Here is a 144,179-nt window from a genome sequence, read left to right as displayed (position 1 = left end):
TCAGAACATGTCCTACCAACCGATCCCTTCTTCTGGTCAAGTTGTGCCACAAACTCCTCTTCTCCCCAATCCTATTCAATACTTCCTCATTAGTTATGTGATCTACCCATCTAATCTTCAGCATTCTTCTGTAGCACCACATTTCGAAAGCTTCTATTCTCTTCTTGTCCAAATTATTTATCGTCCATGTTTCACTTCCATACATGGCTACACTCCATACGAATACTTTCAGAAATGACTTCCTGACACTTAAATCTATACTGGATGTTAACAAATTTCTCTTCTTCAGAAACGCTTTCCTTGCCATTGCCAGCCTACATTTTATATCCTCTCTACTTCGACCATCATCAGTTATTTTGCTCCCCAAATAGCAAAACTCCTTTACTACTTTAAGTGCCTCATTTCCTAATCTAATTCCCTCAGCATCACCCGACTTAATTAGACTACATTCCATTATCCTTGTTTTGCTTTTGTTGATGTTCATCTTATATCCTCCTTTCAAGACACTGTCCATTCCATTCAACTGCTCTTCCAAGTCCTTTGCTGTCTCCGACAGAATTACAATGTCATCGGCGAACCTCAAAGTTTTTATTTCTTCTCCATGAATTTTAATACCTACTCCGAATTTTTCTTTTGTTTCCGTTACTGCTTGCTCAATATACAGATTGAACAACATCGGGGAGAGGCTACAACCCTGTCTTACTCCCTTCCCAACCACTGCTTCCCTTTCATGTCATAGCAAGACTGAATATGGTTACCCCCAAGGGCAGCAATTACGAGATATATACCAAATGAATTAACAAACGACGGAGCAGATCCTCCTTGGTATACAAATCGTGTCGTAACACTATTGCAGAAACAACGAAACAAACATGCCAAATTTAAACAGACACAAAATCCCCATTATTGGCGATCTTTTACAGAAGCTCGGAAGTTAGCGCGGAATTCAATGCGAGATATTCATAACGGTTTTCACAACGAAACATTGTCTCGAAACCTGCCAGAAAATCCAAAGAGTTTCTGGTCGTACGTGAAGTATGTTGGCGGAAAGAAACAATCAATGCCTTCTCTGCATGATAGCAATGGAGATACTATCGAAGACAGTGCAGCAAAAACAGCCTTCCGAAATGCGTTCACATAAGGAGAGGAAGTACATATTACAGAATTCGAATCAAGAACAGCTGCCAAAACGAGTAATGTAGAAGTAAATATCCTCGCAGTTGTGAAGCAACTTAAATCACTTAATAAAAGCAAGTCCAGACTGTATACCAATTAGGTTCCTTTCAGAGTATTCTGATGCATTAGCTCCATACTTAACAGTCATATACAACCATTTGCTCGACGGAAGATTCGTACCCAAAGACTGTAAAGTTGCACAGGTCACAGCAATATTTAAGAAATGTAGTAAGAGTAAGTCACTAAATTACATGCCCATATCATTAACATCGATATGCAGTAGCATTCTGGAAGATACGATATCTGAATGGTGCGAAAATTGGCAGTTAGCCCTAAATAACGGAACTTGTGAAGTCATCCACATTAGTGCTAAAAGGAATTCGTTAAACTTCAGTTACACGATAAATCAGTTAGATCTAAAGGAATACATAGAAAATGTTGTGGGGAAGGCGAACCAAAGGCTGCGCTTTATTGGTAGGACACTTAGAAAATGTAACAGATCTACTAAGGAGACTGCTTACACTACGCTTGTCCGTCCTCTTTTAGAAAATAACCGCGCCGTGTGGGATGCTTACCAGGTAGGACTGACAGATTACATCGAAAGAGTTCAAAGAAGGGAAGCACGTTTTGTATTATCGCGAAATATGGGAGAGAGTGTCACTGAAATGATACAGAATTTGGCCTGGACACCATTAAAGAAAGGCGTTTTTCGTTGCGACGGAATCTTCTCACGAAATTCCAATCACCAACTTCCTCCTCTGAATGCGAAAATATTTTTTTGACACCGACCTACAGAGGTAGAAACGATGACCAAGATAAAATAAGGGAAACCAGAGCTCGTATGGAAAGAAATAGATGTTCATTCTTTCCACGCGCTATAAGAGATTGGAATAATAGAAAATTGTGAAGGTGGTTCGATGAACCCTCGGCTAGGCACTTAAATGTGATTCGCACAGTATCCACGTAGATATGGATGTAGATGCAGAAGCCTTTCCTCACTTGCAACTAAGGAAGAGTCTAGGGCACGTGCCTTAAGCGTCGAATTTCTCAGCCATTCCCATTCACGTACTAAATGATTCTCGTCTCAGTATCACAGCTTAAACCACGACCCTGCGACACCCATAGAGACATCCCAGAGTGCAGTATGGGGTCCGCTGTTCTACCACGAGCCAGGGCAGCCTGCCATGAGTCACAAGGGAGGCGCTCGGGTCGCTGCCAGAGATGTGACTGACAGCAGCATTCGAGTGACGCCCTGCTAGGCCTCGCTCTCTGCGTATTCAGAAGTAATGGACGTCAATTTTTTACACGAGAGGCAACTGGAGGCCTCCACCAAGCTGTTCCTGATGTACTACGGCCGAGGGCCAGAAGAAAGAAATTAATTGAAAAAATCTACTGTCGTACTGATGTCTCATTTCAACTTGCACGGGAGACAATGTAAGGGTCTTTAAACACTGGTGTCAGAACACTGATGTCACTTTCTCAGATCAGAGTATGAACCTGCAATCTTTGGTACAGTGATTCAAAAAAAATTATTTTATTTTGGTCATGGAGAAGAAGTTTGATGGTCATGCATTTTGTAAAGTAGATATTATTGCAAGTAGGATTTAATTGCTGCTTTTTTCCCGCAAGGCACAAAGGATGTGCAGGCCTTTGTGGGAGACTTTCGAAATCTGGCTCAGATGGAAGTTTGGTCTGATAAGGAATTATTGAGTGTTGCAAAACTGAGACTAACAGGGGAAGCATAAACTTATGTAGGTATACAGAAGCACTTAATAGAGCCTCAACATTCGAAGGATTTAAAGAAAGGTCAATTCAGAGACATACGGAACGAAATAGTGCCAGATACTATAGGGAACTATTAGGGCTGACAACTAAGAAGAATATGGAAACCGTGGAACAATTTGCATATGGGCTAAGGAAAATTCATGGATGTACCTATGAATTGGGATAGAATGTGAAATTATTTTCCAAGAAACTAAGCACAGAGTGCTCAATGCTTTTTTTAAGAAAGTCGCATGCAGAAATATCAAGACAGGTGTGGGCTGGGGTCAGACGGATTTGCACACAGCAGTTCAGCTAGCTATAGAATGTGAAAAGAACGACTTGTTGATTGGAATGTTCAGGAAACAGATAGTGTTGGCAGCTAATATAAAATGTTTCAGGTGTGGGCAAATGGGGCATGTAAGGAAGCAGTGTCACCAGCGATGACCAGATGATGTGAATAAAGTAAGAGAAAGTAATAGTTTTAGAAGTAGAGGATCAGGCAGGAATAGCGCCAGGCCCACCTACGATCCATCCCAGTAAGATTGGATGACAGGTCGCAGGAAATTGATGGACACAGGGACGCATGTGTTGGTCGCCAGTAGTGATCTGGTGAAATGTAAGCAACACAGTACAGACTGAGTGGAAAGGGGGGAGAAGAAGTGACAGTATTAGAATCGGTGGACACAGACTTCTGCCTGGATACAGTACAGTTAAACAATGTGTAGAGATTGTGCTACACCTGAGTAAGGGCTATGACAGGATCCTGGCATTTGATTTCTTAAATCAGTATTGTACCAGCTACATAGAGTGGAACTTGATCGAAACATTTTTAGATAGGAGAAGCCATAGTCAGCGTAGCGATGTTGCGACGGAATTCTGTCATCAAAGACAAACCGACTAAACTAAAGCTTGATTCAGACGATTGTTTACCTAAGGGTATTGCGAAACCGCTTTGGGTGATTACTGAATCTAGCTTGCCAGAAGGACTTTTGTGAGTGGTGGAACCCTTAGAAAAATGAAGTATTAGGTCAGGTGTGCTGCTTAGTTAAAAGAGGTATTGTATAAATTCAAAAAATAAGGCATGAAGAGAAGTATCTGTTTCTATAGATAATTTTAGCGCAGAGGACATAGGATTAACAAAGAGGTTGCTAATCGCTAGTATGGAGCAAGAAGAATGGGATATGAGGGGTGTCATTGAAACTGCATAATGAAGCACCTAAAGAGCAGCTATGCAGAATAAATGGAAAAATTTCTTTTGGAATTAAAGGATTTATTTTTTCCAAAAGAATCATTAGCACTTATGCATATTACACACCACTGCATACCAACTGGAAATAAATCACCTTTCTAGCGCAAATCATTCAGAATACCGAGGTACTTGCAGCCAGTTTTGGAGGAATTTATCCATCAACAGCTGAAAGTTGGAATAATTGAAGAAAGTAATAGTCCATGGGGGTCAGGAACAGTCGTCATGTCAAAAAAATCATTCAATGGGTCGCAGAAACACAGGTTCTTCTTTGATTACAGACACCTAAATGCGAAAACTATAATAGACGTCTACCCGTTACCAATTATTACAGAACCTTGGATCACTTAGTGTAATGCAAATTTTTTCAACAATGTATTTGAAGAGCGATTTTCACCAGATAGAAGCTTCACACCTGGATCGACATAAATGAGCTTATTCAGCATAGTGTGGACAGTACCAATTCAGAAGAATACCATACGGATTAAAAAATGCACCTGCAGCATTTCAGAGGTTGTTGGACCGAGTACTCAGAGGTTTGAAACCATGGCAGTTGTTAGTGTATCTTGATGACACAATCGTCTATGGGAGTCATATGGGACAGCATATGCATCAATTAAAGGAAGTTTTCCTAAGGTTAAATTTAGCATATTTAGCATACTTAACACTGAGTACATCAAAGCGCAGCTTTGTGATGGAACAGATAGCATACTTATGTCACATCATAAGTAAAAACGATTTTATGGCATACCCAACATTAGAGCTGTATGTGAATTTCCTGTACCAAAATCTGTAAAGGAGCTGTAATCGTTCTTGGCACTAGCATACTATTACCGGTGGTTCAGAAAAGGGTTTGTGGATACTATCATACCATTGACACAGTTCAGTTGTTAAAAACGGATACTAAATTTTTGTGGTCAGAAGAGTGCCAGCGTGCTTTGGATGAGTTAAAAGAAGCTTTAACATCGAGCCCGATATTGGTATTTCCGGATTTTAATAGAGAATTTCTTTTATCATGTGATGTATGAAACCATACACTAGACTGTGTATTGTAAAAGAGGTAGAAGTCGTTTAGACATTTGATTAGATTAGTACTTGTTCCATAGATCATGAATACGACACTTCGTAATGACGTGAAACGTATCAGGCTAATAAAAGGTGTCTATCCAAGATGTTAAATTACACAAAATATTACATGACACTTAATTTTTTTTGGGTAAGGGGTGGGAAAATTACTGACTTAGTGTATCCAAAAATTCATCTAATGAGTAGAAGGAGTTACCATTAAGAAATTCTTTTAATTTCCTTTTAAATGCTATATGGCTATCTGTCAGACTTTGATGCTATTAGGTAAGTGACCAAAGACTTTTGTGGCAGCATAATTTACCCCCTTCTGAGCCAAAGTTAGATTTAACCTTAAGTAGTGAAGATGATCCTTTCTCCTAGTTTTGTAGCCATGTACACTGCTATTACTTTTGAATTCGTTCAGATTGTTAATAACAAATTTCGTAAGTAATGTATATATTGTGAGGCTACAGTGAAGATCCCTAGCTCTTTAAATAAGTGTCTGCAGGATGATCTTGGATGAGCTCCAGAACTTATTCTGATTACACGCTTTTGTGCAATGAACACTCTTTTACTCACTGATGAGTTACCCCAGAATATGATGCCATACGAAAGCAGAGAACGAAAATAGGCGTGGTAAGCTAATTTACTGAGATGCATATTGCCAAAATTTGCAGTGACCCTAATAGCATAAGTGGCTGAGTTCAAACGTCTCAGCAGATCTTCAGTGTGTTTTTTCCAGTTCAACCGCTCATCAATGCATACACCTAGAAATTTTGAATATTCTACCATAGCTACCGATTTCTGATCGAAGTCTATATTTATTAATGGTGTCTCTGCATTTAGTGTGTGGAACTATATATACCATGTTTTGTCAAATTTTAATGAGAGCCCATTTGCAGAGAACCACTTAATGTTTTTCTGAAAATCATCATTTACAATTTCATCAGTTAATTCTTGTCTGTTGGGGGTGATAGCTATACTTGTATCATCAGCAAAAAGTACCAGCTTTGCATCTTCGTGAATATAGAATGGCAAGTCATTAATATATATTAAGAACAGCAGAGGACCCAAGACCGGACATTGTGCCACTCCATTCTTGATTGTTCCCCAGTTTGGGATACCGCCAGTTTTTTGCATATTATGTGAACTGCTTATTTCAACTTTCTGCACTCTTCCAGTTAGGTATGATTTAAACCATTTGAGCGCTGTACCATTCATACCACAGTACTTGAGCTCATCTAGGAGTATTCCATGATATACACAATCAAAAGCCTTTGAGATATCACAAAAAATCCCAACGGGTGACTTCAGCATTTATTATTTCATTAGTGAAAGTATATATAGCATTTTCCATCGAAAAACCTTTCTGAAAACCAAACTGACATTTTGTTAAAACTTTATTTTTACAAAGGTGTGAAGCTACTGTACAATACATTATTTTTCCAAGAATTTTGGATAAGGCAGTCACAAGGGAGAATGGGCGGTAGTTGTTGACATCAGACATATCCCCTTTTTTATGCAGTGGTTTAACAATGGCATACTTCAGCCTATCTGGGAAAATACCCTGCTTGAGGGGGCTATTACATATGTGGCTAGGAATCCCACTTATCTCTTGGGAACAAGCTTTTATTATCCTGCTGGAAATACCATCAATTCCATGTGAGCTCTTATTCTTGAGAGAGTTTATTATCTTATTAATTTCAGAAGGAGAGGTGGGTGGAATTTCAGTTGTATCAAATTGTGTGGGTAAGGCCTCTTCCTTTAACTGTCTTGCTTCCTCTAATAAACATTTAGATCCTATTTTCTCTACAACATTTAAAAAATGATTATTCAAAAGGTTTTCGACTTCCGGTTTGTTGTTTGTCAAGTTTCCATTCGCTTTGATGGTAATGCCGTAATATTGTACTCTTGGTTGCCCTGTCTCTCTTGCAATAATATTCCAAATTGTTTTGATTTTGCTATCAGAGGTATTAATCTCAGATATGATGCACATGCTTCTGGACTTTGTAATAGCCTTTCTTAATGTAGCACAGTAGTTTTTATAATTTTGGCTGTTTCTGTTTCATTACTCTTTCTTGTTGTTAGATACAGTTCCCTTTTGTGGTTGCGAGATATTTTTATTCCTTTAGTAAGCCAAGGTTTTATGCATGGTTTCTTATAATTAGATTTAACTAATTTCTTGGGGAAACAGTTTTCAAATTATCTTACACGTGTATCATGAAAGTTATATTTTAAATTAGCATTGGGTTCCTTGTACACCTCATCCCTGTCTAACTGCTGAAGATCTTCCCCGAAATTTCTAATTGTTGAGTCATTAATTGTATGCACAACTTTGGAGGGTAGTTTTGAATTACTGAATGAAGCTACATCATATACTGTAACTAGCTAGTAGCCTATGTATTAGGGCAACTAAATTCTCTGGAAAGAAATTATTCCACAACGTAGAAAGAGATGTTAAGATTTATTTAAGGAACAACATATTTCAAATGTTATCTGTACTGTAAAAAGGTTAGAGTTGTAACAGATTATGCAGCATTAAAATGGTTGTTGGGATTAAAGAATACTTCCAATAGGTTGTCACGTTGTGCAGTAAGACTAAGTGAAATTGATTTTGAAGTTATGCATAAATGTGGGAAGAATCACAGAAATATGGGCAGGTTAAGTAGAAAAGTAGCAGTATTACATGTTGGGGGTAATAAGCATAAGCATGGCAAGCTGCACAAAAAGTAAATGAAGCATTAAGCAGTATTTTAAGCAGTCATAGTTTTGTATGGAGGATGGGTTGGTATATAAAGAAACCAAGTTGGGGCCACAGGTGAAGCTAAGGAGTAGCGTGCTACAACAAGCTCAAAATCACATATTAGTGGGTCATGGAGGTTGCAGATCTACCAACAGAAGAGTAGTGAAAAGGTATTGATAGAGGAACAGGCAGACAGACGTAAACCAGTATGCGTGGAACTGCATACAGTGCACACAGAGAGCGGATTTGTGTCCAATGAGAGTACCATTGCAGGTTTACCTGAAGCATAAGGTTTTACTGGGGAGTGATGTTTAGGTCCATTCAAAAAAACACCTGAAGGGAATAACTACATACAATCATAAATCATTTTTCATGATACTTAGAAATTGTCACAATGTCAAACTAACAGGCAGAAACAGTGGCAAAAGCTCTTTTGAATAATTGGATACTGATTTATTATTGCCTGAAACAATAACGATAGACCAGGGAACGAATTCCATGTCAGATCTATTCAAGAACTTGTGTACGTTGCTGAATGTGAAGAAGTTAAGAATGAACTCTCTCCATCGACAAGCCAATGGAAGAAGTGAAAGAGCGCACAGGACAGTCAGGGACATGCTTGGATACTGCAATGACTCACATCAAACCAACCAGAATGTCTATTTGAACTATATCATCTCCACCTTCGACTTAAAGCAGCATACAAATCCAGGATTATGGCTATATGAAATAGCAAATTCCTTATCAGACTCTCTAGTCTTCCCTTTCGTCACTTTCAATATGTCAAATGGTGATGTCGTCTTACGACCATATTGAAAGTGAATAACGGGAAGACTATAGAGTCTGTTAAGGAATTTGCCAGAGCGATTAGGGAAATTTGTAACACAGTACAGAATGCAAATACACGCACTGGAGAAACAGGAAGAAGCAGTGTACCATACAGTAAGAATGCCACAGTATAAGGTTGATCAGTGGCGATGCTGCCAACTTTGTGTACGCCTAATGGAAAGATAAAAAAGTTTTTTGGGAAGTATCAGGGGCCATACCAAGTGGTAGACACTATGTCACCAGTAAATGTCAAGATTAAATTGTCGAGGAGACCGATAATTGTGCGTGTAGGGCGGTTGAAAGCTTTTCAAGGGAGTACGGAAGTAATTCCAGGGATAGGAATGTGAACCAGAAAGTGAGAGTGAGGCGAAAGGTATTAGAAGAGGAAAAAATAAGTTGTGAAAGAAACAGTAATGAGGAACCCATATGGATTAATGCCTAGGAAATGGACATTAATATATTTTTAGTTATGTTTACATTTAGTGTAAGCAGCTGTGGGGCAGCAAAGAATTAAAGGGGGAGGGTAGTAATAGGTACTCCTGCGGATAGGTGAGGTTTAGAGAAGGACGTATTGAATAACATACGACTACTACAACTCACCTGAGAAGTAAAGCGGCGAGTTGCAGAAGAAGCACTTGATCAGAATACCAGGGAACTACAAACTGAAGTGGAAGTCTTAGGCAGGGAAGTAGTAATGACAAAGTGGTTGCAGTTGGTGTATGTTAGTGTTTGTGAAGCACAAGGGAAAGTGAGAGAACTATAGGAAGCTATGTAGCAGGCTGTAAGGGATCAGTTAGGTGCAAATTCGCTGTCGGCAGAGCAGTATTTAAAGGATCTAATTAAAGTACAGAAGGAATTAGCCGGCCAAAGTGGCCGTGCGGTTAAAGGCGCTGCGGTCTGGAACCGCAAGACCGCTACGGTCGCAGGTTCGAATCCTGCCTCGGGCATGAATGTTTGTGATGTCCTTAGGTTAGTTCGGTTTAACTAGTTCTAAGTTCTAGGGGACTAATGATCTCAGCAGTTGAGTCCCATAGTGCTCACAGCCATTTTGAAGGAATTACCACCGGAGTTTCTACTGCTTTCCTGACGACCGCAGACTGTGTGGTACTGGTGTGCAAGACTCGCACGTCTCTCGCCGTTGACTTACGTATTGTGCGCAGCCGATCTTCTTCTCAAGGCAGACGGATGCGTCGATCTCCACAATGCTTCTTCTCCGAAGATTTCGTACTGGTTGCGGGAATTATACTGAACTACTTCTCTACTTTGGAAATGATCTCTTACTCTCAGAATACTTTCATATTATCTTGTCTGTATTTTCCTCTTCGCAATATAACAAATACACAAGTTTCACATTCTTTTCCATTTCTCGCAAATTAACCCTGTCTGGAAAACATTACTACTTAATATATAACACTACAGACTCTTTTGGTTTTAATAACCTCTTTTAAAACAGTTCTTGCTCCTAGTAAGTCAAACAACAGAGTATCTAGAGTCTCTAGATAAAAATATATTTCATTTGTTCCAAAAAGGATTACTATTTCACTGTCAAAGAATGTCCCTTGATTACTCCTTGGACCGGACATATGGCATCCAAGGTGTACGCGGCCCCCACTTGTCAGGGCCGCTCGTCTGACGCCGCTCCAGGCTTCTCGTGACAGCTGTCCTACCTGCGCACACAAATACGTGTGGCGCAGTAAAAAGGCTCTCCCACCTTCGTCGTTAAAATACCGGGTGTTCGAAATGGTGGACAGCCAAGTGTTTTTAGAATTTACCCCGAAATTCTCGAAGCACTATATATCCCTCCCTTTAGATCGAACGTGCAACATTTTACACACATGCATTCTATATATAAATATTACACAAGATGATACCACAATTACAAACTGTGAACTTTTCAATCCAGGTTGGAGTTATCTCTGTTTTTTGTTCCTCTTCCAATCGTAAATTCCAGGTGCACATGATTCATGAACATTCTTTTGCTTTATTCTTACTTCCCGTACTACTCTTTTTTCTAAGTATGTACTTAATTATAACTTACTGTAATCTGGAGAAACTCTGGGTAGAATAAAAGTGTTCCCTTCTTGGATATTTGTAAACCTGACAAGGCTAGTGGAATAGAGAATTCAAACTTACCACAATAATCTCTATACACATGTGACTTCTGTCACGATACTGCCCATTTTTCCCTTTTGGAACAGTACCGATATTTCACATGAGTTGATCCTAGGAGTACCCTTTCTACTTCCGTTTGGGTAGGTACACCCCTTTTTAATTCCTAATCTACGGTACACAGGTCATCCCCATCTTGGTGCACCTGCTGCACAGTATAGGTCAGCCTCTCTTGGGTCTGCCTATCTGCGCCTTACGATCCAATAAATGCTGGGTGCGCCCTCCTTCTCCTTCCTGATTAGGCCTCCTGGTTCATTGCCCTAGCATACATCTTTATGTATACTATTCTTAAATATTCTCTTACACCTATATTCCATTTTCTAATGCATCATCTTACACCCTAGAGTCCTCTTTCACTTCTCACTTTTACTATATAAATAGAGATCATGCACACACCTAGTAGATGCTATGTCTATGTGTATTTACTAACTTTCCTCCAATGGCACATGTAAATATATGTTAGAGCTACAAAATTAACGATGCAGTACCATCACATATCAACAATGTAATATGAGCATCGATTGAGATGGACATATATCTATATTCCTCTACATGTCTTGGTGGGTCTGCCATCGCTTTTAGCTTTCTAATTCGTAATTTTGATGTTTGTGTCTAAGTTTAATTTTGTGTGTATGTCGATATGTTTTCATGCAGCCTGGTTCTTCGGCCTACTTATTTTAAATAAGTTGAAGGATATAGGAAACCACAGAAAGTAAGAAGGACTTCAGCAACAGAAGTGTATGCATATGGAAAGAGGGAAAGATGGACCGGTACTCAGAAGATAAGTAAGAAAGGGAGAAATGGAAACAGTTGCTAAGACCGAAGAAGGGAAAGAAGATAGCCCTAAAGACGGGAAACCCTTCCCACCACCCTTCCCCAGGATCCCCACTTCACCGATACTTAAGTGAGGAGCCGGAGAATGTATGATGTTAAACGTCACCTAAGGAATGGACATTCTCACCTTCACCTTTGAAGTACCCGAAGAAAGATCTTAGCAACTCCTATGGAATAGCAAATGGCGAAGAATCAGTCACACTTGTCTGCGAGGGTTGTGTGAAAGGTGTGGTGTGTGTGTGTAGCGTTAACGTTGTGTACCTACACTGACAACCCCCTTTCAAAATTGGTACAATCCCTCCCCATTCATATGCTATCTCGCCAAAAGGTATAAAATACTCTATAAAAATAGAAAATTATACACTAAAGTCAAATAGTTATTTTACCAGTTAGTCACTTCACATTATATCTTATACACACATAAGATACCCTGTTCACTTTATTCATCTAGGTATCATACAGTATCATCATATTATATATTCTTCTAGAATGTTATTCTGTTAGTTTTACCTCATGCTTAGATGTTACTGTTTACTGTGACTCCTTAAAGTAGTCATAACGGTGCAGTCACAATCAGTCCCTTAAATACTAATATGATAGGATAGTTTACGAGGTTATAAATAGATTACAGAATTCTCGAAGATTTGAAGGGAATTCAGTGTAGGAAAACTAATTGTGAAAGTAACACTGCACCCAACTCAGGAATCGATGCTCGTCACTCCCCCGTTAACACAGAATGTTAACGTTCCTGGGGAATACACCACTTTATATCTTTAACATTATATTTTCCTTTTTCTTCTCCACTTGTATGATTCACTAAGAACATGGTTTTTGGGTGGATTACCCATTGTACTCGGTAAGGCTCCACACACTTTTGAAAAAATTTATGCGTTTCTCCCTTCAAGGAAGAGCTCTGAAGATGTAGTTTTACTAAGACTAGATCATCTATCTTATATTGAGGTTCTATAGCATTCTCGTTCCTCCCCCCATGAACCATGGACCTTGCCATTGGTGGGGAGGCTTGCGTGCCTCAGCGATACAGATAGCCGTACCGTAGGTGAAACCACAATGGAGGGGTATCTGCTGAGCGGCCAGACAAACGTGTGGTTCCTGAAGAGGGGCAGCAGGCTTTTCAGTAGTTGCAAGGACAACAGTCTGTATGATTGACTGATATGGCCTTGTAACACTAACCAAAACGGCCTTGCCGTGCTGGTACTGCGAATGGCTGAAAGCAAGGGGAAACTACAGCCGTAATTTTTCCCGAGGACATACAGCTTTACTGTATGGTTAAATGATGATGGTGTCCTCTTGGATAAAATATTACGGAGGTAAAATAGTCCCTCATTCAGATCTCCGGGCGGGGACTACTCAAGAGGATGTCGTTATCAGGAGAAAGAAAACTGGCGTTCTACGGATCGGAGCATGGAATGTCATATCCCTTAATCGGGTAGGTAGGTTAGAAAATTTAAAAAGGGAAATGAATAGGTTAAAGTTACATATAATGGGAATTAGTGAAGTTCGGTGGCAGGAGGAACAATACTTCTGGTCAGATGACTACAGGGTTATAAACACAAAATCAAATAGGGGTAATGCAGGAGTAGGTTTAATAATGAATAGGAAAATAGGAAAGCGGGTAAGCTACTACAAACAGCACAGTGAACGCATTATTGTGGCCAAGATAGATACGAAGCCCACGTCTACTACAGTAGTATAAGTTTATATGTCAACTAGCTCTGCAGATGACGAAGAAATTGAAGTAATGTATGATGAAATAAAAGAAATTATTCAGATAGTGAAGGGTGACGAAAATTTAATAGTCATGGGTGAATGGAATTCGGTAGTAGGAAAAGGGAGAGAAGGGAACGTAATAGGTGAATATGGATTGGGGCTCAGGAATGAAAGAGGAAGCCGCCTGGAAGAATTTTGCACAGAGCACGACTTAATCATAGCTAACACTTAGTTCAAGAATCATAAAAGAAGGCTGTATACATGGAAGAAGCCTGGAGATACTAAATGGTTTCAGATAGATTATATAATGGTAAGACAGAGATTTAGGAACCAGGTTTAAAATTGTAAGACATTTCCAGGGGCAGATGTGGACTCTGACCACAATCTATTGGTTATGACCTGTAGATTAAAACTGAAGAAACTGCAAAAAGATGGGAATTTAAGGAGATGGGACCTGGATAAACTGACTAAACCAGAGGTTGTACAGAGTTTCAGGGAGAGCATAAGAGAACAATTGACAGGAATGGGGGAAAGAAATACAGTAGAAGAAGAATGGGTAGCTTTGAGGGATGAAGTAGTGAAGGCAGCAGAGGATCAAGTAGGTAAAAAGACGAGGGCTAATAGAAATCCTTGGGCAACAGAAGAAATATTGAATTTAATTGATGAAAGGAGAAAATATAAGAATGCAGTAAATGAAGCAGGCAAAAAGGAATATAGACGTCTCAAAAATGAGATCGACAGGAAGTGCAAAATGGCTAAGCAGGGATGGCTAGAGGACAAATGTAAGGATGTTGAGGCTTATCTCACTAGGGATAAGATAGATACTGCCTACAGGAAAATTAAAGAGACCTTTGGAGATAAGAGAACCACTTGCATGAGTATCAAGAGCTCAGACGGAAACCCAGTTCTAAGCAAAGAAGGGAAAGCACAAAGGTGGAAGGAGTATATAGAGGGTCTATACAAGGGCGATGTACTTGAGGACAATATTATGGAAATGGAGGAGGATGTAGATGAAGATGAAATGGAAGATACGATACTGCATGAAGAGTTTGACAGAGCACTGAAATACCTGAGTCGAAACAAGGCCCCTGGAGTAGACAACATTCCATTAGAACTACTGACGGCCTTGGAAGAGCCAGTCCTGACAAAACTCTACCATCTGATGAGCAAGATGTATGAAAGAGGCGAAATACCCTCAGACTTCAAGAAGAATATAATAATTCCAATCCCAAAGAAAGTAGGTGTTGACAGATGTGAAAATTACCGAACTATCAGTTTAATAAGTCACAGCTGCAAAATACTAACGCGAATTCCTTACAGACAAATGGAAAAACTAGTAGAAGCCAACCTCGGGGAAGATCAGTTTGGATTCCATAGAAATGTTGGAACACGTGAGGCAATGCTAACCTTACGACTTATCTTAGAAGAAAGATTAAGAAAAGGCAAACCTACGTTTCTAGCATTTGTAGACTTAGAGAAAGCTTTTGACAATGTTGACTGGAATACTCTCTTTCAAATTCTGAAGGTGGCAGGGGTAAAATACAGGGAGCGAAAGGCTATTTACAATTTGTACAGAAACCTGACGGCAGTTGTAAGAGCTGAGGGACATGAAAGGGAAGCTGTGGTTGGGATGGGAGTGAGACAGGGTTGTAGTCTCTTCCCGATGCTATTCAATCTGTATATTGAGCAAGCGGTAAAGGAAACAAAAGAAAAATTCGGAGTAGGTATTAAAATCCATGGAGAAGAAATAAAAACCTTGAGGTTCGCCGATGACATTGTAATTCTGTCAGAGACAGCAAAGGACTTGGAAGAACAGTTGAACGGAATGGATAGTGTCTTGAAAGGCAAGATGAACATCAACAAAAGAAAAACGAGGATAATGGAATGTAGTCGAATTAAGTCGGGTGATGCTGAGGGAATTAGATTAGGAAATGAGACTCTTGAAGTAGTAAAGGAGTTTTGTTATTTGGGTAGCAAAATAACTGATGATGGTCGAAATAGAGAGGATATAAAATGTAGGCTGGCAATGGCAAGGAAAGCGTTTCTGAAGAAGAGAAATTTGTTAACATCCAGTATAGATTTAAGTGTCAGGAAGTCATTTCTGAAAGTATTCGTATGGAGTGTAGCCATGTATGGAAGTGAAACATGGACGATAAATAATTTGGACAAGAAGAGAATAGAAGCTTTCGAAATGTGGTGCTACAGAAGAATGCTGAAGATTAGATGGGTAGATCACATAACTAATGAGGAAGTATTGAATAGGATTGGGGAGAAGAGGAGTTTGTGGCACAACTTGACCAGAAGAAGGGATCGGTTGGTAGGACATGTTCTGAGGCATCAAGGGATCACCAATTTAGTATTGGAGGGCAGCGTGGAGGGTAAAAATCGTAGAAGGAGACCAAGAGATGAATACGCTAAGCAGATTCAGAAAGATGTAGGTTGCAGTAGGTACTGGGAGATGAAGAAGCTTGCACGGGATAGAGTATCATGGAGAGCTGCATCAAACCAGTCTCAGGACTGAAGACCACAACAACAGCCTTCTCGTTATGTTTGCTTACTAGTTGATGGGCTCTCTTAATTAAGTTCTTAGCAACTGTCGTTTGATTCAGTTGGACATCAGTAGTATGTTGTTCAGACCACGTACAAATTTAATAAGTGATTCACCTATAAAGGGTTTACCTATTACTTCTAATGGTGTTAGTCCAGTTGATAGATACGTCAGCTGAACAAATTAATATACATACCTGTCAGAAGTTAGTGTTACAGGGATAGTGTGAAGAATTGGTGCAAAGGGATTAAACTGAGCACAAAGCTTGTCAGATAGCTGCAAGTTTTTCAGGAACCCCTCCAGCTAGTTCTGCAGCATCTGTAGCAATCATTCCAAACAGCTCCTCTGCTGTCTCTTTTATACTTACATTTTTGGGAAAGCCGAATGGAGGTGTTACCACTTTCTTACAGAATGTTCGCGATCTGGGGCATTTTTGGACTTGGCCGAATGGAATATTACTAAACATAGTGAGGTCAAAGTTGCCAGATGACAGACGTAAGTACGTTTAATATGTTGATGCATTATAAAACGCAATAAAATCTCAAGCAGTTCAGTTCAATTCAATTTAGTTTATTACTACGAATCTTAGACCTCTTTTCTGGAAACTCCAAACAGGTCGTACATATTGGTTAATAATGGTGACACTCCCAGGCTCATAAATGTATTTTATCCCTAATATGCATTCTTGTGATCTCATACACATGATCATATGGCTCTCACCCTGACCAAAACAGCCCTGCCCTCTAACATACCACGACATTCATCAGACATAGCCCGACTATCACCAATTAACCCTTTACAGGTGTAGTGCGAAAGTCACAGGGACCTGCAGAAGTATGCTCCACAGAGTTCGTCGCAGTATTGTTTTGTTGCTGACCAGTCTAAGATGATGTGTCAAGATGCTGGCAGTGAAGTCCATAATGGTGTCGAAGTTAGCTTCGTGATATGACCACACCACATGAAATGGTAATTTATAGTCAGCACAGGTAATATTATGCATAATTTTGGCCGATTTCTGAGTAACAGATTTTTAGTGTTCTAGACAGTTTCTTTTCTCGCCTAGAATAAAGCTTAAATATATACTAGCAGAGCTGCATTTTGCAGGTATTCTGTCAAGCCTCAGGGAAGGATTCCGACTAAGAGAAAATCTTCCCTTCAAAAGTATGTATGTGGTTTTATGAACAGATGTAGTCAGTTTGTTGCTCTTGCACCAACGTTGCAACTGAGCAAGCCCATCGCTCGTCTTTGCCTTAAGTCCCGCCCTGGAGTCTGCAGACACACCTACTAGGATGTCACCTGCATATGCGACAACACTTTCAATAGTATCTGCCCCAGATGTAACAGGGTCAATACTAAGATCCCAAACCAGTGGACCACTTACATAACTTTGAGGACAGTCCTTGGTAATCTTTTTAATTACTTTTCTCTGAAGCCCTGGCATACGATTTAGCAGAGCACTATTCCGACAAATAAGAAGTCAGCTACTACAGAGACCATTTATCAATGTTAAGGCACAAGCTGAATTAAGATTTTGTTGATCAAATACGAGCTGCGTCAGGCGGTACATATGTGTTAGGGTGGGATGCCACATGTAATGACATGTTAATTGAGCTACCTAGAGCCAGAAGAATTGACGTCTTCATACGTGGAATAGATCTGCAGATATGTAGTGGAGTAAAGGTGGCCTCACATAATTCACTGCATGAGGCAGTAAGACTGACACATTTTTGCAAGAAGGCTGCAAGGTTCATCTCTGTCACAAAGCAATAAGCTGCGCCACGTTTTTGTAGACGACACGAATTCCAAACGCTGATATACACGTAGGGGGATCAGGCCCCACCACCCATCCTCAACGTAACGTGGGTAATGTATCCAGACCAAGACAGAAGTGTAAATTAGGTGACTTACATATGTTTAACGGACAATATGAGAGGAAGAGTTGCCAAAGTGTCAGTAGATACAGGGGCTCAAATTAGAGCATTATTTGTTTCTCTTAATGATAAGAGTGCACTTAAATCGTTTCGCTATAACATTAGTGGATTAAGAGAAGAAGTAATACTGCCCACAGGAAAATGTTTTTTAAACCTGCAGATGGATGGCAAGAATTATGGTTTTGATAGGTAAGTTGGGAGAAGACGCAGAAGGGATTTCAGTGTCATTCTACAGAAGGATATCCTACATCAGTACTGGGTGGTGGTAGATTATGGGGCGCATATTGTTAGATTCAGTGAGGCAACTATTTCGGCGAAATTCGCGACCCTCAATCACTAGGAATTTGTGGAATGAGGCCTCTTCCACAACCTCCAACAGAATCACATACATGGGCATTTGAAACTTACACAACTGGTAACAATCAGCGGTGACACAGGACCGACTTCACAATCCAAATGTTGCCTAGATTAGACTTTCTCGTTGATACACTCGGTCTAAACAACGTTCTCTACAGGTTGTTGATTCGTGTGAGAAGAAGTACAAATAAAATAGAGACACTGGTACAGAAGTTTTGTGCTCCAGTATTTACTGATGATTTTCGGTAAGAAGATATAGAGATTACACATGGAACAATACTTGATAGTGCTCAGGAAGTTGAAGAATTTCAGTGTGAAAATAAGTTAAAGTGTAAGAGCAAGAAGCAGCTGATAGAAGGAGAATTTGCACAGTAGCGACCTTACTTAAAAATCAGGCCTATGAGAAGTTAGCACAATTGCCAGTGTAAGTGAAATCTTTTGTACTCGGTAGTAAATGAATATGCTTGGTTGTTCGAGGAACAGCAGTATATATCAGTATACCTATCAGTATACCTACCCTCTACCCCATATCGACGAAACATTGGAGAGATTGGGAAACTGTAGGTATTTTACTACATTTTACATATATTCTAATTACCACCAAATTCTGATTGCACCAGAATACCTAAAATACCGCATTTGTGGTTCCTTGAGGATTGTATGAGTTTTTACACATGCCTTTCAGCCTTAGAAATGCGCCTGTCACTTTCCAAAGACTCGATGACTTGTTAATAAGATGACTGAAGCCTACAACATCTTTTGTGTATTTGGATGACATGACATTTTCAAGGAGTACTGAGGAACATTTGGTGAGATTGAGGTACGTTTTATCAAGGTTAAAGCATACACATTTGAATTTAAAAGTTTTTTTTCTGCACAATCAAAGGTTAAGTACCTGGGACATATTATCAGTTAAGATGAAGTTAAGACAGATCCACAGCTAACCAAAGCAGTTGAGGCTCTTCCAGGCCCACTAACGATAAGGAAATGCAACTTTTCTTGCCTCCATTAATTATTATCGTCTTTGGTAAAGGATTTTGCTATGACAGCCAAACGATTAACTAATTTGTTAAAGTAAGGTGCAGTGCTTGAGCGGACAGAAGGATATGAATAGACTATGAGGAAACTTAAATATGATTTGACAGGTTCACATTATTAATATACTGATTCTGAAAAGCTTTTTATCCTTTGAACAGACACCTCGAACATGCTATAAGTGCCGTTCTTTGTCAGGAATAATTGCTAGCACTTAAATTCGGAGTCAACTTTTGCAGATGTTATTTCTACAGAAGAAAATTCGCTGTGGTCTCTGATTATACTGCTCTTTTGTAGAGGCGCAGTTTAAAGGACCCTAGTAGTCATTTGACTCGTTGGGCATTAAATCTATCAAAATAGGATTATGACACATGCCACAAACCAGGCTGTTCATACCTGAATGTTGATGCACTGGGCCATAAGGTCAAAATGATTCATACTGACAATGTTTAAATAGAAGAATTGAGAGATGTACAATGTAGCTGGTACAATTCTCTTCAACATTTTGTCACAGTTGATTGTATTGTATGCCACATAAATTCCGCTGAGCAACAAAGTCATAATTGCAGAAAGAGTTGCAAGCATGTATAATAGCTCAGTATCATGACAGTTTGCGGGCATGTCATAATGGACAAAAAGCCATGAATGCCAGAATAGACACACAGTATTGATGAGAAGGTAGACAGACTGATGTTCATAAGTATATACAAAACTACTTGCCTTGTGGTCAGAGTTCAGTCCCACAATGGATTAAATTGCCTTGCAAACACTTATAGACGCTACAAATCCATTTCAGAATGTTGCCTTAGACAGTGTCAGACCGTTCCCACAGACCACACAGAATTATTAGTATATCCTATATACCACTGATCTAGATATCTAAGTCTAGTACAAGTTCCAGGTATGACTATAGGAATAGTAATGAGTGCCTTTGTAAATACTTAATTTTTATCATTCGGAGGCCATGATGATATTTTGACTGAACAGAGGACTAATTTAATGTACACCCTGTTTCTACAAGTGTACAAATTAGTATGAACCCAAAAATAGAGAAACACTCCTTATCATCCAAAAGCTAATAGCCACCTTCAATGTGTTCATCAAACAGCAGTTCGGATTTTGTCTTACTACATAAACCACTCAACGACTGGGACGGGTAGGTTGCCTATGTAACTTCTGCATAAAATAGTCATATACATGAATCAACTAGGTATACATCCTATGAGGAAGTAAATGGATGGCCTATGAGCTCCCCATTTGAAGATGACAAACACCCATCTGCCGTGGATCTGGCAGAAGTTGTCACCTAAAGGCTATCTGTAGGCAGATAAAGCAAAATAAATATAAGCTACCCAGAAACAAGATGAACGAAGTAACAAAGGGACTGTGCTTCCTCAGTGTAAACTTGGGGACCTACTTTTGATTTGTAACCCCATGATTAAGAAAGGGAAGACTAAGAAATTCATGTCTCAATACGAAATGCCTTATGCCATCACACAAGTAACTTCTGTTTATGCAGATATTCATTTTCTGACCATACAGTGGTAGTATATTCTGACTGGTTACAGCTGTACCATGGTAAAGCTCTGCCACCCTCTGCACTGTCACTTACTTCAGTTCAAAATTATTTATGACAAGGCACAGGTACTATCATGCAGAAATGCCGGAAAAAAGGACAAGTTGCTGTCAGCTCATCCTCTGTAAGCCTTGAGAAATAAGCACCCTTATGCCTTGAGGTCATGGTAATGAGGTATCGTTTGTTCGAACGAGTTTTATGTGGTATTTTATTCTGTGTAGGAGTGATTTCACTATAGGAAGAAATTCATTTTATTGATGCTGTTTTGAGTAATAATTCTGTCATTCAGTCAGTCATTTTGACTGGCTAGTGCAAACGAATTGTGCTAGACTATAGAACCAGTCTCCAGTTGAGGCTAGTTGGCCATCTTTCTTTTGCAGTTTTTAATGCAAGATGCTGCCAAAATTGCTTTCTAAAGTAAGAGTGTGCCTTGCTGTATTATAAGTTACTGTATATTAACAGCAAAGTAACGAGAGAAGTGATAATGTAAATGATTAAAGTGTGACCGGAAGTAATTGCTTATACAGTGGACACGAGTTTAGAGAGATCAGTTGTTTTATAATAATCAAGTACCAGTAAAAGAGGATGTGAGGGGCTACAATTCAACATCATCAGGAGATTACTATGTTACTCAGTAAAGCTGTAAACCTTCCTATATGTGAGAACCATACTGTGGTGATACATGAAATAACTGTTAGTTTTACATTATGTGCACGAGAGACTTTACATCATGTGAAATGGACTTTTTACGAACGCATTTACACTATTCAAAACGAGGTTTACTCAGTACTACATTGTTATAAGGTGAGAATTACAGTTTTGAGGTAGAACGATGTTTTACTTAACCAACTCATAAGCAGCATTGAAGTGAAATAGATAATTGGAGACGTTAAGTAACGAAGTCTCTTTCCAGTAGCTGATATTGATCGAATGGTTTCTTTACAACAATACATATTTTTCTTTTGCCGAGTTTCGTACGAAAAACACATACAACAAATTTTCACTTATTATCAGATGTCATGCTATTTCCACTTTACTATCAAAATTTACTTTAGAATTCACAGTTATATTGTCCACAATAGGCAAGTAAACTCCTTAATTTAATACATGAAGAGACAAGAGATAAGTGCATTCATTTATATAACAGTTAAGAACCAAATCTGCAACAACCAGGCGACCTCTATATCAAGTGCTTTGAGTTAATACTAAAGACTAATGCATGCAATGAGTACCCTACAGAGATCATGTACTTACACTCGCCTAAAATCTGCAAACCACAGCTATGAAATTACTCAAGACTCTCAAAGTATACACTGGTGGGAAGTTATAATGTACGAGGGCAGTTAAATAAGTAATGCAACACATTTTTTTTCTGAAACAGGGGTTGTTTTATTCAGCATTGAAATACACCAGGTTATTCCCCAATCTTTTAGCTACACAACACTATTTTTCAACGTAATCTCCATTCAATGCTACGGCCTTACGCCACCTTGAAATGAGGGCCTGTATGCCTGCACGGTACCATTCCACTGGTCGATGTCGGAGCCAACGTCGTACTGCATCAATAACTTATTCATCATCCGCATAGTGCCTCCCACGGATTGCGTCCTTCATTGGGCCAAACATATGGAAATCCGACGGTGCGAGATCGGGGCTGTAGGGTGCATGAGGAAGAACAGTCCACTGAAGTTTTGTGAGCTCCTCTCGGGTACGAAGACTTGTGTGAGGTCTTGCGTTGTCATGAAGAAGGAGAAGTTCATTCAGATTTTTGTGCCTATGAACACGCTGAAGTCGTTTCTTCAATTTCTGAAGAGTAGCTCAATACACTTCAGAGTTGATCGTTTGACCATGGGGAAGGACATCGAACAGAATAACCCCTTCAGCGTCCCAGAAGACTATAACCATGACTTTACCGGCTGAGGGTATGGCTTTAAACTTTTTCTTGGTAGGGGAGTGGGTGTGGCGCCACTCCATTGATTGCCGTTTTGTTTCAGGTTCGAAGTGATGAACCCATGTTTCATCGCCTGTAACAATCTTTGACAAGAAATTGTCACCCACAGCCACATGACGAGCAAGCAATTCTGCACAGATGGTTCTTCTTTGCTCTTTATGGTGTTCGGTTAGACAACGAGGGATCCAGCAGGAACAAACCTTTGTTGTGACAGCACTACCAACAGAGATGTCAAGTTGAGCACTGAGTTGTTTGATGGTGATCCGTCGATCATCTCGAACGAGTGTGTTCACACGCTCCGCCATTGCAGGAGTCACAGCTGTGCACAGCCAGCCCGCACGCGGGACATCAGACAGTCTTGCTTGACCTTGCGGCGATGATGACACACGCTTTGCCCAACGACTCACCGTGCTTTTGTTCACTGCCAGATCACCGTAGACATTCTGCAAGCGCCTATGAATATCTGAGATGCCCTGGTTTTCCGCCAAAAGAAACTCGATCACTGCCCGTTGTTTGCAACGCACATCCGTTACAGACGCCATTTTAACAGCTCCGTACAGCACTGCCACCTGTCGGAAGTCAATGAAACTATACGAGACGAAGCGGGAATGTTTGAAAATATTCCACAAGAAATTTCCGGTTTTTTAACCAAAATTGGCCGAGAAAAAAAATGTGTTGCATTACTTATTGAACTGCTCTCGTATAAGACGGTATTATCTCGAAGTTGTGTTAGCGTTTTGTAAACAAAGAATAACTCACACTGCAAGATATTACTAGCAGTCAGGCCAACTCATGCATACAGAGCAGCATAAGTTACTGTTTGGCAGGACTTTTGCACGTCAGATGATCTATATTCTTTCTATGTGAAGGATAACACAACAAAAATAAGCCCTGGCCTTCGTAATTTGTGGTAGAATGTATAGTACCTCATGTGGATTGATCTGGTGAAACAAGCGATTTATGGTTACGAATTTTGCCATATGCCATTATAGGAAATGTATTACGCCTTTAAAAACCATACTTTCCTCCATTCTCCACCTAATTTACAATAGACTTCAGACATGAAATCCTGAACATCACAGTTATGTGCATTGTCAGAAGACACTGCTACATGTCGAGACCATAGATCCAGCGTGACAAAAATATAGGATATCAAGGGTAGGTCAGGAGAACAAAAACATAGATAAGTTGAATTATATACTACTTCTGTATCACAAATGACTTAACTTCATTACCAAACAATGATACCTGAAAGGCACTAAAGACACAGAAGGTGTCAAATGTAGTTTCACAGCAATGGTTTGTGAAAGGTAATGTGTACTTATGCCCCATTCTACATGAAGTTAAGAGACAAACAATTTTCAAACAACAGTAGCATCTTCACTGTCATATGGACGAATAAGAATTACATACGGTTCTGCAAAGAAGGGTAAATGCATTGATTGTTGTAATTACACAGTGATGGACTAACTGCTCTTGTCACTGTGACAGTTACTCTAAAAACAGGCATGCCATTCAAAATGTTTCAAATGGCTCTGAGCACTATGGGAGCATCTGAGGTCATCAGTCCCCTAGAACAGCTGTGGTCATCAGTCCCCTAGAACTTAGAACTACTTAAACCTAACTAACCTAAGGACATCAACACAGCCATGCCCGAGGCAAGATTCGAACCTACGACCATAGCAGTCGCGCGGTTCCGTACTGAAGCGCCTAGAACCGCTCGGTCACATCGGCCAGCTGTTCTACATTACTCGTCGTCATTGTGCAAAAGCGGACCTCAGATATTATCTACATCCTCTATTGAATAAAATGTGGCATTCATCAGTACAAAATCACATTTATCAAGCAGTTCCTGGCTGATGCACCTGGCACCACACCAATTTCAGCCTTGCTCACTCCTTCAAGAAGAAATATGAATAATGAAGTCTTTTTCCAATGTGGTCGCCACCAATGTTATCAGTTATAATCATTAATTAAATACTCACTAACCCACAATTTTGTGCATCTGTCCCTCTAGTGATGTGTTTTACCTGCCAGTTAGGCTCTGCTATTTTGATGACCTGAATGCGAACGCATCTGATGCCCACCATTCCGTTTATAGGAAGATTTAGAATGCTTCATGCAATCTGTTCAAATTCTCTGTGCTTCCCCATCTCTCACTAACCAAGAGAGCAGTGGATATGCATACATTACTGATACAGGTTTCTTTTGCGAACCTTTCATATCCACTGATATGTACCACATTATGCATTCACACGTAGTACATTATAAGTAACTACACAATTGGATACACCCCAGAGCCTTACACACCTACAAAGTTAATGTACTACTTGTCAGCACTACATCACTGAGAAAAACCTTAAATGCTTTGACTCTTTTAACTCATTTACTTAACTCACGTATCTACAGTCGTTTCTGCTCATTTCACATTCCTTTACCATATTTAGCTTTGACATACTTTTATAGTAGCAGAATAAAATTCTATGGCTTCATGACACAAATCTTGTATGGAAGCAGCACACTCTTTTCGATTCCTACCACTTGTAAGTTCATTACACCTTGATAGCCTGATGAGATGACGAAAAACGTCTGATTCATCTAGAAACGAGCTCCTGCCAATCCTTTAGCTTCCCCTTATGATTAAGTTGCAGTAACTGTAGTGCATGTGTCACCTCTATTCCTGTTAATGTAGTTCTGTTTTCCAGTTCATATTGTCATGTTCTGTGATCTGTTTTTATCACCTAATTTAATTAGGACTGGCATGAACCAGTTAGGTCCCTCAACAGTCACGAGACTACAGTCCTAGCCATCATGAGTTAGGACAGTTAATCATGATTCCCTTCCTAGTTCACCTCCCACTCTCATTGCACCACCCATTATATTTTAATGAATTACAATTATAAATGTAACCAATACTCTCAATTTTAATTTCGTTACAGATAACTGAAGCTGGTTTGGCCATTTTCCTAACAGCCAAGCCCTCTATTCTTTCTCATAGCTCACCAAGGAAGTTATCACTATTGGGTATGTCTACTGGCTCCCATTTTGACATCCTTGTCCTAAATCTAACATTTCCATATTCATGCCAGTTTACATAATGGACGCTTCGAAAATGTGGTTTCATTCTCATTAATTTTCAGAAAAGTGGTGATATCAACTCACATTTATTTTTTCAACAAAGTATAGAATTAGCACACTACAGTAAATCATACACATTAGCCAACTGTTGAGCAAATTCTGCAATATGCCAGGCTAAAAAAGTCTTCTGTTCTTTCTAAAAGCATGCCAAAAACAACTGGCTGTGAATTCAGTCCCCTCAAAATTCAGCCCTGCTCAACATACTTCATCAGTATTTTTTCAAAAGAATAATGATCTTTTAAACTTTTGCAAAGTTTCAAGACAACTAGCACCTGTGAACACTCTATAAATACTACCGATCAATCAAATCATCTTGATTGCGATGCCGTCGAACCTTGGTACCCTGTTGCTGTTGCCTCTACACGAGTGCTATCTCTTGCAGCATGCAAGCAGAAACGACCAGACAATGTGTACTACCATCTCTGTCTTTTCACAGATTTAATTCTCCTTCACTGCATTACAAACACTGTTCATCCTGTGAACAAACAGTCACAGTCACAGTACCACTCCGCATTGCTATGCAAGTTTGGTTTAATAGAAGTGCAGCTGTGCTGAAAACAAATTTGGTACCCCTGATCAGACTGATGATGACCAATGTGATAAAGCTCCCCAGCGAGCTTCGTTCTTTGTTACGCAGTATCATGAAATCCTAGTATCCTGGCATGTGCAGCTCAATCACATCGAAGACAACTTTTGGTTACCAACTGACAAATCCATAATATAGCCGCTGTGCTAATACTGAAATACGAAGAACTTAAAAACGCGATCCAGCGTGACTTAATAACTCCACACAGGGAACTGTGCAAACTGACTGCTACTTTGGAAGTAACCAAAGCCTTACAGATCTTGTTGTGTAACACCCACGCAACAGTTGCATGTTAACACCCTGCACACTACCATTCAGTCAAGACTGCAACAGAGCCTCAGCCCTAACTTAGTGCCAGCTGAAACCTTCCAGCAAACCATAACTAATAATTCATTTCATGCATCAGTACACATGCAAATGATCTACTCCATCTAGGAATCAACCTTGCTGTATTATTGCACTGCTGCTATTGTACAACTGTTATGATCTACATATGTTTTAAATGTGCAGATATCCCTGCCCATAACTTGCAACAGTCGCAAATTTGAGTGTTATCACCTTCTCTTTCTCTGTCGCCTGTGTGGCTGCCTATGAACGCAATGTTTGGCAAACAGGCATCCTGATTGTTTCCAAGGGTTGTCCATCACTCTGCCATGTAGTTCGAGTTTCAACTGTGCATTCACACTAATTATTACAAGCCTCGTACCTTATAACTCTACATTAGTGCATTGTGAAATTGCATTGCTTTTAGGGAAAACTACAGAATTCTCTTGCTCTCACATTGTTGTTGCAATGCACAAATCTTTATTTATGCCCACTCAAAACAGATTACTGTATTTGGTAGCACAGTCAACTATAATAGCAGTTCTCTGCTGTGACCATGCATTTACAATCCAGACTTCTCGAGTTTCTCTAACGGTAGACTGTTATTCAATGTTCTTATTATGATGTATCACACCCACCATTAGGTTATTTGCTCATTTAACTTACACACAGAATAGCATTTAAATTTTTCTTCTAATTTTCCTGAAACACCTTTTGTGCTTGAACCCAATCGACAGCCTGCCTACACTAATCTAAAAAAATCAAAGACTCACCTTCTGCAAACCATTGATGAATACTAGCTTAGGAAAATTGCAAGTTACCATTGACCACGGCATTGCACACATCACTGAGTGGAGTAAGCTGGAATGTATCTTCCAGTCACTGTAGTTGTCCTCAGAATGGTTATATGGATCATATGTAATCCAGGATACTGTGAACTATTCAGATCACCAAACCAGTGGTGCACAAGCATCTGCTGTTGGGTAATTTTATACTTAAGTGGATTTTGGATCCTGGTGCAATTCAGTCACGACTCTCGTTTATGACTAAGCATTAGGAGATGGGATGCTAATATGTATTAGGTAGTTTCCATTGTATAATTTTGTTATTCAGCGTATTTTGCAACATGGGCGAGCATTAAATTCCACTTAGTTAAGGACCAAACAAATGATATAGGATTTAATAACCAATATCAATTAAGTTAGTTATTGAGTTAGTTACGTGTTCCATTGATCAATGGCACGGAAAAACTATTATGAGGTGGAACGTGTCAAATGCACAAGAAATGTGCACAGGAAACAAGTTGCTTTTTTTATTTACATTATAGTGTTTACATTACCTAAATATTTCTATTATCTACCCCATCCTCTTAAATGGCACAAAATGCATATATTATATCTCCAGATTTATTTACTCATATTCAAGAATTCATCTATGGTATAGAAGGAGTTGTCAAGGAGTTATGATTTCAATTTGTTTTTGAAACTATTACTGCCGTCTGTCAGACATTTTATTTCATCTGGTAATTTATCGAAAAGTTTTATAGCAGCATATTTTACCCCTTTCTGTGCCATAAATAGGTTAAGTAAAGGATAGTGCAGGTTTTTCTTTTTTCTGGTATTGTAATCATGAATGTCACTGTTGATTTTAAACTGGTCCATGTTGTTGAGAAAAAATTTCATTACTGAGTAAATGTACTGTGAAGCAGTTGTAAGAATTCCTAACCTTTTAAACAGATGCCTACAAGATGTGCAACTATGAACCCCACACATTATTTTAACTACTTTCTTTTGACCAATAAATACTGTTTGCCTAAGTGTTGAGTTGCCCCAGATTATTATTCTGTATGACATCAGAGAGTGGAAGTATGCAAAGTATGTTAGCTTACTAATTTCTACATACTCAAAATTGGCAATTATTCTGATTGCAAAAGTTGCTGAACCTAGTCGCTTTAGGAGATCCAAAACACGAATTTTCCAATTAAGATTATCATATATATGTACACCCAAAAACTTAGTACGCTCTAGCCTGGCTACAGACTTCTTTTGATGTGTTATGTTTATTGAAGAAATTAAACTTTTTGCAGCAGAAAATTGGATGTACTGTGTATTTGCGAAGTTCAGAGGAAACCCATTCACAGAATACCAATTAATAACTTTTCAAAAGACCTTATTTGTATCATTTTCTATTGGACTTTCCTTTACTCGATTAATAATTATGCTTGTATCACCAGCAAACAGTGTCAGTTCAACATCTTGATTCACGTAAGAAGGGAGGTCATTCACATACATCAAGAACAGGAGGAGACCCATGATCAAACCTTGTGGAACACCTAATGTAATTTCATTCCAGTTAGATGAAGTGGCAAACTCCTTAAAATCACTAGAAGCTTACAAGGAGACTTTTTCCTTCCTGTTCTGTAGATATGACTTAAACCACTCAAATGCTTTTCCATTTATACCTTAGGATTGTAATTTCTCTAACATAATGTCATGGTTCACACAATCAAATGCTTTGGATAAGTCACAGAATATTCCTACTGGTGACATTTTACTATTTAAACACTCTATTATGTAGAGAGTGAAATTGCATATTGCTGTCTCAGTGGAACAGCATTTCTGAAATCCAAACTTTGATTTACTAAGTATCCCATTACTGTTGAGATAGCTAGCCACTCTTGAGTACATTACTTTCTCAAACATTTTTGAAAATGCTGTAAGCTAGGATACTGGCCGGTAATTATTGGCATCTGTGGTTTCCCCCTTTTGTAGAGAGGCCTCACAATGGATATATTTTAACCAGTCTGGAAAAATTCCCTGAGTCAGTGATGCATTACATATGTGACTCAAAATATCAACTGTAATTGCTCCAAATTATTTTGATGTCGTCTACTCTTAAAGAACATTTATTTTTCAATGATTTACTAACTTTCCTTATTTCACAAGAGTTTGTTAGATGAAACCTAATCCGACTAAAATTTTTCAAAACTGACTTTTCCATGTGCTGCCTGGCTTTTTCATTTGAACTATTCTCACCAATTTTTTCTCCTACACTTAAGAAGTGATTGTTAAATACATTGGCTACCTGTGTAATGTTGGTTAATATGGTCTCATTCTCTTTATCAGTAATACTACCTACCCCACTGGTTGGTTTTCCTGTCTCCCTCCTAACAACATTCCATATTGATTTGATTTTATTGCTGGAGTTGTTAATTTGTTCTCTAACATATATATTTCTTGATTTCCTTACAACTATTCTCAGTGTGTTACAATTATTTTTGTAGTGTAAAACTACTTCTTGCTGTCTCATACAGTTTTCTTTTTCTTTCTGAAGACACATTAATACCTACAATAATCCAAGGTTTCTTTAAAAATATTGTGGTGTTACATTTAGTAATTTTCTTTGGAAAACAATGTTCAAAAAGGGATATAAATTTATTAGGAAATATGCTGCATTTATCATTAGCATTTGGATCATTATATATATCTTCCCAGTTTACATTTCCTAAACTTTCTCTGAAGTGATCTATAGATACTGGGTTGAACACCCTCACACTTTTACTTAATGGTTTCTGAAGTGTACATCCTGTTATGTTTTGTAAGTTAATCAGTTGTGCATCATGGTCAGATAATCCATGTACCACAGGGAAGGCATGTGTTTGTTCTACATCCTCTTGCTGTACAAATACATTATCTATTAGAGTACTACTGTCTTGAGCTATATGTGTAGGGATACTGATTACTGATTCTAAGTTATATGTTGTTAACAACACTTCTAGTTCACTTTTCCTATCAGAATTGCTTAGAAAAGTTAACACTGAAATCACCCCAGATTAATAACTTCTTCTTTTTGTCTGACAGACAGCATAATAGGGAGTCAAACTTTTTATGAATAGCTCCCAATCTCCTAGTGGAAACCTGTACACTGTTGCTAATATCAACATTATCTAGCTGAAGTTAACATGCACAAACCTCAAAGTGCTGATCAACACAAAATTTGCTCACTTCAACAGTTCTATATTTATACCTTTGTTTTATGAAAATGGCAACTCCTTCTTTATCCATACTAGAACTACAAGTGTAAATTGCTAAATGATACCCATTTATACTGACATTTTCCATCCCCACAGTTACATGGTGCTCAGACAGACAAAGTATATGAATCTCATTCTTATTTTCGAGATCATCTACATACATTATCAGCTCACCTACTTTTTTTTATTCCTCTGATATTTTAGTGAAGTTGATATCATCCTTACCTTTATCCTTGTTTGCTGTGCATGAAGTTTCTTTTCTTCTATTTTCCTTGGTTGTTGTCTGTCTGGAAACTGACTTTAATCTAAAAGAACCTGTCTGCCTTGGTCGCAATAACCACAGGGATCACCCCTTGTGTGACTGTGGCCCCCCTTACAGTATCTGCTAATAGAGAAGCTAATTTATCTTCCCCTTTCCTAATAAGGTGCAGGCCATGTGTAGTGTAGCCCCACCTACCAATAGCATCAACTGGACCAACACTCATGTGAGACTTTGCCGGTCTCTGGAGCATCCTGTTTAGTTCAGTGTTAAAACGCGATACCCAGGGCTGATCATAGCGCTGAAATACCTCCAAAAACCCAACATTCGTGTGCCCAGTTTCTGCTTCTATTTTATCCAGGTGACTCCTAATACTATACCCTGGATTCATAGCCAGGCTGCTTACTGCTCCCCCAACTATAACTACCCGATTTTCCTTCTCAAAGTCCTTGCATAGCTGACATAAGTTTTCTGTCACCTGGCTAAGGCTAGCACTTGGTTTCACAAAACTTGTGACCTGGTACTCTTTCCCTAATTTCTCCTGTAGCTGTTGGCCCACACCCCTCCCATGACTGCCACCTATAAGCAGAATTTTTCTTTTCCTATTCTGGTTTGATCCCGACCTGTCTTTTTTCTTTAAGCTAATATTCTGCTTCAACCTACATTCAACTAAATCTGGATGAGGCCCTTCCTCCATTACTTCAGATAGCAAGCCAAACTGATTTCCTAACTAAATTTTATAAGTTTTATCAACCGTTTCCCTTTTCCGCCCTTTGCTTGCTCCCTTTTACCAGCGCCCAGAGTACTTTTCCTCCCTTAGCTTACATAATTCCGAATTCGCGATTTCTAATTCAGCCTTAAGGGCACAAATCTTTGCCGCCAGTTCCACGATTTTTCTATCCTTTCTATGTAACCTACACTGCCATGGAAGAGCCTCATTATCTATCCTCGTTTCCTCTCCGCTACACTCTCCCCAATGAAACCACAACCTACAGTCTACACAGAACACTCTCTCTTTCAAATTTCTACGGCAACCACCACACTTGTCATACATGGTTTGATAGTAAAACATGACACAAAAGCAGAAAATAACTTCAACAGCACAATAGGTTTTAACCTGTCCCAGTATGCAACTGAACACTAATGTAAACAAAGTTATAAACTTGGCTCAGAAACTTTTAATCAACTACACAAATTCTGGATGAGAGACACGAATTAATTTAACTTTGAAGAGCTAAGTCTAGTCAAAAACAAATATCTACACTCATACGAAATTTACGCCAAAATATGTAAACAACAACGCAACTGCCGGGCTTTACAAAATATTTCCTTTTCGATGTAATTACGTTTAGAAAAGCAAAACCTTCAATACATAGATTAGATGAGAAGTAAATGCACTAGTCTAAAATGTAATATTAACTAAATTAGCTCTTATTTCAATATTAATCACTTAACTTAGTGAGAGCTTCATACACGCACATATGCCTGGCTACAGGGCTGTCAACCTAAGTACATGAAATAAGATTTAATAAAACAATGAAAGTGTTACAGTTGTCTTAATGAGATTAGTTTATTATGGATATATAATCAGTTTGTAATGTATCCTTCAATAACTTTGTAATTTTAACTTTTATACTACAAACTGCAGAGATTATAGGAAAAGTAATAAATCTTATTAATATTATTGAGCTAGACCTCCTTTTGTATGGAAATAACCAGCCAACCTTCGATGATGCACCCATTTGATGCAGTGTTGCAGCCTTTCATGATCTGTGAGGCTATACCTTCACAACTGGTAACAACATTTGCTGGCCCCAATGCTGTCATTCTGAACCACAATACTCAATCACTGTCCAATGGCATCACCATTGCACCAGCTTAGCCACTGCCCAGCTGATGTATCTTGGCAGCCCTCATGCTGTCCCTATTGGCTCAGTACAAAGTCAGCACACCTGTTGCCTCGGCACCACCACACCACTGTATCAGTGCATCATTTTAGTTGGCTGCGTATATTTCTACAATAGCCAAAATTATTTCTACAATAGCCAAAATTGGCCAATTCGAAATCTAAATTATTGTAGTATTATTTCTCACTTCTTAAATACTTTTAGTTTTCTATTCATGTCCACTTTTTTTACTGCATTTTGGAAATTATTTGTTTCCCCTATTATAACGTTGCATCCTTCAGCAAGAGCCACCGGTCCAAAGGAGCATTTTCAAACATCAAACTACTACTTTTGTAATTTTGAAATAATTAGCCTGCTGCTATGGAGGGGGAGTGAAGTGTGTGTGGTAGATTGATAGACCGAGTGGGGAACACTTTATGAAATACGTTTCACTTCAGAGCTGTGGCTAGTCAGGGGCTAGTTCTGTATCAGTTACCGTTGTATATACCTTGTTCACATTCATACAATTCTGACAGTGAGGATACTGATGGGGAGACACTTCCGAGAAGCATCCTTAGTGAGGAAAACCTAGAAAACCATCCAGCAACCAATGATACCGCTGTTAATGGCCACATGGGGCCATAGGGCATAGCCGGGATAAATTTGGCTCACTATTGGCAACCAGCTTTCAGTCTGATCAGAGGTGTGCTTCTATCCCATTCTCCAGCACTATGCCCCTCAGTCTGTTAGTGGCCTCAGAAGTAAAGTTCTGATGTAAATACCAGTTAGTTGTTTTAAAGTACTCCTCATTGTTGTTTTTTTAAACAATATGCTTGATTACCCTTACTCCTGGATCCACAACCTACAACTGACTTGTCCTTGACAATTCTTATACAACAGTTTATTCTGTAGTGATTAGCTTAGGTTATTATTTTAATAGGTGCAGTTACACTCTTTAATTTGTTGGTATGTACAGTGTTTATGTAGACTCAGTTCTTTGGGTGGTTTTCCACACAACCACTGAATATGTTTATTTTCTGAGTACATCTCGTGTACCAGAGAAACACCATATGACCCATCCTTAGCTGACGCCTACAGATATTCAGTCCATATTGTGTACCTTTTTTTAACATGTTACTACAAATTTTACTGTTTCTTAGAGATTCATAATATGTATAGTCGCCACACTTTGTAGTACATTTTCAGATTCATTGGAATATAAGGCTATTGTCCAGAAACCCGGTTTTTCTTTCCTTTTATTGGAAAATAATATTTAATACAAATGAATGTGGATGTTGTCTATTATGAATAACCAATACAGCAGTTGTGGATGTACTATCATGGGAAAGATGAAATACAATGTAATCATATCACTACAAAGTGTCACAGCTGAAGTGTAGCAACACAGAACAGTGCCAATCACTTAATTATAACTATCTCCCATTGTTACACATATGATGAAACATACTAAACCACTTTCGACAATAACAAATAGGTAGGAAATCAAAATTAAAAACAATCGTTCTGAAATTGAAACTGAAGCATAAGTACAATTTTCCAAAAACCTCATGTATATTTACCACAAATTAAGAAAAATATCCACAATGGAATCATCTTTGAATATAATACAAGAAATATTTAGTGCTCACGTTCTGAGCTCTCTCACGTGTTGTTCTTGTGTATAAAAAAAATTGGAATCAAATCATAACACCTAATGTTTGTTTACCTATTTCTTTTTTTTTTTTTTTTTTTTGTAGAACTTACGCAGTATTAGATGCTGAACAAGTAATTAAGAGCTTTGGTGGATAACACTTACCTATATTATCTCTGAATTATGTACAGAGCTTTGTGAAACAAAAATATTTCACAAAAAAATATAGCTATTGTGCACTAGTGTAAATGGCAGCCAAGCATGATGAATTTCTTAGATTACACATTTCCGCATCTGACCCATTTAAATGAAGATGCACTGATGGGCAAAAATGTCATGAACACTGTTCATGAGAAGAATGAACACCATGTTGTATGCACATGATGCAATAAGCAGTTTACAAGTATATAAGCAGACCAGATATTTACACTTTTTGTTCTATCAGTAAGATGAGCTGCAAACATGTAAATTTAATGATGTAAATGACTTTAGCAAAGGGCAAGTTAAAGTGGCATTGCAGTTGGGAACTAGCACCTCAAAAGTTGGTACAATGGATCTATGCTAGTGTTGTGAACATCTGAGGAAATTGGCTGAAAGGTAATAAGTCCATAACATTATGATAAGATGTAATACATCTATACTTCTTCACAAAGTATGGAAGTCAGAAGCTTGCCTGCTCTGTAAAGCTGGGTATGTGGCAACATGTGACATATCTAATGACAGAAAACAACGCTGGGGCAGCCATACACGTTTTGGAACTCACAGTTCAATGTACATTGTGGAACGTGTGGCTCTGGAACATATGGTCACTGTATGTTTCCATACCGATTCCACCAAAATGTTAACTTGCAACTGCAGTGGGCAAGGGATCATTGAGGCTGGAGTGAGGGTCAATTCAAATGTTAACTGTCAGGATGGGTGACATTTCCTGTTACACCAGGTCAGTTGCACATCCAGATATGCTATCATCTAAATGAATGGCACCAAATAGAGGGCCCATTATGCTATGGGGGCAGTCACTTTGGCTCCTGTGGGACACCTGTTAGCAACAGAAGGCATCATGACAGTTGCAGACTACGTGACATTTATTGCAACTGCATGGATTCCTTCATTCCTGGTGTGGTCTCCCATAGTGGAGGCATCTTTCAGCAGGATAATTGTCCATGTCACATGTGCATGGTCTGAGTAGCATGGTAACTAACACTGATGTCTTGACCATACCATTTAGCTAATCTAAACGTGTGGAATACAACTGGTGCAACATACACCCAGAAACATGTAAATGATGTGTCAAGTCCATATCATTTAGAATTTTCAAACTACTGTATTCCAAAGGTGGCCAAATATGCTATTAAGCAGGTTCTTATATTTGTTGTTACGTTTACTAATGCAGGATTACTACCAACAGAACACAAATGTACACACTATTAATGACACACCAAGTCTCTTGCGAAAACATATCTGAGTAAAATAATTGTTATAATCATGTTTCTCCAGTATTGAGTTTACTAGCCTCAATGAAGCAAGTGCTTTTTACAGTCACTGTTTCTAAAATACAGAGTTACATGTACTACATGATGACTTTGTTTGGAATATTAAGCAGCAAGTCATCACATTTCCTTGGCCTTATACTGAATATTGCAAGATACTTATGATTACTGACAAATGTAAGGATTTATCACAATTCACAATCTTCTTGTCACAAGGTAATAGGAAAAAGCAGCAGTGCTAATGACAAAAACATATTTGATTCATGTTTCTTGAGTATTTGGTAATACGATTTCATGGCATCTGAAGCTACATATATGAATTTTTTGTCACATTATCTGTTAGCACTCTATACTACACATCATTACAAGTTTTTTCACAATTCTACTAGATTTTAAAGTTATTTCACCGAAAGTACAATTTATTGTCCCCTGGTACATACATTATTTTATAGGCCTTCAGGGCACCAACCACGAAAACCTATTTGTGTAAACTAACACATAATTACATTTTCTTTCTGACGTGAAGTAATGCATGTGTCTTGAGAGTATCCAAGTAAGTGAAACTTTTGTCACAGATCTCACATTTGAGAGGTTTCTTTCCAGTGTGAATTAATGAATGTTTCTTGAGATTACCTGACATAGTAAAAGATTTCCCACAAATCTCGCACATGTAAGGTTTCTTTCCAGTGTGAATTAATATGTGTTCCTTCAGATAGCATGACAACGCAAATGCTTTCCCACATATCTCACATTTGTGAGGTTTCTCTCCAGTGTGAATTAATACGTGTTTGTTAAGATTGCCTACTATAGTAAAAGATTTCCCACAAATCTCACATTTATGAGGTTTCTTTCCAGTGTGAATTAATACATGTTTCTTGAGATCACCTAACATAGTAAAAGATTTCCCACAAATCTCACATTTGTGGGGTTTCTTTCCAGTGTGAATTAATAAATGTTTGTTAAGATTGCCTAATATAGTAAAAGATTTCCCACAAATCTCACATTTGTGACGTTTACTTCCAGTGTGAAATTGTGAGTGTGTCTTGCAATTATCTGCCCTAGCAAAAGATTTCCCACAAATCTCACATTTGTGAGGTTTATTTCCAGTATGAATTAATGAGTGTTTCTTGAGATCACCTAACATAGTAAAAGATTTCCCACAAATCTCACACTTGTGAGGTTTCTCTCCATTGTGAATTAATACATGTTTGTTAAGATTGCCTAATACAGTAAAAGATTTCCCACAAATCTCACATTTGTGAGGTTTCTTTCCAGTGTGAATTAATACATGTTTGTTGAGATCACCTAACATAGTAAAAGATTTCCCACAAATCTCGCACATGTAGGGTTTCTTTCCAGTGTGAATTAATACGTGTTTCTTGAGATGGCTTGACATAGTGAAAGATTTCCCACAAATCTCACATTTGTGCGGTTTCTTTCCACTGTGAATTAAAACATGATTCCTGAGATAGCCTGACGCAGCAAAAGATTTCCCACAAATCTCACATTTGTGAGGTTTCTTTCCAGTGTGAATTAATAAGTGTTTGTTAAGATTGGCTAATATAGTAAAAGATTTCCCACAATTCTCACATTTGTGACGTTTATTTCCAATGTGAAATAATGTGTGTGTCTTGCAATGATCTGCCCTAGCAAAAGATTTCCCACAAATCTCACATTTGTGGGGTTTATTTCCAGTGTGAATTAATAAATGTTTCTTCAGATTACCTAATATAGTAAAAGATTTCCCACAAATCTCACATTTGTGAAGTTTCCTTCCATTGTGAATTAATGAGTGTGCCTTCAGATAGCTTGAAAACACAAAAGCTTTCCCACACATCTCACATTTGTGAGGTTTCTTGCCAGTGTGAATTAATATATGTTTGTTAAGATTGCCTAATATAGTAAATGATTTCCCACAAATCTCACATTTGTGAGGTTTATTTCCAGTGTGAAGTAATGAATGTTTCTTAAGACCACCTAACATAGTAAAAGATTTCCCACAAATCTCGCACATGTAAGGTTTCTTTCCAGTGTGAATTAATGTGTGAGCCTTTAGATAACGTGACTGGGCAAACCATTTCTCACAAAAATCACATTTGTGAAGTCTTTTCCCAGTATGAATGGAAACATGTCTCTCGAGATCACCTGACCTAGCAAACAATTTGCCACAAATACCACATCTGTCAGTTCTGTTGGCAGTAAGTAGATCAGCCTGGGCGCTGACATTAACAGCTATAGACAAAGTTCCATAATTACTTGTTTTCTCTCTATCATTTGTCATATGTGTGTTACATATGTCATTAGAGGGCTTCTTTGAATCTTTCCAAGTTTCCTTACATGAAGACTGGTCATTGTGTTCTGTGACAGAAACTTCTGCCTCGCTATCCAACGAGGTAGTGGTTTGATGCTCATCACTATGTGCATATTTTTCATGACTGTCAGCAGTTAAAACTTGACAATTCTTACTCATTGTCATATGCTTTTTCAAGCCAACATTACTGTGAAATACCTCACCACACCACTTACAATCATACGAAGGTGGTTGCGTTCCATCAATGTGCATAAACACATGCATTATGAGTCTGTATTTTGAAGAAAAGCTCTGTTGGCAGAAATTACAGCTATATACATGTAATTCCTTTTCCCTCGTACTACAGTCATATTGGGTGGCAACTGAGCATTCCTTATCAATAGTCACATCTTCTGTATTGGTACTGAACCCTTGTGTTGACTTCTCCATTTCTATCATCAACTCATCCTGGACCAGTCTATGGTGACAAGTTTCTTCACATGATATGCTGCAACTCCCACCAGTAGTCTGAGTAAATCTGAAGAGTGAGGAGGATAACGTTAAATATTGAGATATACAACAAAGAAACAATATTTGAGTGACCATAAATCCAGTACTATAGGTCACAAGTCATAAAAGTGCATAAGAATTGACATATTCAGTAACTGTTACTGATTTAAAATTATAATATTCCACCAGAAGTAAGGAACTGATGAGGTAAAAGTGGTTTAAAACGAAAATAACCAGAGGAAATTCAATAATGATTATTCTGAGTCACTGCTGATTTGATCTGAAATTTTTAGATTAGAACTAAAATACTTCACTTTCACATGTTACAATCTTTTTAAAATACAGTGCTACAAGTCAATAGTCTACAACAATTTATGAAATGTATCAAAAAATTAATCAGTTACATGTTTTAATTCAAAATTTTTAAGTTCAAGGTATTTCAGATTTATTTAAGAGAAATAATTTCTAAATGTTCCTCTTCGATTATGTTAGCCCTGTAAGTGCATTCTCCTTGTTTCACCAACACTTTCACCTCTACGAATGGTAAATTTATTTCACCTGGTAAACGATTTTTTTTTGTTTGATTCCAAATAAATCAATTACTAGTGCAAGCATCAATATTTTCATTCGTTATCTACAATGGATGTTGATCAGCTGGACAATAACTGTTCATGAACAAGAATCAAGGTGACATCAATCACGGGAATAAATTTGCATACTGATGAATGAATGTGAATGACACACTTGCAGATGGTTTTAATCTAAAACTGTTTTTGGCACTGCAACTTATATGAAGCCTTCCACAAATGGAAATATTGTCTAAACAGATGGAAATGCTTGTAAATTTTCCAGTACACCTGGAGTGAGCCTTGTTGAAAATTTTTACATCTTCCCAACATCTGGTCTCCTGCCATTGCAGAACACCATTGACTGAAGGACACAAACACAAATGGTCACATCATCACCCATTAAATACTGAAGGGTAACACTACACACTGAGTGGCAGTGATAACAGCTGATGCATGAGCTACACCTGTAGTATCTGGGTTTCATTATTAAACCTGCAGTTAAACCCTTTCCCACAGAAAAGAACTGTAATGCTTTTCAGGTCCCCAGTATGTACATAGGGGGATATGAAAGATTACAAACTACTGAAGGTGTGCAGGCTCCAGAGTTTTCTTTTGTTCTGACGGTACCTTTTCACTTTTTTGCATTGTGTTGAGTACATAGTTAAGTTTGGCATGGTATCTGGTAAATTTCGAGTGTTTTTGAACAATTAATTGGATCACACGATTTTTTAAAATGTAACTGGTATCATGGTGTGTCAGATTCTAGAAGTTGACAACTGAATCACTAAATTTTGTAACTTATATAATTCAATAATTTACAACTTGTATTTTCATACACATGTAAGTGAAGTAACTGAACACTAATAATGATAAAACACATCAGAAAAATATGCAAATAAGATTTCAAACAATTACCTTTCTGTTTGTCAAAGTACTAGAAATAAAACTTACAATTAAAATTTTACAATATGCCAGTCAACCATAAACCAACCAGAATAAGAAAAAGAATTTCTGGAAAGCTTTAGCAATAAATAAATTTTGAGGTTTTTATTTATCACTTGTTTTAGAGACCACCATGAAAGCATTGTGTAGATACTGGGTGCTTCTGTCATATCCCTAATCTTTACTGCACAGCATTTCGTGTGGCAGGTACACTGATAAAGTATTCATCTACGTCTACACGATTACTCTGCTATTCACAATAAAGTGCCTTGCAGATGGTTCAATGAAGCACTTTCAAGCTCACTCTCTACCATTCCACTGTCGAATGGCGCGCAGGAAAAACGAGCACTTAAATTTTTCTGTGCGAGCCCTGATTTCTCTTATTTTATCGTGATGATCATTTCTCCCTATGTAAGTGGGTGCCAACAGAATGTTTTCCCAATCGGAGGAGAAAACTGGTGATTGAAATTTCATGAGAAGATCCTGTCGCAACGAAAAACGCCTTTGTTTTCATGATTGCCACTCCAATTCACATACCATGTCTCTGACACTATGTCCCCTATTTCGGGATAATACAAAACGAGCTGCCGTTTTTTGTACTTTTTCAGTGTCATCCGTCAGTCCCACCTGACGCAGATCCCACAACACACAGCAGCACTCCAGAAAAGGGTGGACAAGCATGGTGTAAGCAGTCTCTTTAGCAGACCTGTTGCACCTTCTAAGTGTTCTGGCAATGAATTGCAGTCTTTGGTTTGTTGTTGTTGTTTTCTTCAGTTCTGAGACTGGTTTGATGCAGCTCTCCATGCTACTCTATCCTGTGCAAGCTTCTTCGTCTCCCAGTACCTACTGCAACCTACATCCTTCTGAATCTGCTAGTGTATTCATCTCTTGGTCTCCCTCTACGATTTTTACCCTCCACGCAGCCTTCCAATGCTAAATTTGTGATCCCTTGATGCCTCAGAACATGTCCTACCAACCGGTCCTCCTCCTTGTCAAGTTGTGCCACAAACTTCTCTTCTCCCCAATTCTAGTCAATACCTCCTCATTAGTTATGTGATCTACCCATCTAATCTTCATAATTCTTCTGTAGCACCACATTTCGAAAGCTTCTATTCTCTTTTTGTCCAAACTATTTATCCTCCATGTTTCACTTCCATACACGGCTACACTCCGTAAAATACTTTCAGAAACGACTTCCTGACACTTAAATCTATACTCTATGTTCATAAATCTCTCTTCTCCAGAAACGCTTTCCTTGCCATTGCCAGTCTACATTTTATATCCTATCTACTTCGTCCATCGTCAGTTATTTTTCCCCCAAATAGCAAAAATCACCTACTACTTTAAGTGGCTCATTAGCTAATCTAATTCCCTCAGCACCACCCGACTACATTCCATTATCCTAGTTTTACTTTTGTTGATGTTCATCTTATATCCTCCTTTCAAGACACTGTCCATTCTGTTCAGCTGCTCTTCCCAGTCCGTTGCTGTCTCCAACAGAATTACAATGTCATCGGTGAGCCTGAAAGTTTTTCTTTCTTCTCCATGGATTTTAATACCTACTCCGAATTTTTCTTTTGCTTCCTTTACTGATCGCTCAATATACAGATTAAATAACATCGGGGAGAGGCTACAACCCTGTCTCACTCCCTTTCCAATCACTTCTTACCTTTCATGCCCCTCTACTCTTAATTGCTATCTGATTTCTGTAGAAAATGTAAATAGCCTTGAACTCCCTGTATTTTACCCCTGCCACCTTTAGAATTTGAAAGAGTATTCCAGTCAACATTGTCAAAATATTTCTCAAAGTCTACAAATGCTAGAAACATAGGTTTGCCTTTTCTTAATCTTTCTTCTAAGATAAGTCGCAGAGTCAGTATTCCTCACGAGTTCCAATATTTCTATGGAATCCAAACTGATCTTCTCAGAGGCCGAACTGTACCAGTTTTTCCATTCATCTATAAAGAATTCGCGTTAGTATTTTGCAGTTGTGACTTATTAAACTGATAGTTCGGTAATTTTCTCATCTGTCAACACTTGCTTTCTTTGGGCTTGGAATTATTATATTATTCTTGAAGTCTGAGGGTACTTCGCCTGTCTCATACATCTTGCTCACCAGATGGTAGAGTTTTGTCAGGACTGGCTCTTCCAAGGCCATCAGTAGCTCTAATGGAACGTTGTCCACTCCCAGGGCCTTGTTTCGACTCAGGTCTTTCAGTGCTCTGTCATACTCTTTATGCAGTATAGTATCTCCCATTTCATCTTCATCTAAATCCTCTTCCATTTCCATTATATTGTCCTCAAGCACATCACCCTTGTATAGACCCTCTATACAAGGTGTTACAAAAAGGTATGGCCAAACTTTCAGGAAACATTCCTCTCACACAAATAAAGGAAAGGTGTTATGTGGACATGTGTCCGGAAATGCTTAATTTCCATGTTAGAGCTCATTTTAGTTTCGTCAGTATGTACTGTACTTCCTCGATTCACTGCCAGTTGGCCCAATTGAAGGAAGGTAATGCTGACTTCGTTGCTTGTGTTGACATGCGACTCATTGCTCTACAGTACTAGCATCAAGCACATCAGTACGTAGCATGAACAGGTTAGTGTTCATCACGAACGTGGTTTTGCAGTCAGTGCAATGTTTACAAATGTGGAGTTCGCAGATGCCCATTTGATGTATGGATTAGCATGGGGCAATAGCCGTGGCGTGGTACGTTTGTATCGAGACAGATTTCCAGAACAAAGGTGTCCCGACAGAAGACGTTCGAAGCAATGGATCGGCGTCTTAGGGAGCACGAAACATTCCAGCCTATGACTCGCGACTGGGGAAGACCGAGAACGACAAGGAGAATGGATGAGGCAATTCTTTGTGCAGTTGACGATAACTTTAATGTCAGCGACAGAGACGTTGCTGCTGTACAAGGTAACGTTGACCACGTCACTGAATGGAGAGCGCTAAGGTAGAACTAGTTGTTTCCGTACCACGTACGGCATGTGCAGGCACTATCAGCAGCTGATTGGCCTCCACGGGTACACTTCTGTGAATGGTTCATCCAACAATGTGTCAATCCTCATTTCAGTGCAAATGTTCTCTTTACGGATGAGGCTTCATTTCAACGTGAGCAAATTTTCACAATCAACATGTGTGGGCTGACGAGAATCCGCACGGAATTGTGAAATCACTTCATCAACACAGATTTTCTGTGAACATTTGAGCAGGCATTGCTGGTGATGTCTTGATTGGGCCCCATGTTCTTCCACCAACGCTCAATGGAGCACGTTATCATGATTTGATACGGGATACTCTACCTGTGCTGCTAGAGCATGTGCCTTTACAAGTATGACACAACATGTGGTTCATGTACGATGGAGCACTTGCACATTTCAGTCGAAGTGTTTGTACACTTCTCAACAACAGATTCGGTGAGCGATGGATGGGTAGAGGCAGACCAATTCCATGGCTTCCACCCTCTCCTGACATCAACCCTCTTGACTCTCATTTATGGGGGCATTTGAAAGCTCTTGTCTACGCAACCCCGGTTCCAAATGTAGAGACTCTTCATGCTCGTATTGTGGACGGCTGTGATACAATATGCCATTCTCCAGGGATGCATCAGCGCATAAGGGATTTCATGTGACGGAGGGTGGATGCATGTATCCTCACTAACGGAGGACATTTTGAACATTTCCTGTAACAAAGTGTTTGAAGTCACGCTGGTATGTTATGTTGCTGTGTGTTTCCATTCCATGATTAAAGTGATTTGAAGAGAAGTAATAAAATGAGCTCTAACATGGAAAGTAAGCGTTTCTGGACATATGTCCACATAACATATTTTCTTTCTTTGTGTGTGGAATGTTTCCTGAAAGTTTGGCTGTACCTTTTTGTAACACCCTGTATACTCCTTCCACCTTTCTGCTTTCCCCTCTTTGCTTAGAACTGGGTTTCCATCTGAGCTCTTGATATTCATACAAGTGGCTCTCTTTTCTCCAAAGGTCTCTTTAATTTTCCTGTAGGCAGTATCTATCTTACCCCTCGTGAGATAACCCTTTACAGCCTTACATTTGTCCCTGATTAGCCATTTTGCACTTCCTGTCAATCTCATTTTTGAGACGTTTGTATTCCTTTTTGCCTGCTTCATTTACTGCATTTTAATATTTTCTCCTTTCATCAATTAAATTCAATATTACTTCTGTTACCCAAGGATTTCTACTAGCCCTCGTCTTTTTACCTACTTGTTCCTCAGCTGCCTTCACTATTTCATTCCTCAAAGCTACATATTCTTCTTCTACTGTATTTCTTTCCCACATTCGTGACAATTGTTCCATTATCCTCTCCCTGAAACTCTGTACGACCTCTGATGTAGTCTGTTTATCCATGTCCCATCTCCTTAAATTCACATTGCAGTTTCTTCAGTTTTAATATACAGTTAATAACCAATAGATTGTGGTCAGAGTCCACATCTGCCCCTGGAAATGTCTTACAATTTAAAACCTGGTTCATAAGTCTCTGTCTTACCATTATATAATCTATCTGATCCCTTTTAGTATCTCCAGGATTCTTCCAAGTGTACAACCTTCTTTTATGATTCTTTTACTAAGTGTTAGCTATGATTAAGTTATGCTCTGTGTAAAATTCTACCAGACGGCTTCCTCTTTCATTTCTTACCCCCTATCCATATTCACCTACTATGTTTCCTTCTCTCCCTTTTTCTCTACCCACAATATTATCTATGTGATCGTTTGACTTTAGGTTATTTGTAATCCCTAAGTATTTAGTTGAATTTACAGCCTTCAGTTTTGTGTGACTTATCGTGTAATTGTAATTTAGCACACTTCTTTTAGGACTCATGGGAATAACTTCATACTTTCCCTTATTCAGGGTCAGTTGCCACTTTTTGCACCATACAGATATCTTATGTAAATCACTTTGTAAGTCGTTTTTATCATGTGATGACTTTACAAGACGGTAAATGACAGAATCATCTGCAAACAATTTAAGACGGCTACCCAGATTGTCTCCTATGTTGTTAATATAGATCAGGAACAATAGCGGGGAACGCCGGATATTACTTGTTTTACTCGATGACTTTCCGTCAATTAGTACGAACTGTGACATTTATGACATGAAATCACGAATCCAGTCGCACAACCGAGGCGATACTCCATAGGCACACAGTTTGGTTAGAAGACGCCTGTGAGGAACAGTGTCGAAAGCCTTCTGTAAATCTAAAAATGTGGAATTAATTTGACATTCCTTGTCGATAACACTTATTACTTCAGAGTATAAAGAGTCAGTTGTCTCTCACAAGAACGAAATTTTCTGAAACCATGCTGACTGTGTCAATAAATCGTTTTCTTCGAGGTACTTCATAATGTTTGAATACAGTGTATGTTCCAAAACCCTACTGCAAATTGACGTTAGTGATATAGGCCTGTAATTTAGCGAATTACTCCTACTTCCCTTTTTGGGTATTTGTGTGACTTGAGAAATTTTCCAGTCTTTAGGTACGGATCTTTCGGTGAGCGAGTTGTCGTGCATTATTGCTAAATATGGAGCTATTTTATCAGCATACTCTGAGAGGAACCTGACTGGTATACAGTCTGTATCGGAGGCTTTGCCATTATTAAGTGATTTAAGCTGCTTTGTTACTCCGAGGATATCTACTTCTATGTTTCTCATCTTGGCAGTTGTTCTTGTTTGGAATTCAGGAATTTTTACTTCGTCTTCTTTGGTGAAGGAGTTCCAGAAAACCGTGTTTAATAAATCTGCTTTAGTGGCACTATCTTCAGTGACTTCACCGTTGGTATCGCACAGTGAAGGTATTGTGTGTTGCCACTGGTGTGCCTTTTGTATGACCAGAATCTCTTTTGGTTTTCTGCCAGATTTCAAGACAGAATTTCGTTGTGGAAATTATCGAAAGCATCTCTCATTTAAGTACGCGCCATATTTCGAACTTCTGTAAAACTTTGCCAATCTTGAGGATTTTGTGCTCTTTTAAATTTGGCATGCTTTTTTCGTTGCTTCTGCAACAACGATCTGACCCACCTAGTGTACCATGGGGGATGAGTGCCATCACTTATTAATTTATGTGGTATTTATCTCTCAATTGCTGTCGCTATTATCTCTTTGAAAACATACCACAACTTTTCTACACTTACATGATCAGATCGGAAGGAGTGAAGACTGTCTCTTAAGAGGGCGTTAAGAGCATTCTTATCAGCTTTTTTAAATAGATATACTTTGCGTTTCTTTTTTATGGTTGCAGTGATGATGGAAGTGCACATGTATTTTATCAACACACATACTACAGCCTGGACTGCAACACTGCTGATGGTTTACACCACATTTGTTAAAAATTTTGGCATGATAGCTGTTACCTCTATTTTATTCCTTCCTTTGTTCTCTCAATTTTCCAACCAAAGGGCTGTCATTATGAACAAAAACAGTTTCTTACATTCGATTTATCTACGCCAGTACTCCTCTACCCAACAACTAGTTGGGTTGGGGGATCAATGGGACTTCGCAACCTTAACTCAGTCTTTTGGCCGAGGCTGGTTGCAAAGTGCCATTACATATTATACAGGCTAGTATTACGATGGGGTCGCCATTCTCAATGTCCCTCCCCCCATTCCGGGACATAATTAGTGAATTAGTGTACCCCAACTGTTTCCATCCAGTGTAATCCATGGGAAAATGCGAATGTCTGCAAGCTGTGTAACTGAAGTGGAATGTGGGGACCAGCCTGCCATTCACCTAGCAGGGTGTAGAAAACCACCTAAAAGCCACATCCAGGCTGGCCGGCACACTGGCCCTCCGTCGTTAATCTGCCAGATGGATTCGATCCGGAGTCAGCACGCCTACAGGAGTCCAGGAAGCAGTGTGTTAGTGCTCTCGGCTACCCTGGTGGGTCGTTTCTTATATCACCGTGAAACTATTATATCTGGTTCCACCTACTAAGGAAAGATAGTCAGTGCACTTGGTTGGAGACTGTTGTGAATACAAGCAAGCCTATTAAATCTTATCTCGGAAACATTAATATCACGCAAAGAAGGCATGTTCTTTAGAACATTTTTATATTATCAAGATTTTGTTTCATCACTGTTGAATATCTAAAATATCTTCAGGGAAAAGTACACCTGATTTCTAGTTCAATGACTCGATTCCTGCCCAACGCATTACCACTAAGTCACAGGGCAGGAATCTGCAAAGCACTGTTATATTGTCTAGAATAAACATTGCTTGGATTGTGCATGTCTCCATTTGAGTTTCCCCTACAATAAAAGAAGGAGTCATGGTGATATGAGTATGTCCTCTGTTATTTTCACAACAACTACTACTACCACCACCACCACCAACAAGCCATTTTCTGAATTTGTATCACCAATTTCCATCATTTAATCTTGATGAATATTAGTGTCATCCACAACTTCATAAATCATTTACCGAAATATACGTTCAAGTACAGTTCTCTTACTCTCAGAAGTCATGTATGATGATGATTGGTTTGTGGGTCACTCAACTGCACAGTCATCAGTCCCAATTTTTACAGTATTTTTTACACAGTCCAATGTAGCCACTGTCACGAATGATGATGATCAAATGATGAGGACAATGCAAACACCCAGTCATTAGGCAGAGAAGGTCCCCAACTCAGCCAGGAATCGAATCCAGGATCCCATGATCCAGAAGCAGCAATGTTAGCTACTAGATCACGAGCTGTGGACAGAACTCATGGAGAATAAGAAGTCTGATCCGACTGGTTTGAATGGTTAGGGAGACATGGGGCACACTGCATATTGTAAGAGACACTGACAGAGGTCACCATAGTTATTATACTGTAATAACAATAAACACAAGCTGTTGATAAAAACCCCTGCTGAGTGGCAATCATAGAACGAGTGTGGTATCTGCTAGAAGTCATAGCAACTTTATTAGGAATTTACTGAGCGTAAAATTGTCTGAAAAGCACCCTGTTTTCATAACAAGAAATCGATCCGAGGCGTTTTAACTGATTTTAATTAAACTGAGAGTGTTCTGGGTGCTGCAGTGTGGGCTCTATACTTTGCAGGATGCTGTAACATTGTAGGATGTATATTAACTGGTGTCCTCAACGAGCATGCTGAAAAGTAATTTTTCTCTTTCTGCCACCAGGTGAAAATATGGTGCTATAAGCAGTGAGAATGAGGTATCAGGCAGGAAAAGAGAAGAACGATCAGACCAATGATAATGGTGGTTCTGGTACCTTTGTTAGCATATGATCAGAAGTTACATATTCAAAATGGTCTACTGCCTCTGCAACTTGATGTATCCTTGACATGACATAGTTAATAGTTGTCTACATCATATACAGTGTAATCAGACTGACTGTCATCATATGATAACTTACTGATCAGGGGTATCTGGATACATCCCCAATAAATCTTTCACATATCCCAACATCCACATGTCATATGAATTTATATCAGAGGATCTCGAAGGCCACATATCTTGAAACTGTCTAGATATGATACAGATGATACCGAAGTTTACATGCAACCAATGGTTCACTTGACAAATGACATACCATCAAAATAATGGTACATGTGTTTTCATGAAATGCCGGAATCACGCTGCATAACAAGGTCCTTATAAAGTTCAGATGTCACTGTACTCCTAAGAGGTGCATAACTTGTCATTATCTTCTAGGAACACTGACTGAAAATGAAGGGGGCTTGTGAAATCACACCACACTATCACATAAGCTGGGAGCAGTGGATGTTCCTGCACAAGATTTGGGAGGAAAACCCCCATATGTGACAGTTCTGTGCATTCACAGCCACATGCAGAGTAAAATATGCCTTGTCCATCCAAAGAATATTCCCCAGCCAAAAGTCGCTCATTTCCATGTGTGCCAAAAATAAACGCAAAATGAAAGTGTTGTAGCCTATCTTGGGACTTCTTTAGCAGCACATTAAGAGCCTTCTAGAGATATTAGAGTAAAATGTGTCACCAAATCTGTTTAACTGTTGACTGGGGGGGGGGGGGGAGGCAGTCAAGAGGTAGCATGTGTGTGGTGGGGGAGAGGGGAGGGTGGGGGAGGGAGGGGGAGGGAGGTAGGGAAGGAGGGAGGTAGGGAGAGAGAGAGAGAGAGAGAGAGAGAGAGAGAGAGAGAGAGAGAGAGAGAGAGAGAGATATCCTGTGAGAACGCTAGCATTTACTGCAGAATTTGAGGCATCTGCTGCATGATTAGGTGTAGCTAAAAGCAACTTCAACAACCGCTATGGCAATCTGCTGCACCACCCAATTCACTTATTTCTTCAAATTCCTTGATTGTATTCTTAAACACATTTATTGACATGGGGCCTCTTCACAGCCATTTATTTCAATGATATTCCTGCAATGCAGTAAAACAGCTGTACCACCTGTGCACGGCATTTCTTCTCAATAGGCACTTCATTTCATATGAAAGAGATACCTTCTTAACTGGGTGTATATACAAACAAGAAAAAATTTCCAGATTTCCCAGCTAGAAACGCGCTTCCTAAGGAGAAAAACTTTTTATTGGGTGGAAGTACATTTTTCCATGTTAAAAGACGGTATTGTTTTCATACGAGCTGTAAACCTTATCAATACATTGAATGGTTATGGATTTATAAGCCTGTATAGAACTTTCTGGCAGTTTAGGAATCTCAACCTACCTGGAGATAGGGGCTGGGGAGATACATGGGAGACAGAGAGAGGAAAGGAGGGTGGGAGAGTTAAAGAGAAAACAGGAAAGGAACTAGTGCCTGAGGTGCACAGGATGGAAAGGAGATATTGGAGGGGAGGGGAGAAGGAGAGGGATGAGAGGACCCTTGTGTCTCCTCCCTGTGCTTCTGCTACTTGTAGATGTAGCAGCTCCTGTTCGAAGTGCCCTCGGCTCTGCATGCACAGGACCAAGATTTCAGTACAGTTCCAATGCATAATCACTGTTATGAGCATAAGCATCCAGCCATGAACACCTCCACTCCCATGGCCAGTGCTCCATCAACTATCATGCAGCACACTTTGCCCCATGCACCTCACACCTCTGTGCCCATTATGTCGTATGACGTTACTGCAATTAACATGTATGAAGTGTTGCATATGTTCGAATTGTTTAAAATGCCTGTCCACGCAAGAAATGTTTAGAAACTGGTCTACCTGTAACTCTCATTATGTTTTGTTACTATTGTATCAGTAGGAGGTTCTACTTTCTTTTTGAAACATCTATGCACAGTACTCTCTCAGGATTTGCATCTTGACAATGACTGATTAAGACATCGACTGTACATATTAAAAACAAAAAAGAAATCTCACTGCTAAGCATTCGATTTTCTATATTCAGTTAATTAACTTTTTGTCCATGGTACACTGTAACGGGAGTGCTGATGATGAAGATATTGACGAAATTTGCTGTTGTTGCTAAAGTATTCCAGAAAATGTAATGAGAACAGTGTCAGTAAATATGTGAAGAGCAAGTGGCTCTGAGACAATTATCAGTCACACCACCTAAACGTCCTAAGCCCTCAAATGACGATGATGCCTGATGATCTATATCTACATGATAACTCTGCAATTCACGATTAAGGGCCTGGCAGATGGGCATCGAACCATAATTTTTAATTTACTTCTCTACCATTCCACTCTCATTGCGTGCAGGGTTACATATTTCCATGTGTGCTCTGATTTCTCGTACTTTACTATGATGATAATTTCTCCCTACATAGATGGGCGCCAACAAAATATTATCAAACTCTGACGACAAAATTCGTGTTTGAAATTTCACGAAAATCTCTGGCTCTAGCGCAAACGCCTTTGTTCTAATTACCACCATCCCAGTTCATGTATCGTATCCATAGCACTCCATCCCTGATTTCGTGATAATACAAAAACAGCTGCTATCCTTTAAATTTCTTTGATGTCCCACACCACACTGCAATACTCCACAAGAGGACAGACAAGCACAGTGGAAGCAGTTTCTTTAGTAGACTTGTTACATTTTCCAAGTTGTCTGCCAAAAAACCAATCTTTGGTTTGCTTCCTCCAGAGCATTATCTATATGAATGTCATGATTTAATTTACTCATAAGTGTAATCCCTATGTATTTAGTTGAGTTCACAGCTTTTAGGTTTGTATGATGTATCGTGGTAACGAAATTTAGCACATTCATTTCAATACTCATGTGGTTTACTTCATACTTTCCATTATTTACAGTCAAATGTCATTTTTCACATCTTAAAGACATCTTTATCATTTCACAATTCGTTTTGATCATCTGATGACTTTACAATAAAGTAAATGACAGCATAATCTGCAAACAATCAAAGAGAGCTTCTCAGATTGTCTCTTAAATTGTGTACATAGATCAGGTACAAGAGAGGGCCTATAGCACTTACTTGGGAAACGTCAGATATTACTTCGATGACTTTCTGTCAGATATTACGAACTGTTACCTTCCTGGTACAAAATCACGAATAAGTGCGAACAGCTACGATGATACTCCAGGGGCACACAACGTAATCGAAAATCACTTGTGAGGAACAGAGTCAAAAGCTTTCTGTAAAACAAAATATATGGAATCAATGTAATGTCATCTGCCCAAATCAGTCATTACTTTGCGAGAATGAAGAGCTTGTTGTGTTTCACAAGAATTATGTTCTCTGAATATATGTTGGATATTTGTCCATAAATGATATCTTGAAGGTCATTCACAATGTTCAAACAGATCATATTTTCCAAAATCCTACTGCAAAGTGACGTTAGTGGTATGGGTGTGCATTTCATCGGATTACTCACATTTCCTTTCTTGGGTTCCGGTCTAATTTGTGCTACTTTCCTGCCCTTGGGTACTCATCTTTCTGCAGTTGAAGAGTTGCATATGATTGCTAAGAATGGAGCTATTGTATCAGCGTATTCTGAAAGGAACCTGGGTGGTGTACAGTCTGCCCCAGAGGCATTGCCTTTCTTAAGTGTTAAGCTACTCCAACACATTTAGGATACCCACTTCTAAGTTACTCATATAGGCAGTTATTCTTAATTAGAATTCTGTAATACTTTGCTTTTCCTGTGAAGGAATTGATAAAATCCGTCTTCAGTAACTCGCTTTAGTAGCACTGCCGTCAATAACTTTACCACTGTTATCGCGCAGTGAAGGTATTAATGCACCTTGTCAATTGTATACTTTACATACACCAGAATTTCTTTGGGTTTTCTGCCAGATTTCGACACAGAGTGTCGTTCTGGAAACTATTAAAAGCCTCTCTCATTGAAGTTTGCACTAAATTGCGAGCTTCTGCAAAACTTCGCCAATCCTGTGGATTTTGCATTCTTTTAAATTTGGCACGTGTATTTCATTGCTTGTGAAACACTGGTCTGACCTGTTGTGTGTCAGTACCACTTATTAATTTATTTGATATGTATCTCTCAGTTGTTACTTATTTTACTTTAAACCACATCTGGACTATGCTTAGAAAGACTTATCTGAAGGGGTGGAAACTCTCTCTTTGGGATGTGTCAAGTGAATTTTTATCTGCTTTTTCAAGGGCATGTATTATGCGTTTATTTTGGTGTGTTTTGATGTTACAGTATTCACTCTTGTGAACTTTTCATGGCTCAACAACATTGTGGTCACTAATCCCTGTACCTGTTTCGCTCCCTGTTTGGCCATGGTTATTAAGATGTCAAAGATGTTTTCTCAACCATTTACACTTTCAGTGCGCCACTGTGCAAAATAATTTTCAGACACACCATTCAGTTTGGTTTTTGGCGACGTTTTATGCCAACCACTGACATAGTATTTTCGCCAATATATCGAGGGTAGACGAAAGTCCCCACCAACTCTAATTCTACGAGTGGCATACCTATTTCAAATGACAAGTTTTCTCTGAACTGTTCAGTATGTTTCATCCAATTCAGAGCACTGGTGAAGGGAACTTATTCAAAAATGGTTCAAATGGCTCTGAGCACTATGGGACTCAACTGCTGAGGTCATTAGTCCCCTAGAACTTAGAACTAGTTAAACCTAACTAACCTAAGGACATCACAAACATCCATGCCCGAGGCAGGATTCGAACCTGCGACCGTAGCGGTCGCGCGGTTCCAGACTGAAGCGCCTAGAACCGCTCGGCCACCGGCGGCCGTCCATGACATATTTCCAGTATGATAATGAGTTTCACAAACAAACAGAAGGCGTGGCCATGGGCAGCTCTCTGAGTCCAGCTGTTGCTAATCTTTTCATGGAATTTTTTGAACAGTAAGCACTGCAGTTGGGCAGAAAAAGTCCTTGAAAGTGGTGTCGGTACGTGGATGGGACTTTTGTAATATGAAATCACAGTAGAGAGGAACTGTACGGTTTCTTGGTATATCTGAATAGTATTAAGCCAAAGATACAATTTACTATGGAGAAACACAGAAATAGCAACTAAATTTTTTGGACGTATCAGCAATTAAACAGGCAATGGGATTCTAGGGCATAAGGTGTATACAAAAGAAACACACATCGACTATTACCTCCATAAGCATTCGAACCATCATCCCAGGAAGAAGAGAGGTGTCATTAAAACATTGGTGGACAGAGCTAGTAAGTTTATTTTCAAGTTGATCTAAATCATTTACGAATGGCTGTTAAGAAAAATGGATACGCCTACAACGACATCGAGCGAGCACTTCATCCCAGAAGAAAAGTATGTGACAACATGCAGCAACAACTGTCAGCTGGAAAAGTTTTTCTTCCATTTATTCACAATATTACGGACTGTATTGGGAAAGTTTTGGCCAACCGAACACAAAAGGAACTGTAGACTGGGATGTAGTGACAAATCAGCTGTACCAAAACATGTTTTTAAGGAAGGTGGTCATGAAATAAAATTTAGTGAGACAAGCGTGTTAGCCAGAACATCGATTATTATGCACGTATGTATAGGAAAGCTATAGAAATTCTGGAACATCACAATGGTTTCAACACAAAAGGGGATGGCTTAAAGTTAGAGAGGATATTGTGGTCGACTTTGTTTCAATGATGTGACGATCGATTACATTCATTCAAGAATGTTAGTCAGAGATAGACTTATAGTCTGCCCCACGTGACATATGTTGGTGCCCTCTATGCACACTAGATAAACGGGAAATCCATGGCCTGGCAGCCATCGTTTACTCACCTCGGAAGATGTTGGCTGCAGTAGGCAACGAAACGTCAGGAAGAGGTAGTTTTACGGATAGACCATGACATCTGAGATCAGAACTTTTAATTGATCGCTACCCTTACTACCTCACAGGAGCTATCTACTTAAATTTTACTACAAGGTAAACTACTTCGAACAGCAATGAACACTACACCACCAAATGTATTTCATCTATTCTTTGTGAACATGCTTAGGTCTCTTCAAAAATTTCAGCTGATGGTTCAAATGGCTCTGAGCACTATGGGACTCAACTGCTGTGGTCATAAGTCCCCTAGAACTTAGAACTACTTAAACCTAACTAACCTAAGGACATCACACACATCCATGCCCGAGGCAGGATTCAAACCTGCGACTGTAGCGGTCGTGCGGTTCCAGACTGTAGCGCCTTTAACCGCTCGGCCACTCCGGCCAGCATTTCAGCTGAACTTATTTAAATACCTATAACGATTTGAGATTCAGTGCTTTCTGTTAGCACTTTGAGCCCTCGTTCTTTTCTAATGCAACTACGACAATTTACAGCTACGATACTTACTGTGTTGTATCTACCCTCTTTCGGTATTCTACTTGCAGCCTTTGAAACTGAAGCACTTTCTGCACTTACCTGAGACCCTCTAATTTAAATAAAAAGCCCAGTCCCCTTTACACATCCGCATACTCATGGAACTGCTTCCTTTGTGTAGTTGACTCCTGAGCCATTTAGCTGAATCCGTAAATCCACCACCTTCTGACGCTAGTTGGGGAATCTGCAACCCACACAGCTGAAAACTGTCTGGGATTCTGATTCAGACTTCACTCCACTCTGTATAAAAGAACCACCTTCAGTTCTGCCCATGATGCTTCAGATGGTGAGCTCTGCCTTCATCTCGCACACAAACTGGCAGTCTTTACTAGCCAGTCACCTGAAACCTGACAGAACCTCTTCGAATCCAATGTGGCACATATTGTTAGCACCAACGTGAGCCACCACCTACTGCTGGCTATTCCATGTCTTTCATGGCATCCAGAAGCACCCATTTCTTATCTGTAAAGACTCCTCCCAGTATGCACATTGGATTCCTTCCCCTCCTATACAGTCGTTTCTCTAAATGGTGCCATTACACACCTAACACCGGAGCTTCCAATCACCAGTAATACTACCCCCCGTCCTGTCTTGCACACTGAGAGGCTTTCTCTGGAACATGGCAAGCGACTTCATCTGGCTCATGGATTTCATCAGCCATAGACAGAAATCAAATTGTTCATCTGACGATGCCCGCATCTCGTGGTCGTGCGGTAGCGTTCTCGCTTCCCACGCCCGGGTTCCCGGGTTCGATTCCCGGCGGGATCGGGGATTTTCTCTGCCTCGTGATGGCTGGGTGTTGTGTGCTGTCCTTAGGTTAGTTAGGTTTAAGTAGTTCTACGTTCTAGGGGACTGATGACCATAGATGTTAAGTCCCATAGTGCTCAGAGCCATTTGAACCATTTTTCATCTGACGAACTGAGCAGGCTCTCCGATCAGCAACATGGAAATTCTTTCACTGCCACCCACACACTGGAATGACTTCCCACTCGACCACAAATGAGAGGTTCAAATGGCTCTGAGCACTATGGGACTTAACATGTATGGTCATCAGTCCCCTAGAATTTAGAACTACTTAAACCTAACTAACCTAAGGACAGCACACAACACCCAGTCATCACGAGGCAGAGAAAATCCCTGACCCCGCCGGGAATCAAACCCGGGAATCCGGGCGCGGGAAGCGAGAACGCTACCGCACGACCACGAGCTGCGGACCAAGTGAGAGGTCAATCTCAGTATAGGCAGTACCCAAGGTGACTGCAGCAGTGGACCAATTGGTGGACAACACTATCTGGAGCTGTGAGCGAAGAATCACCAACTTCATTCACATCTGAACACAGAAATTACTTTATCTGTCCATACCAGAGTTGGCATGGTAAATAAACAGACATATATGAAGTATAGGAGTTGAAGGTAAGGAACACAGACAATATTTAAAATAAGTCGCTTCTTATGAAAACATGTCAGCTCTCAGTACTCTGATGTACTACTGCTGCTACTATGAGAGCTTCCACTGGATTGAGCGATCTAAGCGCTGCAAGTAACACAAAACAAAGAAGTGATGCAATTCAGCCAGTGGTTCTATGGACCACACAGTTTATAAAGCTTATAAATGTGCCTGATAAATACACACATGTGCACAAAATACGGGATTTGAAGCTAAATAACAATAATAATACCATTACAACTATAATAGTAGTAGATGTCACGAAAATATACTTACAGCAATTGATAAATAATTCGCTCACTTGTGACAAACATCAAAGGATAAGGACGTCAAGTCATGCATCAAAAGTCCCCATTGTGAGCCAATTTAAGTATTAATGCTGACGAACAGAGAAAATGAGCAAATAAGCTTCTAACAAACACTATATGCTTTCCTTGCAGCAAAGGTGAAGTCGTTGCAGCAGCAGGCATCTGGTGTCAACATAATGCTGTTCAATCAAACCTAATGTTTGAATACCAGTGGGTGTAAGCATGTTACTGTCAGTGTAATATCAAATAGGGAGTTCTAGTATGTGGAATTTCTTGAAAACCATCGATTTAGTGATGAAAAAGTAATATTCGCTTCGCATCAATGACACTGACAATGCAATGTCTCAAAACAGATGTCAGGCTTGTTCCACAGAAAAGTTTGTTCTCCCCTGATGTTACCAGGTGATCATACCATCTCTGTAGGGGATAGAGTTGGTACAGTTAAAATATTTAACAACAGAGGGAGCACAGATCTACAGGAGCTGATTTTTAACATTTTAATGAAATGCGGTACAGGATGAGCTAGAGTGTTGGCAAAGATGGCAGTCACATATTCTACTGTCGATAGCTTGCCAAAATCTCCACTCATTGGAAACTACCATAGCTCGACTCCATGATGCATTCTGTGCATTGATGGAAGTGGAAATGTATGAATCATCATTACCAGATGTGGGCACTGAATTACGATCTAATTTAAGTTTGTTTATATACCCATCTGTAAGCAAGAGTTTATAAAAACCCTCCATTTCAATGTAAATAAACAGTTACCACTATAACCAAGTGGACGAAACAGTCTCACCGCAAGGGTTTTTAAATGACTGGTCCTGCAGTGATGAAGGTAGAAACCTGAAGAATGAGACGAATGGACCATTACTTCCTGATATTAGAGGTGATTTGGTTATTGGGGTTTCATGCTGCGGAAAATAATTACTTTTTAAACTGTTGACATATCCTATGGGAGTCCACTTAGAGCATGTATATATTTTTTCAAAAATTCTGTTTCAATCAAAATATCAGCTACTGCAGGAGATTTTGCATGGAGTTAAGGTACTAACATACTAAACTGCCAGCAAATGCAGTGATATTCCACCTCCCGAAAACGTAAAACCAAACAGCAACATCTCTGTGGAAAATCAGGATATCCGCCGACATTTCTGCTTAGCTCGCCACATGCAAGTGAATATAATTTATTTGAGTGAGACATACTTAAGCATACCAAAGCTGTTGGTCTGGGATACACCAACCTTATAACAATCGAACAGGACAATCTGAATTTAAAGCATATTTTCCAAGTACATGTAGGAACTGACATGACACTCAATGAATTCGTTATATGTGAGGATTGCTGGAGTAGCTCTCAGTATAGCTTGCGGGTTACAGATGAAACTACTAAATTGAATGAGAGTCAAAACTTCAAAATGATTCTTCAAAAAGGCAATGCACCAAAACGCACCTGTCAGTATATTGTACACATGTACAAATTTACACGTGTTGCAAATTCATTCGGAGGATGAAAAGCACGTGCGTTTGACAAAAAAATGGAGGTAATCAACACTAAAGTAATGGAACTGAATGTCTTGTCAAGGAAGGTGCTATGAATGGTGAGGTGTTGATTGCTCAAATTCAGCAATATGACCTGTGTGTCAACGAGAAAATTAAAGGAGTCAATGTAAAACTAACGCATATGTGGAACAAGAATGTAATAGCTAAGGCACTTCACGCCCATCACCACCTACTGTCTCAGAATATACATAAGTTGTAAACTGTCTCAAAAATAGATTAGTATGCAGCAGCATGTTGTCAAAGAAGTGTAATGTTAAAAACTGGGGTGTGGAAGACAATTTGACAGAAGTTACTTTCGTGAAAGTTAGGTCAACTGCAACGAGATCAGTGTCCCTCAGCAACATTTAAGCCAGTAACTGACAGGCTGAAAGAGCTGTCATGGACTATGGATGAAACCAGAAACAGGAGGAGGAGGAGAAGGAGTGCTGAGATAAGAAAGAACATATGGGGTCATCAGGGCAAAACCGTATTTGTTAGGTAAGCACTCAATAATGTTTAACCAAGAAGGCAATAAGAATTGAGAACAAGGAATTTGAAAGATTGCCTAGGCTGTTACAGTTAATAATTTTGAAAATGTCACTGTTAAAAATATACCCTGAAACTATAAAAACATGTGGTCCAATATCACATACGACCAACGCATGTAAAACGCCAAAAGGATGAATGGAAGTCTCATAGAGCGACAAATACAGGATTTTAACTGAACCAGCATTAGCAGCTCCACCTAGTGCAGGTAAAATAGTCGAAGTTCAGCCTGAAACACTAAACAATCTACATCTAGAATATATAAATTATGGTAACTAAATGGAATCATAGATCGATTACGACTGTTTACAGAGATTGCAGATCACATGAACAAAATATTATCGATCTTACCTGGGCTACGAAAATTATGCATCGTCGAGTAAATGTGGAGAGAGTTGTTCATGAGCTTTACAGACCTGCATGCAGAATATATCTAATAATACGAGGAATGGATTATGCATGGCAGGCTGATCTCTTGGATATGCAAAACTACTTACAATCAAATAATGGCGTCAAGTATGTTCTCGCAGCCACAGACTCATTCCAATTTCGCTTGGGCCTTACCTTTGAATGGAAAGACAGAGAAGGAGGTTTGAGAGGTTTCTGAACAGTTGTTGCAGACAGGACTAAATCGACTCTCCATCAACCTTGAAGACATATGATGGAAGTGAATTTTACGATAGACATTTCAAAGCAGAATTCGAATTAAATGGGATAAACCACTACTCAACATTCTCATATTTGGAAACTAGTATTGCCAAATGGTTGAACTGGACCATCAGAAATGGAATGTGGAAGCAATTTAATCTTCAATGTATGTGGAAATGGCTGAACATACAGCCAAAAATCATTGACGAGTATAATCGCATTATTCACCACAGAATTAAGAGCAAACCTATTGAAGTCACAGAGGAATTACAGGAAAGCTTTGAACCCATTATGTTCCTCATAGAGCGGGTCATATGATGTCAAAGAAACAGAGCATTGATAAAATGGCTTAGTTTCTCATCAAAGCTCAACAGCTGAGTGAACACCCACAATTTGCTATGTAATTCGAAAAGCAAAGCTGAAACCATGCAGTAGTGTGACATGAGTGCTACGAAACGTATCAACAAAGTTGGGGGTGGTATTCTCGAGAATCTGCCATCAGAAGTGTATATCTCTGGATACAATTTCTGTGGAGCTGGAACAAAACTAATATAGCACCTAGCTTATGGTGAAAAGGGCTTTAATGCATTGGACAATGAATACAAAGTGCACATCATTGCCTACACTACAGACAAAGATCACCGTATTGCAGAGCAAATATTCATTGATAAGGCTACACAGGTATGTCAAGGAACAGATATTCATGCAGCACAAGCTATTTCTGAATATGTGGTTAATAAGGCAATGTTTGCTCGAACTTAAATTGGGTACTGGATTAACTTTCAAGCATTACTGAATTCAGTTCACTGTATACTAAAGAAGAAAAAAAGCTTATGGGATATTTAAAAAATTGGTGACAGGTGCAAAAGATGCCTTTAGGCAGAAAGAAGGAAGGAAATGATGTGGTGAAACGCCCACATTCCTACAAATATCAAAGACAGCTGGTGGAATAATTCTGTTTCTGATACCTGCATTTGCTGGGCTGTCAGCTACTGGTTTCATTAGCTAGGAGAGCTGATATAATTCAAGCAGTACAGAACGCCCGAAAAAGCGAAAAGTAATTACAAGCAGCTGAAAGGCATAATATGACCACGGAGACCATTGCTATAGGTAAAGGCCTATATTTAAATGGCTTTGGTTGTACATAAAGGCCCACAGCAATGATACTGGAAAAAAGGATTAATAACACAGATCTGGTTAAACTCGTCAGCAAACTTAAAATCACGAGATTTTACAGCGTGTTTATAAAGGATACATTGCCTAAGACAATGTGGAAATCCAAGAAACATGGAACTGTCAATTTCGATGTTGTTTGGGGTATGGAGCTCTTGGTGATTTAAGGCCACCTGAAGAACTGTGTTGTCACTTCACCAATAGGAACCAGCTGATGTACAATGTTCGACGCTACCATGACTTCAGTTCATACCTCTGAGGATATTTCTGCAAGATATTTTTCCTGAAAATTGCATAAAAACAAGCAGTATGCAAGTCTCCACGTCATTTGAATCTGCGATGTAATTATGCTCACTCTAATCCTAATTGGTTTAAATTGAACGCAAACTATTTTCCTCCAATATATGTGCAGGGAGTAGCGATGTACAGCATTGACTGGCTGGAAACATACGAAAGCATAGCTAACGTCACTGAATTAATAATAAATTGCATCTAGAGAATTGGGAAATTGTGTCAATACCTCTTGGCACTTGCAACACTGACAATTCATATGTATACTTGAAACGTTTTGTTAAGGGATTTGAGGTATGAGGTGAAGGCAAACGTTAATATGTTTAAATCAAAGGTAGAAACAAAACACATTGCGGACTTCAGTCACAAATATTTAATAGGATGGCTACTAGGTTTCTCAGAGGGACAAGTGATGGTACATAATACTGATAAAATTTTTGAGTTATCAACTGGTGAACCAACTGCCAGTCAGTACAATTCATGTAGAGTGTAATATTGTAATGAATTTTGTACCTCGACGACAGATTACTCCATATTATTTATGCATTTTTTCCTATAGTGAGTCTTGCTTATAAAAGTGAAGAAAATGACGTCCACAATGAATATGGGCTGCTACATGAAGCCAAGGTGGCGAAGGGTTCACAACCATCAGGAATGTGGCAGGTACTGTGAAGTTAAGCTGCAAAGCAGAAGCCAAAAGTGAACTCCACGAGGTAACTGAGATGAATGGCATGACCCATACTAGAAGGCAAGGGAGTCATGGAATAAGAGGGAATAAGATGAGTGGTCAGGTGTGAAAGAGAAACGGCATGCCTATCCACTGAGGAGGACATCATGCCAGTACGACAAGTTGTTCAGCATCTTCTGCATAGACTCTCAACCAGGCTCGCGTAAAAGCCACCAGTGGTGAAACATATTCCATGATGGTGGAGTGTGTTAAGACAGCAAATGATGAACAGAAGTGCAGAGGAATGAACTAAACGCCCACAGTCTAGTTATGAATGGACATGGTATTTAAAAAAAATGGAGGAGGGTGGTCTGATCCACTCCCCTGGAAGTACCACTTAGGAGATGTAGGACACTGAGGAACTGGGTACCATGTACAGCCAGGTAAGAATACATGGGAGGACCAAGTAAGTTTCCTATCAGATATTAGCTACAGGAATTTTCTAGTTTGAATGAATGGAAGAACGAAAGGTGCAAGATGTAAAGATGGTGTAAGAAACTCATTACGCAGCCAAATATTCATACAAAAGGTTTTGGCAGTGGAAAACACTGGTAGCAGTTACTTCTGTACAATGTCTGGGAGTATGTGTACGGAATGATTTGAAGTGGAATGATCATATAAAATTAATTGTTGGTAAGGTGGGTGCCAGGTTGAGATTCATTGGGAGAGTCCTTAGAAAATGTAGTCCATCAACAATGGAGGTGGCTTACAAAACGCTCGTTCGACCTATACTCGAGTATTGCTCATCAGTGTAGGATCCGTACCAGGTCAGGTTGACAGAGGAGATAGAGAACATCCAAAGAAGAGTGGCGCGTTTCATCACAGGGTTATTTGGAAAGCATGATAGCGTTACGGAGATGTTCAGCAAAATCAAGTGGCAGACTCTGCAAGAGAGGTGCTCTGCATCACAGTGTAGCTTGCTGTCCAGGTTTCGAGAGGGTGTGTTTCTGGATGAGGTATAGAATATATTATTGCTTCCCCCTACTTATACCTCCCTAGGAGATCACGAATGTAAAATTAGAGATATTCGAGTGCGCATGGAGGCTTTCCGGCAGTCCTTCCTGTGAACCATATGCAACTGGAACAGGAAAGGGAGGTAATGACATTGGCACGTAAAGTGCCCACTGCCACACACCGTTGGGTGGCTTGCGGAGTATAGTGTAGATGTAGAAATTTGCCAATTAGATTTGCACTCAGGTGGGGTAGGAGTCGGCACATGGATAGCACACAGGAAGTGATCACTTGAGTATGTGTCAGAGGGAATGGGTCATTCCAGGTTGATACAGCGCGCGCCGCTATCATGTGATCTTGTTTAGAGCGCGTGCTATAATCGATTATAGTTCGCTGTTCTAGTGCGGGGGGGTGCTCCTGTGGTGATTTGCTATTACGTTGCTGGCGTGTGTTCGTGGTGGCTGATGGAAAGTGAGAGGGTAGTCAGTTTCTGGATATTGCACAGAACGTGAAGTTCGCTCTGCCTGACCTGCTGTTGACTAGCACTAAGGTGGTTGTACCTCGCAATATGAGCAGAGTGGTCTGGGGCGGATCAACTCGCCGCTGTGCTGCCCATGCAGTGGTGATTAATTGGCGTCGGTGTACTTGTTCTGCCTGCCTGTCCGATGTGGAGGTCCAGTGGGGTCCTGTGATACTCTGACCCGGAGACAACTAGTTGCTAAATTTTGGAGTCGTCTGCCAGGTTAGCTGGAAGCTCCAGCTGCGGTTTCTGAACTTCATTCTGATGTGGGATGGTGTTATTGGAAGTTTATGCTGTGTGTGTGTGTGTGTGTGTGTGTGTGTGTGTGTGTGTGTGTGTGTGTGTGTGGCACATTACGATATTCATTGGTACTAATTTATTTGCTCAACTGGAGTATCTTTTGTTTATACCGCTGAGTGGGTTGTTACCCACCTGGTCTGCTCAGCGTAACCTTTGGTGGTGCCTGTATGTTCCTTTTTGAAGGAATTCATGTAGGTGGATCCTGTTACCTGCCCGGAGTTGCGATCATGTATGGTATATTTGGCATTTGACATGTTAGGTAAAGTCTGCCTAAGGAAGGCGGTTTTGGACAGTATACGCATAGCGAATTACTTCTGCTTAGTATATATGGTCTTCTGGGACCTGAACAACATGATCCCGTCAATTTGCTTTGTGTCACAGTATTTAGTGGTATGTTCCGTATTTTTATCTCACTGTGTTATTATTAACTTGGTGGAATAGTCGCGTTTGGTGTTGTTATGGCACTTCTAAGGCTGTGGTTTGACTATTCATGTGCGCTTGGCATTTATTGTTTTGTTTATTAAGATTTGTGTGTGTTGGCTTCAGGCACCTGTTAAGAGCGCCTGAGTTAACGGCGCTGTGGTTATCATGTGCTGTCGGGATGTTATATTGTTATTTCATTTTTGAATTTTATCTTGTGTTGATATTATCTGTCGTGTGTTACATAACATAACCAAGGTGCGTAAGTGATGGGCAGTTGTGGAAGGCATGTCAGGGAGCTCTCAGCATTTATTTCGGGGACCATTTCTAGTGGGAAGGCTCTGAAGTGTGAGAGCTCAATCGTCTGTGATTGTGTTTGGAGTTGCCCTTGCCCTTTGGTTGTATCAAATTAATTTTTTTTATTATATTTATCGGTTGTGTGTTGTGCTTCTTTTATTTTATGGTGCCAAGTGCCATTATCTTTCTCAAAGTTCTTTTATATAAATGATTTTAAATTGTAATGCCAAGTTAACTTACTATTCGATCTTGGTCTGTGGTGTAAAATCTTTTAAAGCACCATTGTAATTTGTTCTTGCAGAATAAATTTCTCTTATTTTATGGTGCCAAGTTGCCATTATTATTAATGTTTTTTAGTTTATTGCTGCTCTTAATGTTTTCCGATTTTATGGTGCCAACTGTCATCATTCTTAAAGGTTTTTGTAAATGATCTTAAGTTGTATTGCCAAGTTAACTTATTATTGGATTTTGTCTCTTGGCTAAACTCCAAAAGCTGTTTGGGGATTATTGGGTGGAAATCCTTGGATAGTTGTCCTATAAGAACACACATTCCAAAGATGACAGGCGAGCTGGACAGTGCAGAACAAGAAGTCCAAATGGTAAGAAATGTGCATGGAATCTGAAAGGAACGTGGGTGCTCTAGTGGTAAGAGATGATTCAGAAGGTCAGCTAAGAGGGAACCTCTTGGACAGGTTCTCTAAGAGCCCCAAAGCAGATGGTAGGCAGTGAAGTTGCCAAGCAGCAAAAAGGAGTGAGGGAGCTGACCAATGAGCTAGAGTAAGTCCGACTTGGTAACAGCAAATGATGGAGAGGTGTAGATGTTGCAAAGAGAAAAGGTGAAATGAGGAAGGGCAAAGCTGACTGCAACAGCTAGCAGTCGCATGTTAAATGAGATGGATGGCCAGCATGGCTCCCACATGAGGTGGAATGCTGTCCTTGGAGGTAAAGGTCACAGAGGACCAGAAAGAAACATGAAAGGTCAAATGGGTTGTGAGGATAATTTTTTTTCTGGGAAGCAGAAAACACGCGGACACTGCAATTCCAAGAGCAGCTGTAATCCCTCCTGGGATCTAATGCCATGAATTTTCCATTGGAGAAGTCATAATGGGGATTGGGGAAGAGGGAACAAATGAAGATTAGTCACCTTGGTGGCTTCTCAGTGCCAGCCTTCAAAAATCCACTGTTACAGGGGGAAGAGGCTGGAAAAATTATGTTCCATGAGATCCACAAACATATTGGCACTCTCCCTGGGTCAGTCTGAATTCCACGGCAGAAAATCGGTAGGCAGTGGGCACCAGCAAAATGGTCAGCCAGGTAAGGGTACATATGCCAACACCACTGAAGTGGATCCCCAAGTCAGGGAAGGAGAAGACCATTAGTTTTTGTTATAGTTCCTATAACTTTCTAGTTGACAGATGAAGAGTATGTTTTTAGCTGTAGAAAGTCTTTGCAGGAGTATCTTTTCGTCCTTTCAGCCTGACAGTAGTGTAGCACGTGATTTCGCCACCAAATGTAAAGATCTGATTGCTTGTTGCGTAGCTGTAGTAGGAGACAGGGATGCTATTGTGACCTGTGTGATTTCACTACTGCAACACTGACTTGAAGTTGGAAGGCTTGGTGGGCATATCCTCCGTTACGTACGGCATAGCAAAAATGGTACTGTAAATGCCAGATGGTAAAATGCACGGATTTTGACTAACAATTGCAAGTGACAGGATGGGGTTTGGTGGCCTTCAATCAGATCTCCTGGATGCTTGCTCATTAAGACACTTGGGACATTCACGAGATTACAATTGATACAGTAGAGAGGAGGCGAACAGCTGCCCTCGTGAGCATCTCTGCCAAAAGTAACACACTTGGCCACGTTTTGACTGGATACACGTTTTATTATAATGTTGGCACTTGTACAAACGCATCTAGTTTGGAATGTATGGTTGGACTGTGATTACTTCACAGCCTCCCTTAATCTTTGAGGCAAAAACTACTCGAGCAAATGGTAGAAAATGAGTGCATGTGGGTCCACAGCTCATGGTCGTGCAGTAGCGTTCTTGCTTCCCGCGCCCGGGTTCGATTCCCGGCGGGGTCAGGGATTTTCTCTGCCTCGTGATCGCTGGGTGTTGTCTGCTGTCCTTAGGTTAGTTAGGGTTAAGTAGTTCTAAGTTCTAGGGGACTGATGACCATAGATGTTAAGTCCCATAGTGCTCAGAGACATTTGAACCTTTTTTTTGAGTGCATGTGGGCATTAAGTTTGCATCCATATTTTTCGTAAATGAGAAAAATTTCAGTCTCCAACTGCAACACCTTCCAGAATAAGGCATGCATTAACTGTAGCAAAGATATGACCCACTTCAGTATGTGACACCATGAGGAACCAAGGTGCATTTGGAAGGGCCTTCAAATCTATAGCCTCATTTTGTTTATGTTTATGTTTAGTAGACACACGCTAAGATGGTGATGATACATTGCAAAAGAATCCCCCATGATTGCCAACATCTCCAATGGCATGCTCTTTCCAACTGGGAAACCCCTCAGAGACGGATTCAGCCACCATAAATGATTGTTCGCACCTCAGGTCACACCCCCCAAACTCCTGACAGAGGGACCAATTGGCATTTGGGACAGCTCAGGCACTCACCCTTCTGGGCCTGACCTGTATCAGAGGGTACATGAGAACCCTACCCGTTGACCTGGAGCTGCCAATTATGCATTACCTTGTCACCTGTAATGTGTCTAACGAATGGGACAGCCTTCAGGAAAACATCAGGACGAAGGAGAAACAAAGAGAATTAGGATTCACCAGTTAAGTCTTCACAGCCTTACTGAAAGTGGCACCGGCTACTTATATTTCTTCTTGATGGTGGCCTGTAAACCACTACAAGCTTGTGCATTACCTAAGCACCACTGTGGCACCGCATTGAAAGAGGTGTTCAACACTATATTCATTAATCTGAAAGGCTGGGAATCAGCTCCAATTTTTGGATATATAGCCATTCACCCTTTCTTCTAACTTGTTCTACTGCAGTATGATATTAGCTTGTGCCCATCAAGATGAATCTGTTGAATTTAAGTGATTTCGTGTGTCATTCTGCATTAAACACAATACAGCTGCTGATATGCCACCTGAACTTTTATTTTCCTGTATGGATATCAGACATTTGCCTTATTTATCTAGGAATAGTCACATAATGGTTGTTGCAAGGAATAGTATTAATGAATCATTACAGTAGTGCATTTTATAACTGAAGTACTCTCACAATTAATAAACAAAAATTTATATTTCTGAAAAAGTTCTGCAGTGACTTATGAAAACTTACCTTGCACTATCAGATGCGTATCTTGTTGAGGTTTCCACCTGAAATATTTGCAGAAATGGCCAGTGATTTACAAGTGATGAGACAGTAAATACATAGAATTCTATTAATGCCCACCAACATGTGATTGGTCCACAAAATGCTGTAAGTTAGGCTTGAAAATATCATTAAAGAGGACATGATAAACTGTTGCAGTTAATGAAACAGAATGTTAGTAAGAATTCATTCTCCACTTTCTCACTGTCTTCAGTACTGTAAATAACTATGCAAGCCAGTAATTTGGTTGTAGCCATACTTCCTACTAGACACTTCACAAAGGAAAGTGACCAATAACATCTTTAATCTGTTATGCACTTACACTTTGTGTAAAATTTTCTTTCACTTTTTTTCCGTTATGAAAACTGCCATGCAATGACAGATGAATCCATCATCGTAAGTGACACATTTGGACCTTTGTGCTCTGGGCAGCCCAGACCAACTTGCAGAGGTGAGGGGTGACTCCTTAACCCAACCTTAAGTTCACCCACAGAACTACATACAGGCTTGGACCATTAAATATACAAACATTAATAAATATTGGCAACCTCCAAATAGTTTCACACATTGTAAATTGACAAGTTAAAATTGGCATTACAAAATATCACATTCACAGATGAAGAAATACCACAATCAGAGAACTGTAGATTCTTCACAGAGAACACAGGGAAGAAATTCGTGAAACTACTACAGAACTAGGCTCTGCATTCATAAATGGCAATTATGTTGCAAACGACACCAAATTTTTTGGGAGGACAACGGTTCAATCCCACACCCGACCATCTGGATTTAGGTTTTCCATGGTTTTCCTAAATCACTCGAGGCAAATGCCGGGATGGTTCCTTTGAAAAGGCATGGCCAACTTCCTTCCCCATCCTTTCCTAATCCGATTAGACCAATGACCTCACTGTTTTGCCTCTTCCCCCAAACAATCCAAAATCCAAATTTTTCATTACCTCCAGAAGTCTCTCTCCCTGCAATAATTCAATATTTGGGTGAGAGGTACACAATAATTAATGCACATGCACCAATAGATCAGGATAACAATGCAGAAGATAAAACAGTCCTCAGAACAACGTTGAGAAGCATCTGATGAAGTTCCAGAGGAAAACATACAGATTTCATTTAACTTTTATCCTCAGACTGGCACGGAATGGAGATGAGAACATTATCTGCCCAAACTGCTATTAAATGAATTTATTCACAACTGGAATTTTGACTGTTATGCTATTCTCAAGTGACAGCTTACTATGAACTAAGCCAGTGTTATTAAATGTCATGCCTAGTGCTTGGGGAGTGGATATTAAGATGTGCAGTATGACATGACTTTGATAGAAATTAGTACATGAAGTACTACCAATTTCTAGGCATACAGATTACAAAGACTCCCATCTTGTAAAGAAAATGGAATTTGTAAACATGGTTAACACAAAAGTATTACCTCAAAAGTATTACCTCAAAAGGAATTATAAAGGATTCAGACATCACACTGAGCTACCACTTGAGAATTGTACAACTGCCAAATTAATTTTGAATAAGTACATTCCATATCAGTCCTGCTAGACAATGTTTTCATTTATGAATGTCTGCCTGACTAGATGTAAGAAAAAAGGAAAACTGCAAAGAAAAAGACATTTAGCATACACCACTAAAAAGATACGAGGACTATGATTTGAGAATATCAGACAGCTTGTGTGCCAGTAACAAAGCACAATTCCAAAAAGATGATGAATTCCGGAGTCAGACACAGATATCTGTTGAAATTGACCATTACCACTGAATAATAAAAGTAAGATTCCTGGCCTAGAATAACTGATAACCATGTTCACATAAGATTCAATGAAATTCCATGAAAAGTTCAAGGAGACAACGGCAGAATTCTAAAATACAAGATATATCAGAGATGGCTTAGGACAGGATGGTCCTGTGCAGGCCAAATTGATAGAGGACTAAAGGAGCAAAATACCATTGGAATACATCTGCAACATTTTAGAAAGCTTAAACTATCAAACAAGACTGCTTTATAACAAAATTCTTAAAGAATCTGAAATACAGAAGACAACACGGGTCTTCTTAAAAGAACTACAGCCTCATTTGAGATAAGAACAGACTTTAGCCAAGGCAATGTACTAACTCCATTCTTCTTTCAGACTATACTAGAAAAGTGAATAGTGAACAGATGGAGCAGTTGTCAGAATCTACTACCAGAAGTTGAATACTACTTGGTTAGAAAATTGATAATTTCAAAATTGTTTGTTCAACTTTTGTAGATAATTTAAAATGCTGACAATGTAGATAAACCACAGAACAGAGAGAAAGAAAAACAGTAGGAAAAGCATGACTACTCATCTCCTCTGATAAGCAGCAGTGAAGCAGTAATGGGTAACTACAGGACTGCAACATCCCTATCAAATACGAAGTGTGGGAGGGTCAGTGGAAGACAGATTTAAGGATCTATGAGAAGTCATGTAGCCAAATGGTGGGGAAAATGGAACCACAAGAGGAAGACTATAAAACATGGACTCTGCATTTCAGTTAAAAGAAGATGTTTATAGTAAAAATTCATTCTCCAAAATTGCAGAACCTCCAACTTGCAAGGTAGTCATCTGGCCAAAATACACATCTGTATCACACAGAATACGCATCTGTATCACAAATACTAATTTTAGAACCAACAAAAGATAGTGAAAATTACGAAAAAGAAAAGATATTAGGAAACAGAATACCATCACAAACATTTAAATTCAGAAACAATACAGAAGTATAGATAAATATGTAGGAAAATAACTGGAGACAAAATTTGGCACACAAGGTTAATGAGTCTTAGCATACTGAGAAGAAAAACTGTGTAGCAGTACTAAAACCATTAAAAAATCTCAATGCCTTATACGAGTGCACAAAGACCTACAAGAAACTTGTATAAATTAGCAAGATATTTAAAACCAAACCAAATACAGAAACAGGATTGGGTTGGTAAATTCTCCACAGCATAACAGTTACAAAAAGACAAGATAGAAACTGAACGTCAGGTGCGTGGAAAGAAAAATGTGTACAGAAGAAGGAGTAGCATAAATAAATGTAAAACCTTAGATTGATCAGGAAAAAAAATTGTTCCATATTTGTAGTACCTTCTCAGTAAAGCACAGCGATCGTATATGTACTGCAAGCAAGTTGAAGCAAGCAGCTCAAAGAGTCTCTGCAAATATGCAGATAACAGTATTTGGAGTGTTTTGTTAGGCTACAGCAGTGATCAGAAACATTTTGCAGTGGTGTTGTTATGCTGTCAGTACTGCTTGCATGCAGTCACAAAAGAGCAATTCATTCAAGTGTCACTCCATCAAGAGCTGCACACAGCTGTGGTTACATATCTAGTGAACAAAGAAGATCATACGACAACAATGTACGTATGTATTCCTTTAGCTCGAAAGTTTGTAACTTGCCTTGATGGTATAGTATCCAGTAACTACTATGACTGAGGTATTCACTCAGTGATTGTTTACTTGCAGAGAACTAGAAGTATAGCAAAACAGAACACTCGCTTGATGTGAGACAAGCTGTTTTGCATGTCTTCAAGATTGGGAGTACTTCTAGGGACTATGGCATATCACAACCACAAACAAGTGTGCACAGTCAATAGCAAAATCATGAAACAACAGTAACCAATAAGCCAAGGTCAGGTCATCCCTGAAGAGAGAGGAGGAAGGACAGAATGATTTGTACGCAATCAGCTGGTGTTCCAAGAGAAACATCTCAACAAAGCTTGTGAACCCCTGTAACATGTTCATTGCACTGGTGCATTTCTTCTGCCAATTGAATCCAATGTTACTAGATAGAAATAGATTTCCTGCAGCATTAAATATATGGCCATTTTTAAGGCAACCGGGAATTTTGACTGGAACACTGGACTTGTTATATTAAATTTGAGTATAACACACCTCAATTGTGGAGGCAATTTTTTGAAGAAACAAATGAATTTTATAGACTGCAATATATGGTATCAAGTCTTTGTAAGCACCACTGGAAATTAATTTGAACAAGTAATGAAGGTAACTGAAAATCTGTCATGCATTCAAACTTTCAAATATTATATGTGAGATAGTAATGTGAATCTACCATCAAATGCACAGGATTGATTGACACTGAACATTTCCCATTTAACATTGAAACATGAAAATCTATACATTTAATATTTTGCTCTGGTGAACTATGTTCCTTCTAAGTCAAGAGAAATGCCCATAACCTACTATCCATTGGGGTTACTTTCCTGTGAGAAAAGGCCGACAACTGTGAGGCAGTATTTAAATTCACATTCATGTAACTCTTGCACTTGAATCTTTAAGCAATTTTATGACTTTCCCAAGGTCAGTGCTATGATGGCAAGTAGAATTTTTGTCACATTTAAACATAATCATAAACTCATTGACAAACAAAAGATGAATGCGGGCAAAATTAGTGAGGGACAGCAATAAACAAAGGATGCAACAAATCAAATATTCTAACTCTGCTGACTGATCTCTCAAAAAATCAGATGCATACCCAATTGCTAATTTGTCACTTTCCAGCTATAAAATATTATTCACAAATATTATATAGAAAAACACTAAAATTGAATTCAACATTACTATTTCAAACTGTGCAGCCCAACTTCAGGAGTTAAATAGAGCCCTGTATAGTTTTTCATTAATTAATTTTATAAACACTGATTACAATAATGCTAAATAGTACTACATGTAAGCCAAAACTGCCACAAGCATAAACAATACATCAAACTGTACAGTGAATACATAGTTTGACTGGAACTCAACTGGCTCCAGGGTATCTACAATTAGATTAGAACTACTCAATTAATTTGACCAGAGCTAAATGTACTCCACAATTCCATACACCAAAAGACAGCGTATTTTACACTACACCCTTATCCTTATCAAATGTGTATTAGAAACGTTTTTGACAAATTAACTATTATGCAGTGTGATCAAGATGTGTCAAGTTCAATTGGTTGTAATTCAAACTTGGTAAGTGCTATGTAGTAACCTAAAGCACCATGTAAATGAGCAGGAAATTACAATCTCACCTGATATGACACGTTTGTTTGTATAGAAATATTTCCTTGTATTTAATTACTGTAAGAGTTGCATATGATGGCAATTTATCATGTTTTCACTGATAATTAATGTAATATTTATCTCAGAATGTTTCGTAAGGTTCTAAAGTGACCAGCATGGGAAGGTGCTTATCTCAAGCCAGGCTTCACAAAATCCTCACCAGAGTACCAACTAATCCAGGAGGTTAATAGAGGAAGGATGATGGGGAAAATACAGACAGCACATGAGACACTGGAACTGCTCCTCAAAACTCATTTTCCTCAATATGCTCTGGCGGATAACATAGAGCAGAATGCGACCCCTGAAAGACAATGGTTCTCAGGCACTCAAAGAGAGGACTGGGAATCAGCCAAGGAGTGTGTCAATTTCAGTAAAATCCAATGGGCGGTGGCAACATTCTAATCAGTCAAGTCACCTGGTCTAGATGGAATCTTTCCAGCTCTCTTAAAACAAATAGGAGACAATCTTATAAGAGTCCTCTGCATGTTATTCAGGGTTAGCTTAGCAGTGGGAGTCATTCCCAATGCCTGGAGGGCAATGAAGGTTCTCTTTATTCCAAAGCCATGGAGAACTGATCATACGAAGGCCAAGGATATGAGACCAATCAGTCGAGTTAATGTACATGCTGGGGAGAGGAGGCTAACTAGGGCCCTCTACATTCAAACTAACACACATAACCAGGTAAATCAAGTGAGACAGCTCTCCAACTATTTGTTGGGAGGGTGGAGAAAGCACTTTCCTTTCAAGAAACAGCCCTCTGCATCTTCCTGGGTGTCAAGGGGCCTTTTAGTAACACAACCTTTGATTCCATGGCTAGGTCAACAGAGGTGCACGACCTAGTGACCACTATATGTAGGTGGACTAGGGCCATGCTTAGTGGAAGGAGGGTAGAGGCCACATGATGAATGAAAAAATAGTAATTAACACTACTAGAGGTTGTCCACAAGGAGTGTTGGCCACTTTATTGTGGAATCTACTGGAGAACGAACTCATTGGGGAACTAAATTACAGACAATGCTTTTGCCACGGATACGCAGATGACCTTGTCATAGTAATACCCGGCAAATTTGCTGACACAGTTAGGAATATGGCACAAGGAGCACTGGACATTGTGCAAGAGTGATACATTACATAGGACCTAAACGTTAATCCTAACAAGACTGTTATGGTACTAATCACGAAGAAGCACATCTAAAGCTTTTCGATGAAACTCTATCTGTGAAGGGGATAGTGAAATATCTAGAGATAATCTTAGATGAGAAACTAATATGGACCCTTCACATTAAGAGCATTTGCTCCAAGGCGAATTGTACTCTAGTGAGTACCAGAAGGCCTTGTGGCAAAACCTGGGGCCTAAGATCCTGATTTATGCACTGGACACACACAACAATGGTTAGACATAGGATCTCCTATGGGGCCGTAGTGTCGTGGAAGAATGTACAACAGCAGGCTGCAGCTAAGGAGCTTGCTAAGGTGCACAAACTGGCCTGCTTTGCCACAACAGGCAGAATTAGTAGCACACCAACCACTGGGATGTAGGTCACGCTGGACATGCCTCCACTACATCTTTGGGTTAAGATGAAGGCAGCAGCTGGTGCATACACACTCAAAACTGGTAAAAACTGGATCACATTGGGATATCCAGACTTACACACTAAAATAGTGAGGCAAACATAGGAATGGCTTGAGAAATGCCGCCTGACTATATAACAACTCCCAACTGCTTCAACAAGCCTTACAATACAATAATTGGAAGCAGAGAGCAGTGGGAAAACAGTTTGACACCATGCAGAGGACACTGTCTGGTTCACTGATGGGTCAAAATCAGACCAAGGCGCTGGGGGCGGGGTGTACAGGGTTCAGCCAAAACTGGAGGGCATCATCTCTCTAGGAAAACTGGCCTTGGTATTCCAAGCTGAAATTACTGCAATCAAGGCGTGTGTGGAGGAGAATATATATAGGTGCTACAAGGACCATAGCATCTACATCTATTCAGACAGCAAGGTAGTCCTGAAATTATTGCGAGCTCCTGCAGCACAATATATTATTATTGCAGAATGTCACAGGGCTTTGGTGGAGTTAGGGGATTCAATAGCGGAAACTTAATATGGGTCCTTGGTCACTCAGGGATCAGTGGCAATAAAGAAGCTGACAGATTGGCCAAGATGGCGGTAAAGACTCCATTCAGTGGACCGGTACCTGTTCTGATAATCACCAAGGCTATGATCAAACGAACTATGGAACTGGCTTAGAATACTAGACCAAGCAAAAACATGGTAAGGTAACGATGCCAAAGTTGTGCTTTAAAAGATGCTCTGTAACCCTGGGCCCGAAGAGGACAGAGATTAACCTCATGTTTGGACTGATGACCAGTCATGTGAATTTTAAAAAAAAAACACCTACATACAATGGATATAATGGAAGAAGACCCTAAATGTAGAATCTGTGATGAGAGTGAAGAAACTGCATCACATCTAATCTTCCAATGCATGACATTGGAGAGAAAAGAGACAGAATTTTCAGTGCAACTAGAAGTGAAGAAATTGTGTCTAACAAATAATGGGTAGAGAGACTCCTTGCACTATCTAAGGGCATTGGTTGGCTTTACTAGATATACAGCGAGCAATACTGCACAATAAACTGCTTCGGTGCCAGGTTAGACCAAAGCTGTCTTAGCTTCTCTGCCAAAATCAAATTAAATCCATCATCCTTAGTGAATTTGTATTCAGGTATTTTTGACAAATTAACTATTATGCAGTGTGATCAAGATGGGTCCAGTTCAACTGGTTGTACTTCGAATTTGGTATGTGCTACATAGTACCTTAAGCACTATGTAAATGAGCAGGAAATTATGATCTCATCTCATATGACAAACTCGTTTCTATAGTAATATTTCCTTGTATTGACTTATTTTAACAGTTGCATATGGTGGCTGTTTATCATGTTTTCACTGATATTTAATGTTAATATTTATCTTAGAATTTTTGGTAAGCTTCCAAAGTGACCAGTATGGGAAGGTGTTTATTTCAAGTTGATTAGTTTCAATAAGAACAATGTACTTTCAATCACTTATTTTAATTAAGTTTTGTAAGATGTTTTGAAAATGACTAGCATGGTATGGTTTCTTTAGGTTTTAAATAAACAGTGCTGCTGTGCCTCATAGTCTTTGGTAATGTATGTGTGTTTCTCACATAGTCTGGGCCGGTGAACTGGTACTGTTAAGTCTGCATAGGTTTTGACAGTAGTTGAACCGAAGTCTCTGGGCAGCCAACCAGTTGTGTCATTTCAGCTCTCTAAAATTATATGGATGATAAGATTTTGAGCAATACATGAGGATTTTGGCATTTTCTCATTACATTAAATTGTTGTATGTTTTTGTGACTAACGAACTTTCACTTTGCGCAACTGATAGTTCTGTTTTGTACTGAACTTTGATTGACAGTGACACAGCATCACTGATGATTAACACCCAGCTGGACTTAGTTCCGATTTCACATTAGCTTATGTAACTGGGGAATCTGTCAAATATTCACAATTATTCACATAATTGAACTGCATTATCTTCAATCTGAAGTGTTCACCCTTGCTATGTGATCCTATATAATTCAATTTAATGATTTTAAGGATGGCCATTTCTATTTTTGTGTCTTACATTGACAGTACACCATCCAACTTAACTTTGTCACTGTGTTTACATTTCCTTATTTAGTTGTCACTGCATTTAAATTCGTTTAAACAACTTGTTTAAGTATACATTAACTATTACAATATATGCCTAACTTCATACTTTTAGATGTTGCTTGACTGACAGGCAGCTGGTGGTTTTAACAGGGTAGGTACTCAGTGGTAGATGGCCTTGACCCATGCATGGGACTGTAGAGAGACATTCTGAAATCAGCTCTGTTCACTACCCTGAAACTCAGTACATCATAGGACCAATTTCAAAGCATTAACATTACACATCTTGATTGAATTTTCACAGTAAGCAATCAGCACACAGTGTCAGTAGCTGGACTGAAATCACTATCAGTTGCCCTATTGGCACACAAACTGAAGATAACAGACAAGGCCAAATATTCAATTTTCTCTTTCAAATCTATTTCATTGTGGAATATCATAATGGAGTTCCTCCTTTCAGTACCGGCATAAACATCATAATGACAGATTCTGAGATGATCAATTTATGTTGATTTTATACTGTGTACTCACTTAATAGAGAAAAGGCACCTGGGCAATATCAGATGGCTGTACAATACCACTCATATTACACTAAACTTGTTCCTTCTCTAACAGCAGCATATCAAACATCTCTGAGCCCATGGAAGTTTCCTAGTGGCTGGAAGAAGGTACCAATCAATCATATTCTCAATTAGTGTCACCTGATAGATGCACATAATCATAGCAAAATGAAGCATGAGCATGAATAACGCTGTATGGTATATTTCCAAGTTTTTAGGAAATCGACAAAAACCGTTAATAAAAATGTAATAGCAGACGTTTATTGTTTGCAGATGCAGACTGTTGAAAATAGTTGGTTGTGCTTTTTAAAATTGCACTAAGGACAGGTTTTAGAAAATACGTAACTATTAAAATGAAAAAACAGTGTATAGCAACTGATATACAGCATTGCTGTATATCACACTCTACTAGAACTATAAGGTTGCCTAGAGTCTCAAAGTATTAAATAAAAAAAATTAGAACAAGATACAAACTAATATTTATAGTAAACTGATTGCTTTGGTCTTAAATAAGTAATAGAACATGAGTTTGTTATGAAGTTGAGCCCAAAGCTGGCACATTACACTCAGCTGGCACACTGAATGTTTTCATAAAATGCCTGGATTTTGATTCCCTGTATTTCGTCACATCCAATAGATTGCCTTTCTTCTCCTTACAAGTTTCAGTACCCCATTGTAGAGCAACCAAAAACCAAAACGCAACAGAATTTCTTTTACTTCATGTTCAAAAACATGTTTCAGAATACAATGTCTTTCACATGGATGAAACTGCTTATGCCTTGAGGATCATCACTGCATAGCTTCAACCAAAGCACAGCAGTAATTTTCAAAGTAGGTGGCATTTTCAGAACCAGCTCAACAGATCCGATGCCCTTGTCTTCCATCATCTCCTGTATGGTGAACTTCGAAGGTACTACAGTGGCCTAAACAATGACATGCTTCCATTCTATAGGAGCCATAACTTTTGACACTTTCTTTCCTCAATCACTGCAAAGTTCCTGTCACAAGGCAGGAAACTATCACTCTAACATAAAAACTTTTTATGTATTTCCACACAGTACTTGCAGTTGACCAGATAGAAATAAAGTGCTAAAATTCTCCAGTTATCGTTCTGCCCAACATGGTGGTCAGACCATATAATTAGTTTGTGTCCCATACCTTTTTCAAGCATCACAAATTTAATCAGACAGGAAGCTATTTTGGCTGAACCACACCTTGCACCAGATCCATCCCCTAAATTTACCGTGTTAGTTAAGTGCCAAAGTCATGAACCATGATATTATATGACGGCAACTGTCTCTGGCAGAATACCATGGAATGTGCCAATTTATGACAAAGTAGAACGTGTTGTACGTCCACGCATGTAACATATATATTGTTCCTTTGTAGCCATTTCTGTGTTGTTTTTTAGCAGTTTGTATGCTCAGTCTGCTTTTGCATAACAACTGACTAAGTTCTATGTTGTGCATTTGTATCTCATCTGAAGCTGTGATCATAAAGAATCATTAATTTCTGCACAGATTGAGATTGTGGTATAGACATTCTTTCAAAGATTTATTCTTACTTCGAGAAACTCAAACTGAGTTCTTGAATCAAGGACCTATCATCATTTCATATGACATGTGGCCTACACAAATATTTTCCTCAACCATCTTCAGAAGTGGTCACTCCACTTTCCAGTTTACATTGAAGAGAGAGAGTTTCCATTGCTGGGTGATGCAAAATATGTGAAGCAATGTTTTTTGACACACTTCTCTTGACTGGACTTCATACTTGAAAGCAGCCTGTTTCAATGAAGTACTGTCTGTCTTACCTTCCTTTCGTCTGCCTGGCACACCTATTTACGTAGAGTTTATCGAGTAAATTGCCTTTTCATTGTGCATCAAGGCATGGTATTCTCTGTACAGCCTTAACTTAATTTACATATTTATGTCCTAGAATCCTTCTTTTGAACAAACTTCTGTGTTGCACACATAGTCCTGAATCATGCTGTCACTGCTACTACCCAATATCCAAGTGAATTATCATACTCCACATTCTCTTTCAATAATATAGCAGTTTGTTTTCTACTTTTTCATCACTGATAAAGACAGAACTGCAGTTAGTTTTATTCATGGTCTTAGAATTATGGGACAAATTTCAATGTTGGATCAACAACAAGTAATGGAAAATCCGGGAAGGAATGTAACAATATTATAAAGAGCAAACTTGATCGGGTGGTTGGTTTTGAGTATAAAGGGACCAGACTACAGGGTCATCAGACTCTCTTTTTCCTGACGGAAGCAAGGCTCAAGGTACAAAAACATTCAGCAGCACACCTAAAAAGAAAATGAATGGAATGAACAAAAAAAGGGGAAAACATACGCCACAAAGAAAAGCAGAAGAAGGTATTAAAACCATAGAGCATATAGTCTGGGCTGGCTGATCACAATAATAAATGAGGATGAGCCAGCCACTCTGCAACATATTAAAACGTCCACATCAAAAAGACAAGGCGAGAAGAGCACAAGTAGGGAAAAGATGACAACGAAGACAAACAAATGTAAAGAAAGTGCGACAGAATTACAATGGAGGGAGGGTGGCGACCTCAGAGAGAAGGCTAAATGCCCACCCTTGGATTGTATGACGAAACCCCCTCACAAATAAAACCTAAAATTGAATCTGTGGTTTGAAACATTGTTACCCAACACCGAAGGTGGGGTTCTAGGAAGGTTAAAAATCTGCCGTAGAGTGGTTAAAAGTCAGCAGTCCAGCAAGATGTGGATGACAGTCATATGTGAGCCACAGTGACACCGACGTGGGTCCTCACGACAGAGGAAGTAGCCATGTGTTAGCCATGTATGGCCGGCATTTGTTTGGTTTGGTTTGTTTTGGAGGAGGAGACCAGACAGCAAGGTCATCAGTCTCATAGGATTAGGGAAGGAAGTTGGCCGTGCCCTTTCAAAGGAACCATCCCGGCATTTGCCTGGAGCGATTTAGGGCACATATGGCCAATGCAGAGCCAGCAGAGAACCACAGAGTCCCTGCGACAGGCTTGCATGGAGTCTTTTACACATCTGTAGTCTCCTTAAGGGCACAGAATTTGTTGTGCATACTGAGATTATGCCATTCGGTCTCCCAAATCTGAAAAACCTTGTGGTGTAATAATGATCACAGGTCAGTTACAGGGATGACGACCTCCATAACTGGTTTCCGTTTAGCCCATTTGGCCAGCCTGTCAGAAAGTTCACTTCCTGGGGTTCCAATGTGGCCTGGGGTCCAAACAAACAACAGTGGCCTGGGGTCCACACAAACAACACGGAATGACTGGACCGCTCCAGGGCATAGATGGATTCTTGGATGGTCGCTACAAAACGATGGTGCCGGTAGCACTGGCCGATAGCTTGTAGGCTGCTCAAGGAGTCAGCATAGAGAAGAAACGACTTGCTACCGCACATTGGATGTGCTCAAGAGCACGAGAAATGGCTGCCAGCCTTGCAGTCCAAACACTGCAGCCGTCTGACAAGGAGTGCTGTTCAGTATGTTCTCCATGAACATATGCAAAGACAATGTGACCATCACCCATGGAGCAGTCCGAGTAAACCACTTCACGGTCCCAGTACTTGTCAAGAATCGAGAGGAAGTGACAGCCGAGAGCTGCAGAGTTAACTCATCCATTAGCACCCTGTGAATGGTCCAGGCAAAGCTTCAGCTTTGGTGTACACCATGGAGGTGTACATGAATGGACCTTGAGCATAGGTGGTAAAAGCAAGAACTCCACCTCAGACAGACAAGATCAGTTGCGAACTGCAGTCATAAGCCCTGACCTGGGCCTCCGATGCAGGAGATGAAATACCATGTATGGGATAAGGAGATGGTAATGTGGATGCTCCGGAGAACTATGAATGTGTGCAAAATACCTGGCGAACAGTTGTGCATGTCTAACCTTCAATGGAGGGACTCCGACCTGGTCACTGGACTCGTCCTGAAACCTCCTGTTACCGGTCAACTGGGTAGAGTAAACATATCGCTGAGGGCGCCACCAAACAATAAACCAGTTTCTCATAGTCAAGACGAGATTGAACAAGGGCTCTATAGAGCTGGGGCAGCTTAGTGCGATCTGCACCCCAGTTGGTGTTGCTCAGGCACCAGAGGGCATTGAAGTGCTGCCAGCAGTTCCACTTCAGCTGACCAAGATGAGAAAGCCACGTCAACCACATGTTGAAATCCAGTCGTAAGAATTGATATGTCTCCATTACAGTGAGTGGATCATCCTTAAGGTAAAGTTCTGGCTCCAGATGAATGGTACGACACCGACAGAAGGGCGTGACACACAACTTCGCAGCTGAAAACGAGAACCTGTGGGCTAGACCCCATGACTGCACCTTGTGAATGGTTCCCTGTAGGCACTGCTCAGCAACACCAGTACTGGAAAAGCTGCATGAAATGCATGTCATCTGCGTACAGAGAAGGCGAGACCGATGGCCTGACAGTTGCTGCAAGGCAGTTAATGGCCACTAAAAATAGAGATACACTCAATACAGAGCCCTGCAGGACCCCATTCTCCTGAATGTGGGGCAAACTATGGGAGGCACCAACTTGGACACGGACAGTACAGAGCGATAGGAGATTTTGCATAAAAATCTGGCATGAGCTCTGGAGACCCCACTCATATAATGTGGCAATGATATGACTTCGCCAGGTCATGTCTTAAGCTTTTCATAAATCAAAAAAGACGGCAACCAGGTGTTAGCGTCTGGAAAAGGCTGTTCAGATGGCAGACTCAAGGGAAACTAGATTATCAATGGTAGAGTGACCCTGGCAGAAAGTGCCCTGGCATGGAGCCAGTAGGCTACATGACTCCAGGACCCAACACAACTGTCGGCTTACCATACATTCTCACAGCTTAAAAAGAACGTTGGTGAGGCTGATGGGCCAATAGCTATCCACATCAAGTGGGTTTTTACCGGGTTTGAGCACTGGAATAATGGTGCTCTCCCACCATTGCGATGGAAAGATGCCATCGCACCAGATCCAGTTAAAGATGACAACGAGATGGTGCTTTTAGTCAAACAATAGATGTTTGATCATCTGACTGTGGATCTGATCTGGCCCAGGAGCTGTGTCAGGGCAATGTGCAAGGGCACTGAGGAACTCCCACTCTGTAAACGGAGCATTATAGGGTTCAATGTGACATTCAGTGAACTAGAGTGCTTTCCTTTCCATCTGCCATTTGAGGGTGCAGAGGCTCAACAGTAGTGCTCAGCAATTGCCTTTGTGTCGGTAGATAACATACAATTGATGTTAGTGCCAGTAGCACTTGTCGTAGTCTGGTACGCTCATACATGTCCGATCTTCTTCCAGACTTAGGAAGGTGACGTATGGCACCAATGGTCGAGACATACCTTTCCCAACATGCCTGTTTCCGTCTTTTTATAAGCTGGAGAATGCGAGCATGAGCCCTTCCAAAGCTATTAACTATGCTAGGGAAGAGTGTCACTTACGTCACTGTAGAGCTTGTCGATGCTCTTTAATGGCCTCAACGATTTCTGGCGACCACCAAGGTTTTCGCTGGAGCACTATAAAGAACAAGGGATCGTTAATTCTGTCACAGAAACGATCGTTCTAGTGACCTGATCAACTACCACATTGATGGTACCATGTGATGGAGTTTCAATGGTGACATCAGAGGTGAAAGCTTCCAGTCTGTATTGTTTAAAGACCATCTTGGTAGACATCTGGGGGGGAATGGTGCTGGGGGAGTGACAGGAAGACGGGGAAGTGGCCACTACCACACAAGGCATCATGGGATCTCCAGTGGACAGATGGGAGAAGTCCTGGGATGCAGAGGGATAAAGCAATGGCCGAGTAAGTGCCATGAACCACACTGAAACGTGTGGGGGCCCCTAGTATTTAAGAGGCAGATGTCGAGTTTCGACATCTCTCACTTGACCAGTAATCATAGTGCCACCCCACAAGGAGTTATGGACGATAAAATCTCCCATAAGTAGGAAAGGTTTAGGGAGTTGATGAATCAGTGTAGCCAATGCTTTCAGGGGTACTGCACCATCCAGATGATGATGTATGTTGCAGGCAGCTATTTCCTGCTTTGTCCTTATCCTGACAGCCACAGTTTCAAGAGTGGTTTGAAGGGGCACAGGTTAACTGAATACTGAGTTCAGGCCATAGACAAGAACTCCACCTGACGCACTATTATAGTTGCTACAGTTCTTGTAATACCCCCTATAGCCTTGAAGAGCAGGGGTCCGCATTGCCAGGAACCAGATTTCCTGGAGGGCAATGCAGAAAGCAGGTGTAAACCTAAACAGTTGCTGTAGCTCAGCTGGGTGGTGGAAAAAGCCGCTGCTGTTCCTCTGGAGGATGGAGGCTGGGAAGGCATGAAGCATGCAATGAGGCAGGTTACACTTCAGCGTCACCTGCTGCCACCGATTGAGTATTTGTATCCGTTCCTATTGTGGATGAGGCATCAAGTGAGATCCAGGTCCTCAGTAGATGCTGAGATCTCCACCTCATCCACAGGTATAGAACTGGTAGCTAGTAGTCGTGTTGAGGCCACCTGAGGGTTCTTTTTCTTAGCAGACTTCTTTTTTTTTTGTTTGCCCTCTCACTTCTCTTTAGGGGCTTGCTGGGAGGACTTCTCTGAAGTAGCTTCAGGCATGGAGGAAGACCGTGCAGTTCTCTTTGACCAGCAGCTTTTCGCTCTTTAGCCACTGGCGAGTGTCTGCTGTAACCTTAGTGGAGACCTTGGGAGAGAGAGTCCCAAGCGACCGCTTCCACACGAGATGAGCCAGAGGAGGCTGTTGCTTCTCTGGCTGGTGGGTGGGGACTGATGTCCCCTGCATTTGGGGAGGAGCGGGGGGAGGGGGGGGGGGGGGGCGGGGCGCTTGCTCCTAAACTAGGTACTTGTGATGGCGATGGTAATGTAGCTGCAGCAAATGTCGACGTCAACCATATGGGTTGTTATCGTTCAGATTTACATTCAGCCTCTTGGTAAGTCAATCTGTCCAGGGTCTTGTACTTCATGATTTTCTGCTCCTTTTGGAGTACTGTGCAGTCTGGCGAGCCGGGGGAGTGCTGCTTTCCATAGCTGATACAAGTGAGAAGGGGCACACAGGGAGTATCTGGATGCAGTGGACATCCGCAGTCTCGACATGTGGCATTGGAAGTGCAGCGAGAAGACATGTGCCCTAATTTCCACCACATAGAGCACCGCATATGGGGAGGAACATTTGGTTTAACATCACAGTGGTAAATCATCACGTTGACCTTCTCAGGCAATGAATCATCCTCAAAGGCCAAGATGAAAGCACCAGTAGCGAACCTGTTGTCTTTGGGTCCCCTGTAAACGTGCCAGATGAAAAAAACACCCCACCATTTTACATTGGCACAGAGCTTGTCAGACTGCAAGAGGAGATCGCAATTCAAAATAATCCCCTGGACGTGTTGAGGATTTTATGGGAAGTGACAGAAACAGGATTATCGCCCAGATGGTCACAAGTGAGTAATGCCTGGGATTGGGCTGGAGATGCTGTCTGAATCGAGACTGCACTGCTTCTCATCTTGGACAGTGCTGCCACTTCCTCAAACTTATCCTCAAGATATTAAAAAACTGAGGCTTCATGGGTAGAAAGAGTCTCTGTCCATTCTGCTACAGACTAAATACCGAGGCGAATATGGCTATCATCTTTCTGTAGCCCTATGTTTCTCCCATGGTGTAGCAAGGGAGGGAAAAGATTTAGGATCATATCTGTCAGCTTTGTACTCGATCTTGCCTTCTTGGAGACAGCTGGTGTCTTACAGTCACCAGCAAGGGATGACTTCATTCATTGTGGGTCATCTGCCCTGATGCCACCCATTCCGATCATGGGCTCTCCCCATGGGTGCCACCCAGCGACAGCAAAGGCCACATGGCATGCTGGCCATTGCCAGGAGTCCTGATGCCCCAGGAAGACAGGCATCTACTCCTTGGCATACATGGGGAGTTTACAGCTCAGGCATCAGCAGTGTGATCCCTGTGTTGTCAGGGGACTACCACCAAATGGGTGCATGATTGCCCCACCACAATGTACTGGCTACCGTGCTGGATATTGGGCGCAGAGAAATCCAAACTGCCATGAGGGTGAAAGAGTACAGGAGAAAATGGAAGAAGATGACGTACCCCGCAAAGTGTGCTCATCCAAATAGTTGAATTGCAGGTGGAGATGCAAAGCCACGACAATAGGCTCAGGACATCCAATCTAGGGGAACTATGGATAACTCATGCACCACGTAAGGCATCCTTCCCCATATGGCCCGCACTTCTGTAGAATTTGGAAAGTGGCAGGTCAAACCATAAAATGGGACCTGAAGTTATAGGCTTGAAGAGTGAGAGACTCCTTTTAGTCACGTCTTACGACAGGCAGGGATACCTTAAGCCTATTCTAACCCCCAGACCTGCAGGGGGAAGCAAAGTTGACATTTGTCATATTGCAGAAATGTTAAGTTGCAGATAGGAACAGCAAAAAGAGTGTGACAAATAAAACTTTTGGCCCATAAGCCTTTTGTCAAAAATAGATGACATACACACACATGACTGCAGTCTCGGCAACTTTAGCCACACTGTGAGCAGCAGCACCACTGCATGATGAGAGTGGTGACTGGGCAGGGGTAACGAGGAGGCTGGAGTGGGGAGGGATAGTTGGGTAGGGGTGACTTACAGTGCAGTGCTGCTGGGGAGCATGCAAGGATGAGGTGAAATGAGGGTAGGGCAGCTACGTGGTGTCAGGCAATTAGAAAGTGGGCAGAGGAGAGGTGGGAAGGGGGGCACCAGCAAAGGAGAGAAGTAAAATGACTGGGTGCAATGGTGGAATGATGAGGGCTGCATGGTGCTGGAATGGAACAGGAGGCTGAATGGGTGAGGACAATGACTAATGAAGGTTTAGGCCAAGAGGGTTACGTGAATGTAGGGGAAGTTCTCCCTGCACAATTCAGAAAAGCTGGTGTTGGTGTGAAGGATCCATATGGCACAGACTTTGAAGCAGTCACTGAAACAAAGGATGTCATGAATAGCAGCATTCTTAGCAACCAGGTGGTCCACTTTTTTCGCTGGCCATTCATGCAGACAGATGGCTTGTCGGGTGTCATGCCCACATAGAATGCAGCACAGTGGTTGCAGCTTAGCTTGTAGATCACATGACTAGTTTCACAGATAGCCCTGTCTTTCTTTGATGGGATAGGTGATGTTTGTGATGGTGGTGGGAATATGTATGGGACAGGTCATGCATCTACATCTATTACAGGGGTATGAGCCATGAGGTACGGGGTTGGAAGCAGGGGTTGTGTAGGGGCGGGTGAGTAGATTGTGTAGGTTTGGTGGATGGTGGAATACCACTGTGGGGAGGTGTCGGAAGGATAGTGGGCAGAACATTTCTCACGTCAGGGCAAGACGAGAGGTAGTCAAAACCCTGGTGGAGAATGTAATTCAGTTGCTCCAGTCCTGGGTGGTACTGAGTTACATGGGGAATGATCCTCTGTGGCCATACAATGTGAGACTGGAAAGACAAAGCATGATATATTTATTTTTGTACAAGGCTGGGAGGATAATTACGATCAGTGAGGGTCCTCAGTATATTTTACAGACTATAAGATGCTGCAGGCTATAGGGTACACATTCATACTTAAGCACTTTTTAAAAAGGAACATTTTTACAATTTGCAATATTAGATTGCAAAGCCAGGCTAACAACAATTCTGTGTATAGAACCCAGCTGACCTAAAGTCCCCTGAATATCAAAATTGAACTTCTCCTTCATAACGACTGTCTTCTTCATATAAGAGATGGTCTTCACTGCCCACCAGAGCATTACCTATGCAGTACTTCTTGAAAGATTTGACCAAAATGTCTTCTCTTACAGTAGACAACAACTTTTTTCCAGTGACACACTGGTGTGATTGTAGGTCCTTTCAATGCTCTCTCTGGTGTAAGTCCTTGTTGGGTTTCATCTGTAGCATGTCAACTGAATTTGGTCAGAAAATACGCCAGAGCAGAAGTGAGCTGCAACAGTGCCAGCTGCAGGTGGGTGGGAGTATTAGTGCCAGCTGCAGGTGGGTGGGAGTATTACATGCTGCAAAGCAATACACAACCAACTGGTGTTGTGAAGCTGAGTCAGTTGGGCATGATATAGCAACAGCCAACGCTGGAGTGCATTAACAGAAGGTCGGGAGCCTTTCCTCACCTGCCACCAGTCGTGTTTAAAATATTTGCCTGAAGCCCTAAATGAACATAGTCTGGAACGAATAAACATTCAGCTATTTGTGTACTAAATGATTCTTGTCTCAATATCAGAGTGAACAACACCCACAAGCCTGTGACACCCAGAGCGACATCCTAGAATGCAGTATGGGGTCAGCTGTTTGAGCACTACACAGGGTAGCCTGCTATGAGGCATGAGGGAGCTGGCTGCTCACTGGAGGAAGTTTACGGCCATCATCAGCTGCATCGCTGTCGCAGCCAGAGTGACTGCTGACAGCAACACTGAGTGACCCCATATTCAGCCTTGCTCCTTGACCTGTCAGCAATGACAGATGTCTACTATTTCACTTAAGAGGCAACTGGAAGCCTCTACCAAGCTGTTCCTGATTTACTACAGCTGAGGGCTGGAAAACAGAAAGTAATTAAACATATCTACAGTCGCCCTGACACCTCATTTCACCCTCCACATGTGACAATCCAAGGGTCATGCAACATTGATGTCAGAACTTTGCCATCACTTCTTAGAGCAATGTTTGAACCTACACCCTATGTTACAGTGAATTAAAGAAAAAGAAAATCCTTATATTTTGGTCACAGAAAAGCCATCTGACAGTCGTGAATTTTATAACGTAGATTTTATTGCGAATAGAGAACCAGTGGATTTTTCTACTCTTAGAGGTAATGGAAGGTATGACTAGTTAGTGACTGTTAGATGTGCACAGTGTAACCTCAAGGGTCGTAAGTGCAATTTATGAAATCACTTCTAGGAAAAGTTACACATGTAATCATTTGGGCCATACGGCTAGGCAGTGCTGGGAGACAATATGGTTCATAATTACATGTAAGAATTAAGTTAATGTATTTTGTCTTCTTGTCTTGTGAATGTTAGTTATTGAAGTGAGTGTTGTCAAGGACAAAGCTTGAATATAACCAGAGACACAAGGTGTACCACAATCAGAAGTAGTATGCATATTGTTCGAGAGGGTAACAGAATTACCGGCAGAAAATAAGGAACTTTGTGGGTTGACAGGATCACGATCATTCAACACAGTGTAGATTTGTCAGACAAAAGTTTAATTGGTCCTTGTCCTGGTAAAGCAACCGACAATGAGCATGTCTTCACCTTCAATATCTGGCTCAGATGCACGGTTGGTCTAATGAAGTATTATTGACTGTTACAAAACTGATACTAACAAAGGAAGTAAAAACATATTTAGGGTATACAGGAGCTGTGAAGGGAGCCACAATATTCGAAGAATTTAAAGAAGGGTTAATTCTAAGATATATGGATCAAAATAGTGCCAGCCACTATAGGGAAGAATTCGCAGTGATAACTAAGAGAAATAAAGAAACTGTGGAAGAATTTGCAGATAGGATAAGGAAAATCAATGGACATACCTGTGCATCGGGGCAGAATGTTGAAGTTAATGACATTATTTTGCAAGAAGCATAGCAGAGGGTCTTCAAAGCTTTTTTAAGAGGGCTGCATGCAGAAATGTCAGAATGTGTGTGGACAGGGTGTCTGACAGATTTGCACACAGCAGTGCGGTAACTACAGTGTGTGAGGAGATCAATTTGTCTACTGGAATACAGGGCAAATGGACACTGTTTGCAGCTAATATAAAACATTTCAAGTTTGGACAAACAGGCTATGTAAGGACGAAGTGTTGCCAGCCTCAGGGTGATGTGAATAAAGAAAGAAGAAGTAACAGTTTTAAAAGTAGAGGAGCAGGTAGAAATAAGGTATTGAACACTAGCTGGGACCCCTGGCCCACCTATGGTCTTCCCAGTAAGACTAGATACAAAATTGTATGCAGATGTGGATGCCATAAAATCTGTATGGGATAAGAAGAATAGGAACAAAAATGATTCCATGATATCATTGGACACAGGGGAGAATGTTTCATTCACCAGTAGTTATCTGGTGAAATGTACGCAATTGGACCCACCACAATACAGACTGCATGGAGTGGGAATAAAGACATCATCACACCATTAGGACTGTGGACACAGGCATCCACCTGAATATGGCTTAATTTAAACAATGATTAGAGATTGTGTCACATTCAATTGAGGGGTACAACATGATTCTGGATTAGATTTCCTTATCAGCATTGTGCCATACTCAACTTCCAGCTACATAGGGTGGAACATGGCAGAAAAATGCTTCAGTTAGGTTAGGTCATGGTAGAGAGGTGGCAAGAAGAGTCTATTGCGAAAGATGAACCAATTAAACCATGAAAACTATACTAAGAGTCGATTCGCCTGATTATGTATCTAAGAGTACTGGGAAATTTCTTTGGGTCAGTGTTGAGTCCCGCTTGCCGGCAGGAATTTTGTGTGATGGAACCATTAGAAGAGAATTAAGTATTAGATCAGGTGGGTTGTTTATTTAACAGACATATCATTCCCATACCTGTTTCTACGTACCATTTCAGCACAGAGGGCACATGATTAACACACCAGTTGTTAATCTCCAATATGAATATCTTGGAGGAAGACGAATGGAACATATGGGGTGTCAGCCACAGAGAATTGCCAGACATCACTGAAACTGTATGAGGAGCAAAAGTGAAGCATCTAGAGGGAAGCAAGAGCAAACAGATGACAAAACTACTTTTGGAATTCAATGGTTTATTTTTTCCAAAAGGACCATTATCAGGTACGCATATTACACAACACTGCATACCAATATGAAATGAGTCATCAGTCTACCACAAACCATACAGAAGAACTACCAACTTTCACCCAATTTTGAAGTTGTAAATCGATCAATAGCTGAAAGATGGAATACTTGAAGAATGTGATGTCGACAGTGGGCAGGAATATTTGTGCCAAAAATATAGGTTTGGTTTGATTACAGACACCTACATGAGAAAATCATAATGGATGCCTACTGTTTCCCAAACATCACAGAAACTATGGATCATTTAGAGCTATCCTAATATTTTTCAACAATGAATTTGCAGAATGAGTATCACCAGATAGAGCCTGTATCACAGGACTGACACAAAACAGCATTTCTGGAACCATGGGGACACTACCAAATCAGAAGGATGCCATCCTCATTAAAAAATGCACCTGTATAACATTTCAGAGGTTGTTGGACACAATTCTCAGAAGTTTGAAACCATGGAAATGCTGTGTATCTTGATGGAATAATCGTCTATGGAAGTGACAGCAGACAGCATATGCAGTGCTTAAGGGAAGTATTCCTAAGGTTAAAAGCAGTGAAGTTAACAGTGAGTACAAAAAAGTGTGACTTTTTGATGGAATAGATAGCATACCTAGGACATATCAAAAGGTGGATGTAACACAGACCAAGATTAGAGCTGTATGGGAATTTCCCATACCACAATATGTAAAAGAGTTGCAGTCACTCTGGACTTGTGAACTATTACCACCAGTTCGTAAAAGGATGTGTGGATACTGCCAAAAGGTTGACAATTGTTAGAAGAAGGGTACTAAATTTGTGTGGTCAGAACAGTGCCAGCATGCTTTTGAGAAGCTAACAGAAGCTTAAACATTGAGTCCAACTGTAGCATTTCCAGATTTTAATACAGAATTTGTTTTATTATGTGATGCGTAAACTCATGCACCAGCCTGTCTCTCATCAGAAGAGGTAGAATGTGTAGAACATCCAGTAGCTTATGCTCAAGGCAAATGAATTCTGAAGAATGAAATTATTCCACAATGGAGAATGGGAAGTTAACCTTATTTATGGACTTTCATACTTCAAATTTTATCTGTACAGTAAAACATTCAGAGTAATAACAGATCATACAGCATTAAAATAGTTGTTGGGGTTAAAGAATCCTTCCCAATAGGTTGACATGATGGGCAGCAAGGCTAAGCGAATTTGATTTTGAACTTATTCATAAAACTGAGAAGAAGCATGGGAATGCAGATAGCTGAAGTAGAAAACCAGCAGTATTACATATTACTCAGAATATCGAAGAACTACAAATTCAAGTAGAAGTCTTAGAGAGGGAAGTAGTTATTAAAATGGTTGCAGTCCATAGAAGATAGTGTTCCAGCTAGGGGTAAATTTGTTGCAAGAAGGGAAGTATTTAAAGGGTCTAAGGAAAGTACAGAAGGAACTATCGCCGAAGTTGAGGTTGGTTTCAGAACCTGAGCACAAAGGCTTGCCCTTTAATTTGGAGTAGCCACAGCATCATTGAGAATTGATGGAAGAAAAGTTTCTATTTCCATTTCCGTAACAGTAGCAGGGAAATAAGAACATCATGAGTGCTACATAATTCATGCATAGCTCGCCACAAGGGGAACACTGAAGAAATTTGTAAGAGTAAAAACTCAGCGACTGTCATTAACTGCAAAAGATGAAGGAAGATATGTAGAAATGGAGGAAGCAAAGTTACAAAAATGCCACAGAGAGAAAATCATAGTCTGTCTGCATATGGTAATATGAGCGGGGCAGGATTCCTGTGCAGTGAAATTGATAATGGGACAAAGGAGGAAAGAGAATACTATTAAAAAGTGGCCCAGTCAGAATTGTACTTTCAGCATGTCGAGGAACATGGGCTTTGTCAAGATGGTAGTAGCAGCTAGTTGTTACAAGAAGTGGAGGGGTACATCAGCAACAGGGGTAGAATGAAAGGTGAATGCTTTCTTATTAAATGGAACAGCGTCCAAATTAATGGGGCCTACTTTCTGCCTGTCCGCCATGATTGCAGGGATAACTCACCGAGCATTTCCCAGCCACATTTGTACTGGCCAGAAGAGCCCATGGAAGTGCCACCTGCCGCAAACCACCCAGCTTAAATCAAACTCTAGGGCCAGAACTAATGTAATCTGTAAACACACTTCTGAACCGGCAGGAGGGACCAATCTCCCTGGAAACGTTATTGCAACATGTAAATTCATATTGTGAAAATCAGCACCAGAATGAGACAACACTCACCATTGTCATACCAACCACTGCAACGGCACTTGTTCTGCTGAGCCTGGTGTTCTTCTGGTACACAAAAGACAAAGAACACGACCGAGTTCGGACCCAGCCATAGTTCAGGTTCCATTGCGTTGGATAACCCAAGCATAAAAGCAGCAGAATGCACAGTGATATAGTATGAAGAATAATCGATTTATTTTCGCTTTTAAGTGAGACGTAGAGTGTTGGAAAAAGTTGTGCAAGAAGCACAGTAATGAAATTAGTACCATGGTGTCTGAGTCAAGGTGCAGGGCAAGGGGCCCTATGGAAATTTATAAGATTCAGTGAAAGGGTTAAGGTAACTAATTGTTAGAACGATACATACGTGGCGAAATAAGGCCGGAAATACTTGTCGCCAGTAACTCTGGTTTAATGGGTAGTATAGTTTGGTCAATCCGAGAGACAGAGTCTTGACAAAAAGGTCAATGTAGCGTATTGACCATAATTGGTCAAAAAATATGCTAGAGCAGAAGAACAGCCAGCTGCACATGGGTGACGGTGTTATGTATTGAAAAGCAAAACATGGCCAACTTGCTTTGCAAAGCAGAGCCAACTGGGCATAGTATAGCAACAGCCAATGCTGCAACATGCTAGTGTAAAGACGGAAGTTTTTCATCACTTGCCACCAGATTAGTATTTACAATACATGCCTTAAACACTAAACAAACATAATCTGAAGTGTAGAAGTACTAAGCAGTTTGTATGATACTTGTCCCACTATCACAGGCAACACCACACACCTGTGACACCCACAGTGACATCCTGGAATGCAGCATGGTGTCCACCATTCAAACACAAGACAGGGCAGGCTGCCCTTAGTCACAAGCAAGCTGCCTGCTCACTCTTGACATTGCCTTCTGTGAAGATGTGTCAGAGGTAGACATACAGCAGGTCTCCAACAATAAAGGCCACTCTGCCAAAGCCATCTGCACACAGTTTACCTTGATACAACGCATCCAGCAGATGCTGCAGGCTTATATGCCAGCTACCATGCAGTACAAAGGCAGTCTGTTGTGACCTTACAGCCAAATAACAGTCCTCTCTTCAGAGGCCACATGTGGTCGACCCTGCCCTGGACTTTGGGATGCAGTTTCAGTCTCTATGAACTGTCGTTACATCCAAGAAACAACAGCACAATTCACACTAAGCCATCAGGCCACATCAATTTTTGACTGTCCTGATTCCTTTCTTTCTATGGCCCTCCAATGCCAAGTCTAGTAGGCATTTATCTGTGTCAAACTGCACTGTCTGTAGCTGTGTACATGGTGATTGTGAATGTGAGGTTACCCAACAAACACTACCTCGTTTCATATGTCCCCTGACATCATTAGCAAAGTTGTCAGTTCACCGGAATGCCATCTTCCATGAAGAACACAATCATACAGACATCTGGTTACAGATTGTAGGATCGTATTGTGAATGAAACACAAGATGGGGAAGTAGTAGTTTGTTGCTTTAATTCTGGATATAAGATTAGTTTAGGCCATTTTGCATTCAGTCCTCAATTGGCACATGTAGTCTTACTCATTTTTTTTCAGTTCTTCCTTACTGGCAAGCCAATCACGAATGGCTCTTTCTGTTGGAGGAGGACCAAAATGCCACTCAGCTGCTCTGTTTCCATATTGGTCTGCATATGCTATTATCTTCAATTTATAGCCCACATCATATGAAACCCCTATTTTTTTCATTAATAAACTACTAAAGAAAATTCTCTTCTGTTATCAATAATACAAATCACTTTCAGTTCAAGTTCACTGGCACTGTAGACTGCTGTGATACACCATAGGCTTGACAGTGTTCTAGGTTTGTGATGCCGGGGCAGGAGGGGGACAGTGTTAACAAGCTTGTTAAGCTCTACAGCTCATGTTCATTGCATCGGTGCACTGCTGCTGCCAGTTGAATCGTGTTGCCAGATAGTTATAGGTTTCCCACAGCATTGAATATATGGCCTTCTTTAAGCCTGGCAGGAATTTTAAAGCAAACACTGGACATTTTAAAATTAATTTTGAGTATAAGACACACCTGAATGATGTAAGAATTTTTTTTAAGAAAAAAGTGTGTCATTGTCCATAAAACATTGTATGGTTTTGTTCTGTATAAAATATAAAGTCAAATTGGTGATGTTTCCTTGTGAGTGACACACTTTAGGTCTCAGTGACCTGCCCTTCTTTCCTAACCGTCCTGTATCTGTTACTAACTCTTTCCAGATGAAGGAAATAATAATTCCAAAAGCTAGGGAAGTTCCTTGTACCTTTGAGTGCATGTATTGTCAGTACTAGCTATTTCAACTCCTGAAGGTAAGTGAAGACCAGCCATTTTGTCTGACAAATTTGTTGTTTTGAGCCAATCCAAAATGTGAAAACGAGAGTAAAATATAATTTTCTGAACCTTATCTGTGTTTTTGCATCAAGGTTTATCTGTAGTATCTATTTTCCTGTCTGAAGAGCAAAAATGTAAATAATTTCCCCACATCTATTTTTTGAAAGTTAGAAGTAGAGGTTACAATGATATGAAGAATCTTTGTCTTCACATTACATATCTGATGTACTGATCAGTATGACACTTCCTGTGTGCTGATTTGAACTGCGTAGACCATGTAACAAAATACATTTTGTTTGGCTACAGTGTTAGAGGCATTTTAAGTTTAAATTCTTCATGTTTGCTGCCAGATATGGAACTAAAAATACTGATTAAGTTGTGATATCCAAAGAAGAATTTAACATCAAGGATCCTTACTACACAGAAGGTAGGTCAGGAAGAATGTTTAAATTTTTTGTTAGGTAACTTTAACCTAAACAATTTAAAAAAGATGTGCTGTAAAGCAAAGAATTTATGGCAGAATTATTTTGTGGATGAAACAATAAAAGTTTCATTTACTGAATAATTTACATAGAAATACATCTGTATATGAAGGCTGGTGCATTGTTACACATTATTATTACTAGCTTTCTGTTAAAGATAATGGATAGTAAATTTGAGAGAGAGAGAGAGAGAGAGAGAGAGAGAGAGAGAGAGAGAGAGAGAGAGAGAGAGAAAGTTTGCAAAACTGTAAGCAAATCAATTACAATTGGTTCAGTGTAGAGAAAAAGACAAGCAAATATCACAAGACTCCAGAAGAAAGGGAAGAGAACAACTTCGAAAATGTCTAGATTTAAAATAAAGGTAAAGAGGAAAAAGAGTTGTGAAGAGTATGTATAAGTAATGTAAATGCACAACCACTCATGTCACCGGAGTGTAACCATCAGAACCCTATTTACGTTCATACTAATCCCCATAAACTTTAGGAAAAGCAGTGAAAAGATTGAAATAACTACATCCAGAGAGCCCAACATGGAAATATGCAGTAACAAACAAATTAATTGTTCCAGTGGAACAACTTCCATAATGTTTAAGCACACATTAACAACACAAACTGGATAACAAGGTTTCAGAAAAAAAAGAAGCAAACAGTTTAATTTTTTTACAACAGAGATGACAATCTGTCAAGCACCTGACAGATTATTGAAAGATCAGAAGACAATGATGCACAGAGTTTTGCAAAAAAACACTACATGGTATTTTCAGCTCAGGGAGCTTATAAGCAATTTTAGGCAGATACAGAAATAGGACAAATAAAAAATACTTTCATTTATTAGACATTTTGTTTGTTTTGAATACACCTCAATATATGTATGAAGGTATCATGCCAACTCTTATTATCTGGTGAATGCACTGAAAAGAGCATTTTTTTATGAGGTAAGGAGTTACTGGAACATGCAGTCTATCGATAATTCATGTGTACTACGAACTCATGTATAAAGTGTAAAAACTGTAACTCCTAAACTTCACTCCACATTAAAGAATGAAGTTGATTGACAAACAAGTAAAATGGAAAAAAATGGATTGATGTTGACAGGCAACAAAAATATGCAGAAGTTAATGGTAGCATCACTGACGTAGTGCCACAAATTTATAAGGAAATTTTATATTTAATATTTCACTGCTTCATAGAAAACTCACAATCTGCTGAATTGGGGATATGTGCAAAATGGATTTCTCAAATCTGGAGATCTACAGACTGACTTTGTAGATAGTGTGTCTATGATTAACGAAGACCAAAGTCAAAGTGTTCATTCATAACACGAATAAGTACAGGCTTTGCAGGTTGTGCCTGGATGCTGCAGGAACATTTTATCATGCCATCATCACTAATGAGATCTAACACATGAAACAGTTTCTGTTGCTGTGTTCTCATATAAATAATACCTGATGTAAATAAGAAGATCTCACATCTAAAAACATTTGACAATTCGTTGAGATGGCTGTACTTCTTCTATATTTGAAAAAAAAAAGTACACATTATCCAGTTTGTGTTCAAAAGTATTTAATGTGGAAATGGACTGTTATTCTTTGCTGCGTGACATGGTAAAGTCGGCATGGATACTATTTGTGGGACAATGAGGAGAGGAGTGTGGAACCAGATGAAACACAGAAAATGGTATGCTGGCTGAGCTACAGATTTTTATAAATGGCACAAACTCAGATTCAAGTAAAAACCATATTTTATGGTACTGGAAGATGGTTTCTGGACAACTGAGTGAGTGTAACTCACATTCAGGTCAAACGTTTTTGCTCATATTCAAAACTATTATTATTTTTTACCTTAAGCTATCATAATATTGTTGTCACAACAACCCTGAAGCTTGAAAAAACCAAACATCTTTTCGTAACTAAGGATGCAACCCACCAAAGATGTGCTTGGTATTCAGAGGTGGAAAATGATTCTTGTGGGGATCAAATGCTGCAGACGAAGACACAATAGCAACAGATGCTGTCAAGAATACGCATATTGATCTGATAAATCCTGGACTGTTTGTCATTGTAGAAATTTTAAATGAGAGAGGTATAAAACAATTTCTATAGCATCTCTGAAAATGCAGAACCTATGGTAATGTTTTTGAAACCCATTCCAAAGGCTACAATTGTTTCACAAAATACAAAAGTGGCAGCACTTTATGTTAGAACTGAACAAATTTGAACATTAATAAATTAACCAATGATCATTTAAAATGCATCAGATATTACTTATGTCTTTAGAATTGGGACCTATGACTGTGTTGCAAGATGAATTTTTTTTTAAGAAAAAAATGTAATATAATGAAAAACCGAAAGAGTCGTGTATTTAAATCATATGATTTATGTATAGTTTTAGTTTTTTTGAGTATCAAAAATTGCATTATGACTAATGCTATTTGTGTGAGCTATGTATAGAATCTATAGTGTCCCAAATGCAATTAGTTTTTGACTTTTATCTTCAAGATTTCAAGTTTTAGATTCAATTATTGCATGCCTAATTTAACATATTCCTTATGTATTTGGATTTTAAAGGAAGGGTGCAATTCAAATAATTTCTGATTTAAACATAATTTTAAGAAATTCCTTCAGAAGCTATGTTTAATTCCACACGGCCAATTGTGTGAACCCATTATCAATCATTTAGAAAAGGAACTGTTACTATAACAATGAATGAAACTCACTTTTCAAACATGTGATTGCCGAAGAGAAAACTTGGAATCACTCTTTCCTCAGCTGAATTGTACTTTCGATTCAACTAACATTTAATGAGTAACTATACTGTTGTATTCCATTAAGAAATAATTGTATCTCTATCCACTGTAACTACCAGGCCTACTGATCATACAACAAAATCAAATTATTTCCAACACCAATTGGTGGATATTTAGTAGTTCAGTCATTTCTACAATGAAGTAAACAAATTTAGTTGATAACCTGCAAAATATTTCAATGTACCCTATGGGTTGTTCATTAAAATTACTTTAACCGATACTTCACAACAAGAGTAATTAGCTTTTATGTTGGTTAACTGTCACAACACAGCTGACCCAAACACTACTCCCCAAATATTATGAGAATCAATAGTGGACAGATTACATTAACCTCTCAACAGAGCCACATCATTTTACGACAAGAAATTAAGAATGTTCTGACATTTACTCAGCCATAACCTTACTTGCAGATCAGAATTGTTTTGAGAAAATATTAAATTCTTTATAAACTTGACAACTAAAGACAATATGATTAATCATTGAAGACTTAGCACACATCCATTGAGTTAACTGTGTTGCAAAAGATATGTATAATACAAATCTGTGTTTGCAACATCTGTATTCAGACACTGGGCTTAACAGACCATGTTTTGTTTTGAACATTATACATACTGGTTAGACAGTGATGAAAGGAAACACAGTTTACCAATAAAATGAAAAAAAGGTAAGGCATATGTACCCATTTCCAGCAATTATTTGGTTGGTATATGGTTTACGGCATATTTACCTAATTGTAATATATAACAGATACAAATAAGAGTCTTAAATAATCAACAAAATGTACTCCTTCATTATTTACAGCAGTCCCCCAATGCTGGGATGACTTTTTCATTCTGTAACTGTACAAGTCACATAGAAGTGGAGAAAACTTATTGGCATCACATTAAAACCTTAATCTTCCTTTACTCGGGGAAACTACAAGTGTTGTCATGTTAAATGAATTACACTTACAAGAACTGAATCTTAGCTTAGCACAATAAACTGGATCATAGTGATAAATGATACCTTGGGAGGAAAATTGAATACAGAACGGGGAAAAATACATATGATGTCCCACAGGACTGACCTACATAAATGTTGTGCTAAAGCCATTGGAGATGCCTTCAAAATCTGCAATGCTTGCCAATAATTAGTACACTGATAATGGCCAAACACATTCATACTAGAAACAGCCAGGAGAATAATGGAACATGCTTGCAACTGGTTTACAGGCAACAGCACAAAAATTCAACCTTTATACTTACAAGAACATACATCATGCAATTCCAAACAAATTCAAATGACTTACTGATACAAGTAGATATCAATGACAGGCACTGGATGAGGTTCCAAGAGTTAAGTTCTTAGGCATTCAGATCAATAATAAATTAAGGAGGCACCAGCATGAGAATGAGATAACCAAAAAACTCATCTCTCTCTGCCCTGCAATTAATAAATGTTCATCCAGAGTGTCTACATGCAGAAATGCTTCCCAGCACGCTTTCTCTCAGTCCTAGCCTATAGGATAATCTTATAGGACATGGCAGCAATGAACAAATTAGTATTTATCCTATACAAGCTTGTAGTAGGAATGTGATGTGAACACTTTGCATCTACATGTCACTATGGAACTCCCTATTGCCTTTCACAAATAACATTAATATTTCATTTATTTCTATTTGGCTTTCCCAGAAGATAATTCCAAAAACAAGTGAAAACTCCAAAAGATGCCATTGAAATTGCCTTTAGGTGAGTAATGCTGAGGGGATCAACTTGACAATTTTACCAATTTGTGGACCCCATTTCAATTGAAACCCAAGCAGACACCAAGGAATTGGATGTAGTATGTCTCATTTAGTGTGTGACCAGTAGTGTCTACTTCTTCTAGTAGCAGGCCATTTCTAATTGCTTTTCCATCTTATAAAATGAGTCTTCAAGGGATGACTTGAACTGGTAGCTGCAACATTAATAAGGGTAAAGTGCTGTGCAATATGGGGCAGGAAGTTTGTTGGTAGTGATCAGGGGTTATTACTAAACGTAAGTAATGTGATGAACAGTTTGATGAGATTAGCACTGAACTGAATCTGAAGAGGAGCAAATTCTTTAACAAATTGAAGAAAGTTGACAATATTAGAAAACACATAGATGGTCAAAAAACCGAAGAGATGGGAAATTACCAGAAATACAATTGTTCATACGGATGGTATACCACTGCATTGGAACCAGCATTGATCAGCTAAAGGGTCTGCAGACCTGACCGTGAAATTTGCTTCATCTCACAGTATGGTATCTTTTTTATTGGCGGGTGTTTGTGAGAGGCTCCACCTATGTGTACCAATAACACTGGATGAACTATGATGCTACGTGGGAACAGCATTGAGTTTCCTAAACTGACATGCTTGAAAATGCATGGATCAAGTCTATTGTCTGGATGCTTAAATGTGTAGAAAAGGATTTTGATATTTGTGATCAGTAAATGACGAATTTGGTCCTAAACATAGCTGTGAAAAGTACCTTAATGTTTTATGTGCACACACACACAAAATGTGAGCAACATGAAAATCATATGGTTCCTTTGGAAATAAAGGCTTTGCAGGCACATATAGAAATAAAAATCTGACCCCAATTCTGTACCTTTGTAATAAATAAAGTTATAGTCTTGTGAAATCTGATGATTTTAAACATCCTTGAGGAATTGCTTATACAGGTATAACTTCTTTCAGTGAAATATGATGGTCTTAATTTGTCTTGATGGGTTGCATCTATTATTGAATGTTTCACAATGTTTTTCAGAAAATTAAATTTGCTTTCAACACTGTAATCTCTGCCCTGGCTAGAGATATGGTGTGAATGTTATTCATTTATTCATTCTTTAATTTACACATTGCATTCCATAAATGAAGACGTGGATGCATGTGGGGTGAGCCACACTGCATATCTTAAGGCAGAAGCTCCCACAGGGATTTATCTGTGTGAAGTGTAGTGACAACCAGCTGTTTGTGACTAGTTCTAATCTACTCGCACGGCTAATTAAGGGAACCAGTAATAGATTATTTTGTATGTATGTATATGTAAATTTACTACTATGAAAAATATCATTGTTGCTCCTACTACATTGGTCAGCTACTTATTTTACCTAGAATATCCACATACATCTATACTCCGCTATCCACTTAATGGCACATCGCAAAGGGTACCCCATAACCCTGCTGGTGATTTCCGTTCTCATTACACTCACAAATATGAGTGAAAATGACTGTATATGTGTCTCTCAATCAGCCCTGAGTTCTCAAATTTCACCTTCATAGTCCTTATGTGCTGTGTATGTTGGAAACAACAAAATCGTTCACCAGTCAGCTTCAAATGGCAGTTCTCTAAATTTTCTCAATAGTGTTTCTAGAAAGAACATCACCTTCCCTCTGGGAATTCTCATTTGAGTTTCTGAAGGATCTCCGTTACACTTGTGTGTTGTTTGAACCTACCAGTAACAGATGTAGCAGCCTGGCACTGAACTGCGTCTCCAACAAAGTATTAATTTGCTATCTTGCTAACTTGCTCTAGCTTCTCATGCAATTACCTAATAAAATTCCCAATTCCACAATTACTACAGAATCTTGCTGGCCATGTGCCAGTATCAAAATGGTCAGCCCTATTTTTCTGCATCATTATTAAGCTCTAGCATTTTATGCTCCTAAGACCACAAAGGTTGCATGTCCACTCTAGCTGACACAGCTAAGATATTTACTGTACAGCTGCATGTACTACTCAGCATCACTGTTATGGTCACACATCATATTAGTAGAACTCTCAGGTGTCTACCACTGTTTAAGTTACGTATTTTCAAAGTAACAAGTGGGGTACAACATCAGTGATTTCAGTGCCAACCACATGACATGGTATTCCAGACCACACAATCAGCAACACACTGTTCTTCACACTTGCTATGGGAGCAGCACTCCATGCAGTGGACACTATCCCTGAACCTCTGGCCCTGGTGCCATGGAGACATCTTGTTTGACCTGTGATCTCTTGGGTTGCATATGAAGGGCAGTATGGCCTTTTCTATTTTCATGGTAAGTGGTCACCAACTACAATCCAGCCACTTTGACAACTACAGCTATGCCCTAGGACACCCTACAGATCACTGTTTTAGCCAAACTCCTCATATGCACATCCCTGACTACTATGTGCAGCATTCTCATTTCTGTAAAACCCTTCTTGTGGAACAACACTACTACTGTTTCACTTACTGTCCTGTCTACTTGTGATGCCAATGCATCCCTTTCATTTGTTTAAAATGGCATAACATGAGTCCCTGTGACATTTAAGTCTTGGCCTGTTAGCTGTGAATCACCTACACTCCTTTATATACTCTCTGAGCTGTTCCTAGCATGATAGTTTGGATCCTAGACCTGTATGCTTGTATAATCACCACACATTCCAGTGTCTGAAGAAGCTAACATTTCAGTGCCTGAAAAATCCTTTATAACTTCAGAAAGTTTGTTTATGAACAATCAGATCAAGAGTGAGCCAGTACCTAACCTTCGCAAATGTGTGTTGAATGTTCCCCAATATTTGTCTAATTTCATTCTTGTGACGTGTTTATCAATGTGAGCTTCTCCTTCCCTTAGCAAGGTCATAAAGCATATTTAAAAAACAATCTTTCTTCTTCAGATCTGCCAGGACTCGAATGGTGAGGCCATACATGGCTTCAGCTATGCACAATCATTCACTAAAAGCTATAAGAGTTTTTCTATTAATGAAAATTTTATAAGTAATACAACAGGTACCACAGAAACTGCCACAATATGTACAGGTTGTGGCCAACATATCGGGGCTGATCTAGAACCCACAAATTTCATCTCTGTTTTTCAAATCCCAAAAAAATTTTAGGGCAAACTCAAGAATAACTATGATTCACACAAAAGATAAGAACAGCCAGTGTTCTTTTGAAGTTGTAGAAAGTAGGAATATTTCTCAAATCACCTACACTATTAGAACTTACACTTCATCTAAATGTGAATTTCGCGACCATCACAGACAACCATTATACAATGTAGTTGATAACAACAAGGGCTACTGAGAACAGCATTATACCAGCCACTAGTCCCCTTCCACTTTTATTTAAAACAGTCAGAATGTAAGAGGTGATATGAAAGTCAAGTGCAGAAGTACAAGAATACTCTACAATTACAAACAGCAACAAATTCCAGAGAACTGACAATCTGTGACAATTCCACTGCAATGCATCTTTTACTCTACACACTTAACAAAAGACTTACTACTTGAATACATGCAATACATCAGAGATGTAAATACTTACAGTATTCTCAGTTATATTTAATTCAGGATCCTCCTTGATAAAATCAGTGGACAAAGATATTCCCAATGGATCTTCAACCGACTGAAATAAGAACACAATCTGTGAATTATAACTGCTTGCAATCTTCTGTGCGTATATGACAGCTCTCAATATTCTTTTCTCATTAGTATCATCCAACTTTGCAGAGATTCTTATCAATTGGGAAGAGAGTGTGTTAGAATGCATCCAAATCAGTTCTATTGCCCCTGATTTTGCTATCAGCCATTGTGTAGTACTTATTTGGCATACTTTCACTTTCTATTCCTGTCACATAATCCACTCTGATTTCAGAGGCACTATGGCCTACTCTATTGGATGGTTGTACTCCCATATACAAATCTGATATACATGTGTGGCAACATTTCAAAATTAAACTCAGATAATATAAAGATGCAAATAATCTTCCAACAGTAAACCCATAAACAAGAGGAATTTTTGGTCATTAATCAAATGAATGTGGCATTCCACACATTATCATCAAAATTACCCAAATTTAATGTTATTTACACAGCTTCTTGCCATATCACCATGTAATTTCAGTGCCTGCTCTTTAGGGAACAATGCAAATTTATGTCATGTGTACTGGAGGAAAATCATAAGGAATTCCACAGCAGGATTTCAGTAATGATGTAAATACTACAGTGAATAGTGACTGGGAACTCTAGAATATACACCCATCACATGTCATAGTTCCACATATGTTACAGCACTGTGACACAGAGATGTAACAAGATTAACAATTACTTCCAAGAGGAAGTCTTCCTTGCTCCGTTTACACCAAATATGTACTTAAGGCATTCATTACATAGAATCACAATAAAAAATTAATGCAACAGTAATGGTTCATAAAGATATGCTTATTACAAGTGCTGTTAAAGTACTATTGGTAATACCCTACAAATAACACATATAACTAGAGTTTCTTACTACACTTCCTGCACAATACAGTGCTTGTGTGAAAACTTACATTACGCTCAGATACAGCAGCATGGTGTTTCAGTTCGGGGTCTTGCTTTACGCAAACACTAGGGTCGCCAGCCTTTAATGGGTCTTCAAGAAACTGAAAAACCAAGAAAGTGACGTATCAGGGCATCTGTCTCTTGTTCCTACATGGCACTGTCATACAGGGGGAGAGAGGGGGGCGAGACAGGGTAGTGGGGGCGGGGGCGGGGCCGGGGAGACGGGGCATGGGGGCGGGGCAGGGAGACGGGGCGTGGTGGCGGGGGCGGGGCAGGGAGACGGGGCGGGGGGGCGGGGCAGGGAGACGGGGCGGGGGGGCGGGGCAGGGAGACGGGGCAGGGCAGGGAGACAGGGCGCGAGGGCAGGGGCAGGGGCAGGGAGACAGGGCGCGGGGGCAGGGGCAGGGAGACAGGGCGCGGGGGCAGGGGCAGGGAGAGAGGGTGGGGGGAGAGAGGGTGGGGGGGAGAGAGGGTGGGGGGAGAGAGGGTGGGGGGGAGAGAGGGTGGGGGGGAGAGAGGGTGGGGGGGAGAGAGGGTGGGGGGGAGAGAGGGTGGGGGGAGAGGGTGGGGGGGAGAGAGGGTGGGGGGGGAGAGGGTGGGGGGGGGAGAGAGGGTGGGGGGGAGAGAGGGGGGAGAAAAGGGGAGTACCTTATCAATCTATTTACACTAAGTGACATGCGCATAACATATCCAGTCAGCAAAATCTTACAAGACCGTATCTTGGGCATTGGGCAATGGCAAAAGCAAAATTAGATTCGACGTTCATCATAATGCGATCATAATAATGATGCTATGACATATTAGAAAGTAACTTTTTATTCCAACACTGGACCATGTTACGACTGGCATGAGAGAGCGTTTTGCTGAAGAAAATATTTATCATTTTAAATTCAACATCCTTTTCCCATCACAATTACTGGAACATGACGCTAATGATCTTGCACACAAACTAAATCAGTGCTTAACCGAACTACTGTATTTTGAAGACGACTCACACTTTGTGATTAAAAAGAGACTAATGGGACAGTCTCCTCAATACAAGCAATGATCATAAATGCCCTTAATGATTGTGTTTTTGTTATGCAAGCATTGTCTCTCTATCCTATATCTGACCATCCTACTTTGCACACGCTGTACAAAATATTTGTCTACCTGAATCTATTGCTGCAGTAGAAAGAAGTTTCTCAACACTGCAGTGTACAAAGACATGGCTGAGGTCAACAGTGAAGGAGGATCGACTTAATGGCTTAGCTCTGTTGGACACTCACCCTGACATTGCTTGTCGTGCTGACAATGTAATTAACCAATTTGTCAGGAAGAGTAGGTGCATAGAATTCATCATTTAAAGTACAGAACCACAACTCTAACTTTTTTATATCATGTATATGTGTATAATCAGTTTAAATAAAACTTTCTTACACTTTCCATATGACTTGATTAGCTTTTATTACAGTAAAAGTAAAGGTAGCTCAAGATATTTTTAGTGAGCCCTCCATGAGGTTTTTCTGCATCTGCCACTGTCTCATATGAGATATGGTGTAAGTTCTATTGGCCAGCTGTGAACTGAGGCTCGCGTGCAACAACAAAATCTGTTGGTTGGGCTCAGAGGGCATCCTAGGCTCACTTTTTGGCTGTTGGCTGAAGAAGCAATGAACATTTGTAAGTGAGGCAAGAGAACATCTTTTAATTTATAGAGTCAAGCTGCGGATGAACTACTATCACCTAATTTTGAGCAGAGTATAAGACTCAGATCAGACCTTTCATTAGTTTCGTGACCTCCACTACATTTTCTCTGGAAAATGGTAGGGTCCCTATGTATCAACAATGAGTAAGTTTCAGAGATGTAATCTCACATTTACAAAACTGTAATGCATGGATTCGTGCAGTCTATTACAGAGTTGTCTTTTGTTTGTTTTGAATGGCCAGCAACTGCTTGTCTCAGAGGCTCAAACTGCAGTATGTGACACCAGCAGAGCACAGTAGGGGATGCATAATTACCTACTGAAAGGTAAGCATATTTCATTCAAACCAGTAGGAAATACAAGGTATCGGTAGTCAATCACTTAATGCTCCCAGTATGCACTGTTGCCCCTTTCAGATGCATTGATGAAGCTGCACAATGAGTGAGTGTTGACCATAATGGCACAGTGAGAGGAGGAATATCACACTGGCTGAATGTTTGTCCCCATTGTTGTGGGTTGATCCCAGCAAGCAAAATTATACCATATTGTGACAATTGTTTTTACCAAGAAATGATCACAAACATGGAGTGCTGATATCACACATTCATGTCCACAACGCTGGACAAATGATTGCAGTAAGGAAAACATGTTCAGATTGTTCGAACAGGATGTGACGATACATCAACATATCCGAAAGAATGGACACCACATATATAATTAAGGTGACGTCAGCCAATGATCCTTTCAGTGTAGATGCACAACACACTACCTCTTACAGGAACCAGTGAGACACCATGTGTAACGAGGATCATGAGCATCAGCACTGCATCAGTGGTGAGTAAGTTCAGAATTTGGGTCTGACAGGAAGCATGCTAGAGTAGACCATGCAGATGTGATGACCACTGTGTCCAGATGGCATAGTCGTCACTGCAACTGCCCAGTCCACATGAGACTTGGGTTCAATTCCTGGTCCAGCACAAATTTTCAACCAACCTCATTGATGTAAATTAATGCCCACAGACAACTAATGTCTCTACTTCCTTTGTCCCTGAGTCATTGTGGCTGCAGGATCAAAATGCTGTCTGTCCCCTTGGACATGTCCAAAAGAACAGACAACACAAGCATATTTGACATGTTGAGATTAGATATGAATAAAAATTTATTTTGCAGTGATAGTGATTCCTTCCATTTATGTTTAACCAAAAATATGTAACTTTACCTCGGGCTAACTTACATGACCTTCTTTAGTCAACAATCCCTGCTCCTTGAATGTAGCTTTATTGAGCAGCCAAATTCTGCCTGAAATAACACCCATAGCACTCAAAATCAATTAGCATGTATGCATTAGGTTACCGTTACTTGAAACAAAGGTGAAGCCCGTACATTATTTGACTGCTAACAATACCCTGATTTAATCAGGGTTGTTTCAGAATCAAGTTACACATGAAGGGCTTATTTCAATAGTGGTACAAGTCCATTTTTGTTCATCTTGAGATACAGAGTCCTAAAGTTAAATGAGTGCTGAAAAATCTGCAGTTGAGATACCACAAATATATTCAAGCATATGACTTCTTGCTAGACACGAACCTTTCTTTCTCTTAGTTTGGATCATTAATTTCAGAAGCATTATAGGCAGAAAAGTGGAGGTAATGGACTTGTACCACTATTGAAATAAGCCCTTCATATGTATCTCGCTCTCGCTCTCTCTCTCTCTCTCTCTCTCTCGATCTCTCTCGATCTCTCTCGATCTCTCTCGATCTCTCTCTCGTTTTATGATTACATTCCTTCCATGCTTTTGTAGTAAAGAGGTGCAATCCTATATTTTAGTAACTTTAAAGTGTATTCATGGTCTGTTGTACAGATCTTAATTCTTTTGAATGAAAAGCTACACAGTTCAATAATGCATTAGCCTCCACTGGTGAAACATCAGAACAATAGCAAGCTACATATATGGCTTTCTCTGCGTGTTTTACTGTTAATTCTTGAATAGTAGTACTGGAATGGATATAATGTGTGCACACTGTGTGCAGATGGAGGAGCTGGTCTCAGTTCACCAACAGCTGAAGATGCGTTTTGCCATATTCAGCAGCATTCAGGCTGCTGCCTATTGTAGTAGTGGGGGCCGAGAATCTGGCTCATCACATAGGATGCCTAAGGTGCCACCTATTTTGCCCACTGGCTCTGTTGTCAAGACACCTTGTGGTGTACCCAATGTGGCTGAGTTGCGCTCACCAAATGGTGAGGGATGGGTCGTAACAATTAGCACTGTTTGAGGCAGAGAGTGATGTGGAGGCTGCCTCACCCATTGACCCTGTGAGTGGACTGGCAGGTGTTCATTCAACAGGGTCCAGACAGGCCCAAGTGGAGAGAAGTTTTCTAGTTAACCAGGACTTCCAACGTCAAACGCATTATGGAGCTCCTTAGGGAAATGGCATCCAGGACTGGAAATGAATCCTATGTGTACTGAATATGTCTGCCATGGAGCCTCATCTGAGATGTGGAAAATATCCTGCCTGTGGCTAAGAAACACACAGGGTGTGGCTGTCTACAAGTTGTGGCTGATGTTGGTGCCAATGATACCCATCGTTTGGGTTCTGAGGCTACCTTCAGTTTATATTCAGAGGTAGTACAAATGGCGAAGAGCCCCTGTGTCACACATGAGTGCATGCAGCACACACAGTTTGTATCAGCATTCCCAGAATTGATTCAAGTCCTTTGGTTTGGCATGAGTGGCGGGTCTCAACCAAAGGCTTCATTGATTCTCTGACTGCCCAAACTGCAGACTGCCGGAAATGCATTATGAGGTGGAGAATTGTAGAAATACTTGATGGGTCAGTGGTGCACTACACAAAGCAAGCGTTTTTTAGGCTAGGCAGTTGTTTGAGGTCCTCTGATGAATGCACGCTAGTCAGACTGCATACAAAGTAAAGACCATACTACCATCAACATGTTAACAGTAAATTCTTGGTGTATTTGTAGTTCCTGAATGTAATGCCCTCCAAGAAAGTTGTCATGTTCAAAATACGCTTGGACCAAAGCTGGCTGAAACATTGAGCAGAAACCCTTGAAATATTTAGCAAGCCATGGAATGTACACTGAAGAGACAGATGACACACCTGTGGGATGGTAGCATCAGAAGAGTGGAGGGGAGACAAAGGGCAAGAATGAATATGGGTGAAACTTCTGCAATAAATGAAAGCGCATGCTATTGGTGGTAACCCCCAAACAGTAGTGAAAGTAGGATTCTCAGACTCAATAATATTCTTATATTGCCAACATGTATAACTATACTTAAAATACTTTTTGTCACAAATTCAGTTCTAATGTATCTTACTGTTTTCACATAATTTAAGGCATAAAGTAATGACTAACTGCATAGCAGAAGTACTAAGTCATTGAAAGGCACATCAACTTAGCTAGCTTTCCCACAGATACTGCTTCAGAACTATGGTCTCATTTTACAGGCTGACTACATTGTGGCAGCACTGTGGAGAAGCAGACTAAACAGTTTCACATGACCAGTAATTATGGGATCCATTTCCATTCTTGCAGATGAATTGATTTTTTTTCAAGAGCCATCGTACAGGATCACAAAATCATTCAAGAAGATTTTTGCACCAACTAGGTATGTCTGTAGTTTTGCATGTATTTCCTGTGACTTTTCTTACAAACTGGAATGACCTTTGTCTGTTTCTATACATGTGCAAACCACTGTTCCATAAATGAACAATTCAGATGGCAGAAAGGTGTCAGTTCAGCACCGTTTTTTTTGTGTAACTGAATCTGCTAACTACACTTTATGGTCATGTGACCACTGGTGTGTTCATCATCTAATTTTGGAGTGCATTCCATATGGAATTATAAGGATTATAGCTCTGGAATTTACTGCTAAATGCTTCTGCCTTTTTCTAGTACTTGGTGGCTCAATGGGTAATTGTGACACTACAAATCCAAAGGTCCTTGATCATTGAACAGCAGGTACTTTGTGTTATATCCTAGCCAGTAATGCCACCCGAGCCCACTGCCAAAAGGTTGGCAGCATCAAAGTCCGGACGCCGTCCGCATAAGCAGCGCCAGCGAGACAGGAAATCGTCGCAAGTCTGCGCGCGCCACCTCTGGCTTCTGGCTTCTTAAGCGCTGGAGTCGCGAGCGCTAGGAGTTCTGTATTCGCCACTCAGTTGTATACTCACCACCGAATTGTGTACTTGCTAGTCAGTTGTGTGTTCATCGCAGCAGAGTTGTTGTTTGTCGTCAGCCGACGCTGACCTAGCCGCTCCGACTCGAACTAGACAGATCTCTGTAGACACGGAGTTCACTATTGTGTTTCTGTATCTTCATCAATAAAGATAAGTACCGACTTTTATTTAATCAGAGTGTTTGGGTTTTCATCTTTCTGTTCACTGTTCCAGCGGACCGGTCGGCCCGCTATTAAAAGTGTGGCAGTGACTTCGTAAGCCGTTTCTACAGCGAATTGTTTGTCGCTACGAACACCGCCACAAAACTTTGTAACTAGTTGGGTAAATCAGTTCAGATGTGGAAAGCAGGTAACAGCACATGGTAGTCAGTAGGACTGTGTGTAGTAGAGAACTCTGGTGTTTAAAACCTCCAGGCTGATGACAACTTTAACTCTAGTTTATATTTATGTTTACCTTTCTGTCATGTATTCTCTTCATGACACAAGCAAATGACTGATCCTTGGCTCTGTCACATACGCCAGTTAACAACTTATTAGCCTTACAAACGGGCTTTCCAAACTTATAAAGCTTGAGAATGCATTTCACATGGAATCTGCAGCTTGATTATCTTCTTTCTGGCTGCTGTGCATGTACATTTGCATTAAAACTGTGCAAGCCACCAAACGGTGCATCGTGAATGGCATCTATTACCACAGCAACAACAATTACTACTACTAGGCACTTCTATGGTGTTCTATATGTAGTGTCCCTTACAAATGAACCACAGTTTTCCAAATACAAAAAAAGTTGATCATTCCCCATCCTACTACCATCCTTATGTGCTTGCTCCACTTCATATCACTTTGCAATGTTATGGTTCAAATGGCTCTGAGCACTATGGGACTTAACTTCTGAGGTCATCAGTCCCCTAGAACTTAGAACTACTTAAACCTAACTAACCCAAGGACATCACACACATCCATGCCCAAGGCAGGATTCGAACCTGCAACTGTAGTGGTCGCACGGTTCCAGACTGTAGCGCCTAGAACCGCTCAGCCATTCCGGCCGGCCCCTGCAATGTTATACCTAAACATTTAATTGACCAGACTGTCAATCTGTAGAGTACTGATGTTGTATACGACATTATGGGATTGTTTTTCCTACTGATCTGCAGTTACTTGAATATTTCTGCATCTGCCATTCATCACACCACATAAAAAGTTTGTCCAAGTCATTTTGTATCCTCGTAGTCACTTAGTGATGATCCTTCCGCACACACAATGCCATTAGCAAACAGGCACAGAATGCTGCTCATCAGATCATTTCATATATAAATATGGCACCATTCTCTGTGGCACTATTGATGATACTCTTGTCTCTGAAAAAACAGTTGCTGTTGAGATCAAAGTACTGGTCTCTGTTACTTGAGAGGTCTTTGCACCATTCATATATCAGGGAACCTATTCCATATGCTCATACCTCTATTTACAGTATGTAGTGGTGCACTGTTCAAATGCTTTCTGGAAATATAGGAATGTGGAATCTAGCCTGTTGCCCATCATCCATGGTTCACAGTACATAATTTGATAGAAGACCAAGATGAGTATTGCACAAAATCAATGCTGATTTGTGGATAAAAACTTTTCTGTCTTAAAGAAATTAATTATATTTGAACTGAGGATATGTTCAGGAACTCTGGAGCAAATAATCATTATGATATTGTTCTGTAATTTTGCAGGTACATTCTTTTACCACTCTTATATACAGAAGCCACCTGAACTTTTTCCCAGCTGCCTGAGTCTTTGCACTAGGTGAGAGATTTGCAATAAATGCAAGCTAAGTATGAGGAAAATGCTGTAGAGTACTCTCTGGACAAATGATTTGTGATTCTGTTTGGACATGGCAACTATTATGTTTTCAACTCTTCCAGTTGCTTCTCTATTCCAGGGATCCTATTACCATGTTCCTAATACAGGAGCCTGTGTGACAGTGAAACAACAATATGCTGGTATGATCCTCCTGCACGAACTTGATAACTAAATACAGAGAGGGGTTAGTGACCACCTTCTGCTTTCCTCCAAAGTCACACCAGACTGGTCAATGACTGCCTGGATAGAAGTCTTTGACCAGAAATGTCTCACGTTCTCTGTAAAATCTGTTGCTCATGTATGATGGTGGTAGTTGTATGCTTCACGCATAGATCTTTTTACAGACAGAAGAATTTCCATTAGCACTTGGCTGTCACCAGTGTGCACACTTTTTTGAACTGAGTGTACAACAGTCTGCTTCCTCAGTGTTTACCAAATTCTGACATTAAACCACAGTGGGTCTTTCCTGTCTGTAACCCAGTTACTCACCACATACTTATTCAGCACGTGATTTACAGTCCATTTAGTGTTTGTCCATCTTCCTCTATGTATACCATATTGGAAGTAAATGACATTCTCATTGTTTAAATTAGATGTTAACAACTACTTACCCGCTCTTTCTAGCAAATCTATTCACCTAGCCCTCTTAAAGGATTCGTTAACTTCATTTACCATCCAGAAAGAGATTTTCACTCTGCAGCGGAGTGTGCACTGATATAAAACTTCCTGGCAAATTAAAACTGTGTGCCGGACCGAGACTCGAACTCAGGACCTTTGCCTTTTGCGGGCAAGTGCTCTACTATCTGAACTACCCAAGCACCACTCACGCCCTGTCCTCACAGCTTTACTTCTGCCAGTACTTCATCTCCTACCTTCCAAGCTTTACAGAAGCTCTCCTGCGAACCTTGCAGAAGTAAAGCTGATGGGGCGTGAGTCGTGCTTGGGTAGCTCAGATGGTAGAGTACTTTCCCGTGAAAGGCAAAGGTCCCGAGTTCAAGTCTCAGTCCGGCACCCAGTTTTAATCTGCCAGGAAGTTTCATTTACCACTGTTGCTGTGCTGGCATCATGATCACTAGCCCCTCTCTGTACTAATACCATCTGTAAGGACAAGCCTGTTTATAGTTGCAGTATTTCAACTATTTCAATTTTGTGCGGGCTGTTAAACTAGCAGCTTACGACAGCTTTCAGAAAACTGTTCTAAAGTACTTCACAAGACTGCCTGTCCATACCACTTGCAATGTATGCACAGACATCTTCGTCTCTACTCAGTAGGTTAGGATCACCTACTTTTTCTGCACTACTTAGTGTAGATTTTTCTTGAATGATTCTGTAACTGTCACAGCAGTATCACATGGCGAATAAAAACATCCTATGCTGGAGTTCACATACACGGAACCATTAAGGGAACTACTCATTAAAACAGGAAATCATAGCTTGAGTCTTGGGACTTGGTACCAATTTTCATATAACTCCATCAATGCTATCTCATTTAATTTTTATTTGTACTTATAATGTAAAGAAGCAATTCTACAAACTCACAAGCTAAACTACTTCACCTGCTCAAAGATAATGTTTAAATCCATATGGGTAAAGTGTAACAAAATATTCTATTTTACCGGTTTCCTCGTTTCCAACCTGGAGCATACTGTAATACTGTAACCCTTGTTATCTTTACCCAAAAGTAAAAACAGGACTGCTAAAGTGAATACACACACAATTGATTACCATCTCACTATTTTCACCACAGCTCAACAAGATTACTTCCATGTAGTCATATAAATTCTAAAATTACCTCTTTATTCACACCCTCCTCCAACTCTTCTTTTACATTCATGCTGCATGCATAATCTTGGGCCTGTGGCAAAAATAACAAACTGTAATAAGTACTTTTAAGCAGTCACAGTCCTCCCATATTATATAAAATGTATCACACAAATAAACCTCAACCATCACACTACTTTATAACTAAATAGTAGTTACTGTTAAGTGTTCTCTTTTGAGTTCAAAATTCTGAGTGAAGATTTCACTATGGTATACTTCAATGGGAGGCAGCAAAAAATTGTAAGACTGATTAATGACAACGCCTTTGAAAATTCATTATGATCTTTCATTTCAGCCTTCTCCCTATGCTATTGTTTTCAATCATATTTTCTAGCTTCATTATCTACATATGCATATAATGGTAGTGTAATGAAGTAATATAACACAGTTACTACCTGAAACAATGACTTCAATGTTGTTCATAAAATCAATATTGTTCATATCAAATTACAATACAGTTTACACCAACTGTGTGGGGGAGCAGAAACTGGACTGTCAAGTGCCACATCACTCATACTACTTTTATTATCAGAATAATAAAATGTCTAGAACAGTTACATCAAAACCTTGTTGCACTGAATGCTTATTTATGATAAAATTATTAAACGCACACACACCCTACGTTGGCACACTACTTAATACTATTCTAACTTCATGAATTCCTTTTGGTGGGACAAGCACGTTTCCAACAGAACAAAAAGAGAGAGCAGGCTAAAGGCTACACCAGTCCTATTCTGTGGATCTGAACTATGGGTTTTACTTGCTGATCTCAAAAGAAGACAAAGTTCTGGAAAGATTATTTATGGAACAGCACCAGCATATCAAGACTGAAAAACCCATAATGTCAAAGGAAGTGCTGGAATGGGAACAAATGAAACAGTGATAGCATAGGAAGAAAATCATTAAACTGATATTGGGATCTGTTGAGGATGTTGGATAATTAGCAGCCAAAAAATAATTTTTTATTGGAAATCATCGTACAGATAGAAACAAAGTAGACCACTTAACTTTCAGAAAGAGTATATCGACAAAATAATGAAGCAAAATGGTGTACGCAAAGAAGATGCCTTGAAGAGAGATGCTGGGCAAAAGATAGAAAGAATACAGCAACATCTTATTAATTGATCTTTGCATTAATTAACTGCCTACAATAATACTAATATACCAGTACAAATAATGATCATTATGATTTTATTATTATTACTATCTGAGGCATGATGGGCTACCTCTTTGAATTCCCATCCTGCACCTGGTGATGTCACTTCTTTGGCTTGGAGCTCGGGGTGCCATGGGGCACGATAAGAACCATGCAGGGTACATCGACAGTATTTGCCATTCAGCCACAATTGACAGGATGGAGTGACTAATAGCCCTTCAAAAATTCTGTCAGGTTAATAATTGCAGGTACAGGTGTTAATGAAAGACAGTACATTGGTGTGGTCTTGGCTATCTGTATTTGCTATTTGATCTTCTCTGTGGAAGTCACATTATGCAACAAGCTTTCTCATCTGAAAAACTACCCGATTTCAGTTGTGTTGCATGACTTAATACCTTGTGGCATTGCCTTGGAAGGGGTTAGGGTAGTGTCTAGCAACTAGACAAGCTTGTTATTGTTATTCAATTCCCCATGTTCAGCAGTGTATTCGATGATTTGGTAATCCTGAATACTGTTTTAAGTGTGACCATGTTTAGCCTTAGACCGAGTTTTTGATGAGAATCATCTGACGAGTCCATTGATCTATCCAACTATCGTGGCCGTGCAGTTGTATTAAGTGAGAATGACAGTGGAATTTAGATGCTCCTTAGTCTGCTCCAGTTTTCTACTGTTCTGGCACACTTTGATTGTTTTGGACTTGGACTCAGGGCATGCTTATCATGCTGTGGCTGTTAACATTGCCTCTGTATATCGGCCTCAGGGAATTCACCACTGCCAGCTACCGATAGGCTGCCTTCACTCAAGTTATGTAAATCACTATTCGAAAATTGTACTAAAATTTTGTACATTTTGATTTTTGGGGGTTTGTTGGGTCGAGTGCCTTTGCTGTACATACTGTCAAGCACTGTTAGAATGGTCACATGCTGATCATCTCTATGTGAATCACACGTCACATTCAGATGTCATCCAGACTTGTGAAAACATAGCCTGTTACTGAGCTCTGAATGTTTTTCGTGTTCGTTCACTGGCCATTTGTGAGGTGGAGAGTGAAAGAAATTTATTCCGTCTCAGGGCGAGTTACTGGTTACCAGATTTAATTCTTCAAGTGTTTGTTATTTTAAAGTTGTCACGAAGTGAGCTTTTCTCACCTGTTATTTATTTACTGCTACAAGTAGGTTCTGACTACTAATTACTCGTTTTCCTTTTTAAAGGGTGTTCTTGAGCTGCTATGCATGCACATTCACATACTGAATCACTTACGGATTTTCTTCAGTATGCCTTAATAGTATTTTCACTGTGTCTGAAGCCAGTTATATCGATCTGTGCACACTCATTCTCTTGTTAATTACTTAACTGCTCACTGGTGCAAGATTTCAAGAGACTTGCTCTGTCTGCCTGCCTGAAGGTAGCTCTAGAAATCAGTGCACCTGTTTACTTTATTAAATTATCTAGATGCACTTGGAGGTGCATTTTAAGAATTTCCTTTTTCTAGGGGTCCCGAGGCAGCTATAAATTGCTCTGTCTTCCAGTATAGCTATTCAGTTTTAACCTGTGAGATGAGCTATGCTTCTGTGTTGTCTTAAAGTGCCATCTGTTTCCAGATAATTATTTGTTCATTTGTTGAAGCATTTTCTCATTTGCGGTTTGTGAAGATGGAAATTTTGAATCTAAAATCTAAGAACTGGTGTCAGACACAGCTTTAGTCATTAACTATTGCCTTATTTAAATTGTCACTAAACTAAGGTGTGTAATGTCTTAAATTTGAAAGTTCAGAGTGGTGTTTGTAATCCTGCTAATGTATCTGACTTTAGTTATTTTTCTTAAATAAAAACATTTTAATAAACAATGGAGACCCATGTGAGCCCCAATCCATCCAGTCCTTCCACTTAATTTCCCCTTTTCCTGCTGGACGTTTGGTTGGTAACAGAGTATGGTTATTTTTCTGGAAGTAACGGGGAAAGGTGTCAACTGTCACTCACCACGAGGTGTGTGTTTGCAGGTATCCACTGTGGAACATGGGGTCTCACAACTGTCCCAGTTTGTCCTCATTGAAAAATCAACAGTTTATCTATGAATTAAAAGTTTGTCAGCTTCCATGTAAGGGCGGTGTGCCCAACTTGTGGACGACCCCTTGGTGATTAGTACCAACTGCACCGTGGAGGTATATGTTGCACTAGCTGCCTGAGCTCTGGCCATGACAATCTTGTGTCAGAATGTAGTGTGTTTAGAAAGTAGTCAGCCCCATCATAAGCAAATACATATAATTCAGGCACAATTGATCCATTGGGATAATCACATGTGGGGTATTGCACAATGTAATCTCTATTCTGAGCAGAGTACATTAGCTCTGCAGTTACAGGGACAGCTGCCTTTATTTAGACAAATTAGGAGCAATAGGTGGTGAACAAGATTCTCCCACTGACATATAACTGCTGGAAGTAGTAGGAATGCTACGTACACCTTTAAGGACCTCAGGAGAATTCATTTGGGAAATTACCATACCAAATAATGTTACTGCTGCAAGCTATAATGGAACTTTCAATGTAGAATTTAAAGACAGGTAAAATCCATCATATGGATCATGGTCAAATTTATGTTTCATGCTGACACTTTGGCCATCACTGACAATGTTGTCATTCAGACGCTGTACCCCCTGTGTTAAGCCATGTTTTCAATCAAATTTTACATGAAAGTGCAACATCAAGGGAGTTATTAATTATTGGCCTGAAATTGTCACCTCGTATTAAGAGGCTACTCAGGCATAAACATTTTTGGCTATTGCAGTTTCCTCATGAACTTTTTCCTAGGTTCATAGATGAATGCATATGACCATTCCATCCCTGGAATTGCATGTCACAGAGATACAAATACTCAATAATATATTACAGAAAATGCAGCCACAGGACTGTTCTTGGATTACCTTCACTAATAAATGCACATCTTTTACTGAATTAGAGGCTTTGGTGTCCGCTATTGAAGTCCGAGTTTCACAGACCAGCAGTGATGGGGGTTTAAGTGTCATTATCAGGATGGGGATTGAGATTCCAAGCAATTTAAAAGGGGACCACCCATAAGGAAAAAGTGTAGGATGTGTTTCCAGTGTAACAAAGAGTGGCATTTTGTATGGCGATGTCTGGTGACATGGAAGGAGAATCAAACAGCCGACATCACACAGAATGGAAGAGGCACGGTAGTGTTCTACTGCCTAAGGGCTGGATCTGTGCCAAGTCCGAGGTACGGGAACCCCTGCCTTATTTTTGGGTACAACTTAACCAGGAACGAATGTGTGCCCTCCTCAACTCTGGTAGTTAAGTTTCTCATTTAGATTATCTGTGGCATTTGACGTTCCACCATACCTGTGAACTGCCTTGTTTGCATCCGTCCTTCCAATGTTGAGCTCTCACTGGGCACATGTTGCCTCTGGTTGGCAAGACTGAGTATTGGAAAATTTTCTTGGTCTGTGAAGTGGATAGTAACTAAAAATCTTTCAGTGAACTTAATTTTGCAGTGTGTTTTTGTAAGTGGTAGTGGGTTTGTGCTAGTTTGTCAATGCAGGGTTGTTTATTTTAAATTTAACCCAGCTGAAACATTCACATTGTGCTCCTGTCAGGTTGCCACAGGAATTCATAGTGTGTTACCGCAATGTTTGCCATTTCAGCTCAGTCACCTTCATCCAGTAGAGGTGATGCTGGTACTGGAAGTTTTTGATCGGTTACCACAGATCTTAACTAACAGATTGGACATCACCGATAAAATCCAGTACAAGATTTGCCTTACAAATGACATTCCAGAGAGGTTTTCTCCATCAAGGATGATATGTATATGTACTTTGATTAATAATGTGTTGTTCAATGCCGTCATCAGGCCCTCAACTTCAGCCTATGCTTCTACCATATTATCAGTATCTATGGGCAGCAGTGGGGTGTTTCATCCTGTTGTGGGTAATTGTGCAGTTAATGAGAACATAGTTTTGGAATCTGTGCCACTTCCCAATCTGCATATTTCTTTTACTTGGTTCAGTCAGGCTCAGTATTTTGCTGTCCTGGATCTCAATCTCGCATATTATCAGATCATGTTAAAAGAGGATTCCAAGTATATTACTGCCTGCTGTACAGATTGGAACCTCCACAATTTTAACAGGGTGTCCTTTGGTTTTTCAACGGGAGTTACCATTATGTCTTGCCTTCTAGATTGTGTTTTTGGTGATTTCACATTCAAGTGTGTCTCTAATTACCTAGATGGCATGATTGTTTACAGTTCTAGTCTGTCTGAAAACCTGCAACATCTTGAGGCAGTTCTGGTTTACCAGAGGGAGGTGGGACTTACTGTAAAACCATCTAAAATGACACTGGCACATAGGTTTCATCCTTGGGACATCTTAGTTTCACTGATTGGATTGAAATTGACCAGGAGCATACTAGTGATTTGCGAAAATTTCCAGCTCCTAGAAATAAGAAAGCTGTGGCACAGTTCATAGGCATGACAATTTTTTTTCGAAAGTCTGTGCCGAATTTTATTAAATTAGTGGGGTGCCTTAACGATTTAAGAAATTTCATATGGGATGAAAGTCATCCAGAATCTTCTGAAGCCATTAGGGTGGTACTTAGTAACCCACTAGTATTAGCCATACCCAATTTTGAGCTCGTGTTCTTCTTGCAGATGGACACCTAATTCTTCTGGAGGAACAGAATGGCAGGGGAGGCGTTGCATGTTGATGTCCTATAGCAATGCACCTTGGGAACTTTCACCTGTGGAGATGAAATATTCTATGTATAAATGGGAAGCCTTGGCGGTTCTGCTTGCCCTTAAGAAATTCAGATTTTATTTTGAACACAAGGAATTTTGTTTAGAGACTGACAATCAAGCTCTTAGTTAGGTTTTGGCTCATTATTTCCATAATACCCTCTTAGGCATTTATAAAACTGTTGTCAAGATCAGACGACACATCACCTGGTCCTCCCTGTATAAGCAAGCCTGGAGGTTGGTGGGGTCAAGATCACTCAACATGTCACCTGGTCCTCCCTGAATAAGGCTGTCCAGAGGTTGGTGGAGGAGTGTGAGAGCCGTAAGGGAGCTGAGCCCAACTTGAATTCCCTCAAGTGGCTTTTAGAGTCTACCTGTTAGGAATGCCTGATGGATTAACTTTGTATGGATTATATAGGTCCACTTCATCAAGTGTGTGTGTGTTAGGCACCTACTAGTTATCATGGATGACTTTTCTCGTTTTTTTGACACATTCCGAGCAGAGAAATGACCATCCTGGCAGCTGGCCAGCATTTGTTATGAATTTTTTCTGTTTCCAGGCCACCGAGGATGCTTGATAGCTTCTGTTTCCCAGCTGTTTGTGAGGTTCTGCTTTGACAATGGAATTAAAGATGTGACCACAAATCCTTTTACCAGCATACTTTGCTGACCAGGTGAACTGCAAGTTGAAGGCTGTGCTTACCTTTCACAACAAGGCTCAGACAATGTGGCTCAATTTTATCTTTAACACTGCACAACCCAAGTCCCTGGAGGCTGCTCCAGTATCCCTTATGTTAGCACATCCAGTCAATTTTCCTCTTGTCAACCTGTAGGCAATCAATGATTTGCTTCAAGAACATTGGAAAAGCTGGGGACACAGTGTTAGTCCGAAACCCTAATATTGCTGAAAAGGGGTGGTCAGGGTTCGATAGCAAGATAGCTCCTCAGTTGTTGGGACCCTGTTAGATTGTCAGGGTGGTCAGCTCAGCAAACCTCCTGGTTCTGAATTTATAGATGAGTAAAGCCTCACACATGCACATTATTCATATCAAGGAGAGGCATATGTAAAGGGCTCCTTAATGGTGGGGAAGGGGGATTTTGGTTTGGTGGAGGAGGCTGAACCACGGTGGGCTCCCTCTTCGAATTCGAGCCCCATGTGCCTGGCAGATGTCACTTCTCACAGCTCAGAGCTCGTGGCACCAGTGGGCATTGTGGAGCAACAATGGGTGTAGAGGAACAGCAGTGGATCTCACGGGCAGTCGGTGTCTTGAAGCTGGACTGGAGGGTGAACCATGCAGGGCTCGTGGGCAGCATGTACTGTTTAGCCGAACTTTATGTGGCAGTATCATTATACCATCACAATCATTACAATAAAACAATCTTCTTTCAATAATGGTAACTGTCATAGGCTGATCAGGCCAAGATTATCATCACTCATCTAAAAGCTGGTATGTACACCTCTGGCACAGACAACAGTAGGGAGACATAGTGGCACGGAAACAATGAGGCCTTCATAGATCACTGGAGGAAGTTGGAACCATATTTATACAATCAGGCCACCTCATTGCCGTAAATTCTGGAAGGGGGGATGATCTCTGATGTTATGTTAAATCACATCCCAGATCTGTTCGACCAGGTTCAGGGCTCGTGAGTTGGGTGGCCAACACATCAATTGGAACTCACCACTGTGTTCCTGAAACCACTCTATCACACTCATGGCCTTGTGAAATGGTGCATTGTTTTCATGAAAAATGCCACACTCAATACTTTCAGAAAAGACTTCCTGACACTTAAATGTATACTCAATGGGAAACATGATCGTCACGAAGGAGTGGACCTAACATGAACCATGGACCGTGGCACTGGTAGCGAGGCTTGCGTGCCTCAGCGGTACAGATAGTCGTTCTGTAGGTGCAACCCCAACTGAGGGGTATCTGTTATGGGGCCAGACAAACATGTGGTCCCTTAAGAGGGGCAGCAGTCTTTTCAGTAGTTTCAGGGGCGACAGTCAGGATGAATGATGATCTGGTCTTGTAACATTAACCGAAACAGCCTTCCTGTACCGGTACTGTAAACGAATGAAAGCAAGAAAAAACTATAGCTGTAATTTTTCACGAGGGGATGCAACTTTACTGTTCATTAAATGATGATGGTGTCCTCTTGGGTAAAATATTCCGGAAGTCAAATAGTCCCCCATTCAGATCTCCAGGATGACATCGTTATCAGGAGTCAGAAAAATTATGTTCTACAAATTGGAACATGGAATGTCAGACCCTTTAATCAGGCAGGCAGGTTAGAAAATTTAAAAAGGGAAACAGATAGGGTAAAGATAAATATGGTGGGAATTGGTTAAGTTTGATGGCATGAGGAATAAGACTTCTGGTCAGATGAATACAGGATTATAAATCATATAGGGGTAATGGAGGAGTAGGTTTAAAAATGAATAAAAAACAGGATTGCAGGTAAGCTACTATGAACAGCATAGTGAATGCAGTATTGTAGCCAAGATAGACACAAAGCCCACACTTACCACAGTAGTACAAGTTCATATGCCAACTAGGTCCCCAGATGATGAAGAGATTAAAGAAATGTATGATGAGATAAAAGAAATTATTCAGATAACGAAGGGAGATGACAATTTAATAGACATAGGGGATTGGAATTCAATAGTAGGAAAAGGAAGAGAAGGAAAAGTAGGAGGTGAATATGGAATGTGGGTAAGGACTGAAAGAGGAAGCCGTCTGGTAGAAGTTTGCACAGAGCACAACTTCATCATACACTATGTGCTGAAAAGCATCAGGCCACCCCCAAAAACTTACGTTTTCATATTTGGTGCATTGTGCTGCCACCTACTCCATATCAGAGACCTCAGTAGTCATTATACATCATGAGAGAGCAAAATGGGGCGCTCCGCGGAGCTCATTGACTTTGAATGTGGTCAGGTGAGAGGGTTTCATTGGTGTCACATGTGTGTATGCGAGCTTTCCACACTCCTGAACATTCCTTCGTCCACTGTTTCTGATGAGATAGTGAAGTGGAAGCATGAAGGGACATATGCAGCACAAAAGCATACAGGCCAATCTTGTCTGCTGACTGAAAGATACCGCCGACATTTGGAGAAGGTTGTAATGTGTAATAGGCAGATATCTATCCAGACCTGAAAGAACTGCAAAAAGGTAGGAATTGTAAGAGATGGGATCTGGATAAAGTGAAAGGGTCAGAGATTGTAGAGTATTTCAGAAAGCACTAGGGAACCATTGCGAAGGACATGGGTAAGAGATACAGCAGAAGAGGAAGGGTAGCTTTGAGAGATTACTAGTGAAAGTAGCAGAGGATCAAGTAGGTAAAAAGACAAGGCTAGTAGATATCCTTGGGTAACAGAGGAGATACTGAATTTAATAGATGAATGGTGAAAATATAAAAATGCAGTAAATGAAGCAGGCTGAAAGGAATACAAACGTCTCAAAAATGAGATCGACAGGAAGTGCAAAATGGCTCAGCAGGGATGGTAACAGGGCAAATTTAAGGATGTAGAGGCATATATGACCAGGGGTAAGACAGACACTGCCTACTGGAATACTGAAGAGACCTATTAGGGTCTATACAAGAGCAATGCACTTGCGGGCAATATTTTGAAAATGGAAGAGAACGTAGATGAGGATGAAATGGGAGATACGATACTGCGTGAAGAATTTGACAGTGCTGAAAGACATAAGTTGAAACAAGGCCCTGGGAGGAGACAACATCCATTAAAACTACTGATAGCTTTGGGACAGCCAGCCTTGAAAAAACTCTGCCATCTGGTCAGAAAAATGTATGAGACAGGCAAAATACCCCCAGACTTCAAGAAGAATATAATAATTGCAATCCCAAAGAAAGCAAATGTTGACAGGCGTGAAAATTACCGATCTATCAGTTTAATAAGTCATGGCTGTAGAATACTAACATGAATTCTTTACAGTCGAATGGAGAAACTGGTAGGTGCTGACCTCAGGGAAGATTAGTTTCGATTCCGTAGAAACGTTGGACCACGTGAGGCAATACCGACCTTATGATTTATCTTAGATGATTGATGAAGGAAAGGCAAACCTACATTTCTAGTATTTGTAAACTTAAAGACGCTTTCGACAATGTTGACTGGCATACTCTCTTTCAATTCTGAAGGTGGCAGTCGTCAAATGCAGAGAGTGAAAGGCTATTTGCAATTTGTACAGAAACCAGATGGCAGTTATAAAAATGGAGGAGCGAAAGGGAAGCAGTGGTTGGGAAGGGAGTGAGACAGGGTTTTAGCCTATCCCTGGTGTCGCTCAGTCTGCATATTGAGCAAGCAATATAGGGAACAAATGAAAAATTTTGAGTAGGAGTTAAAATCCAGGGAGGAGAAATAAAAACTTTGAGGTTAGCCAATGACATTGTAATTCTGTCAGAGACAGTAAAGGGCCTGGAAGATCAGTTGAACAGAATGGACAGCGCATTCAAAGAGGGATACAAGACGAACATCAACAAAAGCAAAACGAGGATAATGGAATGTAGTCGAATTAAATTGGGTGATGATGACAGAATTACATTATGAAATAAGACAATTAAGGTAATAGATAAGTTTTGCTATTTGGGGAGTAAAATAATTGACGAAGGTTGAAGTAGACAGAATATAAAATGTAGTCTGGCAGTGCCAAGGACAGCATTTCGGAAGAAGAGAAATTTGTTCACATTGAGCATACATTTAAGTGTCAGGAAGTCTTTTCAGAAAGTATTTGCATTGAGTGTATCCATGTATGGAAGTGAAGCATGGACGATAAATAGTTTAGACAAGAAGAGAACAGAAGCTTTCGAAATTTGGTGCTACAGAAGAATGCTGAAGATTAGATGGGTAGATTGTGTGACTAATGAGAAGATACTGAATACAATTGGGGAGAAGAGGAATTTGTGGCACAACTTAACTATAGGGTGGCGTACAAAATGTGTTACCAATTGTTTCTTTTACAATTTACACCACACATTAGATACTCCGGTGGGATCTCTACAGCAGTACCAGCAGAGCTTGGAAAAACAAATGAGTTACAAAATGACATGTAATTCACGATACTGTCACTAGGAGACTAGTATCCAGCAATGGCTGACAATGGAAGACTGACAACACAGCGACGATCGGCAATTGTGTTACTTTTTCAAGAAACGAAAAGCCTTGTTGTGACTCAGAGGTGTTTTCGACAACAGTTTAACACACGATGGGTCCCTTGCAAGAAGACCATTCACAGGTTGTACGATAAATTTGTACAGGAAGGAACAGTATTGGATCCGAAGCGACCTCGGCCTAAGCCTGTTTGTTCGCCGGAAAATATTTAAGCAGTACGAGTTGCTGTACAGAGAAGTCCCGGGAAATTGTGTAGAAAGGCAGCAGTGCAACTGGGAATATCCAGTCACTCCATTCAATGCATTCTTAAAAGTGGCCTCCACATGTACCCATACAAGATGACCTGTGCACAGAAGCTCACTGAAGAACACAAGCAGCAGAGACTACTGTTTGCTCAGTGGGTGGAGGATAGAGAAGAATCACTCAACAACGTTCGCTTTTCAGATGAGGCACATTTTCATTTAGATGGTGCGGTTAACAAACAAAATGTACACTTTTGGGCCACTGATAACCCACAAGTGCTTCATGAACGACAATATGCTCCGAGGATTACAGCGTGGGCAGCAATTTCCAGTCACGGACTTACTGGACCCTTTTTCTTTGAAGAAACTGAACAGCGAACATTATTTGAGCATGCTTCGCAATAGATTCATTCCACAGCTTCTTGCTACTGCCTTGCCCTTCAACACACAGTGATTCATGCAAGATGGAGCAAGGCCACATACTGCAAACACTGTGTTGGAGTTTTTACACGAGCATTTCGACATGCGGATCATTTCACTCAGGTTTCCAGGTTGCTTCAATGATGGACAAAATTGGCCCCCCAATAGTCCAGACCTCAATCCATGTGACTCTTTTCTTTGGAGGTACCTAAAGGAAAAAAATTTCCTGAAACGTCCACGTGATTTAATGGAGCTCAGAAGACTTATTCTTTAAGCTTTCAGTGAAATTAGGGAAGACATGGGCTGTAGGGTACTCACTAACTTCAGCGTTCCTTTGAAGAAAGTTAGGAAACGAAATGATGGGCACATTGAGCATGTACTGAGTTAGAACAAACCTCCATGGACGGCTCTTCATTATAGTGTATGTTCCTTTCAGATTGTATTGACAATAAAGTTTATATTCAAAAACCAAATGGTAGCACATTTTGTGTGCCACCCTATAGAAGAAGGGACTGGTTGGTAGGACAGGTTCTGAGCCATCAAGGGATCATCGATTTAGTATTGGAGGGAAGGGTGGAGGGTGAAAATCAGAGGGAGAACAAGACATGAATACACTAAACAGATTCAGGAGGATGTGGGTTGCAGTAGTTACTCGGGGATGAAGAAGCTTGCACAGGATAGAGTAGCATGGAGAGCTGCATCAATCCAGTCTTCCCACTGAAGAGCACAACAACAACAGAAGGAGTGGATGTGCTTTGCAACCAGTTTACAATACTTCTTTTGTGACACGGTGCCTCACACGAGCTCCACTGGACCCATGGGTGCCCACGTGGTTGTTTCCCAGAGTATAATGGAGGCCCCAACAGTACAGGAGTCAAGAGGCTGTTCCCCTTGTGGGTGACGGAAATGAACCCTCCCAAAGGCACGATGAAGGTATCAGGATTCATCAGACCATGCAGTGCTCGGCCATTGTGCCAACATCCAGCGCCAATAGTTACATACCTATTTCAGTTGTTGTCGATGTCATGGCGTGGGTCATCAGCGGCACAGACTCATCATTAGGAGTGTTTGGAGCATTGTGCATTCAGACACAACTGTACTCTGCCCAGCATTAATGTCTGATGTTAGTTACACCACAGTTTGTTGCCTGTCTTGTTTTACCAGTCTGCCCAGCCTATGATGTCTACCGTCTGTGATGAGGAGTACTTGCCCAACCCCATAATGTCTGGCCATGGTCTCACCTTTGTTTTACCATGTGTTGAAGACAACTGCCACAGTACTACTTCAACACCTGGCAAGCTGTGCAGCTTCCAAAACGCTCATACCAAGCCTTCAGGCCATCAAAATCTGCTCTTGGTCAAACTCAGATTGTGCGCATTTCCTATTTTACAACAAGACAAGATGCTCACTGATACTCCATGCAACGTGTGTGTGTCTGACGAGAAGACAAGGTGAGATGCTATTGCCTGGATGAGTTTATACTGATAGTAGATCAGTGTTCATAATGCTTTGGCTGCTGTGTATATGGATTTAGTATTATGACTTCCAAGTGGATGCTGGGCAATGCCAAGGGAACCATTCTGCAACATTTGAGGCAATTGTAAAATGCATCAATTTATTACAAGAGTGTGCCAGAAAATAATGCCTCCAAAATTTTGATTCTGTTCTTAATATCAGTTGTCATGCATATGACACTGGTGATGTTACCACTTTGCTGACACAGTATGCAGCACCCTCCTGATGAACAGTTCTGAACTGCAGGGGATGTGTGTGTGTGTGTGTGTGTGTGTGTGTGTGTGTGTGTGTGTGTGTGTGTGTGTGTGAGAGAGAGAGAGAGAGAGAGAGAGAGAGAGAGAGAGAGAGAGATAGAGAGAGATAGAGAGAGAGAGAGAGAGAGAGAGAGAGAGAGAGAGAGATAGAGAGAGATAGAGAGAGAGAGAGAGAGAGAGAGAGAGAGATTTAACTGTGTCAGCACGTGAGAAAACCGTCAGACAACAGAGCATCAATTCAAATAGTTCATCCACATGTGGAACACCCTCTCCTTCAGCATGACAATGCCAGACCATACACAACTTTTTTTTTGCACCGGCAACAGTCTGACGCCTTTGATTCATTATTATTGATCAGCCTCAATACTGACCAGGTTTGAGCCAATGAATTTTCAACTGTTTGCAAAACTTAAAGAACACTTTCAGGGACTCAACTTTGATAGTGATGAATTAGTGCGAGCGTAGGTGAGGCTGTGGGTCTGCCAACGAAATCAAGCATTCTACAGTGACGACACCAACAACCTGGTGTCTCACTGGGAGAAAGGTGTTCAGTGCCACGGTGACTATGTTTGAAATAAATATACAAACACGAAGAATAAATATGTTAAATATTAATTTTGTTTTAGTTAAAATGCTTCAATAATTTCCGAATAGAAATTTTGTGTCATTAGTTTCCAGCATGTGCTCATGCCCAAAATATACACCAATTAAAAATTAACATTTAATTAATTTGGCAAAGAAGGTGGCTTTCAACTGATAAAATGTTAAGGTCATAGGGAAGTTCAGTTCATCAACTAACACAGCACACAGAGTATGAGAAGACTTCTTGTACGTAAAAAGTTACGTTATGGGCACCATTTGGATGTTTTGGTTAACATTAGGCTGTGCTACTGATCAATTTGTTGCCATATCCTTTACTTGGCTTTCACATTTCTAGACTTTGTCAGCTCACAGCCACACTGCCACTTTTGAACATAGGCTAAGCCTTGAGATGCACTATGAATCAGACTGCCACTACAACTAATGTTACAAGGGGGGGGGGGGGGGGGGGAGTGGGTCTAGAACCACATTTTAACCTTGTAGCCTTTGAATAGTTCTCCAGTTTAGGTCCAAAGTCAATGGATCTTCAAACTGCTTTTCATTTACATGATGTGTGTTGTGCATACATATCATCCTGAATGCCAAACCATCATTACATCAGGGGTCAAAGCCAAAGCCTGAACTGTGTCGGGTCTAACCGCTCTTTTACTGTATTTAATAAAATTTAGTATATATATTTTCCTATCATTTCCTTACAGTGATTGTTTAGGATTACTGTTGTGATAATGCTTGTCAAATGAATTGCAAGCTGTTCACATAGTCTGTATAATCTATAATGAAGTACTCACATATATTCAAATGCAAATGCTGCATTAATGCTATCCCAGTACTTCTGCAGTTGCACTCAAGATGGATGTTGAAACAGATTTTTTCAGCACAGATAGTTCACAAGTAGTTTGCGTGATTGTGTCAGTGTGCTCAATTCTCATTTGCAGGATAAAAATACTAGTGGCACCAAGTGAATTTGTTTGCTGCTGATAGGTGAATACCCTACAACCGGTTGCACTACATCAGATTTCAAGTGACACGTATATGTAAGATTATTTACATCAGTAACTGTAACATTGTGGCAGTTTCACAAACAATATGCATAACAATGTGCAGCAAATTCAGAAAGTGGTTATGAACAAACCTGTCAATATTTGATGTGTAGCCCCATGGCTTCATCAAAACTTTGCTGCCAACATACAAATTCATTCTGCTGTGTAACAATTTATGCTTCCATGTGATATTTGTCAGAAATTTAACTTTACTGCTGAGAGTTCTACTTACATAGGGTTCACATATTCAAAGTAAATAAAATGTACTTCTCAGATCAGTGACCATCCGAATGTCACTTCAAAATTTTGTCATTCAAAAGAGGTGTATCAGAGCAGAATACACCCACTTTATGGCAACCAGTTTATCAGTATAATTGGGTTGTGCATTAAAAAAGTTTTCCATGTTTACTAAACATTAAATTGAAACTCTTGCCCAATTCTATGTGAGGTTTAATACAAGGCTTATTTCAATGCACTGTGCAAAATGTCATGTTTAAGACAGTAAGTTCATCAGTTTAGTAAACCGAATTATTCATGTTTCCAGCTATATGACATCAATTGTATGTATTCACGCATCACACTGCACACACAAATTAATGAAACCCTGTTAAGAAATACAAGTAAGCCACTTACTATGAAGTGTAACTCAGTTTGTACTTCATGAGTTTCATCTTTTTTTATCCACTTAGTTGGCTCCTGGTCCATCGCTTCAGTTCTACAGTCTGAAAAGAAAAAGCAATCAGATAAGAAAAGTTTTTGGCCCACTCAGTTTCCGTTTTTACCATGAGGTATAGCTCAAAAGCAGTATTTTCACTCATATATTGCGTGCAGTAAACTGGTGATTACACAGGAAACAAATTCAAAGTGGCTGAGGAAAAGTGTGTTCAGTGATATAAACTCATTCACATTTTGCAGGTCATGAAGAGTGAGAACAATCATAAAATAACATGCAATGGAAACTGAGCATTAAAGTTGCTACTGTTTCTTTGTAACACTGGCTCATGGATACCATCCTGTTGTGACAATTACAGAAGATGTGTAATTTTGTGTGCATGCATTAACTTCAGCATTACAAACAATCACAGCAGGCAATTGATTGCAGCGACATTACTTAATAACATCAAATATTTCATTCTATACTTGGTTCATTGTGTTAATTTCAGTATGATAGGGACATGAAGAAAATTCGGACATACGGATTGTTTATCAGTGAATATGCATTTTCAACATAGGCATTACCTTGAAACTTACTTCATCTGTATTCATTCACGGATGTATGCTCAATTTAGAGGAAGCGTCATCATTTTAGAATCTTTACCTGCTATTAAAGGAAACCAATACCTGCACTGTAGACTGCACATTGCAATGCGGAAGTTCTCATTCTTGATTACCATCAAGATTAAACATTGGTTAGCATTTTCTAACGAAACTGATTTACTTAAACGACTTCATACTAACTGTAAACATGATGAATGATCTATTGAGTGCTGATGACATGTAATGCTTTATGTTAGACAGATTATAGTTAATCTGTACCTTGTATCTCGCCAGTTCGTAAATGATGTTACAGTACTCTTACACAGAACTCCATTAAAACCCACACACTACAACAAACTGGTATTTACATATGATTACACGAATACTAACGACACGAATAATCAAAGCACAGTGAAAACTAACAAAATGCAACAGAATTGCAGCATTTCCTTTCATGCGAACATCCTCAAACCATGAAATGATGTAGTAACTGTGGGCACTTTAAAAAATGCTTACGTTAGCCCTAAAATCTGGAGCCGCTATATGTCTACATCACATCACAGAAAATTATCATCACAATCATTATTACTGCTAAGTAAGCCAAAATAACCGTACTAACATGGACAACCTTTGAATTTCACTGTCCGCCTTTTCTCGTTAGCCACGAAGTATATGAGGAGATTACTTCGTAGACAAACTGCTCCTGACAGCACGTCACACACTCAGCCGTTTCTTTTACTTAGATACACGTAGCGATTTTACCGGTCAGGCCAAAAACAAGCACAAACAACTCAGGTATTTAACAGCAGAGTCATCACAAGATATTCGCGAACTATTACGCTCATCAAACTCAACTGTTACTGTGATAGAAATTAAGTACCATGTTAATTTACTTCCGAAACACATTGCTTCACTTATTCTTGTTTGCAGTTTATAAACGCTTATAAATTACCTGGAGAATGTCACACACAAATTTCCACGACACCACGAGGTTACTGCTGACAACACAGTACACGAAGGGTGACAGTATCGCAGAACCAGCAGATGCATTCAAAACCAGTGTGAATCTTGTCGCTCGTGTGGCCAACAGCAAAATTTTACGTCTTTTTCAGTGAGTGTTACGAGATATGTAATTAACAGTTTTTTCTGTATTTTCTATAGTATTTGCGTGTATTAGTGTGAAATAGACTTGATAAATTGAAGGTTTCAGTTTTTATTTGCGTTTGAATAGGAAAAGCGAAGGACAGCTTCGCGTGTACGCAAACGTTTGTTTACATTCTTAAATTACATTGTTAAATGCGCGGGATCATCAATTAAGTAGTGCACAATACTCAGTATTTACGTTTATTAGTGTCATTTAGACTCGATACGTTGAAGATAGCAGTTTTTATACATTTTATTAGGTCATTTTTCGCGTGTACGTGAACGTTTGTTTACATTCTAAATACGAGGGTTAATCAGTTTAAGTTAGTGTTGGATGCTCAGTATTCACGCATATTAGTGTCATTTAGGCTCGTTACATTGAAGGTAGCAGTTTTTATACGTTTTATTAGGAAAAGTGATACTGACGGTGAACTCTAACGCCACTTGCATACATTTGACTAGCGCAACCTGCGAGCGTTAACGGTTAAGTAGACGTAAAATACGTGGTAAATTAGTGTTACACTAAAATGTCTGAGTAAATCAATGTTACACTAAAACTTCTGAGTCCTTCTTACATACGGTTTAGTTAGCAGAAAGCTAATACTCTCCTCGCCGTCTGCTTATTTTCCTTAGTTTGTTGTGGGCATTAGTGATCGTGTACTGTGAGCCTATGGGTTCCTATAAAGTAGAGCTCGTATTTGTGCTTTTCATTCTGAACTCTTATTGTTAGCTAAAGGTTTTGTTTTGTACCTGCATCTGTCAGTGTACAATACTCAGTATTTACGTTTATTTGTGTCATTTCGACTCGATACATTGAATGTAGCCGTTTTTACAGTTTTATTAGGTCATTTTCGCGTGTACGTAAACGTTTGATTACACTGTAAATGCGAGGGATAACCAGTAGGTGTAGTTTACCTCTGGTTACTGTTTAACATTTATAACTAACATTCACAATATAGCCTCTAGCAGTATACTGTAGGGCACTGTTTTTTCCTGTAGTATCCACCTAATAGCCCCTAGCATCAAAATAAGCACCACATCTAGCTTCTACCATAAATTTTTATTGTTTTTCATTGTTGAGTGTCCTTTCTGCCACCTAGAGTGTAGTTGTTAACCTTGTGTGGCAGTAGGTTTCCTTAAGTTTCTTATAGTAAATCACATATTAGCTAGATGGATAGGGACTGTCTCTGTTGTGTGCGGATGCAGGAGGAGTTAGCCACAGTCCAAATGCAGCTGAAAGGTTTGTTGGCGACAGTCAACTGGCTCCAGAGTGCCACCTTGAGGTGCGGTGGGGATGGGGTGCCTGGGGCAGCCTTTGCTGTACTAGATGTGCGGGGAGGGGGCGGGGGAGAGATGTCACAGCTCTCTGTCACTGAGCCGACCTACACTAGTAACATAAAACTGTTTATTTGCTGCCATTAATCATCAATGAGGAAAGAAGTCAACAAAGCTAACTCAAAAACTTCATAAAAAGACTGAAAGCATTACAAAAACACACACATGGAAAAATATCCTAAATGTAAAACCAAAATGAACTCCCAACACTGAAAAGATAGTCAACAAAAATGTAATAAAGGATAAATTTTTAAAAAGAAAATCTGAAACTAAATATAATGTGTCATTTCTTATTAATGTGCTCTATTTGTATGTATACAGTCACTTGAATAAAGTTGAAAAAAGGTTCAAGTCATGGCTGTGATACAAATTTTAATTAATTTCTTCAGCTTCTATCATTATTAAAGATAAAGCTGAGACTCATACACCTCAAGGAAACTTTAAAACCATCAGTTCATGAAATGAAAGAAAATGATCTGTTTTATGCCCAATTGTGCAATAAAATCTTCAAAGAAATGTAAATCCAAGTGTATGAAATATCTTTATTGATTTATGAATATTTCAATACCATAAACAGAGGATCATTTATAATTTTTGTCTGTCTGATGCAGTGTATGCGGTACTTTCACTCCTGTGCACTTCACATGTGTAAAACAGACATCAAGGGACTCCAAACTTCCTGTATGTGTATTAGTCAGTACAGTATCTTCCTGAAAAATAACATGAAGAATGACAGAGAGCTTGGATCATTCCCTGGCTGATTGCTGTGTCCTCAGGACAAGTCTTCAAATGCATGATTAAGTTGACTAAAATGATTTTTTTCCTAGTCAAATTTGTCACCACCCTTTCTTCCTCAGACAGACTATCAATTACATCTTGTAGACACAAGACTACATGTTACACTTGTTGAGGTACATGACTTCAAGACTGTCATGGTCAGAATCTGTGGAGGAGCTACCACTTGTATCAACATCGACTAATTCATCCCCACTGTCATGCTTCATATCTTCATAATGTCTTCCTCAATGGAATGGAACAACAACAACAACAACATATTCAATAGAAGGGCTGAAGATAAAAACATTTGGATCAACAGAGGCGTCCGATCCCACCCGTCGGCCTTGATCTGTGACGTAAGGATGTTGTGGTGTGTGACGTCATGACGGTGCGGAGTTTAGTTTATGAGTGTGTTGTGTTTGTAGCTGTCGTCTTGTTGCAGTTGGAGGTGTCCTCAAGTGGCGTGTGTATGGTCCGCGTATTATGTGGTGTAGTGGGTTCATTTGGTTATCACTACTTGAAGTGTGCATTTATTGGTCATGACTGTTATAGAAGAACAGAAATTGGTTTCAGTGAGTTAAGAATTAAGTTTGTGTTGTGTTTATGTTATTGTGGTGTCATTTGCTGTTTGTCGAGTGGTAAGTCATTTAATTTAATTTGTGGCTTCTTTTGTTTGGTATGGATATGTTTTCCAAGTTTAATTGGGTTAAGGTTGAGGGAGAGGGGGGGGGGCTGGTTTGTTTTGGATGTGTTTTTGTTTGTTTGTTTGGCGGAGGTGGGGGGATTGGGGTTGCTGACCTAGTATGTAGCGCTGGAACTTTTTTGTGGTAAGTAGCCATTTTTTTGGATCTATTGTTTGCATGTTATGATGATTGGTGGGGTATTTGTGTGTTGTTGGGTCAGTGTTATTTACTGCATGTGTTGGTGGTTGGTGTTTTGTTATCAGCACTTGTGGTTGATTTATGTATCTTAGGGGAAGTACTTTATTTCAATTTTTTTGGTATCGTCAGTTGTATTTGAGTTATATAGGTCAAGGGAAGTGTCCGATTCCAATGACTCATCGTAGCTACGTGTTTTGGTATTGTGAGCTGCTGTTGACCTATATAGGTCCGATTACCATTTTTGATGGTATGTGTAGTCGCAGTGTTCGAATTTTTCTAGATGTCAATTGTTCTTTAGTGGTATCGGCAACTGTGGTTGAGCTATGTAGATGAAGGGAAGTGGCAGATTCCTGTGAATATTGTGAATGTAGTGGAATTGGGGAAATTTTTATTTGTGTGTGTGTGTGTGTTTTTAGATTGTCCCCACCCAAAAAAACCCCAATTTCCCGCGCTGGTCCCGTTGGTTTGATTATATTTATGGATTTTGTAATCGTGTTTACATAATGACCGCATAGGCGCCATATTGGTGACGTCATTGGTCAAAGCATACGGGTGGAATCGGACATTTCCGTAATCCCAAACATTTTTATTCTAATCTTGATGAACAGTAAGATGAAGTAAAATTGAATGCAGTGAAATAATATCGTAGTAGACACAGTACTACTACCAACTTAGTAGCCAGAACTGTGAGAAACTGCTAAAAAATAGGTTCAAAGCTCTATTGTGCACTTAAATACATGAACAGTACACAGCTGCCTGCGAAGTTGCACATTTATACTCGTCATTAGTGGTCAGGGGGCAGCAGGATGGCATAAGTTAACTCATCAATAGCGCTCAAGGAAAACCCACAAGCTGTGCTTAAACTCGTCAAAAGTACCTGGTGACCGGCAGAACATGAAGACAGCACTCAACAACAACAGTCAAAGGACTAAGGACAGATGAGACAGTGGCTGGCCAAGAAATTTATTTGGAGGGTAGGCCCTGAAATTGTCATTTTGTATATAGCTCAGTTGGTCAGTTTCATACTGCATCATGCCCAAAAACAAATGTGTCCATTCATAGTAGTGAATCATATTAAAAAAAACTGTGTTAATAAAAACCAAGTTAAGGAAAAACTGTAGTGTCCTACGTTTTCGAACCGAGCATCACAAGAAGTGAACCAAGTATGGCTTATCCCTGGACAATAAGAATAACAATAAAGATGATGATAATGATGTAGTATTCCACATTAATATTAAAGGAAATAATTTTCAACAGACAAAACATCATGCTGCGTGAACTGAAGCCTGTGTCATTCGAAGGAATTAATTAATTCATTGTACATGTGCTATGCCAATCAATGATATCAATTCATTTTGAAATGTGAATTGACCACCTAGTATCTGTTAATGAGCAACTTTGGTGGCAACCACTGAACAATGCAACTAGCTGATAGTAATAATTTGAATCTAAGCTTGCTTGCTAAAGTGACTTAATTTTGTAACCCCAAATACAGACGCACATAAGTGCCAAGAGGGGACATTATCAACAAATATTGACTGCTATATCAGACAGTTCTGTGTCGCCTCGCTTTCACGTAGTGAAGAATTCTGCCTTGGCATAGAAGAAGGACATTACAGTTTTGCTGATCTTGGAAGTGCCAATCGGTAGCAGTAGGAAGTTTGACAGCCAGAAACCACACTTTTGAGAGTAGTTGTTCGCTGATGAGACTTGTGTTCAGGAATACGTTCATCAGTCTGTTTCCGTTTGACAGCCAGAGCGAGAGCACCAGCAGCAGCGAGTACTGTTTGTATAAAGCGTTTATTTTGCATTTTGTTTACGACCTTCCACTAAGGAAGGGATTCTATTTGTGTTTATCTGCTCTGCATAGTAACTAACAGTTCTTGATAAAACTTTACGTAGTTTTCGTGTTAGATTTCTTAGTGTTTTCTTGATCGTTTAGAACAGAAAGCGCCCTAAAACCGTCTTTTGTTTGTTTCGCGGCCGTTAGCCACTAGTCACTTGAATCAGCAGTTGTCTTGTGACAGCCAGAGCGAGAGCACCAGCAGCAGCGAGTACTGTTTGTATAAAGCGTTTTTGTACTTATTTGCTGCGCTTAGCTTTTAAATAGTTTTTCTGGGAAAACCTAGCGTAGTTTTCGCGTCTCGTATTTCAGTGAGTGTTTCTTGATTATCAGAGTAGCTCATCAGAAGATTATCTTGGGAATTTGTCACCGTATAGAGTAGGGTAAACATAGTCATGTGTAGGGACTGTGGTTGTTGTGAGCGGATGCAAGGAGAATTGGCCACTCTTCGGGGGCAGGTGGAGGCTTTGTCTGTTAGGCTCATCGAGCTCGAGGCGCAGGCGTCTGCTCGTAGTGGCGTTGGGGCAACTGTGGTGAGACCTATGCCTACTTCGGTGGCCTTGGAATCACATGGAACCCCTGATGTCGCTGCGTCTTCCAGCAGTGAGCATCTTACCGGTCAGCCATCACTCCAGGGTGAATGGCGGACAGTGGTGGGCTCGCGCGTGCCTGGCCGAAAGGCGAAGGTGGGATCTGGCCGCGTGGCAGCTGCCTTACCCCTTTCCAACAGGTACGGGGTGCTTCCTAGTGGTGATGACATCGTTTCTGAGCCAGCACAGGATGCCTCGCCTGTTGGGCCAGTGGCCGATTCTCCGGCAAGGTCCCGACAGTCACAGAGGGTGGGCCTATTATAGGGAGCTCCAACGTTAGGCGGGTTATGGAGCCCCTTAGGAAAATAGCGGGTAGGTCGGGGAAGACTGCCAGTGTGCACTCGGTGTGCTTGCCGGGGGGTCTCATCCGTAATGTGGAGGAGGCCCTTCCGGCAGCTATTGAACGCACTGGGTGTGACCGGCTGCAGATAGTAGCACATGTCGGAACGAATGACGCCTGCCGCTTGGGTTCTGAGGCCATCCTTGGTTCCTTCCGGCGGCTGGCTGATTTGGTGAAGACAACCAGCATCGCACGCGGAGTGCAAGTTGTGCTTAATATCTGCAGTATAGTGCCCAGAGTCGATCGCGGTCCTGTGGTTTGGAGCCGTGTGGAGGGTCTAAACCAGAGGCTCAGACGACTCTGCGACTATAATAGTTGCAAATTCATCGACCTCCGTTATTGGGTGGAGAACTGTAGGGCCACCCTAGACAGGTCAGGTGTGCACTACACACCGGAAGCAGCTACTAGGGTAGCAGAGTACGTGTGGCGTGCACACGGGGTTTTTTTAGGTTAGAGGGACCCCCCCCCCCCCTTGGGCGAAACGATAAAATACCTGACGGCTTACCAGAGAGGACATTATCATTGTTGATAAAGAACGTCCGTCCTCAGAGACCAAAAACAGGAAAAGTCAACGTAATATTGGTAAACTGCAGGAGTATCCAGGGCAAGGTTCCTGAATTAGTATCTCTTATTGAAGGAAATAGTGCGCATATAGTATTAGGAACGGAAAGTTGGTTAAAACCGGAAGTGAACAGTAACGAAATCCTAGACACAGAATGGAATATATACCGCAAGGATAGGATAAACGCCATTGGTGGAGGAGTATTTATAGCAGTAAAGAATTCAATAATATCCAGTGAAGTTATTAGCGAATGCGAATGTGAAATAATCTGGGTTAAGTTAAGTATCAAAGGTGGGTCAGATATGATAGTCGGATGCTTCTATAGACCACCTGCATCAGCAACCGTAGTAGTTGAGCGCCTCAGAGAGAACCTGCAGAACGTCGTGAAGAAGTTTCGTGATCATACTATTGTAATAGGGGGAGACTTCAATCTAGCAGGTATAGAATGGGATAGTCACACAATCAGAACTGGAGCCAGGGACAGAGACTCTTGTGACATTATCCTGACTGCCTTGTCCGAGAATTACTTCGAGCAGATAGTTAGAGAACCAACTCGTGAAGCTAACGTTTTAGACCTCATAGCAACAAATAGACCGGAACTTTTCGACTCCGTGAATGTAGAAGAGGGTATCAGTGATCATAAGTCAGTGGTTGCATCAATGACTACAAGTGTAATAAGAAATGCCAAGAAAGGAAGGAAAATATATTTGCTTAACAAGAGTGATAGGGCACAAATCGCAGAATATCTGAGTGACCACCATCAAACGTTCATTTCTGAGGAAGAGGATGTGGAACAAAAATGGAAAAAATTCAGGAACATCGTCCAGTACGCCTTAGATAAGTTCGTACTGACTAAGGTCCAAAGCGAGGGGAAGGATCCACCGTGGTATAACAATCATGTACGAAAGGTACTACGGAAACAAAGAAAGCTTCATCATAGGTTTAAGAGTAGTCGAATCATAGCTGATAAGGAAAAGCTGAACGAAGCGAAAAAGAGCATAAAGAGAGCAATGAGAGAAGCATTCAACGAATTCGAACATAAAACATTGGCAAACAATCTAAACAAGAACCCTAAAAAGTTTTGGTCATATGTAAAATCGGTAAGCGGATCTAAATCCCCTATTCAGTCACTCGTTGACCACGATGGCACCGAAACAGAGGACGACCGAAGAAAGGCAGAAATACTGAATTCAGTGTTCCGAAACTGTTTCACTGCGGAAAATCGTAACACGGTCCCTGACTTCAGCCGTCGCACGGACGCCAAAATGGAAAATATTGAAATAAACGATATCGGAATTGAAAAACAACTGCTATCACTTAGTAGCGGAAAAGCATCCGGACCAGACGAGATACCCTTAAGATTCTACAGTGATTATGCTAAAGAACTTGCCCCCTTTCTATCAGCAATTTATCGTAGATCGCTGGAAGAACGTAAAGTACCTAGCGACTGGAAGAAAGCGCAGGTCGTTCCCATTTTCAAGAAGGGTCATAAATCAGATTCGAATAATTATAGTCCTATTTCGCTTACGTCAATCTGTTGTAGAATAATGGAACATGTTTTGTGTTCTCGTATTATGACGTTCTTAGATAATACAAATCTCCTTCATCATAACCAACATGGATTCCGCAAACAGAGATCATGTGAAACTCAGCTCGCCCTATTTGCCCAAGAAATTCACAGTGCCGTAGACACTGGCGATCAGATTGATGCCGTATTCCTGGACTTCAGGAAGGCATTTGATACGGTTCCGCACTTACGTTTAGTGAAAAAAATACGAGCTTACGGAATATCGGACCAGGTTTGTGATTGGATTCAGGATTTCCTAGAAGAAAGAACACAACATGTCATTCTTAACGGTTCAAAATCTGCAGATGTAGAGGTAATTTCGGGAGTACCGCAGGGAAGCGTGATAGGACCTTTATTGTTTACAATATACATAAATGACTTAGTTGACAACATCGGTAGCTCCGTGAGGCTATTTGCAGATGACACGGTTGTCTACAAGAAAGTAGCAACATCAGAAGACTCGTACGTACTCCAGGAGGACCTGCAGAGGATTAATGCATGGTGCGACAGCTGGCAGCTTTCCCTAAACGTAGATAAATGTAATATAATGCGCATACATAGGGGCAGAAATCCATTCCAGTACGATTATGCCATAGGTGGTAAATCATTGGAAGCGGTAACGACCGTAAAATACTTAGGAGTTACTATCCGGAGCGATCTGAAGTGGAATGATCACATAAAACAAATAGTGGGAAAAGCAGGCGCCAGGTTGAGATTCATAGGAAGAATTCTAAGAAAATGTGACTCATCGACGAAAGAAGTAGCTTACAAAACGCTTGTTCGTCCGATTCTTGAGTATTGCTCATCAGTATGGGACCCTTACCAGGTTGGATTAATAGAAGAGATAGACATGATCCAGCGAAAAGCAGCGCGATTCGTCATGGGGACATTTAGTCAGCGCGAGAGCGTTACGGAGATGCTGAACAAGCTCCAGTGGCGGACACTTCAAGAAAGGCGTTACGCAATACGGAGAGGTTTATTATCGAAATTACGAGAGAGCACATTCCGGGAAGAGATGGGCAACATATTACTACCGCCCACATATATCTCGCGTAATGATCACAACGAAAAGATCCGAGAAATTAGAGCAAATACGGAGACTTACAAGCAGTCGTTCTTCCCACGCACAATTCGTGAATGGAACAGGGAAGGGGGGATCAGATAGTGGTACAATAAGTACCCTCCGCCACACACCGTAAGGTGGCTCGCGGAGTATAGATGTAGATGTAGATCTTGCAATTTCTCTTATTTTGTGTAGAGCTGATTGCCCGCTTTTGGCTGCCATTTTCACTGGCATTTGTGTGTCTCAAGTACCATGTGCTCCCTTTGTTAAGTTTGTGGTTTCCGATAAATACGAGTGAAGTTTTGTGTGGATTTATTTTGGGCCTTGCCACTTTTTCAACATTTTGGTGGGTTCTTGTATTCTTGAAAAGTCTGTCTTGTCTTTATGAAGGATCCTATGTTGTCAGTGTAAGCTTTACATTTCACTGTAGTGCCGGGCAACTTGATTCCAGTGATGGTGTTGGTTTTCCGCTGCAGGGGATCCAGGGCCATTGCAAATAATGCCACTGAGAGTGGGCAGCCTTGTCTCACCAACCTCTGAACTTCCATCAGTTTTGTGTTACGGCCGTTTATTTATGGCCTGGAGGTGGTGCTCTTAAGTATATTCGTTATTATTCAGATGAAAGAGTATCCAGGCATAGTTTTTCTAGAATCTTGTAAAGATAGCCGTCGTTCACTCTAGTGAAGGCCTTATCAAAGTCCATCAGCACAATCGCAGCGTCGAATTTGTTTACTGCTGTAATGCCTATGACTTCTCTATATTCGGCTAAAGCCTCATAGGTGGCCCTTCTGGGCATGGCACATGTCTGGTGAGGGTGTATCATTTTCTTCATCAGCACTTTTAATTTGTCTGCCGTGCATTGTGCTGCTGTATTGTAGTCAGTGTGATATGTCTGTAATCCTCCATTTTTCACAATGCTGCTTTCTTCAGCATTAAGATAGTGTGTTACTTTTTGAAATCTTCTGGTATTTTCTGACCACCAATCACATCATTTATGACTGGTGAAGATGTCCCTGATGATATCCCAGTACATATGGTAGAATTAAATGGGAATCCCATGTATCCTGGCGATTTTCCAGCTGTGCTGGACTTAACGGTGGTATGGACATCATCTTTTTCCATACTTCTTTCCAGGTTCAATTTGTCTTTGTCCGTCAGAATGACATGCAAGATCTATAGGAAAACAGTTGGCTGTGGTATTTATGTACCTGCTCCAGGATTTCTGGTGTTGCTGTTGTGTTGTGTGCACCAGAAAGTACTTTTGTTGAAGAGTCTCAATCTAAGATAAAACATGCTGTACCCTGTTTACATAGAAAACATCAACCCAGCCACAAATGTTGTCTGATACCCATATCACCATACTTTTGATAATAAACATTGGTACAGTATTAAGTCGAATTGTTTTTATAAATCAGGAAATATTCCATCTACCTTATTCCCTCAATCTTTATCTTTGAGGATGGTATGTGGAGTAAAACAAATAAATAAATACAAAAAAGTGTAGGGGGTGTTGTGTGATGGAGGTTTTCAGAATTCGTGCTTGTTGGTTTGGAGGAGGTCATTCTGCTTGAAATAACTGTAAATATTTGTAGAGGTGTTATACCTCAACAGCATCTGAGTGTTGGTCCATAGCTTCAAGTGATTGCCACAGTATATCTCTTTCTTATTTTTAAAACCAGTTTTAATATAATATTTGTGTTTCCTTTAATACTTGTAGTATTTTTAATTTTCTTATTTGCTACAAAGGCTACACTTGTATTTACTTCCACTCTTTTCATCTGTAATAAAACATACGGCATGATTTTAATTCCATTTGGTCTGGATTTTTTCAACGCTTCTGATAACCTTTCTACATATTATTTGGTCTTAATTAACTCCTTTTGCAACGCCACTAACCTAGATCATGATCCCAGAGTTCTGCAGTTTGTTGTCACTGTTTAAGAAGTTGTAGAGACATTTGTGTTTCTAAGGCCCAAGTGATCAAATGCAGAAGTAGCTGTATGTGCCCTGTGGTCTGAGGCTATTGCCCGAGTTTCCTAAGTACAAGTTTATATATTCAGCATTACCCATTCTGTATAAGAGTACAACTCTTGATTCTTTAGATACTTTGGAAAGTCGAGGCGAAATTGACGTAAGATAGCACTTATACTGTGCATGCTTTTAGTGATGACATAGCATCACGCTCAAATCTTAACGACCTTTTTTCCATTTATGGACTTCTTTTTTACTTTCTGCTCTGTTGTGGTTAATATAAAATTAGTACCAGACCTAAAATTTTGACAGAGTTAAGTCTCTTCTTGGAAAGTTTTGTATTGAAATTTCAATGCTAGCGAGAAAAAGTTTATTTTCTACCAGTTATAAATTTTCTCTATATTATTTATTAATGTATCATAAACCTTGCTATAATGTTGTATTTTTTATCTTATCTTGTGTCCTGTCTTACATTTGTAACTTATTTTACATATATACTCCTCTACTTCATTGTGTGCAGTAGTCTGTTACATAATATCTTACTTATTGATAGTAGTAGTTCCTTTTACCCTATTACTAATTGTTTCACCTCTCCATTCATTTGTTATTTCAAAATAACTTCTTTCTTTTATAATCCCATGTTAAGGGTTTCAGAGTTTTGCATGCTTACAGATTTGTTTTGTTACATTACTGATTAACAGAAAATTACTTCTGAAATGTTCACTTTCTATACAGAATGATTCATATTTTGTGTACATGGTTTGAGTTACACTAAAACAAACAGAGTAGTGTCAGAAATTTGACCCCATGTTACTTCTACAGTAATTGAAAAAAGGTAGATGAAATATCTCATGTATAAAATTTACTCTGTGAGCTATTGATTGATACTGTTTTTGGAGATAGCAATATTATGTAGATCAAAATATGGAGTGACATATGTACCAGGCACATCAATGCTGTTCCTAATGCATTGTGTGCGTGCTGTGGTGCCAGTGATGAAAATGAAGTAGCGAGGCATGTCATTATTGAGAAATAGCATCTCATATGAAATGGCAGTCAATTAGATACATTGTCATGATGGTTTTTCAGTCTAGTAGGCAACCTGATAAGAAAACTATGAATAATTATGCTGGAAAAATCAAAATGGTTATTATACAGGGTGTTACAAAAAGGTACGGCCGAACTTTCAGGAAATATTCCTCACACACAAAGGAAGAAAATATGTTATGTGGACATGTGTCCAGAAACGCTTAATTTCCATGTTAGAGCTCATTGTATTACTTCTCTTCAAATCACATTAATCATGGAATGGAAACACACAGCAACAGAATGTACCAGCATGATTTCAAACACTTTGTTACAGGAAATGTTCAAAATGTCCTCCATTAGCAAGGATACATGCATCCATCCTCCGTCACATGGAATCCCTGATGCGCTGATGCAGCCCTGGAGAATGGCGTATTCCATCACAGCCATCCACAATACAAGCACGAAGAGTCTCTACATTTGGTACCGGGGTTGCGTAGACAAGACCTTTCAAATGCCCACATAAATGAGAGTCAAGAGGGTTGAGGTCAGGAGAGCGTGGAGGCCATGGAATTGGTCCACCTCTACCAATGCATCGATCACCGAATCTGTTGTTAAGAAACATACGAACACTTCGACTGAAATGTGCAGGTGCTCCATCGTGCATGAACCACATGTTGTGTCGTACTTGTAAAGGCACATGTTCTAGCAGCACAGGTAGAGTGTCCCATATGAAATCATGGCGGTGAATTGAGGAAGTACAGTACATACTGACGAAACTAAAATGAGCTCTAACATGGAAATTAAGTGTTTCCGGACACATGTCCACATAACATCTTTTCTTTATGTGTGTGTGAG

The 144,179-nt window shown here is 40.0% G+C and overlaps 2 protein-coding genes across 2 annotated transcripts; both read right to left on the bottom strand.

The window, feature by feature from the left end:
- Positions 1-34,914: 34,914 nt before the first annotated feature.
- LOC124720132 (zinc finger protein 99-like) lies at positions 34,915-39,048 on the bottom strand. The gene has a single exon (XM_047245430.1). The coding sequence runs from the start codon at positions 38,891-38,893 to the stop codon at positions 36,821-36,823; it is 2,073 nt and encodes a 690-aa protein (XP_047101386.1). The 5' UTR covers positions 38,894-39,048; the 3' UTR covers positions 34,915-36,820.
- Positions 38,893-129,652, bottom strand: LOC124719845. The gene is made up of 7 exons (XM_047245031.1): positions 129,600-129,652; positions 113,834-113,896; positions 104,325-104,417; positions 103,319-103,399; positions 67,857-67,894; positions 38,974-39,146; positions 38,893-38,900 (listed from the first exon to the last, which is right to left on the bottom strand). Exons 2-7 carry the CDS (start codon positions 113,873-113,875, stop codon positions 38,893-38,895), a joined length of 435 nt encoding a protein of 144 aa, XP_047100987.1. The 5' UTR covers positions 113,876-113,896; positions 129,600-129,652.
- Between the last annotated feature and the right edge of the window lie 14,527 nt (positions 129,653-144,179).

The sequence above is a fragment of the Schistocerca piceifrons genome, chromosome 11, assembly GCF_021461385.2.
Source record: "Schistocerca piceifrons isolate TAMUIC-IGC-003096 chromosome 11, iqSchPice1.1, whole genome shotgun sequence".
Lineage (NCBI taxonomy): Eukaryota > Metazoa > Arthropoda > Insecta > Orthoptera > Acrididae > Schistocerca > Schistocerca piceifrons.
The sequence above is the reverse complement of the archived record's forward strand: the minus strand, read 5'-3'. Positions and strand labels throughout refer to the sequence as shown.

Excerpts from the sequence above, each read along its gene's own strand:
- LOC124719845 (XM_047245031.1), bottom strand. The coding sequence starts at position 113,875 with ATGAATGTAAAAGAAGAGTTGGAGGAGGGTGTGAATAAAGAG. Across the intron at positions 67,895-103,318 it reads TAAATATAACTGAGAATACT|GTGGAAACCTCAACAAGATA; the intron begins GTAAGTATTTAC and ends CAAATATTTCAG. Across the intron at positions 39,147-67,856 it reads TACGCATCTGATAGTGCAAG|ATTTACTCAGACTACTGGTG; the intron begins GTAAGTTTTCAT and ends CTCACTCTTCAG.
- LOC124720132 (XM_047245430.1), bottom strand. The coding sequence starts at position 38,893 with ATGCATGTGTTTATGCACATTGATGGAACGCAACCACCTTCGTATGAT.